Source organism: Hylobates moloch, unplaced genomic scaffold (assembly GCF_009828535.3).
Source record: "Hylobates moloch isolate HMO894 unplaced genomic scaffold, HMol_V3 SCAFFOLD_9, whole genome shotgun sequence".
Classification (NCBI taxonomy): Eukaryota; Metazoa; Chordata; class Mammalia; order Primates; family Hylobatidae; genus Hylobates; species Hylobates moloch.
The window spans coordinates 63,431,741-63,575,919 of record NW_026652284.1 but is presented as its reverse complement, the minus strand read 5'-3'; positions in this window follow the sequence as shown (position 1 = coordinate 63,575,919).

Below are 144,179 nucleotides of genomic sequence, written 5' to 3'. Positions count from 1 at the left end.
GGAGATTTCTCAGATAACTTAAAACAAAGCTACCATTCAATCCAGCAATCTTATTACTTTATATACACCCAAAGGGATATTGATTGTTTTATCATAAAGACACATGCATGTGTGTATTCATCACTGCTCTATTTACAATGGCAAACACATGGAATCAGCCTAGTTCCCCATTGATGATGGATTGGCTAAATAAAATATAGTACATTGGCTGGGCATGGTTGCTCATGCCTCTAATCCCAGTACTTTGGGAGGCAGAGATGGGAGGATCACCTGATGTCGGGAGTTCGAGACCAGCCTGACCAACATGGAGAAACCCTGTCTCTACTTAAAATACAAAATTCAATGGGCGTGGTGGCATGTGCCTGTAATCCCAGCTACTGGGGAGGCTGAGGCAGGAGAATCACTTGAACTCAGGAGGCAGAGGTTGTGGTGAGCCGAGATCGCGCCATTGCACTCCAGCTTGGGCAACAAGAGCAAAACTCTGTCTCAAAATAAATAAATAAATAAATAAATAAATAAATAAATAAATAAATAAATAAAAAATAAATAAATAAATAAATAAATAAATAAATAAATAAATAAATAAAATGTACTACATATACACCATGGAACATAAAAGAGAATGAGATCTTGTTCTTTGGAGCTGGCGGTCATTATCCTAAGCGAATTAACACAGGAACAGAAAACCAAATAGCATACCTTATCACCTTTAAGTGGAAGCTAAATACTGGGTACCAATGAATACAAGGAAGAGAACCATAGACAGTTACCTACTTGAGAGTGGAGGATGGGAAGTGATGAGGATCAAAAACTACCTATTAGGCACTATATTTATTACCTGGGTGATGAAATAATCTGCATGCCAAACTCCAATTACACGCAATTCACCCATGTAACAAACCTGTACACACACCTCCAAACCTAAAAAGTGGAAAGAAAAAAATGAGAAACATATCATCAGCAAAGAGAGATAATTTGACTTCTGTTTTTCTATTTAAGTAACTTTTATTTCTTTCTCTTTCCTGATTACTCTGACTTGGACTTCCAGTACTATACATAATAGAAGTGGTGAGAGTGAACATCCTTGTTTAGTTCCAGCTCTTATGCAGAATGCTTCCAGCTTCATCAGTATGATGTTGGGTGCAGGTTTTTCATAGGGCGCCAAGCATATCTGAGCAGGTTTCCTGACTTATGTTTTCAATTATGGTGCCTGCATCACCCCTCTATTGACTTTCAGTGTTTTCTCTTAAACGATCTGTTTTTTTTATTAATTTTTTTTATTATTATACTTTAGGTTTTAGGGTGCATGTGCACAATGTGCAGGTTTGTTACATACGTATCCATGTGCCATGTTGGTTTGCTGCACCCATTAACTTGTCATTTAGCATTAGGTATATCTCCTAATGCTGTCCCTCCCCCCTCCCCCCACCCCACAACAGTCCCCGGAGTGTGATGTTCCCCTTCCTGTGTCCATGAGTTCTCATTGTTCAATTCCCACCTATGAGTGAGAACATGCGGTGTTTGGTTTTTTGTCCTTGCGATAGTTAACTGAGAATGATGTTTTCCAATTTCATCCATGTCCCTACAAAGGACATGAACTCATCCTTTTTTATGGCTGCATAGTATTCCATGGTGTATATGTGCCACATTTTCTTAATCCAGTCTATCGTTGTTGGACATTTGGGTTGGTTCCAAGTCTTTGCTATTGTGAATAGTGCTGCTATAAAGATACATGTGCATGTGTCTTTATAGCAGCATGATTTATAGTCCTTTGGGTATATACCCAGTAATGGGATGGCTGGGTCAAATGGTATTTCTAGTTCTAGATCCCCATTCTTAAAAGATTCCCTACCTCAGACATTAATTATACACAATAAGGAAATTATTTTGTATGATTTAAGCTGATTTTTTTTTTATTCCCAGCAATTGGTGTCTAGAGAAATAATGTTGTCATACATTGATAAAAACACTTCATAAACCTAAATGTTAAAATTGACTGTTAGCTGAGTAAACTACAAAATTATTATTTCAGAAGGGAGCAGTGAATAAATGGATTTATTTTTAAAGCACTCAGCTTTCAGGTACATTCTATATTGTTGAGATTAAAGGTAGGATTGAAAGGAGATGAGAAGGGACCAAAAGAACAGACAGGGTTTTGATTACAGCAAGTAACAAGCAGATTTATATACACTGAAAGCATTCAAGACTGCTGAAGCACAGCTGGCATCATGTATAAAGCTGATGATCATGAAATAAATGAGTGACGGGTGACAGTAATCCAATATGTTCTCAATGCAATAGTTTTTAACTGTCTTTTACTTGAGGGTGTTTTAAAAAATATACTTTTATATTTATTTTAATGATTTTCTTTTGAATACACCTTTATTCACTAAAAGAATTATGATTTCCTCATAAATGCCAATATTTCCATCACTGTTTAATTGTGTATTAGAGGACTTTAAAAATATTCTTATTAGCAGTCAAATATTAAATGTCATGTTGCTTGTAATTAAGCTTTCTTCAGGTTACACTGAAATTGGCAAAGGACGGACATGGTGGCTCATGCCTTAATCCCAGCACTTTGGGAGGCTGAGGCAGGAAGATCACTTCAAGTCAGGAGTTCGAGACCAGCCTGACCAACATGGCAAAATCTAGTCTCTACTAAAAATACAAAAATTAGCCAGACATGGTGGCGCACGACTGTAATCCCAGCTACTGGGAAAGCTGAGGCATGACAATTGCTTGAACCCAGGAGGTGGAGGTTGCAGTGAGCCAAGATCCCACCACTGTACTCCAGCCTGGGTGAAACAGCAAGACTCTATCTCAAAAAAAAAAAAAAGGAAAGAAAGAGAAGAAAGAAAGAAGACAGAAAGAAAGAAAGGAAGGATAAAAAAGAAATTAGCAAAGAAAGTATACTGTACAGACAATTCATAGAGACAAAATAAAATTTAACCAAAAGAAAACTTGTAGTCTCTACAGAACTCCAAATATTCAAGATTATAGCCACATGCCTACATATCTAGGGACGTATGTGATGGAAAACTAAATGGCTGTTTCTTGAGATAAAATGGAATAAAAAAATTTGATGTCCTATTGTATAGAGGGTTCCATTACTATCCCCATGTTCAGAGATTTACTAAAACTCAAGGGATTCAGCATGTAAGTGTATGCATGGCTAAGATTTATTACAGTGATGTTCTCAGAATACACATCCAGATCATAGAAGGACAAAGACGCAGGTCAAGTCAGTCTGGAGAAATCTTTGTGAAGGCTTCCTTATGCTCCCTCACTCCAAGAGCACAGTATACTTTTCTTTCAGCAAAAGAAATGCAGCAAAATGTGTGCAATGTTTCTACATGGAAGCGAATTAGAGATTCATCTTCCAAGGATTTGCTGAGGCCTAGTGATACAACCACTTTCTGTCTAGAAAATAGCAAAATTCCAGATTCCCAGAAGAAAAGCAGGTGTTTTCTCTAAACCATATGGTCAGCGTTAACCACATTCTTTACACAAAAGGTCTAGGCACAGTGAGTAACCCTTATCAGTTAAACGTTGCCTGGAAACACTGAAAACCAAGTTCCCAAGTGACAGCCAAGGCAACCTTGGAAGCAGGCCTTTATAAGGATAGCACTCTCAGGCTTACTATATTAACACTTTTTAGACACCCATCATTTTTAGAATACGTGTAAGAGTGGAGAAACCTTTTGGTTTTCCATCATAGGCATTTTCAATCTTTTTCAGTTAACTGAGATATAGAAGTCCAGCTGTATTCGTTTCCTAGGGCTACATCATAAAGTGCCACAAACTGGGTGGCTCAAACCAACAGAATGATATTCTTTCACAGTACTGGAGCCGGAAGTCTGAAATCAAGGTTGCCTTAGGGCATGGTTGCTCTGAAGGTTCTAAGAGAGAATCTTTTCCATGCCCTTCTGTTAGCTCTGGTGTTGCAGACAATCATTGGCATTCCTTGACTTATGGACAGATCACATCACTCCAGTCTCTGCCTCTGTTTTCACATGGCATTCTGTACAATGTGTGTCCGTGTCCCTGTATCTCTTCTCTTAAGGGCACCAGACATATTAAATTAGAGCCCACTCTATTTCCAAATAAAGTCACATTCACAGGTATAGGGGGGTTAGAAGTTCAGCATATTTTTTGGAGAGATTAAATATTCTCAATATTCTAAATATTCTTAAGGGATATTCCACTATAGAACATCTAGATCTGTTTAAAACATACTATTTAATGCATTGGTATCCACTAAACAGAATGAAACCAAGCAAAACAAAAAAGACAAAGAGCAAGAGTGAAGCAAGCTTCAGAGAGAAATGACATCCCACTGCTCACTACACTAAAATAAATATAAAATACTAAAATAAATATAAAATATTAAATGCTAAAATAAATGTAAAAAATAAGATTTCCTCAAAGACAAGTGGTGCTTCAGTTTCATGACTATCTTTGGGAAAGTAGCAAGGTGAAGAAGCTGACTTTTAGATTGCCTTATGAAGCCAGAGTTGCCAAAAGGGAGAAGCATGCAAACACCACATGTATGTGTGTTTTATTGTATTACTTATATATTTATTGTACATATTTAATGTATATATAATTTTCATATTTTACTGTAATTTATCCCCATAAAGATGACTACAGCACATGATTTGTGATTTGACTCTATACTTTCTTATGTTTAAGATAGTTAAATATCCCCCTGTCTAGAATTGTGACTCCAGTAGTTTGGTGAGCCGGAGGAAGTGGCGCCCAGGAGCCTTTATGCTCCTTCACTCCTGTAATTCAGCCAGTAGGAGGGAGTGGCGTTCAGCAGCTTTTACACTTCTGTAGTTCAGCAAGTGGGAAGGAGGGTTACAGCTCTTTTATTCCCACTGCTCGCAACTCGGTGAGTTCTGGGTTCTTGTCCTGTGACCAAGAGGAATAAGGTACATAGACACTGATGAATGAGTAAGGCAGATAGAAAATTTATTGAGTGACAGAAGAAAAGCTCTGACTAACAGAGGGGCCCTGGAAATGGGTAGCTGTCTGTGAGGCTGAGTCCAGGGTCTTTAAGGGTTTAGAATGGGAGAGTCTGTGCTGATTGGTGGTCTTGGAAAAAGCACCATTTGATTGGTTAAAAGGCATCATTCAGAAGGAACCAATCAAGAGAGTGGTTAAGATAGAGCTTGAAGTTCTCACTCTGGTCGTGGACTCTATCTGGATCTGGCCACTCAGTTTTCAGGCTTTAAACTGTCCTTGGTTTGAAAGTCAGGTTTCGCCAGGGTTTTCTTCTCTGCCTAGGAATGTGTCTGTCTCCTGTCACTATCAGAATTAGAGACAAGGTCCCTTCCTTTTTATTTTTTACTATCTGGTAGGTATACAACTCATGGAGCTATTAAAATGACAACTGATTATTCTGCAGAAATCAATATCTGGCATACATATCTCGAAAGTTCTTCTAATAACATCAGAAAAGAGATGTGGTTCATGCTTTTATTGAGTTTCACTCCTAAAAAAAACGAAAAACAGAAGAAGAAGGAGGAGAAAGAAAATGAAGAGAAAATAAATATGATTCTACCACAAAGACTTAGAGGCACCATGAATATGTTTTGATGGAGTTAATACAGGATGAAGAAAAAGAACACACAATAATATGTGCAGACAATCGTTTTAAAAACTCATGATGGGTAAAGGAATAATATTTATTTAAACGTTTTGTAAATTTTTAAATTCAACAAAATGAATAACTTTATCACCAAGTGTTGCAAATGAGGTATTTTCAGCAAGGTTTCTTTTGTTTGGGAATATAAAATATTTAATCCTGTTATAATAACTTTTAAAGATAGTATAAGAACGTCTTTTTTTTCAACTTTTAGGTTCAGGGGTAGATGTGAAGTTTTGCTACATCAGTGAACTCATGTCACAAGGGTTTGTACAAATTATTTCATCACCCAGGTATTAATCCCAGTACCCAAGAGTTGTTTTTTCTGCTTCTCTCCTTCCTCCCACCTTCCACCTCCCAAGTAGACCTCAGTGTCTGTTGTTTCCTTCCTTGTGTTCATGGGTTCTCATAATTTAGCTCCCACTTTTAATTGAGAACATGCAGTATTTAGTTTTCTGTTTCTGAGTTAGTTTGCTAAGGATAATGGCCTCCAGCTCCATCCATGTTCCTGCAGAAGACAAGGTCTGGAAGAACATCTATTTTAAACCAAAAACTGTTTTAAATGTTGAGAAAAAAATTAGAAATAAAAGTTGTTAATAACCAGATTTTATTTGACCCATAAAATAAACTATTACAAATTTATATTGTATTTTTTACTTTGCTTGGCTCAAAGGTATTTTTGTGGCTTCAGATTCTGAGAAATGACTTTTCCTTTTAGTGACCAAGTATCTTTTAGCATCCCGTCTACCAAATGCTATTTTATCTCCCCTTTATTTACTCTTTATCACAATAACATCAGTTCTCAGTCATGGCTAAGTGTGTTTTTCAAGCTCATTGGCGGCTGAAGCCACTATTTTCTCTTCCCACCTAGATGTCAGGAGTTGAAGAATGGCGGTAGATTTTTTCCTTAATTTTCCAGTGCTTCTTTGCACACTGTCAAATCATATTATAAGGAAGCAGCAGATAGGATTCAGGCTACACTGAGAAGGTAAATCATTAACTAAAATTCTTCCTATACTACCACAGTCTCCTGCGCAATATAAGAAATAGTTCTTTGTCTTTCTTTCTTAACGATTTTGGTGGTCCTTTTCTATAATTGGGGGGAAATCTGTAATCATATCAAAAAATATAAATTTTAGTAACATTTAAAAATATTCCAAATTATTTTACTAAAGTAGTTGTGTGTTTAAGTGATATTTGAAAGTCTTAGGCATTTTATTTCTCAGTTTAGAGATTTAAAAATGGCCAGACTATTTAAAGATTGAATACCTACAGCAATAACAGAGAAGTCTGAGTAAGGGTGTGAAATATCTTTGCAAAATTCCTATCTGTATATTTTTTATTCTATACATCTGGAAGTATAATTCTTTGGATTTCTTTTCAACTTAATGTGATCCAATTTATATAAGCAGGAATCTACTAAAAATGAAGAAATACTGCTTTTTAAAATAAAAAAAAGTTCTTTTAATATCTGGCACATTATACTGTCATCACTTTTTAAACCTGGTTGGTATTACTTTTTCTGAGTAATACCTAAAGAAGTTCAGTTTTATTCATTGGAGGATATCTAAAAACACTATGAGAAGTTACATTTTTTGTAAAATATGCAGTTCTTGAAAAACGTATTTTCGGTTTTTTCCCTAATATAGATACAACTTGACAAAGTGTACTCTAAAATATTTTAACTGTATTTATATATTGGGGAAAATGAAATTTTTTAATGAATATCAATTTAGAATTCCACTCAAATTTAGCTTAAAATAGAAACATTAGAGAAAATGAGAGGATGATCCATGTAAATTGAAGTCAAAATATTTTGCACAAGGGCTATTTATATAAATTAAGGCATATGTTAAGTTTCAATAGTTTCAATCTATTTCTATTACTTAATCTGTAAAGGAAGAGTAAAAAGGAAACCAGCAAAGTGCTAATATTTTCTGTCCAGAGTAGAAGTGGAAATTTTGATTATGGCACCATCAAATCTTCCTTTTCCCTTGATAGCCAGAAGCAATTTATATTGTCCATCTCAGATTTTTTACAGATATTTCATAGCTAGGGTCTGAAAGTTTGGTGGAAAACTTTATTACTGATTCAAAGATTTTCAATACTGTCCCTATTTTTTCTCAAAAGAAGAGTTTAAAATCTAGACTCTCACCAATTTTAAATACACTGGTTTTGCCAAAGGAAAAACTTTCTATCTCCCACCTCCATTTTTAAATTTACTATCCCAAATTAGTGACAGTGAATTAAAACATTCAGATATTTACAATTTTAGTGGTTAAAAACAAATTATAATAAATTAGAAATTACATTAGATATTTTTATGTCAAGGCATGCTTTACTTGGAGTTAAATCAAGACATCTGTATCTTCTTTTTGCCATAATTCATGTATTTAAAAAACATTAAAAATTGAGCAAAAGCCATAAAAAGGAACAAGATCATCTCCTTTGCAGGAATGTGGTTGGAGCTGGAAGCCATTATCTTCAGTAAACTAACAAAGGGACAGAATACCAAACACCACATCTTCTCACTTTTAAGTGGGAGCTGAACAATGAGAACATATGGACACATGGAGTGGAACAACACACACTGTAGCCTGTCAGGGGTGCAGGGGGAGGGACAGAATCAGGAAGAACAGCTAATAGGTGCTGGGCTTAATACCTGGATGATGGGTTAATCTGTGCAGCAAACCACCATGGCACACGTTTACCTATGTAACAAACCTGCACATCCTGCACATGTACCCCGGAACTTAAAAGCTGATTTTTAAAAATTGAGCCAAAATTTGTAAACCAAATTGAATAACTGTTAATATATTTACTATAGTTCATCCTTTGTGCTTTTAATTAAAACTTGTTTGCCAACAATTTTTATTTTAAAATTTCCTTTCTTTTACATGTCTATACTAATGAAAGTAGATATCTGAAAACATTCAGATTAGGTAAGTTAAGTTTTCAAGAAATTATTATAGTGGCAATAATTGACTTTAAAATATAAACAACTACTCTACCTCTTACTACTAAAAGACTGTTTTGATAAAACTCTTACTTAAAAAAATTCTGTCAGTACAAGAGAAAATGTAAGATGGATATATAAACTGCATTTAAGACAAGCAATAAGGTAAGGAATTTAAGTGGATAATTTAAGAGAAAAAATAAGACGGTTATTGAGAGTACTACAGTTAAAAGGCAATTTTTTCATGTATTAATCACAATGCCCCATCTGTGCTGACATGAGCCTAACCTCATAATTGAGTTCCCTTTGACATGCATAAAAAACTGGTCCTAGCTGGAAGAAAGAAGGACCAGTTTAATTTCACATAAAGGAATTCCACAAAAACTTTTACCTCTGTAAGATTTGACTTAGGTTGGGGAAAGGTTTTATCACTTCAGCATTTCATTTGTAACAGCAACATACTTTCCATGTTGATGAATTAAAACCACAACAGAAACTGTTATACATTTCTGGTATTTTGTCAAATGGTCTTGGTTTGAGGTCCCCTGAAAGGTTGACCTTGAAGTGAAGACCAGGTGTTGGTAATTTATCAGGGAGCTGGTCCCAGGAATCACAAGTGAGGACATAGGAAAGAAAAGACAGGGAGGGAAGAAAGACCATGAGCAAATTTCTGCTGTGAGCAACTGGGACTCAGTTCAGCAAGGGGATATCTGAGGCAGAATGTGTGTTTCTGTCTTCCAGACTCTGAACTTGTGTCCTTTGTCGTCTAACTCTGGTGTCTGACCATGCCATACCTTTTGGTTGAGCAAGTTCCCCTGGCAACAGACAAATTTCATGGTGAATTTGTATTTTCAATACACTTTTACGATATGTTAATCATTTGTTTATTCATTTCATTTTATACATGTTAGACCTCATTCACAATATACATGTTAGTTGGTCAGCAAAACTACCCAATTTATTACTTGATGAATAAAATAAATGGTGGCAAACATTTACAAAACTAGAAAAGTTTCCTGGTGTTTTATTTTGAAAATTCTACAACTGAAAACAGTACTAGAAACGTACATCCACCCTTCACTTTGTTTTATAATTGGTTAATAGTTTGTCTCATTTGCTTTATCTCTTTAACCACAATATCATTATTGCAACCCAGAAATTTAGCATTAACAAGACAATAATTTATTTTAAAGTCCATAATTTTAAGTTTTCCAAATATCGCAAAAGGTATTTTTAGATGCATTTTTGACTGAAGAATCAGTCAAATATCACCAGTAACATATCGTTGTCTAGATATTTAATCTTCTTTAATATAGAAGAGTATTCTAACTTTTTTGTTTTTATCACATTTATATTTTTGAAGGCCCCAAGTCAGTTGTCACATAGAACATGTCAAATGTGAATTTCCCTGATTGTTAGCTACTAACATTGAAATTAAACATATTTGGAAAAATATAACGTGTGATTTATTTGTGTGCTTTTTATTATATATCATCAGAAATTTCATAATATTAGTTTCTTTCATTATTAGTGATCCTAAATTTGATCACTTGGATAAGACAGCATCTGCGACATCTTTCCACTTAATTTATCTTTTTTCATCGCAATTAAGGAATGAAAAATCTCCTTATGATTTCTCCTGTAACTAGAAGCAAGTGACTATCCATTTCCCTATCAAATTTTTACTCAACGATTTTCGCATGCATTCATTACCCTTCCTGGAAACACTGATCACTTTAGTGGTTGTGAAACAGCAACTTTCTGGTTTCAGCATTGCTTTTAAATGTACTGTGCAAAGTTTCTTAAGCAACAAAGAGCCTCTCCCTCCCTTTTTCAGTATCATTAAGTACTCTTGAATTCTTTCTTATCCTCTTAATAAATGTATAGGGTCCATATTTCATAGATGCTGGAAAAAGACAGGAAATCCCTGGATCAGAGGCAATAGAACTTTTTATAACATAACTGGTAGCAGAAGCCTCACAGCTGAGAAATTCCAAGCATAGAGAACCCCAAACATAAACAAGCATCACAAATTGGGTAGTTTAAACAAGAGATGTTTATTGCCTTACAGTTTTGGAGGCTAGAAATCCAAGATCAAGGTTTCAGTGGAGCTGGTTCTTCCTGATGTTTATGAGAGAGGATCTGTTACACACTTCTTCCCTGGCTTTTGGTGGTTTGCGGGCAATATTTGGCATTCCTTGACGTGCAGATCCCCCAGTCTCTGCCTTCATCTCATATGTTTTCTCTACATTCACTTTCCCCCTTATTATTAAAGACAACAGTAACATATGCCTATGGTCCACGCTAATGACCTCATCTTTTTTTCCTTAGTATTTTATTTTACTGTAGTCAGAATACTTAACAGGAGATCTATGCTTTTCACAAATTTTAAGTGTACAATGAAAGCCATTTCACAAAAGAAGATATATAAATTGTAAATAAACACAGAAAAAGGTGTTCAGCATCATTATTCATTAGAGAAATTCAAACCAAAACTATAATAAGATACCACTACATACTCGTTAGAATGGCTAAAATATAAAAGACTGATCATACCAAGTGTTGATGAGGTTGTAGAGCAACTAGAAGTCTCAAACCCTGATGACAGGAATGTAAACTCACTTTGCATAACACTTTGGCAGTTTCTTAAACAGCTAAATGTGCATGTACCATACAACCTAGCCATTCCACCCCTATTTGTTTACTCAAGATGAATGAAAGAATATATCCACACAAAGACTTGTTGATAAATGTTTATTACAGTTTCATTGTAATAGTTAAAACCTAGAAGAACCCAAATGTCCATCGACATCTGAATAGATAAACAAATTGTTATGCATCTATTCAATGGAATACTATTCAGCAATAAAGACAAACTATTAATATATGCAACCAGATAGATGAACCTCAGAATAATTATGCTGAATGAAAGATGTCAGGTGAAAATGAGCACATACTGTACGATTCCATTTGTATAAGATTCTAGAAAATGCAAACTAAACTACAGAGACAGAAAGCAGATAAGTAGTTACATACGGAGGACTGAAGAGGGCAGAGAGTAAGGGATTACAAAAGATTACAAAAGAGTGAGAGGAAATTTAGGGGATGATGGTCATGTTTATTATCTAAATTATGGTGATTTTTTTTTTTTTTTTTGAGAAGGAGTTTGGCTCCTGTTGCCCAGGCTGGAGTGCAATGGCATGATCTTGTCCCACCGCAACCTCTGCCTTCCGAGTTCATGCAATTCTCCTGCCTCAGCCTCCAGAGTAGCTGGGATTACAGGCATGTGCCACCACGCCTGGCTAATTTTGTATTTTTAGTGGAGACAGCCTTTCACCATGTTGGCCAGGCTGGTCTCAAATTCCCGACCTCAGGGGATCTGCCCACTTGGGCTTCCCAAAGTACTGGGATTACAGGCGTGAGCCACCATGCCTGGCCTGTGATGGTTTTATGATTTTCTGGTATATACATATATCAAAACTTATTAAATGTTGTACTTTAAATATGTTCAGTTTATCATTTATATTATACCCCAATAAAACTTTCTCATTTTAAAAAAGATAAAAGACCTCATAAAGGGACTGCTGGCAAACCTATCTAATCTTCCTTTAGAGAAAGATAATATCTTATTTATCCTGGTCAGGATGTAAGTCTCTTCTGCACCAGAGGGAGCATTTGTATCTCTCTTTGCTATACAAATATCCTTAAAATGATAGTCCGGAACAAAAGCATCAATGCCTTTATTCAGAACATGTGCAAAAATGTGAGTGACTCATGGAGTTTTGTCTCTCAACAATATAATGGTGGCATAATCCATCTCTACTATTCACTCTGATTTTCAAGTTTTCCCAAATTTGTTGACTGGGAACACATTAAAGTTGGCTCATGTGTCTTTCAAATATGTCCCTATTTCTTTATCTTCCCTCCCTCCCTCCCCGTCTCTATTTCTCAAAATCTTTTTACCATCTAGCACATTAAAGTATTCTATTTTATGCTTTCCTTTCCCCAGACGAGGCGTTGACTATTTATCAAAAGGTGCCTTGTTTCTTTTTAGTAACAATGGTATTCCAAAACCAAACCCTGAGTGCTTGACTGTCTCACACCCCTAGGACTATTCAGTGACAAGTTCATATATTCATACTGAATCTTACAATTCAAATTCAGCACCATGCAGTTCTTCCACACCTCCTAGACTCTATATTTTTGTATTTCTTCTCCCACAGTGAAGAACTTGGTTCTCAAGAACCCCAACACACTTGTTTGCTCCACCTTCTCTGTAATACAAATATAAAAGTTTCAGAATTTCTAAACCAATATCACAACAAACAACAAGTCTACTAAGATTTCAAGATTTTCTTGAAGCTTTTTTTTTGTTGTTGCTGTTCTTAGGGTATACTAAGAAAAAAACCATGAAAGAATTCTGTATATACATAACTACATTACAAAGGCATAAACAGACAAGTGCCAGAGCAACACTTAAACTTTATACCGTATTGTAATGTAATCTCATTAGGTAATTTTCTCTTCTGTTTCTGGATTAATCCTTTTTGTATTTCTTTTTACAAAAATAACCACATATCTACATATTAATACTGTTCTATATTTTTTCTTAACTGCAAATCATAAACCCATTTAACAGATAATGAAGACTGTCCTAAATTTGAACTCCTGAATACAACTATTTTAGTGAATATTTCATTTTTGGGAGATTGTTTTGTTTATCAGTTCTTATGCATAGACATTTAGATGGCTGTTAATATTTTGCTATTTCAAATAATTCTTTAATAAATAACCTGTCTGTAGGTTATCTTGTATGTCTGGAGCTGTACTTTCAACGTAAATTTCTCAAAATGGGATTACTGGGTCAAAGAGGCAATCCTATAGAGCTTTGTTAGATAGTATCACATTTTTATCTGTAACTAGAGATACATAATCATCAGTAAATCATATATTTTGTAGCTATTATAAGAAAATAATGCATACTGTCTTTTGGGAGTTAAGCTTTGAAATTTATGACTGTTGGATTAAATATGGTGAACAGCCTTAAGCTTTATCCAAGAGGGAACTTTACACATACCAAATAGTATGTGAATATACTAGTTTTTAGAGCAGTTATTTAAATTACCATTAAAACCTAAATTTAATTCATGATTATCTGCTTACCTGCTTATTAATAACTATGGCAGCTACATTTATCATACATTTATAAATTATAATCACACTCTACTGTACAGATACTTGTGCCTTACTTGGCTAATACAGTGGGATGTCTATGAGTGTAATTAGGTACCTAACCTTAATTATGAAGGCATAAATAGCTAATTTTACTTAGACTTCAGTTAATTGTGAAGAAAAGATATTTTGGCATACATTTGTTTGATGGGTCCACGTAGAGTCTGCATAGACAAAATAAAATTTGTTTATTAAAAATGTGATGTAGACTTTATTTTGTTCTTTAAATTTTTGTAAAAATACTTCATAGTATATATTTTCTAGAACTGTGTATATTTATGTATATGCAGTGTTTTACTACTGTATGCCAGAAATTCAAATTATATAGAAGATAGCTTTCAAATTCTAACAAATGTTAAAGTCTCACAAGAAAAATTGAATAGTAATAGTTGTATGTTTGTACTACAATTTTCAATTACACTAAACTTTCAAAACCATTCTAGTAATTCAGTTGTAGGTATTCATTCTCAGAGATTAGTCATAATGTTTTTTATTATTAAATAATTTTATGGTTTTCAAAGCAATTTCTCAAGCATTACTTTTTTATGCTTCACAAAAAGCCTGTAAGAAGATAAAACTGCATTTTGGTTCTGTGGGTTTCATTATTAATAGGTTTGATATCTCAATATGTGTAATGAAAATGTAATATTTGGAGATCTCTTTTTACATTGTTCTTCCAAATCTATAATCATCTGACAAAATTTAAGTTGCATCACTATCGTGGAAATGATTGCAAACAAAGGAGAGTTTGATGAAAGATCCTTGTTGTCACAATTCTCTTACTGTTTTAGGGATTTAGTAGTAAAAAGCTTTTAATATCCTGATTTGCTTCAGATGACATTTTGAGATAATCCAAAATATAATCCTTAAAAATTGAGAAGAAATAAATTATTTCCTACATTAACTAAAGCACAGCACATTTTAGTTATCAGGGCATTAAAAATAACTAAGTGGCTTGAAGCTGTTAAGCATCAAAAGAAGGTTGTTTTTTTAAGTTAAAATTGCTGTGTATTAAATTTTGAGGTATGAAACAAACAAAATCAGACTGCATTTATTTCACCTTTAGTATAATGGCAGTTGAAAAACAATGGTTATATTTAAAATGTTGATGATATTATATAATATTTTCACATAATATGGTTTTTATTAATATTATTATAGATATTATAAAATAATATGCATTGGAGCATTTTAATTTTCACACATATAAAACCTATTCATTAAGATGAATGATGTTCTCCTAATGAATGGTTATAACAGGAAGTTGCATTCTCAGAAATATAAAGCTATGTCATTCATCCCACATGCCTCACTTTTAGACTTAATATTCAATAATGTATTTCCAGCATTTTGGAGATGATACTCAATATTTTTCTTTTACCTCAAAATGGGGTGCAGGAAAATTTACTTAAGGCCAAATGGCCATCTCCTTGGAGCTAAAATCTCACTGCTTTCTGGCACACATAATGAGTAACCTCTGCTGCATTTATTTTTCTAATATAATGAGTTCTATACAGCTTATCATATCTTTCATTTTTTATTCATGATCATAAAATGATAAAGCCAAAATATAAGGTAATATGCAGATATTTTATGAACACTACTGGATATACCAAATTAACTAAAATAAATAAAAATATTGCCTGCAAAAGATTATCACTACGATGTGTCAATATGTTCATTAGTTGGTGTATGGATGTTTGAATTTGGCATGTGAAAGAGAGTTTAGGAGTGCTGACATATAATGTGTATTTACAACACAGTAGGCATTTCATTAATGTTTGTTAACTGAGTGAAACTTTAGGTCACATGAGATTTTAAAATATTGAGACTATATGTTCATAGTTCTCTTAGTAGAGATTTTCTTAATGTATCTATTTTAATAAATTAAAGAAAAATATTGTACTCTATATAGCAAGCATTTCCAGAAAAATTTGTTTTTTGTTTGAATATTTTGGTAAATATATTTTAAATATAATTTTAAAATATTAAAAATGATTTTAACAGATATATTAAAGTAGTCATGAAGCAATAATTTGGAAATTGAAAGGAAAAAATTATTTTTGAAAGTTTTGGGGGTGAAAAGTAAGATGAAAGTGAGAATGTAGGTTTTGCATTTACAAAGTTAATGAATCACTGGGTGGAATGGAAAGATGGATGTAAATTAATTTGAACTCATCAATATTTTTGAGAACTTTGACTATAGTTACAAGAGATTGATTGGGAACTTGAGAGAATGGTTTTGGAAAGGAAAGAAACATTGTGTGCTTATTTTTTTATTCCAAGACCTGAATATATTTGTACATAGAGATGAAAACATCGGTCGTAGTGATGAGGATGAAGGCACAAGAAAATAAGTATATAACTAGGGGAAAAACAAGATATTAAGACTGGATCAACATTAAAACTGGAGAGGTGAAGATCAGATGTCATGGCACATACTGGCAAAACACGGTAGAATGCAATGAGATGGTAAGATAGAATGGAATGATTATCTGAGACTAAACACACCAACAGTGAGAAGACAGGTAGTGAAGCAACAGGTTCGTCTGCAAGCTAAAATGTGCAAAGCAATATGTAAACAAGAAGCAAGTCCAGTATAATCATAGGCATCTGATAGGTCAAATGTGAATAATCAACATGTCCTTCTAGCTGATTAAAATCAGGTGATTGGAATTTAGGAACTAGTCAAACTTAGAGATTTCATAGGCAGCAGAGTCCCAGAGAAGGGTGTCAATAACAACATAGGGCTTGAGATTGGAGAAACACTGTGCACCACTTTTAACGTCTTATATTTATTTGCTGGAGGACAGAATAATAGAAGACAAGAAAAAATATAAACAAGGCAGGTTGTTGGAGGACAGAAAGAACTAGGTCTATGATAAAAAGAATATAACATATGAGTAATCCAGGAGGTATTGGTGCACCACAGAGGTTATAAATTCAAGAAGTAATATGCATTTTAAAAAGTGAGATTCCCATCTTAAAGGAGAAATTTCATTTCAAGAACCAAAAAATAAATTAACTAGATTAGAGGTAGGCAAAGTATGCCTTTTGGACCAAATCTAGTTTTCAGGCTGTTTTATGACCCAAGCTAAGAGTGACTTTTACAATTGTAAAGGATTACGCACACACAAACACGTGTGCACTCACACTCTTATGTACGATCATATACGTACACACAAAAAGCAACATGTAAACAAGGTTTTAATTGTCCATAATTCCTAATTTATTTAATATTTGGCCCTTTATAAAAAACATACACTAATCCTTGAACTAGATAAAGCTAGATACTTTCAGACCAGGAATAAGTTTATAACTAACACAAAGTAAAACAAAACAAACGAACAACAACAACAACAAAAGACTTGATGCCAAATGCTGTATTGTTTAGAAATCCTGAAAATTTATTTTATAACTTAGGTATGTGTTAATTTTAAGCAACTGATAACACAATAGAAAGTAGCTTACATGTTATCACAGAAAACAGTTATACTTTGCTTTGTGCCACTGCTCATAACAACTCTAACAGTTATACTTTGGAAGAAGTCAAAGGGGTTAAGTTTCACAGTATCACCTCTACAGGTAATATGTTCGATGACGTATTTCTTGCCTGTGATTCTCCTGACTCAGCCCTTATAATAGGGCTTCCAGACTTCACCCCAATGTTCTAAACACCAGTCCACAAGAAAAGGCCTGAACCTCACTAATATGCTCTTCTCCAATCTGTTTTATCAGATATGGGTCATTTTTATCATTGGCTTATGTATTCCTCAGAATAATTCAATCCACCAGTTATCTAGCAAATATGTTTTAAGCATTCATCATATACCAGGCACTGTTTTAGACGCTGAGGGTAAAATGGTGACTAGGATAGAGTCACCATTTTAGAGATAGAGTCCATTTTCTCAATTAGCTTATAGTTGATTGGATAAAAACAGCAAGGAAGGAAGGAAGGAAGGGAGGGAAGAAGGAAGGAAGGGAAGGAAGGAAGGGAGGGATAAATTCTATGAAGAGATAAATGAGAGCCAAGAGAATTTTGAGAGCTGTTTTAGCTAAAGATGGTCAGAGAATTTTTCTCTGAACTGATATTTCAGTTGAGACATAATCAGAAGAAAGCAGTCACGGGAAGAGTATTCTAAATAAAAGGGATAAGAAGTGCGAAGACCCAGAAAGAGAGAAACAAGCTTGAGTTATTCAAGGGACAGAAAGAAGTTGAGGGTAGTATAGCATTCTGAGCCAGGGGATGGTGGAGGGCAAAAGGACAGAGAGTAGGCAGAGCCACAGAGGCTTCCTTGTTATTAGCTCAAGTGCTTTAATTTGCAAGGGGGCAAAAACTATTGAAGCAGAAATACAGACATTCTTGTGATCAATTTTAACAACCACTAAAAAAATCAAGAGTATACAAAAGGCTGATATAAAATAGTCTCAACATAACTATATGTAGTAAACTTTTATTTCTCTTTTTTTTTTCCAGGCAAAGTAATTATAATAGTATTCTGAAGAAAATTTTCCAAATATATATTGCATTGCAGTTTATGATAAAGTATCTCAGAAATTTATCTGCCATATCATTTAAAAATTTATGAGACAAAAGATCACTTCAGAAAGAGGTTTTCAGAACTAGGTTACCTGAAGAAAAAAAAAGGTCATTGGGAAGACTTGAAGAAGGGATTAGAATTGTAATAATAGAGGAAGTGGGCAGTAACAGACAAAGCCTAGAGAGATTTTCCCCCTTAAAGAATGAAACAGGACAGTTTGCATGTGGCATAGTGCTTATGTGGGAAAAATAGATGATACATCTGGAAATAAATTTTTGGAGCAAATGACTAGGAGCCTGTTCAAAAATGCCTTCCAATTTAAAGAGGGAAATGTTTAGGAAAAGGGGGGATTTCAATGCTCAGCTATCCAATCATCATGTATTAAAAAACCAAGCACTTATTACCACGTACACATTTTTTTAGAACATAACTTTAAATATCTACAGACAAAAATGGGAAGTGACACTAACTACTCTCTATCTACCCACTCATGCCAACCCAGAAATCAGGGCATTCTTTTTCTCCAGATGCTTGTGATTAATGTCCAAAATTGTTTTCATGACTGCTGTGCATCATTGCAAATGCTCTCAACTTTCTTTCCCTCGGACAGCTTAAGGAGTAGTTTTGAGTCTGTTAGTACATCTTAAAACTAGGATGAATGTGATATGCCTACTGCAGCATGGTTTATGGTCTCTTACCATGTCAGGCTCTCATGCATCAGAGCAATGCCTCAATTTTACTGGCCCTTTTCCTCCAAGTTGTTACGACAGAAGCAGAAGGCATACCTGTTACTGATTTATTTATTTTTAAGACCAAACTACTATAAATATTTAACACAGACACTATATTTTAGTTATGAAAACAGAGTATACAGATAATTCAGTTTAAACTATGTTTAAGCCAGAAATTTCTGTAATATTTAACCCTGATTGATTAAACGTTTTAAAATCAAGATATGCTCAATATCTGTATATTAATATGTTCATTGTAACTTTCAGTTGACTCTCCATACAAATCTCTGCAAAATGCCATACATCAGCTGATATTGCCTATCTTTTTCTTATCCTCTTGAAAGCTAATACTAAAAATTGAAATTGTATCAAAGTTGAAAGGAAAATATATATATATATATTATACATGTCCTCGGGAAAGAGGATTTAAGGAAAAGTTTATTCATGGAGCCCACATTCACTGAATGAGGAATGAAAAAATAGCTTTAAATTCTCTAGTGTGTGTTTGATGATAATTTATTGAGGTGATATTTATATAACATTAACTTGTAATTTCATAAACTTGTATGAAGCTCTTTTTAGAATATAACAAAGGTATTACTGTTAAGCTTCTGTTTGTCCAAATTCCTGAGCATTTTAGTGTTCACCTTCCTAACTACAGGTGATTCAATAAGCTACAGGTTTAGGTTGCTGAGAATTTCTTCTTTTAAGCTGGGGCCCCTTGACAGGCCATGGACTGGAAAACATAAATGCCATCCTCAACAATGGCCCAAGGTAGAAAATATACCCACTGCAGGAGATTTTTGATCAAATTAAGTCTTAAACCTGATGCCAACAACAAATTATATTATTGAGCCCTTCTGAAATACCCAGTGTCTGGAATGTGTACTCTTTAAACCAAGTTTGCCAGATAAAATACAATACACCCATATAATTTGATTTTCAGATTAAAACATGCTTTAAAAATATAAATCTGTCCCAAATATTGCATGAGACATAATTACACTAAAAAATTTGTCATTTAAATTTTAAATTTAATCAGCTATCATATATATTTATATTCTAAATCCAGCAACCCAAATTAAAACTGAATATAATCAAAGCTAGACATTATTTTTTGTTTTGTTTGCTTGTTTTCCTCATTTTCTTCCTAGAAGAGATCCTACTGTCTGCCATCTCTAAGTTGCTGCTTTAAAAGGACTGATAGGGACTTCTGATAGTGGACATCAGTTTTTTAAAAATAGCTTTTCTACCAAATCACATAAGTCAACAGCGTCCACCCTTTCTAAGGACTGAAGAGAATAGTCTCTTCATACCTGATGTCAACAACCCATTAAGTTATTGACTCCTGTGAAACACCCAGTTTCTGGACTGTGTACTCTTTAAACCAACTTTGCCAGATAAAATACAGGACTCCCAGTTAAATTTGAATTTCAGATTAAAGCATACTTTAAAAATATAAATGTGTCCCCAATATTGTATGAGACATAATTACACTAACCCCTACAAGAGCTTTTTGATCAAATTAAGCCTTAAACCTGATGTCAACAACCCATTATATTCTTGATTCTGACTTCTGAGTTTGAAAGGAAGAGCTAAACCTATTCAGTTGAGCTCTTTCAATAATTTATTTTATTTGAGAGGAGTCTGTCTTTTCTTGTTTTTGTCTTTTTAAAGTGTTCAATAAATTTTACAAATTGTTTTATGAACTGTTCAACAAATTGTTTCCTGTTGAAAATATATAGACCCCTTCCTATTTAAATTTTTCATATTTGTGCATGAAAGAGAGACTTTAAATCTTTATTTCAAGCTTCTTTAGATTTTAATAATGAAGCTATAATAGCTATATGACAGAATTTTATTTTATGTTGCATCATTTGAAATAATTCTTTTTTGATAAATAAAAATCAATAATTTATTTAAAATATCCTTACATTATCCGTATATCAAATACTCTTTTTACAGTAAAACAGAATTGTTAAGTATGCCAGTAGTAATCACTTTTTAGATTGTATTTTAATTTTGATAATGCAAAAATACTCAAATTTCTTAGAGAATTTAATCATTAAACATCACCCTTTTTATCTTTCAATTTGCAAGCAGGCACTTACTGTCCCTATTATTATCAGAACACAAATAAAAACAGAAAACCCCAAATGAACAAAAAAGAATGCCTTGCCCCACTTTGTTAGTCATTGTTACTCATTTAGACTAATAATTTGACCTTGTGTTTTCTTCGAGACAACCACATTTACATGAGATGAAAGAAAAGCATTTCTCTTAGGGAATCATTTACAAATCAAGTTTGCTGATTTAAATATTTTTCTTGTTATTGATCAATGATGCAGTGTTCTCTGTAACACAATAAGAATTGCCTCCATGTTAAAGATACATGAGTTTGTAAAGGCTGCTTTTCAGTATTCTGTAACTCAACAGTTAATGTCTGTCATTACTTAATGGCTAGAATTTCTAATAAGTCACAAGGCTTGTTTTATCCTTAGCTTACTACCTCGTGGTACATTATTCTACACTTCCAAGTTCAAAAATCAAAACAGTAAGTTTGAATGTACAAGCTATTATTCAGTGCACAATGCCATGTAACATGTATCAGTGTGCTCGTTTAACAACCATTAGTCCATGAAAGAGAGAGACTAACCAAATATGGTATGTTGAAGTTACCACATATGGTTTGTTAGAGATGAAGTTCATGCCATGATGACAGAAGAGGAGAACTGAAGTTACAAAGCAGGAAAATAATCATAAGCATACTGCATAGGTTGTATGATATATGAAACCTCCTTTTAAAATATTAGTATATGTATCTCTTTGGCATCGTCCATTTTTCTAGTATTTAATCTTCACAGATGCATCTTCTTTTTTTTCAATTGAATATGAATGCTGTCCCTCTCATTCTTCTGCTCAGTTTGTGTTAGTTGGAGTGTAATAAAAGTAAAAGGCAAGCATACTTCATAAGTGACCTGGATATGCTCAATATTTGTATATTAATATATTCATTGTAACATTTCTATTTTCATTCTCTTCTACATCCAGCTTTTTTTACTTTCAACAAATTAGTTATTCCCTCTGTATAGTGTTTAATAATATTAATAAGGTGGAGTCAGCTAAATAATTTGTAAATTTTATTCAGTAACTAAAGCTTTTGGTTGCTTATTTAAACCCTGTTGAATTTCTGATCCTGTTGTAAATCTAGTCCTGTAAACTAAATACTCTTTTCTGGTTACAGAGTTGGATTTCATATTTATAGCTCAAAACTCTATTGCAAATTTTTACTTATAACAGCTCTATTGTACATAACCTATAATGCACTGAAATATCAAAATATTAAAGAAGTTTCACCCTGCCTTCTGGTACATGATCTAGTCCCTACTTATTTAAAATAATTCAATGATTCATAGAAGATTAGAAATGATATAGCAGAAATTTGAAAAAAAAAGAACAGTCAAGGCCCAGCATTTCAAATTCAAAACAAACTCAGAAAATTGAAGGCTGAAATATTAATATATTAGTTTTCTAGACCAACATTAAAAAATCACAGACTAGATGGTTTAAACAATGGAAATTTATTTTCTCACAGTTTTCTGGAGGCTGGATGTCAAAGATTAAGATATTGGCAGGTTTGCTTTCTCCTAAGGCCTCTCTCCTTGCTTGCCAATGGCTGCTTCCTGCATCATCATATGAGTCTTTCCCATGTGCCTGTGCTTCCTTGGTGTCTCTGTGTGTTCAAGTGTCTTCTTATAAGGACAGAAGTCAGACTGGATTAGGGCCCACCCACACAACCTCTTATAAATTTAATTACCTCTTTAAAGGTCTTATCTCTAAATACAGTCATGTTCTGGGGTATTGGTAGGTAGGACTTCAACGTATGTGTTTCATGGGAACACAATTCCATCCATAAGAATTAGTATTGAGGGAAAGCATTTTGTGAATACCTGTAAGTGAGGCCCTGGCTCAACAATAAAGTGGAAAAGGATAAAATCACCCATTCCTAACATTCTGTAGTTTAGGAAAGTATATGAGTTATTTAGGGATGGGAGACAGAGGCCAACATGAAACTCGCTAGAAGGGCTTATGGTTTATCATGCCTGAGAAGGAGCCCTTCAATTGTTCCCCTAGGTAGAAAGGGTATTGGGATTAAAACCTCCAGTTAGGCCAGGCTCAGTGGCCCACGCCTGTAATCCTAGCACTTTGGGAGCTAGAGACCATCCTGGCCAACATGGAGAAACCCCGTCTCTACTAAAAATACAAAAAAATTAGCTGGGTGTGGTGGCACATACCTTTAATTCCAGCTACTAAGGAGGATGAGGTGAGAGAATCACTTGAACCTGGGAGGTGGAGGTTGCAGTGAGCCGAGGTTGCACCATTGCACTCCAGCTTGGGTGACAAAACGAGACTCTGTTTCCCAACACCCCCCCCCCCAAAAAAAAAAAAAAACCTCCAGTCAATTTTGGAAAAGTTTAGACTAAAGAGGATTTGGGCCTGTTTCCCAACTGAAGATCCGGGAAACAACACACCCACTGATGAAACCATGGGACCATCCTTGTTATCAGAACATTCATAGAACGACTTCAGTTGGCATCTAGGCAGAGAGGTTTGAGGCAGCCTCACAGAAATTTAATCTCCCAAGCCATTGGTTAGCCATTTTCTTTATGGCCCAAATGAAGGCAAGGAAGTTAGCAAAGGAAGGTGTCCCACAGTTGTGACAGGAGGATCCAGTAGTGAATGAAACATAGACGTCATAGGAGTCAGCAGAAGATGGCTGTGGAGCAGGTGCTTTCCCAATAGATAGTGACAAGGAAATTGTTACCGCGGCACCAGGGGTTCAGCCTAGATCCTGCTGTTTGCCATACAGAAAGCCAATAACTGAGACAAGTATTGCCAAGGAAGATGGCTTTAATCGAGTGATGCAGCTAAGGAGATGGGCGATCAGTATCAAATCCATCACCCTGACTGACTAAAATTGGAGACTTATATAGTAGAGGAGAAATGTAACTATGTATGGGAAAACAGTAACTCGGAAGGGTTAAGGAGGCATCATGATGAATAAGTAGGTGGCTTCTCATTGTCTGGGTGAGATGATCTGGTGAGTTTCAGTTCTTTGATATCTTTTAGGAACTCATTGTCTGGATCTGGTGAGTTTCAAGCTTTAAAACAGAAGGGTCAATTTCTATGTTTTCCAAAAAAAAAAAATCTGTCTATGGGAATATTGGATAGGTTTCAAAATCTTCATGTGACTGAAATGACTGATAAATCATTGGCAATTTATTTTTAAGAGATTAATTGGGTAATAAACAACTGGGCAGAAAGGTAGCTTCAAAAAGAGGTTGAGATATAAAAAAAAATTAGAGGTATTATGTTTTTTACATGCACAAATCATTTGCCTATGAATTTTTATCTGGTACCCATATTTGAGGTTTTTTTTAAAGCTAATTAAAATATGTGCATTTCTGTGTTATCTAGGAAGGGGTGTGTATTAGTCCATTTTCACACTGTTATAAAGAAATTCCCAAGGCTGAGTAATTAGGAAAGAGGCTTAATTGACTCACAGGCTGGGGAGGCCTCAAGAAACTTAAAATCATGGCAGACGGGGAAGAAGGCCCCTTCTTCACAAGGCAACAGGAGAGAGAGTAGAGTGTGAAGGGGAAAAAGCCCCATATAAAACCATCAAATCTCTTGAGAACTCACTCACTATCACGAGAACAGCACAGGAAAAACCACCCCCTTGATCCAGTTACCTCCCTCCCTGTACACATGGGGATTACAGGTCCCTCCCTTGACACATGGAGATTAAAATTTGAGATCAGATTTGAGTGTGGACCCAGAGCCAACCCATATCAGGGTGCAAGTTTATATAGCTTTTGCTTTTATGTTCACAACAGGGCAAATAAATCACTACTGTGATTATAAAGTTAAGACTAGGCAAATTTCAAACTCTCTATTTTCCAAGAAATACCTAACTTTTTTTACAGTCTGAACACCTGGAGTTAAGCTAAGTAAACAATAATAAAAGATGTAAATCCGCTTTCTGAGAAGGAAGACAAATGTTTCCTGTATCATTTGTTTAGTGAACAAACAACAAAAGAGGGCTAAGGATAAATATGCTCCTTCTCATCAGTAGGAATCTAAGGCAGATTGATAGCATTCGATGTGTTGACTCAAGGTCAGGAGAGGAACAGATGTCCTTGATCTCAGAACAAAACCAACAGTGAAGTACCATGTGCATCCTGAACTCTTCCACTACCTTTCTGCTGTGCTTAGATACTTTCCTCCCAATTGCCTCAGATCATAAAAACTGGCAGCAGTATGTACCTGAATAATGCCTCAGGAGATTGGAAGTTACTAAAAGGAAAGAAAAAGACCCAAACTGCTGAAACAACAATACTACCTACCATTACTGAGAGTGTCAATTTATGATAGAGTTTATTGGTAATTTCTGTTACTTTATGGGTTAGTTCATAATTCATAAGAAAACATTCTTGCATACTTGTTCCACACAATAAAAAATAACCTTTTTGAGCATAGGGCCAGGAACCTATGGAGAAGTTGTTTGCATCAGCTTCATAAACTTAGACTTATTAAGTTTTTTATCTTTAGTTTTCTCATCGATAAGATATGGAAACTGTTATTTTCAGAGTAGTGCAGTTGAAATGACAAATTAAATTGTTTTTGATAATATTCTTGTTTTCTAGATATAATACACCATTTATGAATTTTTAGGTCAACATTATTTTACTTATTTATTTATTTTTGAGATGGAGTTTTGCTATTGTTGCCCAGGCTGAAGTGCAATGGCATGATCTTGGCTCACTGCAACCTCTGCCTCCCAGGTTCAAGTGATTATCCTGCCTCAGCCTCCTGAGTAGCTGGGATTACAGGCATGTAGCAGAGATGGGGTTTCTCCATGTTGGTCAGGCTGGTCTCGAACTCCCAACCTCAGATGATCCACCCACCTTGGCCTCCCAAAGTGCTGAGATTACAGGCTTGAGCCACAGCCCCTAGCCTAGGTCAACATTATTAGTGAGGTTTTAATTTTCTAAAAACATGTTCGAAGAAAGACATATTTTCTAAAACTATGTTCAAAGAAAGACATATTTTCTAAAAATATTTTAAAGAAAGACATGTTTAAAGGCATTTGTCTTTAAACAAAATATAAAATGTAATTTATACTTTGAACTTCTCAGGTAGTTTCTCAATTATAAAAAAGAGATGAAAAAAGTTGAAAATTGAAAATATGAAATATAATTAAGGGATAAGCTCTAAATATATAAATTATCCTTAGTGCATTGTTTAAAATAAACTGACTTTGTTAGGCAGAATACCCAATAACATTTGCTTATTACCTTCCAAGAATTTAACAAGATTGCATATTTAAAATTCTAATCTAAAACGGAAAAAGAACAAAAGCCAAACAAAGTCCTATACTCACTTGAAGAAAATAGAATATTATATTTTCCAAAATAAACAGGTAGGAATTAAATGACTGAGTTTTTTGTTTTTAATTCCTAATTGTTTGAGTATTTTTGTATAATATAGAATAGTGTGATTTTAATGTTTTTTTGTGGTTATTTTTCAGTGAACAAGTTTTATTTTAAGGAACAAAATTATTTCAAACATCACACTAAAAATAAATTTCCAAATTTATTCAGTAGTACTGTATTCTGAGCAGAATTTTAGTCCCTGGATACCAGGGACATATGCCTAATCAATAGACATAAGTAGAATCCATGACTTGACCACCAAATCTCTTGAATACTCATATTTAAGTAAACATTTTTGATTTGTGTTAACAATTAGAATGAAATCCAATTAAAGTTCAATTAGCAATTTAAAGATTCAGTTTGCAAAATGTATAGTGAATTTTAATCTTCTTTCAGTGACTGAAGTGCATGTTCAGAATATTAAGCTCTTACATGTTCCTAATAGCATTTTCATTTTCACATGCAGTGCACATGCTGAGTTAGTCAATGCTTTCTAATAAGTCTTATACTAATAAAGCAACCTGGAACTGATAATTGATATCTTTATCAACAAATGAAATAAATCTAAGTGAATTTTACAATTCTTTTCCTTCACTTAATATAATTATGATAAAATATTCCAACGTGCTCCACAAAGCATTTTTTACTATATGTGGGATGCTTTCTCTGTGACAAAAAAAAATGAGTATTAAGAGAAAATTTGGAATCTTGTAGACATATGATTTTTTTTTTACTTAGGAATATATTTTATATAAGAAAGAACGGACTCAAACACAAGAATAAGTAGAGACAACAACATAAAGTGAAAAGAAAACTGAAAATCTACTTTAAGTGTTAATGTTTATATGCCAAATAACATAAGATTTATAGAATGCAGGCATCAAAAAATGTTATCTGAGCAAAATTATTTTTACTGTGGACAACTGTTTATTGGATTATATTTTTATACTAATGTAATACAAATATATTTTCAAATTAATAAAATGAATGGACCTTACCTTATATAAATAATTGAAATCATGACAACATCAAAAGCATCAAAATGCAGACTATTTAATTACTTTAGTTTAATGTGAAGCATTTTGTGCATTTTGTAGACCACGCTATGGAGGCAAAAGATAGGACAGCATTGGTGGATTATATGCTATGAACCCCAAAATGCCCTTCTCGAGAGCAGTGCTGGGATCATGGTGTCCCTCTTAGCTGTAGGAGCTGAGATCAGTGTGTGACATGTGGGCTACCGATCCTGGGGAGTGTTTGATATCAGGGCTATAACCACTTGGTAAAACTAAAGTATAAGTGCCGCACAGGACTAGCAGCTTCAGTATCTGGAAATCAGTGAACTTGAACTTAATTAAGGGATAAGCTCTAAATATATAAATTACCATTAGTACATTGTTTTAAATAAGCTGACTTGATTAGGCAGAATATCCAATAACATTGGCAATCTCAGGGAGAAGCTCAGTAGCTAAGAAGGGAAAGTTACCTTGGCAAAGTAAGGCAGGAACAGAAACAGATTACAAGAGCAAGGTGATTACTGGCTTCAAAGACTTGAGAAAAGGCAAGAGAAGAGATATCTTTTCTTGATAGATTATACTATTTCTTGAACAAATCTGCAATTGTTCTGTAATATTAGCCATTAGTATTCCTTGAAACTCCATAGCTTTGCTTAGGCATGTAGCATGGTAGTTAAGAATATGAACTCTGGGATCACATTGGCCTTAAATTCCACCTCGGTCACCTTCTAGCTGTGTGACATAGGCAATTTAATTAGCCTCTCTGTGCCTTAATTTGGTCATCTGTAAAAAGGACATTATAATAGTGTATCTAAATCATAGATTATAATGATTATGTGTACTAACACAGATAGCATGTGCAGAAAAATACATGAGATTTATGAAGCACTATATACATATTTGACAGTACTGATTTATTCATTGAAGTGAAAAAAACGAATATTTTTTCACTGCAGTTTATGCTTTTAGAAAATTGAAATAACTATCACTTAATATCATGTTATTTAAAAATTTATGTAATTTTTTGGCACAAGACAGGGATGCCCTCTCTCACCGCTCCTATTCAACATAGTGCTGGAAGTTCCGGCCAGAGCAATCAGGCAGGAGAAGGAAATAAAGGGTATTCAATTAGGAAAAGAGGAAGTCAAATTGTCCCTGTTTGCAGATGACATGATTGTATATCTAGAAAACCCCATTGTCTCAGCCCAAAATCTCCTTAAGCTGATTAGCAACTTCAGCAAAGTCTCAGGATACAAAATTAATGTACAAAAATCACAAGCATTCTTGTACACCAATAACAGACAAACAGAGAGCCAAATCATGAGTGAACTCCCATTCACAATTGCTTCAAAGAGAATACAATACCTAGGAATCCAACTTACAAGGGATGTGAAGGACCTCTTCAAGGAGAACTACAAACCACTGCTCAATGAAATAAAAGAGGATACAAACAAATGGAAGAACATTCCATGCTCATGGGTTGGAAGAATCAATATCGTGAAAATGGCCATACTGCCCAAGGTCATTTATAGATTCAATGCCATCCCCATCAAGCTACCAATGACTTTCTTCACAGAATTGGAAAAAACTACTTTAAAGTTCATATGGAACCAAAAAAGAGCCCGCATCGCCAAGTCAATCCTAAGCCAAAAGAACAAAGCTGGAGGCATCACGCTACCTGACTTCAAACTATACTACAAGGCTACAGTAACCAAAACAGCATGGTACTGGTACCACAACAGAGATATAGATCAATGGAACAGAACAGAGCCCTCAGAAATGATGCCACATATCTACAACTATTTGATCTTTGACAAACCTGACAAAAACAAGAAATGGGGAAAGGATTCCCTATTTAATAAATGGTGCTGGGAAAACTGGCTAGCCATATGTAGAAAGCTGAAACTGGATCCCTTCCTTACACCTTATACAAAAATTAATTCAAGATGGATTAAAGACTTATATGTTAGACCTAAAACCATTAAAATCCTACAAGAAAACCTAGGCAATACCATTCAGGACATAGGCGTGGGCAAGGACTTCATGTCTAAAACACCAAAAGCAATGGCAACAAAAGCCAAAATCGACAAATGGGATCTCATTAAACTAAAGAGCTTCTGCACAGCAAAAGAAACTATCATCAGAGTGAACAGGCAACCTACAGAATGGGAGAAAATTTTTGCAACCTACTCATCTGACAAAGGGCTAATATCCAGAATCTACAATGAACTCAAACAAATTTACAAGAAAAAAACAAACAACCCCATCAAAAAGTGGGCAGAGGACATGAACAGACACTTCTCAAAAGAAGACATTTATGCAGCCAAAAAACACATGAAGAAATGCTCATCATCACTGGCCATCAGAGAAATGCAAATCAAAACCACAGTGAGATACCATCTCACACCAGTTAGAATGGCCATCATTAAAAAATCAGGAAACAACAGGTGCTGGAGAGGATGTGGAGAAATAGGAACACTTTTACACTGTTGGTGGGACTGTAAACTAGTTCAACCATTGTGGAAGTCAGTGTGGCGATTCCTCAGGGATCTCGAACTAGAAATACCATTTGACCCAGCCATCCCATTACTGGGTATATACCCAAAGGACTATAAATCATGCTGCTATAAAGACACATGCACACGTATGTTTATTGCAGCACTATTCATAATAGCAAAGAGTTGGAACCAACCCAAATGTCCAACAACGATAGACTGGATTAAGAAAATGTGGCACATATACGCCATGGAATACTATGCAGCCATAAAAAATGATGAGTTCATGTCCTTTGTAGGGACATGGATGAAACTGGAAAACATCATTCTCAGTAAACTATCGCAAGGACAAAAATCCAAACACCGCATGTTCTCACTCATAGGTGGGAATTGAACAATGAGGACTCATGGACACAGGAAGGGGAACATCACACTCCGGGGACTGTTGTGGGGTTGGGGGAGGGGGGAGGGACAGCATTAGGAGATACACCTAATGCTAAATGATGAGTTAATGGGTGCAGGAAATCAACATGGCACATGGATACATATGTAACAAACCTGCACATTGTGCACATGTACCCTAAAACCCTAAAGTATAATAAAAAAAAAATTATGAAAAAAAAAATTTATGTAATTTGTAAAGTAAACACAAAGTAATGCTGAAAAATGCATAAAATGAAAATAAAAATTATCTGTGAGCTTGGCCATACTAAAATCACAAGCCTTGGTTTGAAAATTGACAAGAATGATGTTTGGAATTAAGATTCTTTTTACTTTGTTCTTCTACTAAGTCATGTAACAAGCTCTCTAAAGAAGCGGTCCCCAGCCCTTTTGGCACCAGGGTCTGGTTTCATGGAAGACAATTTTTCCACGGACCAGAGCCCGGGGAAGGATGGTTTCAGGGTGAAACTGTTCCACCTCAGATCATCAGGCATTAAGAGTCTCAGAGGAAGTGCGCAATCTAGATCCTCGCATGCGCAGTTCACAATAAGGTTAGTGCTCCTATGAGAATTTAATGCAGTGCTGATCTGACCGGAGGCTGAGCTCAGACGGTAATGCTCACTTGCAGGCGGCTCACCTCCTGTTATGCAGTCCAGTTCCTAACAGGCTACAGACCACTACAAGTCGCGCCTGGGGTTTGGGGATCCCTGCTAAAGGACATACTCAAAAGTAAAAGTATGCTTGTGAGTGAAAGCATCACTGTAATGCATTCCGTATTCTTAATGAGCCACAAAAGCCAGAGGTCAGTACAACCAAGGTGAAGTGAGATATCATCAAGACCAGAGGAGCTAAGAATGATGCGTGCATTATTTTCCATAAAACTAGGCTGGAGAGCCACTTTAGTACTCAGGAACTCATTCTATTACCATGCAATAAGAGTTTATTTTCCATACATGTATAGTTTATTTCTTGCTAAATCTTTGCACCTATATACCACACTATAAAATGGTTGTAGATGTAACCAGCATCAGTATTTTAACTGTTACAACAATTGCTCTGTCTTCAGTAATGAACAAGTATGTTAAGTTGAAGTCCAGTAATATCTGTGAGTTGATTATATCCTTGATTTTTATGAAAAGCCATGAAACTTCCATCGGAAGTAAAACAGGAAAAGACTTATGGCTATTATTAGAAATTTGATGAGATTTGGGGATAAGAACGTGGAAATATGATCTTACAGAAGAGACCCAATATTTCTGATTTGTCTTTCATTTTAAAATAGTGTCTGAAAACAAAACAAAACACAAAACCTGAAGTAAGCAGCTAGACCTGCTATAGGATTCTAACTAGGCTGTCGTGAAATTTCATGTTGTTATTACTATTGATTTTCATGATCAGAATTAATTACTTAATTTGTGGTTTTAACCATAATTAATTTGTGGTTTTAAAGATAACCACAAATAAAATTATAATTGTATAAGTAAAATATAAAATTATAAATATAAGACAGACCCATAATCCTAGGGACATACTTAAAATTTATAAGGCAAATTTCCAGGTATTTGAGATTTTAAGAATATTTGTTAAATTTACTTTTACATTACAAAAGAGCTAAACTATGGATTTAAATATTTGGAAAATGACGAACTATCACTTTCTATAAAATATAGAATTTGGTTAAAGTGTATCATAGATACTTTAAAATGAAATAAGCATATTTCATTTTAATTACAAATAATTAAAACCAATATTTTAGTAGAAGTTTGGTTGTAATAATTATAACACATATTTATAGTGCCTTTAATAGATGTTAGGCATTCTTTTAAGTGATTTATATATGATAGTTACCTTATGATATAATATTATTACCTGTATTTCAGAGATTAGAATGCTGTGACAAGGAGACTAAGAGATTTGCCAGAGATTATAATAAAAACACTGTATATATTCATTTATGTATATTATAAATATCTATGTTTATATTTACATATTATGTATGAACAAATATCTACATTTATATTTACATATTATGTACGCACAAAGCTAAAAGAAGAGTTACCAAAGTTTATTAAGTGTTGTATTTAATGGGAAGTATATTTTGAAGGTGAAAGAATATCTTTCCTAAATTGTAATAATCACATTAGTATTCTAAGGATCTTAAGTAGATTATTCTGTGGTGGTCATTATCATCAAATATACCTAATATATTACTTACAGAAAAAAATTATGGAAGCATGTTTATATAAATATATGGAACTTGAATTTATTTATTTGTATTACAATTAATTTTTTAAAAGTCAGAAATATAAAATATCTAACAGTCCTATGAATCTTATTAGGAACCTTACCTATGTAGTTAATTGAATCCTCCCAATAATAGTATATCTGCAGTATATAAGTACAGAAACAGAGACTTAGGTAAAGTAAATTGGAAATATTTAACATGTATTAAATTAAAATCCAGGATGAGAATACATTCTTATTCCAAACCTCTGCTCTTTTTACTTCTTAGAGCCATCAATTTAATCTAAATTATTTTCTTTCAGTCTGGCAAAAATTGTTATGTATCTCAAGGTAATTGATAAGGTTAAAATATAAGGCATGAAACCATAAAAATTCTAGAAGATAACATTGGAAAAACCCTTCTAGACATTGGCTTAGGCAAAGACTTTATGACCAAGAACCCAAAAGCAAATGAAAAGAAAAGATAAATAGGTAGGACTTAAACTAAAAACCTTCTGCACAGCAAAAGAAAGAATCAGCAGAGTAAACACACAACCCACAGAGTGGGAGAAAATCTTCGCCATCTATACATCTAGCAAAGGACCAATATCCAGAATCTACAAGGAACTCAAACAAATTAGCAAGAACAAAACAAACAATCCCATCAAAAAGTGGGCTAAGGACATGAATAGACAATTCTCAAAAGAACATATACAAATGGCCAACAAAGATGAAAAAGTGCTCAACATCACTAATTGTCAGGGAAATCAAATCAAAACCACAACATGATACCATCTTACTCCTTCAAGAATGGCCATAATCAAAAAATCAAAAAATAATATGTGTTGACATGGATGTGGTGAAAAGGGAACACTTTTACACTGTTGGTGGTAATGTAAACTAGTATAACCACTATGGAAAACAGTATGGAGATTTCTTGAAGAACTAAAAGTAGATCTGCCATTTGATTTAGCAATCCCACTCTTGGGTATCTACCCAGAGGAAAATAAGTCATTATATGAAAAAGATACTTGTACACCCATATTTATAGCAGCACAACTCACACCTGCAAAAATATGAAACCAGCCCAAAAGTCCATCAAGCAATAGTGGATAAAGAAAATGTGTTATGTCTATACCATGGAATCCTGTTTCAGCCATTAAAAGAAATGAAATAATAGCATTCACTGCAACCTGGATGGAATTGGCTACTATTATTCTAAGTGAAGTAACTAAATAGTGGTAAACAAAACTGTATGTTCTCACTCATAAGTGGGAGCTAAGCAATAAGTATGCAAAGGCATAAGAGTGATACAATGGACTTTGGGGACTCGGGGGAAAGGGTAGGAGGAGGGTAAGGGATAAAAGACTACACATTGGGTACAGTGTACACTGCTCAGGTGATGGGTGCACCCAAATCTCAGCAATCGCCACTAAGGAACTTATTCATGTAACCAAACGCTACCTGTTCCTAAAAAAAACTATTGAAAAAATAAAATAAAATATGGTGCTAGAAAGTATAAAAAGTCCCTTGATCACTACAAAGCACAGGACATTTGTAGCTGTCTTTAGATTTACGTTTTTTTTTTGTTGTTGTTACTAACAATGCTAATTATTTCTTTCTCTCTCTCCCTTCCTCTTTTTTGGGGAATGTGGGAGATGGTAGGGATAGAGCCTAATTTTATCTACCTTCCAGATACAGACATTAGCATTTTTAGATGTGACAAACAAGTGTTTTCTGTTTATTTTTCCTAAATCTGTACTTTCCATCTGACTATATCCTTTCTCATCTATGAACCTCTCTAGCTCTCTAATTAGCTAATTACTGCTGCCTGTCACTTATTTATCATTGATATTAATGACAGTTCTTTTGCTAGATATATTCCAGATTTTATCTGAGAAATTCTCTACTCCTGGAAGACACTGGCAAGTTTATCTTGAAGGGAACATTTTACAAGCCCTGTAAATCTCTGGGGTCTCGGTAAATTTCTTCCTTTTGGACTCATGGGTTCCTCTGTCTGCTCCTATTTGGGTGCTGCTCTGTTCTTCACCTCTTTTCATCACTATGTCCAGATAGGCTTTATGCAATAAATTCAAATTGCAATGAGGACATCTATCTCCTAGTTTTGCTAGCACTTTCCCCTCTGAGCTGCAGAAACAGATCTCAAGGCTACCTAAAAGCTGTAAGCATGCGGTGCTACATATGACCCTTTCCTGTGTACCCAGATCCTGGGAACGTGTCTTTGCACCCAGTGCTTTTCAGTTGACTAGCAGTCCCTTAGCTCTTCCTGCTTGGTGAAGTCAAAATTTGTGTCCAGCTTTTAACATATAAATTGTATCTCCATTTGTTTATTAATAAAAACACTTAAGAGTTTCAAATATCAAATAATATACAGTTTCTTCATTATGCCAGGTGAGGATCCTTTTTGAAGAACTCACTCTAATTTCCATGGCAGATCCTTGCCCCTCTATGGCATGCTTATTGCTTGAATGATCTTACCCCAGTAGAACTTCTCGACTTATATGTAAAAATAATTTACTGTTTTAAGATCCTTTTTGGATATGTAGTTTGTTGTAAGTCAACACAACTAATATCTGGAATAAGTGATGGAACAAAGAGAAAAGACATGAATGTCAACTGTTTCCTACACACAGGGCATTATATTAGGCATGTTGTAAAAATTATCTTGTTGAACTTTCCTAACCAATATTTTAGTAGACATTATATTACCATTTTCACAAAGAAAGATTCTGAGGCATAATTTGATTTTCAAGGCATAAATGTAAATTCAGTAATCTAACATCTAAGATTTTAATCAGAACGTGTGCATTACTGGATCACCTAGAATTTTGTTATTTTTTAAACATTTTTTATATACACTTTGTGGCAAGAGTGAAAGAACATATTCTACCAGCTCTATTATCCATGTTATCATGACCTCATTTAAAGTAAGTGCTCTTGGCTGGGCGCATTGGCTCATGCCTGTAATCCCAGCTCTTTGGGTGGCCAAGGTGGGCAGATCACAGGGTTAAGAGATCAAGACCATCCTGACCAATATGATGTGAAACCCTATCTCTACTAAAAATACAAAAATTAGCCAGGTGTGGTGGCATGTGCCTGTAGTCCCAGCTTTTCGGGAGACTGAGGCAGGAGAATCGCTTGAACCAGGGAGTTGGAGGTTGCAGTGAGCTGAGATCCTGCCACTGCACTACAGCCTGGTGACAGAGCAAGACTCTGTCTAAAAAAAAAAAAAAAAGTGCTCTCACGCAAGTAGTGTCTCCTCAATTTCATACATGTTGTGGGAAATTGCATAATCCCAATTTGTTTACTAAGCCCCAATTGCAGATATTGATTTGTCTTTCTACTTACCTAAAGACTCCAAATTTTTAGATTAATGAAATAGGAACCTAAAAAATAAGATTGCAAGTGAATATGTTCAGGGTATGCTTGCTAACTTATAGACAATAAGGTTTCTTTCTATAGTAACTAAATCAAACCACTTAGAAAATGAGTAAAAGAAGATATTAATTACATTTGATAAACTCATGGCAATCCAACCAATGGCTATCATTTGGCATTACAACACAGAAATATGTCATGCAAGAGTAAAATGTTTACAATTTTAATAGACTTTTTTGTAATGACATCACTTCTTAGATAAAAATTAAGGTATCTCAGAGATGTCTGTACTTCCATGTTCATTGTAGCATTATTCACAATAGCCAATACATGAAAACAACCAAAATGTTCATCCACACGTGAATGGATAAAGAAAAGGTGATCTATACATGCAATGGAATATTATTCAGTCTTAAGAAAGAAGGAAATCCCACCAATGTAACAACATGGATGAACTTGGATTAAATGCTACATCAGATAAGCCAGTCCCAGAAGGACTAATAGAAATAGAGAGTAGGCTGGGCGCGGTGGCTCACGCCTGTAATCCCAGCACTTTGGGAGTCCGAGGTGGGCGGGTCACGAGGTCAGGAGATTGGGACCATCCTGGCTAACATGGTGAAACCCCGTCTCTACTAAAAATACACACACAAAAAAAATTAGCCGGGCATGGTGGCAGGTGCCTGTAGTCCCAGCTATTGCGGAGGCTGAGGCAGGAGAATCACTTGAACCCGGAAGGCAGAGGTTGCAGTGAGCTGAGATCGCTCCACTACACTCCAGCCTGGGCGACAGAGAGATTCTGTCTCAAAAAAAAAAAAAAGAATTGAAAAGAAATAGAGAGTAGAATAGTGATTTCCAGGGACTTCCAGAGAGAGGACAATGGGAAGTTGCTGTTCAATAGTATAAAGTTCCAGTTGTACAAAATGAATAAAAGTTCTAGAGATGTGCTGTACCACATTGTTCCATAGTTAAAAACACTGTATTGTGCACTTAAACTTTCTAGAGTATACGTTAAGTGTTTGTACAATGGTGATGATGATAATAATAATAATAATGATTATAATAATCGGAACAAAGCTATGAAAAACATTTTCCTTTAAATATTTATATTTGGATAGATTTAAACAGCTTACAAACTATCTCTACATATTATTTATCTGGTCCTATCTTTATTATAGTGATTACACAGTTAAAACTCAAAGAGAATATATCTTTTCCAAGAATGTGAAGCAAATGATAAAGTTGAACACAAATCTATTTTTAATCCTTAAATCCAGTTCTCTTTTCCGTCTGTAATTCATTTTTTCTTTTATGGCTGAAGAGAGCTCTGTCTTTACATTTGTTATCTAATCACAATTTACTTTCATGTGTGTAACAATAATGCTTTAGAAGGTATATAAAGCAAAATTACTTCACAGATATATAGATACACATATGTAGCATATGAAAAGGATCTTATATTTAAATATGTAATGCAGTGGTGGTTAAAGAATAAACTAAGGAATATTTTAATTTTAATCAAGTGGCTGATGTTTGACTTGTAATAATTTGACTTGAATTTGTGTTGTGGCAAGTTTACAGCATGACTGGTTACTATTAGGGAAAAAGAGTTGATATACACTTATGAATTTGTCATTTGTTTAATATTAATATTATGGTGAATTGTATGGGAAGAAAAGGATTATGAAAAATACTTCGCCTTGTTCTTTTACAGCTGGCTACATATAATAGTAATATGATTGCATAAAGTTGTAGCTTCTCTTTTGCTGTCTCTGGAAGAGTTTCAGACAGCTGTAATTATGAAGTTTTGGTTTAATAATACAAACCTGACAGTAACAATGAACTGTGTCACTATGTAATAAAGACTTTTTGCAGAGCTTGAAAGATAATGCACCCAGCCATTTTTAAATAATGCAGATTCTCTAAGAACTTGGAGAATAAGCAAAATATGCTCTGACCAATACAATGTGGGTGTCTCAGGGCTAGAATGCGGCTTGCTGTTCTATTCATCTACTTGTCAAAGATGATGCCATTTTTCTTACAAGTTAATTATTGATGTTCCTAAGGCTCTTTCACAAAGACAAAATTATGTGTCCTAGGGGGAAAAAGCATTTCCATGAAAATATATGTAATTAGAGCCAGATATCAGAATGTGTTCCACTTTCCTTAAGGAACTTTATAATCATTTCTAGATAACAGGTAAAGTTCTTGTCTGGCTTACTGTCTTTTTAAAGGATACAACTGACAAGTCTCCTAAGATAATGAAAATTAACAAAGGACTAGTGATTTCTATTTCAAATAACTTAGACCACTTATTCTTTGGTTGGCTCAAGTCAGATGAAGAAATCTAAAATAAATCTGATTTTCAAGTATTTTGAATGAGGAAGAAAATGCATCCTCTTCTAAGCAAGCCAATATACCCAGACTGGGAAATCCCTAATTTTTAACAAAATATTCAGAAGTTGAAGAAAGGATACCCAGCAGATAATAAAATATGAAGAGTGACCTCAGCCTATAAATAAAATGTGTGAGAAATAGCTGAGCTTGTGCAAAATGATAAGGATCACAAAAACCATGCTTTGGAATATTTTACTTTTTATAATTGGAAAAGTAACACACATGGGTTTTAATAATAGTTAACAGATCAAACACTCTAGAGTGAAGAAGAAATGCAATCCTTTCTGCTGTACTCTTCCATATTTCTGTATTGAGGCAAAACAAACAAAAACAAACAAACAAACAAAGGAACCCACTTCTTGCTTGAGAATCCATCCCTTTTCTTATCTGGGTTGCTGTATCTCTACTACGCTGGGAATCAACCATCTCTTTCTTTAGTGTTTTTCAGGAATTTTAAGGAAGTTTCTCAGCTACGTAAACCTCAGCTCCAATAATTTTCTTGTTTTCATTATTTCCCTTGACTTGGATTTGGAGAAGAAAGCCATCAGCATACGATGAATCATAATCTTGACTGGAAAATCTTGTCAGAATTATGTTGATTAGTACAAGGAGAAATTACTGATTTATAATATTTATCCTCTATATTGAAGTAGTACCTATGGCTTTCCATTTATTCAACTTTTATGTCATTTCTCTCAGTGGAGCTTTAAAGCTTCTCCTCTTCCACCAAATTGTTTCATTGTCCTCATTCAATTTTATTCCTAGGTCTTTATCCTTTGGAAACAATTTTAAGTTGAATTCTATTATATTCTCATGGTTATTGTAAGCCAATGTAATATTTTTGGTAGTAATTTAATAATTAGACACCTATGATAATTATTCTATTATTTAGGATCACTTTTTTCCCAGCTGATGATATTGTGTTTTCTGTATGTACAGTAACAGAATAGAGAAAAGAGGGAAGTTGATACCAACATTTAACATGGAAAAGGTTGATAATCCCATTCTAATTTTATTTGTATATACTTTACTAGGGATGAGTTTATTTTTTATGTATTCATTTGCTTTTATTCACCAAATATTTGTAGGGTGCCTATTATATACCAGACAATATTTTAAGTGTTGTTTACAGAAAAAGAAAAAATGACACAAAAATGTCTGACCTCCTAGATCTGATATTTTAATGAAAGACAAAGTTAATAAAAAGAAATAAATACATAGCAAAAGGGAGAGATGATACTACTTCGTTGGTTTTGGTTGCTTTGCAGCAGTGCGGGGCGAGTTGTTAATTGTGTGCAGTTTTATCTATCAGGCTCAGGAAAGGCCTCCATGAGAAGGTGATATTTGAGAAAAGGCTTAATGAAGATGAGGAAAGTTGCTATGCAGCTACCTGGAAAATGAGATTTCCAGCTGGAAAGAACCAGCAAATTCTTCTCCTGAGGCAGGAGCAAGTCTGGATGTTCAGCAAATAGCAAAGTTCAGCAGCTGATAATAGAGAGCCAGAAAATTGAGAATATATTTTTATAAATAATAAATATGGTCTGTGGACCTTCGATTCAGATAACAAACATAATACGAATTCACTAAAATATAAAAAGGATACATTCTTGGAGGGATGCTGCCACACCTCTTCTAACGAGAAGACTGAGGTTGCACCAACAAAAGCCGAGTGAATTGCACATGTCTGGACTCATCACTCCCCAGCTCATCACTCCCCAGCTCTCTTGGTTTCTCACTGGATGTCAGCATCATTCTCTCAGAGCAAGTTCCTTCATATTGCAGGGGATAAATAGGTCCACACTTTCACATCATGCAGCTCCACCACTAGAGAAGAACTATCTCTCTTAATTTAGTTTTAATTTTTGAAATCATAGAAAAAGTGCCCAGACCAGCTTTAACCAAATCCCAAAGTGATTAACTATGGCCAAGTGTTATAGGGTAGAATATTTTGAATCATAGGCCTTAATAGCACTAAATGTTTAAAGTGGAGACTAGGAGCTATTCACTGAAGGAAAGGGGATCACCAAATATAGTATAAATTAAGATTTCATAGGATCTTGAGATAGTAAACACTACTTATCTATTTGCAGTGGGTTCCAATCTTCATATTCTGATTAACATAACTCTGAGTAGTCAAAAGACTTCCAGATATGACTAAACTCTTTGTGAATGCATCTGTAATCATTGAACTTTTGTTCAAGGGTGATTTTCCACTGATATCTTATTTCCAGGAAATCTGAAGATAATGTTAGCTCTCTAAGAAATATTCTTGAATGAACAGTTATGTTTTGGTTATTCATTGATTAATCAGATTTTTTTTCTTTTCACAGGTTTCCTCTTATGTTCTATGGATTTCCCTTACCATGCCAGTCTAAATGCTTGTTATTGAAACCATAACAGCCAACATGATAATATTGGTCTTCATTCTCTTGGAAAAGAATTGACAGAAGATACTCAAACAATGCATGATTAGTATTACAAAAAGTGTTACAAAAATGTGATAAGTGTTACGAAGGAAGTACATCATGCCTGAGATTAAAATAGAAAGTCTTTTTTGCTATATTATCCTAAAATCAAATTTTATCTCATTATTTCAAAAGTAATAACAATCTTAACTCATGGAATTCTACTTATCTTAGTATTAAAATTGTAATTGCTCATGCATAACTAGTATAATCATTATTAGTCAGGACTTTATAGCACCCCACATTCATCATATTTAAATGAATTGCCATGTGACTATAAAAATGTAACAACTAGGAAAGTGTAGGATAGTAGTATAAGGTTAGGAAATAAAGATATTTTAGGACTTTGTGACACTAGCTCAATGGAAGGTATATTAAAGTTTGTAATATCTCTATTTAATACTAGCAAATTATTTTATATATATATGTGTATGTGTGCGTGTGTGTGTGTGTGTATTCCTCTATTGGTCTTATTACCTAATAAGATGGGACAGATTGAAAATATGCATGCATTTTTAAGTTAAGAAAAATGCAAAATGCATCAATAAAATTTTTTAAAGATATTTCATGATACTTCTATCTGTGTACAACCTTAATCTACTAAGATTATTTGGCAACATTTTTGGAGATTAAATACTGACTGGGATGTCAATATCTTCATCATTAAAGTTTTGTCATACAAAACACAATTTATTAACTACCCAATGGCAATTCTCTTTTCTTTCTTGCCTAATGAATCTCAGTTTTGTTCGGGTCTCAGGGGTCAATATACTAATAGGAGGTGGATTCCTCCCTAACCCTAAGAGGTTAATTTTCGCAAGTGTAAGCTAGTTGTTATATGCCAATCATGGCAATTCCAATCCTTTGCCAATGGGTGCTTAAGGCATAAGTTGTGATTTTACCCTATGCGCAATTTGTTAGGGAACGTCTTCTGAAGAACTTACCTTAGGTTTTCTTTCTTTTTCTTTTTTTTTTTTTTTTTTTATTATACTTTAGGTTTTAGGGTACATGTGCACAATGTGCAGGTTTGTTACATATGTATCCATGTGCCATGTTGATTTCCTGCACCCATTAGCTCGTCATTTAGCATTAGGTATATCTCCTAATGCTGTCCCCGCCCCCCCCACCCCCCACCCCACAACAGTACCCAGAATGTGATGTTCCCCTTCCTGTGTCCATGAGTTCTCATTGTTCAATTCCCACCTATGAGTGAGACCATGCGGTGTTTGGTTTTTTGTCCTTGCGATAGTTTACTGAGAATGATGTTTTCCAGTTTCATCCATGTCCCTACAAAGGACACCAACTCATCATTTTTTATGGCTGCATAGTATTCCATGGTGTATATGTGCCACATTTTCTTAATCCAGTCTATTGTTGTTGGACATTTGGGTTGGTTCCAAGTCTTTGCTATTGTGAATAGTGCCGCAATAAACATACATGTGCATGTGTCTTTATAGAAGCATGATTTATACTCCTTTGGGTATATACCCAGTAATGGGATGGCTGGGTCAAATGGTATTTCTAGTTCGAGATCCCTGAGGAATCGCCACACTGACTTCCACAATGGTTGAACTAGTTTACAGTCCCACCAACAGTGTAAAAGTGTTCCTATTTCTCCACATCCTCTCCAGCACCTGTTGTTTCCTGATTTTTTAATGCTGGCCATTCTAACTGGTGTGAGATGGTATCTCACTGACTTTCTTCACAGAATTGGAAAAAACTACTTTAAAGTTCATATGGAACCAAAAAAGAGCCCACATTGCCAAGTCAATGCTAAGCCAAAAGAACAAAGCTGGAGGCATCACGCTACCTGACTTCAAACTATACTACAAGGCTACAGTAACCAAAACAGCATGGTACTGGTACCACAACAGAGATATAGATCAATGGAACAGAACAGAGCCCTCAGAAATGATGCCGCATATCTACAACTATTTGATCTTTGACAAACCTGACAAAAACAAGAAATGGGGAAAGGATTCCCTATTTAATAAATGGTGCTGGGAAAACTGGCTAGCCATATGTAGAAAGCTGAAACTGGTTTTCTTTCTTTTTCTTATTGTCTTCTCTCTCTCTCTCTCTCTCTGAGGGTGAAAAAAAAAAACACACACACACAGGGACTTTACCTTTTCTGGTTCTGAATGTAGTCCTAAGAGGGTAAGCTAGCTAGAATGCTGCAGCTAATTTAGGGCTATCACTAAAGACAAGGAAAATGCCCTGCAGGAGGCAGGACAGAAAAATGGAAAGGGCTGGGCTACTTAATAATTTTGTCCTGCTCCAGAATTAACCAACTCTGACAAAGATTGATTCTGAATTTCTTATCATTTACAATGAAATCAAATCAAATAAAACTTTATTGCTCAAGCCACTTGTAATCAAGAATTAAGTAACCTATTCTATTACTGAAGATCATAATTGATGCAATCATTATATTTATTAAGAAATGTCCATGTCAGCTCCATTGCTTATAGCTTTACATTGATTATCTCATTTAATTTTCTGCAGTAAATGTATTATCCCCAAGTTATATATGCAAAAATTAAAATTTAGAGAGGTCAGATTAACTGCCCAAGGTCACACACCAAGTAAGGAGCAGAGATTTCAAATATAAATAAAGCTATTCTGATTCCAAAGGCAATTTTTTCTCTGAGCCTGACCCCAACAACTATTCTTAATGCTCAAGTGTCTGTAAATATGGCATATTACATTTACATTAAGAAGTGCATTGATTTATTTTCTTAGATGCCAAATATAAAAGATAAAATCTATGGGTGTATTTTCAGATACACCAATATCATTAAACCAAATTTAGACATATGGAATATCTAAATTCCCATATATGTGATCCTGGATCCTTTTATACATTGTTTAGAAAAAAAATGTCTAAGGTGTTTAACCACTTTGTGTTTTTAATGTATCTACTTCCTTATGCTCATAGCTATTTTTTTATTATTGATTTTTGTGCAAATAGCATCTGCTCAAAACTGAAAACAAATGCCTACATTTTTGTAGATTTATTTAATGTGTTCTTTCTCTTATTATTCCAATCCATTGTCCATATATTTTGTGCAGTTATGTCTCTGAAACACATTCTATTGATCTCATTTTATTCTTTAAAAATTGTTAATATTTAACCATTTACAGCAGAATAAATTCAAGATTCCTCAGTAAAGTTCAGCAGACTTTCCAATCTCTCTCTTTTGTGTTTAGGTGTATACATATACATATATCTATAATGTCTAATTGTTTCTTAACAGTATGCATCACCAGTGCCTAACTGTATGTCTGGTATATTAGTCAGGGTTCTCTAGTGGGACAGAACTAACAGGATGGGAGAAAGATGTAGGCTAGGAGGCTAAGCCAGCCTAGTCTTTTCATGTTTTCTGCCTGCTTTATATTCTGGGCGCACTGGCAGCTGATTCGATTGTGCCCACCCAGATTAAGAGTGGGTCTGCCTTTCCCAGCTCACTGACTCAAATGTTAATCTCCTTTGGCAACTCCCTCACTGACACACTCAGGATCAATACTTTGCATCCTTCAATCCAGTGAAGTTGACACTCAGTATTAACCATCACATCTGGCATATGGTAGGTAATTAGTAAATCTATATTGAATGAATTCGTATACATAAAATAAACATAAAAGGCATTCATTCAGTTTCAAACCATCTTAACCTTACACACAAAAAAATGCACTTGGTTTATAACTCCACCTAAGCTTCAATAGTGTTAATTGCTGCATTTGAGGAGCCAGGAAATATCCAATACATCCCTGGAATATGAACAGAATTGGGACTAAACAATAGAATTTCTATGAGAAGCACAAAAATTGTTTTCCCCCTCCCTGTGTGACTCAGAAAACTACTTTTTCAAGGATGTAATAAAAAGGGAGAGGGTAGAGATGAAATCTCCTTTTGCAAACATTGGCTTCTGTATAAGGACAAGGTTACTTCACTATTAGTCTGTGGGAGTTCTGATCTGGTCTCCAGGATGATTTTAGCCATGATATAAAACTTCGGACAGGTAGAAATGGAAATGTATTAGCTAGATATTCACAATGTTCTGTTTAAACTGAAACACCATAGAAGTCTCTTGTGCCAATTTATTGAAATCGTTTATTCAAAATGTGTAGATTGACTTGTTTTCAGTTAATATATCTGGACACAGCCTGGTCTGGGGTCTAAACATCCATTCAGTACTTTGAACTTTGGCTTTCCTGACACAGAGATCTCATGCATTTATCTGAGCAATCCATTATCTGGAAACAAACTACATTTTGTTTGACCAAGAGAAACCCCTGGAAGCTGTATCCAGATTATCCAGGATATACTAATGTTCTCTTATTTTTATTTGTTTTGCTTCTGTTATAGTGATCCCATATATAAATAGTTGACACAAGATTTTTGTGCCTTAGCACAAATAGGTCTGGGTTCCTGTCTCATGACCAGGGAGAATTAGGGGTATGAACACCAGAGAGTGAGTGGAGTAGAATTTGTTAAGCTAAAGGAAGGCTCTCAGCAAAGAGAGGTATCCTGATAAGCAGGTTGCCAGTTGCCCCTTTCACAGTTGAATACAAGGGCTTCTATATAAAAGCTGATGAGGCTGGGTTCCTTATTTGTATATGGCACAAATTCCTGGCAGCTCCACCCCATCCTTCCAGTGCACAGGTGGGCCCTTAGTCTGAGCTGCTCCATATTGATGTATTTTCCTTACTGCTCACGTGTTAAGGAATGGAATTGTCTATTGTGGGCATGTTTAAGCAAGCCTCCTGTGCAAGTTCCCTTATCTGCACAAAACATCTGGTGTAAGCACTTGTGGAGTGGATCAGAGGTTCTTCAGGACACTTCCCTTACTGTCTGCCTACAGCAAGCTGGCTAACTCCTTTCATAGTCATGACTATATTTCATGTATATATATGTGAAAGTATACATACATATATGTATATGTATACTTATATATGCACAAGTGAATATATTTCACTTGTACATATATAATTCGTATATGTATGTATAAATATGTAAAATTATATATTAGGTTGGTGCAAAAGTAACTGCAGTTTTTGACATTACTTTTGCACCAATCTAGTAGTTATACATAAGTATATACTTAATATATACTTATACATTACTTATATATCATACACTAATTATATATTATATATAAGCATGGTATTCAATTACAAGATGAGTGGTGTCACTTTTGCAAAAACATTGCATACTTAGGCTTACCCAGCACCTCTACTTTCTCCCTCTTATTTACTGAGACTTGAGAATCCATTGAATCTAGTACTTAGATAACCATGTATTCACCTATTCAGTGATATTGGTTATCATTTAGGCCATCAAAAATTATATTATTCTTGTCTTTAATGATTAATTCAGCTCACCCATTATCTGGAGTTACTAAGGAGATTAACCTGGTTTTACAAACCATTACTTTTATATAAAAACTAAAAACATGTGAATTACTACATTTTATCCACAGAATGTAGTTCTATTTGTGAAAGCATTCAAGCAGGCAAATTTTAGTTTCAGAGCATTTTTTTTATTCAATGTGAAATCAAACAAAAGAAAACATGATGGATTCAATCATCATAGAGTATGGTAACCTTAAAAATAAGTCATGTGTGATTTATATTCAATATTGAATATCAAAACTATCTGCATGTCTTTTAACTTGACAAAGTCTACGGTAGGAGAAAATAGTCAGTTAGAAGTTACTTAGTAACTCTCAGTGAAAGCAAGACCATGCTAAAAAAGGGAAGAGATTATTCTGTTAAGCTGGATAAGAGATAAGATTAAGATGAATATTGCCAACAGAAATAAAATTTAAACAGGTTTCATGAAACTTTAATTTCTAGAATTTAGCAATTATATTATCAAATGAATATTCATGTCCTCTCTGCTGCCAGTATCAGCTACAAAGAGTTCTGGTTCTGCAAACAAAACCTTTGGGTCTTCATTTTGCAAAACAGCTTTAATGTACAGAAACAAAACTGAGATGATCTGAAACTAATTAGACATAGCTACATTAAAAATATTCAGAAAATTGGCCGGCCGCGGTGGCTCATGCCTGTAATCCCAGCATTTGTGAGGCAGATGCGGGCAGATCACAAGGTCAAGAGATCGAGACCATCCTGGCTAACACGGTGAAATCCCGTCTCTACTAAAAATACAAAAAAGAAAAAATTACCCAGGCGTGGTGGCAGGTGCCTATAGTCCCAGCTACTCCAGAGGCTGAGGCAGGAGGATGGCCTGAACCCAGGAGGCGGAGCTTGCGGAGAGCCGAGATCACACCACTGCACTCCAGCCTGGGTGACAGAGCGAGACTCTGTCTCAAACACTCACACACACACGCACACACACACATCATTGCCTCTTACATGATTCACTCCAGAAGCCAGTCTATAGGACAGTATTATGCATGGTCAATTCCTTTTTGTATATTTAAGATTTAATGTTGGAGGGTGATAGATCATCACTCATATTCAACACAGCCTGAGTTTTTTCTCCAATATTAAAAGAGAACATGATTCTAGTGTATGATATGAAATAACTAGAATGCTAAGTTGTGTGAATAGTATTTATATTTCAACACAAGAATTACATTGAACATCGTAAAATGCTTTCATATGATAAGAGGCACAGTTCACTAAAGGAATATGTTCATAATCATTGAATCAATTATGAGGAGATTTGACTTCATTGTGTACCTTGTCTTTTTTTTTTTTTTTGCTTTTCCATAATCTTGATTTATTTTTCTCATATAGCTATTTCTAACAAGGGAAAGATATGAGAGAAAATATTCTAATAAAACTGTCTTTTCTATTATGAAATAACATCACACTTTGGCATTGTAAAAGTACCTCATAAGAATTTAAATTGTTCTAATTATTTTAGTTGTTGAAATGGTATTTCTTGGAATTAATACTATTAAGCAGATACAAATTAATTTTTCTTCAATAAGGTTACTTTCTATCATATGTATGTTTTACTGAATATATCACAGTATACTTAATATAGTCGAAATATTTATGAAAGAGGCTATTTTGGGAGAATGAAAAAGTGCACTTAAATCTATGTTTGGAGTACAAGGAAACTAAAAGACAAGGCAGAGAATACCAGAATTACCATGTAGAAACCCTTTCCTGTAGATATTTATCTCTAAGAAGAGTGAAGACAGAGATCATAATGTTGCCGACATGGGGTGAGTGTACTCTAAAACGTCACTGATAAATGAACAAAAGGAATCTAAATATAAAGAAATTCGGTTAGATAGGCATTAGGACTCTATAATAAGACGTGGTTTCTAGTCACTTAATTTGAGGCTAAAGAAGATGATAGTTCCTAAAGAGGACTGGGAACAGAGGTAGACCACAATTGTGCAAAACCTCTTCATAGCAAGAGAAACCCATACACAGTTAGCAATATAGGGACAAGTTCTATTATTAATACTGAGGTGAATGAATGTATTAGTATCTATTGCTGTATAATAAAACACTCCCAAAACCTAGCAGCCTAATACAACAATGTATTATTGCTTACATGTTTATGTGTTGATCAGACAATTCTACTGATCTAAGCCTACCGAAGCTAATTTCACTAGGCTCTTTTTCAAGGGGGTGGAGGGTGGCAGAGGGCTGATTTTCTCAGACACCTAAAGCAAATGATCCCAGGCTAATTTTCCCATTGGTCAGAGGTCCAAGAGTGAAAGCAGACCCTCACAGGTACTTGTTAAAGAGTCTACTTGGGTCAGTTTTGTTACTGTCCCATTAGCCAAAGCACATGGCCAATTTCAGGGTAAATGGAAGAAAATAACCAAAGAGTACAGTACATGTACAGTAATAAGTGAAAAGATGAGGCTTGCATGCAGTCATTCACCCACAGTGGATGTGAAAACAATATGAAAATTCATGTCTAAAAAATGGTGTTTGAAGTGAGGGTCAGATTAATAGAAAAGTGAATTTGTTATGGAATCCCAGAGGAGTCCATTCAAGATGTCAGACTCCTCCATCTACGTGCCAGAATAATCTTGTAGACCCTTCAGCACTCAACCTATACATGCTGCTAAAACAATTACATGGAGAGGAAACCTTTAGGATATTGGCCATAAAAAAATTTTGTGAGACAAATAGATAGCAAACATTTTATTTGGACGTTTGTTGTTACCATTACAAAATTTTACAGGGCATTTTTAGTCAAAACTTCTAGTGCTCGACAACATAAAGGCATCCTCTTTTTATGAGGACACAGACAGGAAACTCTTACTCTCCCCATTGAAAATACATGGGGCCAATGGATTGTGAATGGAGGTGTTTGTTTGTCTTTTACTAAATAACTTAATTGCTAGTGTAAGATTCTTATTATTCCCCTCACTTCTGCAAAAACCGGAAAGGGATCATAGTGGCAAACTAAAAGAACAGTGGAGCCTGGGTTCCTGCAGAGCGAACACTTGCTAAGGAGAGTATTTTTGTAATTATAGCTGACTTTCCTTAAGTATATATTAATATATTTTTATTAGGTCATTGTAATTTTTGGAGGTATTAGGGTAGCAAAAGGTGGCTTGTAGTGGTGAATATAGCAATGCAATTAGCCAGGAGAAATGCATTAAATGTTGATTAGTACCTGTTATCATATACAATGTAAAATGTTCTTCTTGTGACATTATATCAGAAAGTACATGTTATGTACATAACATCACTAATGATGTTAACCTTCATCACTTAGACAATACAGTGTTTGCCAAAGTTTGCCACGGTAAAGTTACTATTTTCCCCTTTGTCTAATCTATTCTTTGAAAGAGAGTCTTAAAGTCAAACCCATCCTCAAGAGACAGGAGGTTGGAATTCAAACCAGCTCCTAGATGAGGGGTATCTACATATATTATTGAAAATTCTTCAGTAAAAAATACTTATTTTGGGACGGGCATGGTCGCTCATGACTGTAATCCCAGCACTTTGGGAGGATGAGGCTGGTGGATCATGAGGTCAGGAGATTGAAACCATCCTGGCCAAGATGGTGAAACCTCGTCTCTACTAAAAACACAAAAATTAGTTGCGTGTGGTGGCATGCACCTGGAGTTCCAGCTACTCAGGAGGCTGAGGCAGGAGAATCGCTTGAACCCAGGAGGTGGATGTTGCAATCACTTGAACCTGGGAGGCGGAGGTTGCAGTGAGCCAAGATCGCACCACTGTACTCCAGCCTGGGTCACAATGTGAGACTCCGTCTCAAAAAAAAAAAAAAAAAAAAATACATACTATATATATACACATATTTTTAAGTTCCTATATTCAGTTTGCTAACATATGTTAAGGAATTTTAAGTCTATATTTATGAGTGATATTCATTTGTAGTTTTCTTAAGAAGCTTTCTTCAGCTTTGGTATCAGATTAATACTAGCCTCAAAAAATGAGATGGAAAGTATCTACTGTCCTTATTTTTTCTGAATTAATTTGTGTAAAAATCTCAATATTTCTTTGTTAAATTCACAGTGAAGCCACCTGGGCTCCATGTTTTATTTATTTGGAGCTTTTAAATGACTAATTCAATCCATTGCTTCTTATAAGTATATTCAGGTTTTTTATTTATTTTTTAGTTGGTTTTAATAATTTTTTTTTCTAGAAATTTTCTACTTTGGTTAAGTTGTCCAATTTTTTGGTATAAATTTTTTCATAATATTTTCTTATAATAATTTTAATTATTATAGATAGTTAATTACTATAGGTAGATATAGAGATGTTGTCTCTTTAGTTCCTCATTTTATTAATATGTGCCTTTTCTTTTTTCCTTGATGATTCTAGCTGAAATATTATTTTATTCTGATGATTCTTTCCAAAAACCAAACTTTAGTTTTATTGCTGTGATTGTCTTTTCTTGATCATTTTTCTGTTTTCTATTTCATAATTTTTTTATCCTTATATTTTTCTTTCAGTTGGCTTTGGTTTTACTTTGCTCTTGTCTTCATAACTCTTAAGGGTGATGCTTTGGTATTGATTCAAGACTTTTTTTTTCTTTTTGAATATAGTCATTAAAAGTTTTCATCTTCTTACTACTTTTAATGCATTTAATACATTTTCATATGTTTAATTTTCCTTCAATATTTTCTAATTTCTGTTATTATTTCCCTTTCAACCTGTGGATTATTTAGAAGTATGTTCAAGGTTATTGGTATTTAAAATATATGATCTGCTGATAATTCCATCTAGTGCATGCTTTATTACACACATTGCAGTTTCAGTTCTAATTTCATCTGGATCTTTTCCTAGCTTCCATGTCTTCACTGAAATTATTAAACATATACAATACAGTTATAGGCCAGGAGTGGTGGTTCATGCCTGTAATCCCAGTACTTTGGGAGGCCAAGGTGGGCAGATCACTTGAGGTCAGGAGTTCGAGACCAGCCTGACTAACAAGGTGAAACCCCTTCTCTACTAAAAATACAAAAATTAGCCAGGCATGGTGATGGGCACCTGTAATTCCAGCTGCTCGGGAGGCTGAGGTGGGAGGCTTGCTTGAACTCGGGAGGTGGAGGTTGCAGTGAGCCCAGGTTGTGCCATTAACCTCAAACCTGGGAAACAGAGTAAGACTCCATCTCAAAAAAAAAAAAAAAAAAAAAAAAAGAATACTGTTAAAATAATTATTTTTATGGTCTTGTCTGTTCTAAATTCTAAATTCTCTGTCAATTTTGAATTAGTTTTATTCTCCATTAGGGGTCTTATTTTCCTGTGTCATTGTATGCCTGGTTATTTTTTGCTGAATTCCAGACTTTGTGATTTTACCTTTCCTAGTATTAGTTTTATTTTATCACTATAAAAAGACTTGAGCTTTTTGGGGTGATGCTTTTAAGTTACTTGGAGGTCTTTTTATCCTTTTGTGTCTGGCTTTGAAGATTTGTTGGGCCTGGGTTGCGGGAGGCCAAGGGATGGAGGCATGACTAGAGCAATGCTCAGCCTGTGGCTCATTATTTCCTTCCTGCATGCTCCAGGAATGCCCTTTGAATCATGAAATTTTCCAGTCTGGCTATTAGTAATAGACACTTTTTCTAACCCTATGTGAGCACTGAGCATACTTCCGGATAGGTTTACACAGTCTCCCATAGTTTCCTCACAGGATCAGTAATCAGCTAAGTAATGGGGGGCTTTGCAGAGTTTAGATTTCTCTCTGTTTAATTCTCTCCTAACCCATGATACATTCTGTGAACTCTAGGCAATTTGGTCTCCCCATGTTTCTGCTCTATTTCCTCAACTCAGGGAGTCTTCCAAGCCCAACCTAGTTTTGCCTCCCGGTTTCATGGTCTAGAAACTCTCAAGACAGTTAGCTGTGACAATCGTAAGGATTTCCTCATTTGTTTTCCTTGTTTCAGAAATCGCTGACTTTCATTGACTTAAATCAATGTCTTGAAAACCACTGTTTCATATACAGGCAGTCCCCAACTTATGACGGTTCAATTTCCAATTTTTTTACTTTACAATAGTGCTAAAGTTACACGCATTCAGTAGAGACCATATTTCAAATTTTAGATATTAATCTTTCCTCAGATTAATGATATGAGGTAAGATACTCTCTCACTATGTTGGGCAAGGTCACTGGCCCACAATTCCCAGTCAGCCAGACAATCATGGCCATAAACAACCAATACTCTATGGTGTACTGTGTTGCAAGATGATTTTGCCCAAATGTAGGCTAAGTGTTCTGAGCATGTTTAAGGTAGGCTAGGCTAAACTATGATGTTTGGCAGGACAAGTATATTAAATGCATTTTTGACAAGACATTTTCAACCTATTATGGTTTTATCAGAACATAATCCCATTATAAATAGAGGAACATCTATATTTTGTGTTTCCATGTTTCAAGTAGGAGGTTATATTCAGTTCCTATTGATTTATCTTAGCCAGAAGCAGGAATCTATTATTTCTTTTTAATAGTATGAATAATTTTGAGGAGCAATCAGTGGTGAGAATTGTTGCATTCCTGACATCCTTCCTTCTAACTTTCTGGAGATTAGATTGATGGGAGGTTCTTAATTTAATTAGCTTAATATACATATGAATGTATGATGTTGACACATACATGTTTTGTCCAATTTCCAAATAGCTTTTTTGTTTTTCTTTTTCTCTGATGAGTGATCTCTTATAAATTTGTATTTTTAAAGGAATGGCTACAAGGTACTTGAGTAGAAAGGGTGAAAAACTTACATTTCGAAGGCACTAGGATTAGACTTCAGGCCTAAATACTATCATTTGCCAAAAGAAAAGAAACAAGGATATAGGTAAATTCTCAATTAAGGCAAGATGGCCACAAAAGCACCTTAACTAGTGTTCCATTATTTGGAATGCTAAGCCTGTGGGAGTGATTTATATCCTACTGCTTGAGGTCATCACCAAGATCTAATTGCAAAAATAAAAAAATTGCAACCTCAGGCATAAATGGGTTAAACACAGGTAAAGTTTGCGATGTAGATTTAAGTCAACACTTTCTCCATTCTCTAGTGATTTAATCTGCCTTTTCTATCTGGTGCAGAGAGGGACACATACTTACAAATTGAGAATTTCTTTATAGATGTAAATTTCACTTAAAAAAGGGTTTTGAAATAACCAGAAGAAAATAGTCCTTATGCCAGAAAGGCATATTTTGAAGATGAATTCAGCTAGATTGTGAGTTCTCAAGTCAGCCTGTGCTTTACAACTAGAATTCTAAACATAGAGTGGAGCCTCCTGAAGTACAGGGCCAGCGTTTTACACGCCTGGACTAAATGTGGATACTTCTAATCTTGCCTTATGCTCAAAGACTGGTTAATCCTTTCTCTGTTTAAAAGATTGAATAATATACCAGTTATTGTGAGGAAACATTTTAGGGATGGATTCTAAAAGGTTATTTGCTATATTTTTTTAGCACTTTTTGCTCTATTCTTAGAAGATCGAGTGTTTAGTTCTTTGATATCTTTCTCAGATATCCCTTATTTGGCTTTAGATATCCATTTATGGGCTTCACCAGGCCCCAGTGAGGTAGGAAGTAGGACTCGACTCTGGGGGTGGGGCTTGGACACTGGACAAAATTGAAGACTAGCTGAAACAGGGCCAGGGCAGAAGCAGCTTTACTTAAGACATGCCCACATGTGTGTCATGTCAATTTACCATTGTCATGGCAATACCTGGAAGTTATTGTCCTCTTCCATGGCAACAACCTGACAACTTGTAAGTTGCCACTCTTTCCTAGAAAAAGCTGCATAAATTGTCCCTTAATTTCCATCTAATTAAAAGTGAGTATAGATATGAGTGTGGAACTGTGTCGAAGTTGTTATTCTGAGCATACTGCCTATGGAGTAGCCCTGTCTCACAAGGAGCAGTAACTCTGCTCTACACTGCTTCAATAAAAGTTGCTGTTTAACACAACTGGCTTACTCTTGAATTCTTTCTTGGGCAAAGCCAAGAACCCACCCGGGCTAAGTCCTGATTTGTGGGCTTGCCTGTCCTGCATCCCAGTGTCACGGGAATAAATGGGTAAAGATCATATGATCCAGAGATAATTCTAAATTCCTTAGCAAATTTCTAGGAGCTGTCCTTTGGCACAAGGAAAACTTTCACTATTTATTTGAGCTCACATGTTGACCAAGGCATAAAAACAGTTAAAGAAGACAGGACTGGTTGATCTAAGGGCGTGACTTAATAAGATATCGGTATTGCTTTCTTTTTCATTTTGGAGTGGAAAGGTAGCTGAGGGAAAAGGTTAGCACATTTTCAGCAACTAGGCAGAGAAGGATAAAGAGAAAGAGAGACGGTACAGTGAGTTAAGTCAGTCAATGTGCAATTTTTTTTCATCCATTGGTTGCATAAACTTTTCATTTGTCTTTGTGAGGAGTCTTTTAAAGTATATTTTTTATTGATTTAGTCTTTTAGAAACCTCTGCATGCCAATCAAAAGAAGTTACCATTGCTTCTGAGGTGTCATGGATCCCTTATTTTCCAGTGTGCCCATATGTGAATTATGGTTTAAGTTAAAATTCCCTGATTGTGGATGAACATGATAGCTCACACTTATAATCCTAGCACTTTGGGAGGCCAAGGCAAGAGGGTCATGTGAGCCCAGGAGATTGATACCAGGCTAGGCAACATAGTGAGACTCCCATCTCTAAAAAAACAAAATAACATAAAAATTTTAAAACTCCCTTACTGTGGCAACTGTAATTCTAAATTGTCTTTGATAAGATTCACTCATTTCTCCAGAAAAGTTTGAGGGGTGGAGTTGGCCGGACTTCCTGGGCCAGTTTGGGGACTTTCGCAAGAGACCCCTGTGACTCAGGGTTTTAAGTTCTTAACCAATCGAGTGAAGGATTCAAAATTAACCACTCAAAGGGAGGATTGAAAAAATAATCACTCTCAATGGACAAAAAGAGAAAAGGGGAGGCGTGCCACAGGGATATAAGCCCTAGCCACCCGAGCCAGGAACGGCAACCCTTCTGGGTCCCCTTCCACCAAGTGGAACCTTTCCTTTTGCTTTGTTCAATAAGCTGTGCCGCTGCTCACTCTCCTTCTCTGTGGACTCTTTTTGAGCTGTAACACTCACCACGAAGGTCCACAGCTTCATTGTTTGAAGTTAGCAAGACCATGAACTCATTGGCAGGAAAAACTCCTGACTCATCATGGGGCTCGTCTGGGATTTCCAAAGCATTGAATAACATCAGACCTCTTTCGCTTGCTACTCTGCTCTATTTTTCTTTAGAATCGGGGGCAAACACTGGGCACCTCTCAGCCATTTAAAAGCAACAAGTGTGGCAGCCAGACTAAAGACATGAGTGTAAGGCTTTCTGGGAAAGGGCTCTCTAACAACCCCTGCCCCTTCTGAGTTGGGAGCATTGGGTTGCCTGGAACCAGTTCCCACTTTCTCTGCATTTTCTGGGTGAAACCAAGGGCTGGTCAACAGTGGAAAACAGTAGCCCTGAGCTCCTGGTACTGCCTGGTCAAGATCATGGTACTAGTGAAACCTTCGTTCAACAGCCACCCAAACGTGCTTCACCCACCCTTCTAGACCCATGCCTCCTGGGTCCAAATGTTTGTAGGGGAGACTTTATTGAGACCCTGTCTTCCAGAATTTTCTCTACCCCCAGGATGAAAACCCACTGGATTAGGAATCTAAAACAAATGGGATACCAACCCTCAGATCCATGTTCCCGGTGTCCCATGGCTTATTCTTGTGTAGATGGGCAACAATACAAATATACAGGACCTGTTCCCCATATTTGGCACCTGAGGCAACACCCAGGACAATATAGTGTGTACCAGTGGTTACTGGAAGGTTTAGGCCATTTCTCTTTCTGTCATCCTCACCCACTGGGAACCATTTCACCTATCATTTCTCTTGTTTGGGATCAGCAATCCGAACTACAGAGCTCTTCCACTTGGGGTACCACTCACACTTGTGGGAGTTAAGTAATCGACTGGGCGATCATCAACTGGGTGATCAAAAGTCATATTCTTATGACAGGAAGCAGGGACAAAAGGCCTTAGTACATGAGACACTATTTCAGCCTTGGCCCAATGCCCTGTTGCCCCCCACCTTAAAATTACTATGTCTATGTACAATCTTTAAGGAGTTTATCCTACTGGGTCAGTTTCAAGCTCAGAAATATGCTAATTGGAGCCTTGTTAACCACCTAAGAATACACCCTGAACTTAGAGCCCACTCACAGGAACAAAAGCTGTTTTGGGCGCGCTGGTAAGAGACCACTAAACCCAGAAGCCCGGCTCCTTCTTTGGGGCTAAGAAGGGAGGGAAAAGAGTGCAACTGAAATTGCTACATTGATAAGCACAATTAAATCTGATAAGCAGGGTTCCATGGGTAATTGTGCACCCTGGAAAAAGGACACTAAAACAGTAGGGAATGCCCTTGAACCAGTGTCCACTGGGAATGACTAAGGTTTCAGGTATCCCTATGCTTTCCTTTCAGATGGGAGACATTCCCTCCAAAGCAAAGTTGCCCCTGAGTTGTATTCTGAACAATTGGGACCAATTTGATCCCCAGCCATTGAAGAAGAAGCAGCTCATATTTTTCTGCAGCACTGTCTGGCCACAATATCCTCTTCCAGGGGGAGAACAATGACCACCTGAGGGAAGTATAAACTATAATACCATCCTGCAACTATATCTTTTTTGTAAATGAGAAGGCAAGTGGAGTGAGGTACCATAAGTTCAGACCTTCTTCTCATTAAGGGATAACCCATGATTGTGTAAGACATGTAACCTGCACCCCATGGGGATTCCTCAAAGTCTACCCCCATACCCAGGCCTCCCCATGGCTCCTTCTCCTACTAATGTTGAACCATCTCTGGCCTCTATGGCCCAAAAGAGAACAAATAAAAGAGCCTTCAAAGAGCCAAGATATCCCATTGGCCCCCGGCTATGTCTTCTTCAGGCTGTAGGAGGGGAATTTGTCCTAACCTGAGTACATGTTCCCTTTTCCCTCTCTGATGTAAAGCAAATTAAAGCAGACTTAGGAAAGTTCTCAGATGACCCAGACAGATATATAGATGTCCTACAGGGTCTGGGACAATCTTTTGACCTTTCCTGGAGAGATGTGATGTTATTGCTTGATCAGACCCTAACCTCTAATGAGAAGAATCCTGCTTTAACAGCGGCCCAAGAGTTTGGGCTTACCTGGTACCTCAGTCAAGTAAGTGAGAGAATGACATCAGAAAAGAGAGAGCGGTTTCCTACTGGCCAGCAAGCAGTCCCCAATATGGATCCCCACTGGGAACCGGATGTGCATCATGGGGACTGGAGTTGCAAATATTTACTGTCTGGTATCCTAGAAGGGTTAAGAAGAACTAGGAAAAAAGCCTATGAACTATTCAATGATGTCTACTATAACCCAAGGAAAGGAAGAAAACCCTACTGCCTTCCTTGAAAGTCTGAGGGAGGCTTTGAGAAAGTATACTCCCCTTTCACCAGATTCCCTCTAAGGCCATTTAATTTTAAAGGGTATGTTTATTACTCAGTCAGCTGCAGACATTAGGAAAAAGCTCAAAAAGTTAGTCTTGGGCCCCAAGCAAAATGTGGAGGCATTATTAAACCTGGCAACCTCAGTGTTCTATAATAGGGAACAAGAGGAACAGGCCAAAAAGGAAAAGTGGGATAAGAGAAAGGCCGCAGCCTTAGTCATGCCCCTCAGACAAACAAACCTTGGTGGTTCAGAGAGGAGAAGAAATGGAGCCGGCCAATCACCCAGCAGGGCTTGTTATCAGTGCGGTTTACAAGAACACATTAAAAAATATTGTCCAATGAGAAATAAGCCACCCCCTTACCGATGTCCCCTATGTCAAGGTGATCACTGGAAGGCACACTGTCCCAGAGGATGAAGTTTCTCTGGGCCAGAAGCCCCCAACCAGATGATCCAGTAACAAGACTGAGGGTGCTCAGGGCCAGTGCCAGCTCATGTCATCACCCTCACAGAGCCCTGGATAAGTTTGACCATTGAAGGCCAGGAAATCGACTTTCTCCTGGACACTGGTGTGGCCTTTTTGGTTCTACTCTCCTGCCCTGGACAGTTGTCCTCAAGGTCTGTTACCATCCGAGGGATCCTGGGACAACCTGTAACCAGGTATTTATTTCTCCCACCCCCTTAGCTGTAACTGGGAAACCTTACTTTTCTCGCATGCCTTTCTCATCATGCCCAAGAATCCCACACCCTTACTGGGGAGGAACATATTAGCCAAAGCAGGAGCTATCATCTATATGAATACAGGGAACAAAACACTTATTTGTTGTCCCCTACTTGAGGAAGGAATCAACCCTGAGGTTTGGGCATTAGGAGGACAATTCAGACGGGCAAAGAACGCCTGTCCAGTCCAAATCAAACTAAAAGACCCCACCTCTTTCCCTTACCAAAGACAATACCCCCTAAGACCCAAAGCTCAAAAGGGATTACAAGGTATTGTTAAACATCTAAAAGCCCAAGGCCTAGTAAGATGTTGTAACAGCCCCTTTAACACCCCAATTTTAGGGGTACAAAAACCAAATGGCCAATGGTGGTTAGTGCAGGACCTCAAGCTCATTAATGAGGTCGTAATTCCTTTTATACCCAGCTGTACCCAACCCTTATACATTACTATCTCAAATACCAAAAGAAGCAGAGTGGTTTACAGTCCTGGATCTTAAAGATGTCCTTTTCTGAATCCCTCTACACCCTGACTCTCAATTCCTATTTGCCTTTGAGGATTCCTCAGATCAAACATCTCAGCTCACCTGGACAGTCTTGCCTCCAGGATTGAGATAGCCCTCACTTGTTTGGCCAAGCATTTGGGCACAAAATTTAAGTCACTTCTCACACCCAGGTACACTAATTATTCAATATGTAGATGACTTACTTCTAGCTACCAGTTCGGAAAGCCTGTGCCATCAGGCTACCCAAGACCTTTTAAACTTTCTAGCTGATCAAGGTTACAAAGTATCTAAATCAAAGGCCCAACTTTGTTTACAGCAGGTCAAATACCTAAAGCTGGTTTTTGGCTAAAGGGACTAGGGCTCTCGGCAAAGAAAGTATCCAGCCTACACTGGCTTGTCTTCGCCCTAAGACATTAAAACAGTTGCAAGGGTTTCTTGGAATAACCAGCTTTTGCCAACTATGGATCCCAAGATACAGCAAAATGGCCAGGCCACTTTACACTCTAATTAAGGAGACCCTAAAAGCTAACACCCATTTGATAGAATGGGGACCAGAAGCAGAAGCAGCCTTCAGAACCCTAAAATAGGCCCTAACACAAGCCCCAGTTTTGAGCCAACCTACGGAACAAAATTTCTCTTTATATATCACAGAAAGAATGGGAATAGCCCTTGAAGTCCTTACGCAGATTCGAGGGACTATCATACAGCCAGTAGCATATGTGAGTAAAGAAATTGATGTGGTAGCAAAGGGTTGGCCTCATTGTCTACAGGTGGTAGCTGCGGTGGTCATTTTAGCATCAGAGGCCATCAAAATAATACAAGGGAAAGACTTCACTGTGTGGAATACTCACGATGTAAACAGCATACTAACTGCTAAAGCAGGTTTGTGGCTGTCAGACAATCACCTACTTAGGTACCAGGCCTTATTATTTGAGGGAACAGTACTTCAGATGAGCACTTGTGCAGCTCTTAACCCAGCTACCTTTCTCCCAGAAAACAAAGGAGCAATAGAACATGACTGTCAACAGCTCATAGCCCAAACTTATGCTGCCTGGGAGGATCTTTTAGAGGTCCCCTTAACCAACCCTGCCCTCAACCTATATACTGATGGAAGTTCATTTGTAGAAAAGGGATTACAAAGGGCAGGATATGCCACAGTTAGTGATAAAGCAGTACTTGAAAGTGAGCACCTTCCCCCAGGGACCAACACCTAGTTAGCAGAACTAGTGTTTCTTACCCGAGCTTTAGAGCTGGGAAAGGGAAAAAGAATAAATGTGTATACGGACAGCAAATATGCATATCTAGCTCTACGTGTCCATCCTGCCATATGGAAAGAAAGGGAGTTCCTAACCTCTGGAGGAACACCCATTAAATACCATGAAGAAATTATGAAATTATTACAGGCAGTGCAAAAACCCAAGGAAGTGGCAGTCTGGCACTGCTGAGACCATTAGAAAGGCAAAGGAAAGGAGGCAGAAGGAAATCGCCAGGCAGACACAAAGCCCAAAGTTGACGCAAGATGGGACTTCCCCTTAGAAACACCTATGGAAAGACCCTTGGTATGGGATAAACCCCTTCAGGAGACCAGGCCCCAGTGTTCCCCTGCAGAGACAGAATGGGGATTTTCATGGGGACATAGTTTTCTCCCCTCAGGGTGGCTAACTACTGAGGAGGGAAAGGTGCTCATACCCACAGTTTATCAATGGAAAATACTTACAACCATTCACCAAACATTCCATATGAGTATTGAGAATACCCATCAAATGGCCAAATCTCTGTTCATTGGACGATATTTCCTTAAGTCTGTAAAGTATGCCAAAGGAATAACCCTTTGATCCATCGCCAAGCCCCTCAGGGAGAACAAAGGACAGGATACTACCCTGGAGAGGACTGACAGTTAGATTTCACTCATATGCCTAAGTCACGGGGACTTCAATACTTATTAGTCTATGTTGTTCAACCCATAAATTGGGTTGAAGCCATCCCCTGTAAGACAGAAAAGGCCCAGGAGGTAATCAAAGCCCCGGACCATGAAATAATTCCTAGGTTTGGACTTCCCTATAGTTAAATATAGGGAATATTGGATCCATACCCTGTCTTACAAATTCATAAGACAGGGTATGGGAGGGAAAGGAGCAGAGGCTTAGCTAGCAAAGGTGGCCTTGATTAGGTTTATTTTATGTAGATTAAGCCTGGCAGATAGCAGCCTTCAGAGAGAATAGATGATAAATGTCTCCTTTCAGACCTTTAAAGGTGTCAGGCTTTCAGTTAATTTCTCCTAGATTTGAGCAAGGAAGGTCCTGTCTGCATTAATGTGCATTCTCTTCAGATGCCAATTTCCCCCAAAAAAGACAGCTTTGTGGGGCTACTTCTATTTGCTGGCCCTCTGACAGCCATCCCAAAATATAGCAAAAAAATATATTTTGGGGTAAAATATTTGGTTTCCTTTAGTATGCATACAGTGATTCAATTATAATGTTAACATGTTTAAATGTGTTATTTGGAATCTTGATATGTATATTTGTAACATATCCATTTTATATTATTTGCATAATGGTTATAATGTCGTGTTCTTAATGGACTTAATTTAAAGGGTCACTCTCTGCCATTTGAACTTATAAGCATCCCACTTAAACCGAAACAGATACCAATTACAGGTGTGATTTTTAACAGCAAGAAAATATTTTGATTTTTCTTAAATACTAGGCACTGTGCTAAAGTCTAGATCTTAATGACAAAAAGTGCCTGTAGTTTTTTTCTTTATTTCTTCTACTGTATCAGATCCTGCCTGATGTATGCTCAAAACTGTTATTTTCAAGAGTTTTATTTTAGAAAGTCATTTTATTAATGACTATTTATGCAGGTTCAGGGTAAGTGGAGGGAAACTATAAGACATAATGCAGTAACCACAGGAAGTTCTTAACCCTCTGAACTTCAGGCTAGGCTAAAGAGCGAAAGCAGTTAACTGTGAGATAACTGTGTAAAGAGGGCTGCCTGGCCAAAGACATGCCTTGCTGTTAGGGAAATCAGTCAGCATGCTGTGATCTTGCATTCAGGATTTGGATGAATAAGTATTCGGACCTTACTGTCTTTCCCTCTCTTATTTCCTCACTGTTCCCCAGAAGTTGAATTAATAAAGAGCCAGAGGGCAAGGAAATCCATTAATATAACCCATGTAAATTAAACTTTCAAGGCACAAAGCAGGGTGGGAAACGGTGGAGAGTGAGGGCATCTGGTTGAATAAACAAAAGACATCCAGCAGTCACTGTGACACACTAATGACCCTAATGTGCTTCTGTTAGTACAGAGAGCTCTGTGTGAGCTTCTTAAGAGGTAGGAATAGCTTTATATAGGTACTTGGGACTCTCCCTATATTCTCTTCACTTCTAGTTAACCAAAATTTAACACCTCATCATGTCCAAAACCAGATGTAAAATTACTGGTCTGAATATCATTCCAATTCATTTTCCTTATTTTTTTAAATTAAGATAAAAATTGTATCAGGTTTGTTAGTTTAAAAAAATCAAATGAAGTTAAATATGTAATCTGGCCATTTTATCACTTGCTTCACCCAATTCTGCCATCATAGTGCTAAAGGAATACAGTCTAATTTTAATAAATAACAGCATCATTTGAAATTAAGTAAATTAACCTATAATGAAGTGTATAAAAGATAGATGACCTTTGAATTAAATGCTTATCTTTCCACACAAGGATAATATGCAGTTCACTAAAGTTCATTTTGTTCAGTTGTTATATTGCTGTTTCTCACTGTCAAGTCCATTTACAAATGCAAATGCTCCTCTACTTATGATGGGGTGATGTCCCAATAAACCCATCATAAGTTAAAAATACCATGAGTCAAAAATGCATTTAATACTCCTAGTTTATGGAACATTGTTGCTTAGCCTAGCCAACCTTTAGCATTTATATTTGCCGACACATGGGAAAAATCATCTAACATAAAGCCTATTTTAAAATAAAGTATTGAAAATCTGATGTAATTTATTGAATACTGTACTGAAAGTGAAAAACAAGATGGTTGTGTAGTATGAAAGGCATGATTTCCACTGAATGCGTATTGGTTTTGCACTGTCAGAAAATCAAAACATTGAAAGTCAAAGGATGCTAAGTGGGGAACTATATTTTGTCTTATCCAGAAATTACTAAACCGTCCCTAATTATCATCACTGAACCAAGGCATGCATGACATTTAGGTGTGGAGGAAAGAACAATAAATGGGTAATCTCAAACCTTGAGGCAAGTCCTGGTTCTGTATGAAATAACTTTATGACCTTAGGTCAACCACTCATAATTACAAACAACTTGTCAAACAAATTTAGAAATCTAAAAATAGACTATTGTGTCATAAAACAGTATTAATGAGATATTTTTTTCCTGAATTCAGTGAAGTCAATCCTCCAGAATTTTGTTCTTAATGTAATTATAATAATTTAAGAAATAAAAACGTTTATGATATACAGATGTAAAAAAGTCCACCCCCATAGGCCAGGCATGGAGGCTCACACCTGTAATCCTAGCTCTTTGGGAGGCTGAGGCAGGAAAATTGCTTGAGTCCAAGAGTTTGAGACCAGTCTGGGCAACATAGTGAGGCCGTCTCTACAAAAATTTTAAAAATTAGCCAGACACGGTGGTGCGCTCCTGTAGCCCCACCTACTCTAGAAGCTGGAGTGGGAGAATCCCTTGAGCCTGAGAGGTAGAGGCTGCGGTGAGCTGTGATCATGCCACTGCACTCCAGCCTGGGGGGACAGAGAGAGACTCCAACTTAAAAAAAAAAAAAAAGTCCACACCTATTCAAACAGTATAACAATATTAGAGTTGAGAGATTTTTTTTTTCACATTAATGACAAAATTAGTACAGAACCAGAAAAGCATAAACGTGTTTATGAGCTGAAAATATCAATACATTTTCATTTTCATTTGGCTTGTAAAATGAGAATTACTATATATCATTCAAACATTTCCAGAAGTTTTATATTTATCTGCAATACATTTAGATAGCTTAATATTTTAATTATTTCTGATATATTACATGCCAACTGATATCTTACAAAGATTATCTGGAATATTACTTTTTCTTTGGCTTTTTCATTTTGTTTTATTATTCACTTTCATTGTCCCAAATATTTGACATCTATAGTGCTGTAACTGTAATTTAAATGGAATCCATTTGTGACAATAATAATAAATTCTTGTATTTGAACAGGATTTTATAACTTTAAAAGCATTTCTATTTCAAATAAGTGTTTTAGCCTCATATCATTGTAATGAAATATTTTTATGTATTGTAATTTTTCTTCTTCCACAAGTAATTCTAATAAAACTAGGAGTCTGCAACGTTCATTGCTTTCAATTCAGTTTTTTTGCTATTCTCATTTTTAAAATGTATTTTTTTCTTTAGACTAGTTTTCTGGACTTTAAAAAATACGTACAGGTTTTTTCAACATTTCTACCTTCCCAGGAAAACACTACCTTTAAGATTGAGTTTCTTCTTCCCTCTTTTCTTTTTATTAGATGTTAGAAACTATTTTTTAAACTATAGATCACCTACTGTCTTTCTTTCTATAGTTTTTTTGTTTACTCAAAAAATTCTGTTATTTCATATCAAAGCCATTGTGTTAGTTCCCTCATCCCCATACATGTCTCTTGTACAGTCAATAAATCTCTGATCTGAGATTTTAGTCATTTATTTTATTTAAACATTTTATAGCTTAGTTCTAGTTCTTGTATTTTTTCCAGTAACTTTAAAATGATTTCAGTATTCTTCTCAAGCCATTTCGTTCCAATTCTTTAGGTACATATTTCAATGATACTTATTTGGAAAATACTTTCATATTGTTCCTATTATATCTTTAGCTTCTACAATGTCATTTTTATCATTATGCTTTTTTTGAAGTTTATGTATTCAGTTTTTTTAAAAACCTCTCATGACAGCAGAAGTTTTTTTTTGTTTGTTTGTTTGTTTGTTTGTTTTTTTGACAGGGTCTTCCTCTGTCACCCAGGCTGTAGTTCAGTGGCAGAGGGCTTGCTTGCTGCAACTTCTGCCTCCCTGGCTCAAGGGATCCTCTCACCTCAGCCTCCAGAGTAGTTAGGACTACAGGTGCACAGCACTATTCCCAGCTAATTTTTTTGTAATTTTTGTAGAGACAAAGTTTCACCATGTTGCGCAGCCTGGCTTCGAACTCCTGCACTCAGGAGATCTGCTCGCCTCGGCCTCCCCAGAGTGCTAGGATTACAGGTGTGAGCCACCATGCCAGGCCAAGGTCTCATTTCTTACTTGAATTTCAATATAAGCAATTTCCTATTTTCAGAAATAATTACACTTTTTTCCCCCTCATTTTCTGTTGCGACTCAACTGTTTCTAAAATCTTCATCACCATACCTGGTGAAGTTTGGCAGAAAACAAACCAAATAATGTGCAATACAGTTGGAATTGCTTGATCTTGGGTTCAAGCTGTAATACCAATGTTAGTTGTGTATTGTTATGTTTCCTTCCCCTCCTTCAAAGAATCTTCCAAGAGATGTCTCTGATTTTATACCAATGTTCTTTTTATCTGCATTTTAAATCATGACTTTATAATTAAGTTGGCTTTTACTCTACTTTATCTGGCTTATATGCCATATATAGTAAATATTCTTGCAATTTTTTTTATTTTTAGGGTGATACTTTTATTAAACTGAAATTGATAAAAGGTTCTTGTCACTTTATAATTGGCAGATTCAAAATCTGCTTTTCTGAAATGATTTGCATGTTTATTGAGCATCTGTTGGTGATAAGTTGTGTAAGATTATTTAGAGGGAGAATTTCCTCAGTCTTTTCTATTTCACATTTATACATGAAATGTGAGAATACAATTCACATACTTGAGCAGTCAAGTTGGGATACCTCATTGAGAGGTGACAGCGTGTGGCAGTCCTCACAGCCCTCGCTTGCTCTCGGAGTCTCCTCTGCCTGGGCTCCCACTTTGGCGGCACTTGAGGAGCCCTTCAGCCCCCTGCTGCATTGTGGGAGCCCCTTTCTGGGCCGGCCAATGCCAGAGCCGGCTCCCTCAGCTTGCAGGGAGGTGTGGAGGGAGAGGCGGGAGCCGGAAACGGGGCTGCGCGCGGCGCTTGCGAGCCAGCTGGAGTTCCGGGTGGGCGTGGGCTTGGTGGGCCCCGCCCCACCTCGGAGCAGCCGGCCGGTCCTGCCGGCCCCAGGCAATAAGGGGCTTAGCACCCAGGCCAGCGGTTGCAGAGGGTGTACTGGGTCCACAGGCAGTGCCAGCCCACCGGCGCTGAGCTGGATTTCTCACCGGGCCTTAGCTGCCTTCCCATGGGGCAGGGCTCGGGACCTGCAGCCCACCATGCCTGAGCCTCCCACCTCCTCCATGGGCTCCTGTGCAGCCCGAGCCTCCCCAACGAGCACCACCCCCTGCTCCACAGCACCCAGTCCCATCAACCACCCAAGGGCTGAGGAGTGCCAGTGCACGGCACGGGACTGGCAGGCAGCTCCACCTGCAGCCCTGGTGCAGGATCCACTGGGTGAAGCCAGCTGGGCTCCTGAGTCTGGTGGAGATGTGGAGAACCTTTATGTCTAGCTCAGGGATTGTAAACACACCAATCAGCACCCTGTGTCTAGCTCGAAGTTTGTGGATGCGCCAATTGACACTCTGTGTCTGGCTGCTCTGGTGGGGCCTTGGAGAAACTTTGTGTCCATACTCTGTATCTAACTGATCTGATGGGGACATGGAGAACTTTTATGTCTAGCTCAGGGATGGTAAACGCACCAATCAGCGCCCTGTCAAAACAGACCACTAGGCTCTACCAATCAGCAGGACGTGGGTGGGGCCAGATAAGAGAATAAAAGCAGGCTGCCCCAGCCAGCAGTGGCAACCCACTCGGGTCCCCTTCCACACCGTGGAAGCTTTGTTCTTTTGCTCTTTGCAATGAATCTTGCTACTGCTCACTCTTTGGGTCCACACTGCTTTTATGAGCTGTAACACTCACCGCGAAGGTCTGCAGCTTCACTCCTGAAGCCAGCGAGACCACGAGCCCACCGGGAGGAACGAACAACTCCAGACATGCCGCCTTAAGAGCTGTAACACTCACCGCGAATGTCTGCAGCTTCACTCCTGAGCCAGCGAGATCATGAACCCACCAGAAGGAAGAAACTCCGAACACATCCGAGCATCAGAAGGAACAAACTCCAGACGCGCCACCTTAAGAGCTGTAACACTCACCGCGAGGATCCACGGCTTCATTCTTGAAGTCAGTGAGACCAAGAACCCACCAATTCTGGACACATTATGACTGCATGCATGACTTGTAACCATTTCCATGATTATATATAACTTACATAATCAAAATTTGTTGTTTACTAAAGTATTTTTTGGAGTAGTCTGTAATAATCATGAATTTGCCAATCAGGACTAGATTTTCATGGCTGTATGAATCTTTGTATATGGTATTTCATAGACGTCAAAGGTGTGTAGAATTTGTTAGCACTAAAGGTTCCTGTTTCTACTGTTCTTTACTGTTTATTGATTAGTGTTAATTTTCGTCCATAATCTACACTGTCTAAAAGTAAAGTTTAGGGTAGGGCGTGGTGGCTCAGGCCTGTAATTCCAGCACTCTGGGAGGCCAAGGTGGGCGGATCACTTGATGCCAGGAGTTTGAGATAGCATGGCCAAAATGGTGAAACCCCATTTCTACTAAAAATACAAAAATTGCCTTGCGTCATGGTATGGGCCTGTGTTCCCAGCTACCTGGGGGGCTGAAGCAGGAGAATCACTTGAGCCCAGGAGGCAAAGGCTGCAGCAAGCCGAGGTCATGCCACTGCACTCCAGCCTGGGCATCAGAGTGAGACTCAGTGTCAAAAATAAATAAATAAACATAAAGTTTAAAAAAATATTATGGACTACTGTTTGCCTATCTGGCATGTTAGAAGCTTGGAAGTTGCCACTGCATTCTAGTAACAAATAAAAAGATGAACAAACTGAAAAATCAGCAACTCTTCTTAGGTCCCTAAGAGAAGTAAAGTCATAAGACAAACCACTGCCTTACGATTACAGAGACAGACAAGTGGATACAGAAAATCACAACCAGAGCAGAAACCTCCAGGAGAATCAGTGCCTAGACTGGAAAACTCCAGAGTCCCAGTCATGATTGGGGAGATCGCCACATTATTTGTGAGCTTTAGCTCCAGGAGCTCACCACATTATTAGAGTATCAGAGCAAGTCCACTTGTATTTGTAGCAGGAGGGACTGGAAAAGAAACCACTGTTTTTTAATTATTTTAATTAATTTAATTATTTTTTTGTTTCATAGAGATGGGATCTCACTTTGTTGCCCAGGCTGATCTCAAACTCCTAGACTCAAGCTATCCTCCCACCTTGGCCTCCCAAGGTGCTGGGATTACAAGCATGAGCCACTGTGCCCAGCCACTTTTTTTCTTTAAAGTGAATAAATTATTGGCAGTCCAAATACAGGTGTATAGAGTGGTAATAAAATATATGCAGGAGTGACAGTCTTAACAGGATACACAAGTAATTATGTAAAGAATTAATGTTGGAATCATACTGATAATTATGTTATCATTGTTAAAAAATTAATTATTTAGATTACTCAGGTTTTAATCTGTCCTATGTCTTGTTCACCGGCAGGGTGACTAACCTTTAAACAGGCTTCTTTCTGATTCTAGGCCCCGACCTTTCTTTTTTAGAGCATTTAACTTAGAAATCTTGTAAATGCTTTTTCTGTACCTTTGAAATACAATATAGATTTTTTTTGTGATGGGGTCTTGCTCTGTTGCCCAGACTGGAGTGCAATGGCACAATCTTGGCTCACTGCAACCTCCGCCTACCAGGTTCAAGTGATTATCCTTCCTCAGCCTCCTGAGTAGCTGGGACTACAGTCACGCACCACCACATCCAGCTAATTTTTTGTTATTTTTAGTAGATGATGGGGTATCACCATGTTGGCCAGGATGGTCTCGATTTCTTGACCTCATGATCTGCCTGCCTCGGCCTCCCTAAGTGCTGGGATTACAGGTATGAGTCACCATGCCCGGCCGAAATAGAATATGAATCTTTTTAAAAACCTTTTACCAGTTTTACAACCCAGAGCCCAGGAAGCCTGTCTCAAGGACCTGGGTGCTATTCATTTGAAATGTAATCATCAAGGAAGTCAGTGTTCCCATTTCCATAGTCTCTGTGGGAGGGGAGGAAACAACTTGCTCCGAGTTGTAAAACAATTTTTTGTCAGAACAACAGAAACAGTTTACTTTTCCTTTGGGTAAAGTCAGTTCACAAAAACAGATGCCCCCTGATCTACCTCTCAGCACAGAGTTCTCTCCCTCAACTGTCCTTTGTTTCACCAGAGTTGAGGTCAGACTGTGTTACCGTCCCTCTCCTCTACTGCAATTTCCTTGAATAAAATCTTCTTTGCCTGTTTATCTTTATCTGATTCAATTTTTGCTTTTATATCTATGATCCAACTATCCAGCTGTTTTTACTCCCTTCCACTGAAAATCGTGTCCACTTTGTACCTTGCGTGGAAGGATATGTATTCACTCAAGCCTGTCACTTATGCTTCCAGACAATACATGCATGTTTGGACTAGAAATCATTTTGCAAAGACTAAGCAGTTTTCCAGGTATTTTTGAAGGTATTTTCATTACTCCTTAGTTACGGGTTTTTATGCTTTTCCTACAACAGCATAAGAAACCTAATTATTATAATAATATTTCCTGGAAGTGAGAGGTGAAGCTGGTTGTGCTTCTGGGTCTGGTGGGGACTTGGAGAACTTTTCTGTCTAGCTAATGGATTGTTAACACACCAATCAGCGCTCTATGTCTAGCTAAAGGTTTATAAACACACCAATCAGCACTCCGTAAAAAAGGACCAATCAGTGCTCTGTAAAATGGACCAATCAGCAGGGTGCGGGTGGGGCCAAATAAGGGAATAAAAGCTGTCCACCCAAGCCAGCGTGGCAACCCACTGGGGTCCCTTTCCACACTGTGGAAGCTTTGTTCTTTCGTGCTTTGTAATAAATCCTGCTGCTGCTCACTCTTTGGGTCTGCACTACCTTTATGAGCTTAACACTCACCACGAAAGTCTGCAGCTTCACTCCTGAAGCCAGTGAGACCACCAACCCACCAGGAGGAACAAACAACTCTGGATGCGCCACCTTTAAGAGCTGTAACACTCACTGCAAAGGTCTGTGGCTTCACTCCTGAAGTCAGCAAGACCACAAACCCACTAGAAGGAACGAACAACCCCAGAGGTGCCACCTTTAAGAACTGTAACACTCCTTGTGAAGGTCTGCAGCTTCACTCCTCAAGTCAGCAAGACCATGAACCCACCAGAAGAAAGAAACTTTGGACACATCTGAACATCTGAAGGAACAAACTCCAGACACACCATCTTTAAGAACTGTAACACTCACCGTGAGGGTCTGCGGCTTCATTCTTGAAGTCAGTGAGACCAAGAATCCACTGGAAGGAACCAATTCTGGACACGGAGTACATTAAAAAATATTTTAGAACAGTATCTAAATTCAACGTAGATTTAACTCAATACATTTTTGTGTATTGTCTAAAAATAAAACTAGTATTATTCTCAATGTTGTTATGTAGTAAGAAAATTCTTTCTTTCGATATCTTTTATTTTCTTTTACACTATTTTGTATTTCAATAAGATAAAACTGTCACTGTCTGCCATCATAATTATTAGTGTGAAATAGCTTAAATATATATTGGAAGTTTGGGTATTTTGTAAAAAAAAATTCTTCAAAACTAATTGTCATGAATTTAGCATTATTGATTCATTTCCTTTGCTTAAAACCTTTTCAGGACCTTTTTGCTCCTGTTAGTCATTGTTGTTGCCTATCTAGTTCAGGTTTAGTATACCAACCAGCCTATTTAGATGCTTAATAAATAAATAAATGTAAGAACAAATAAATAAATGTCTATATATTTTTTCTTTAACTATATGGCTTCAGAGGATTTTCAGATATTAAATGTCTGAAGATAAATGCCATAAAAAATAAAGCTCTTCTGTCATATCTAAAGAATAAAATGTTAACTGTTAGCCAAAGTCAGATTGATTGATTGATTTTTTACTATTGACCATAGAAAGCCTATTATTGAAAGCTCATAAATTACTGTCAAACACTGATTCTCAGAACACTACACAACCATGTAGTGATTTATGTTACAAATAATATAATACAGAGAGTATGGCTATTTCTTTATAAAAACAGTTTTCTCTTTTAATATTAATCAGTGAGGGTCTTTGTTGATAAACCATGTGATTCATAATGAAAAAACATTCTTACTAATGTCATCATTACAAATTTTTAAGCTCTGGGAAATGAGGAAGTAGTTTAATCTTTAAGGTGTTTCTTAACATCATGTTACAAGCATGGAGTTTAGAATCCTTTCTAATAAGGGTACTTTACGGACCACTAAATAAGACAATTTTAGCAAACTTGATTGCAGATACTTTATATTTCAACATGTAATGACTTTACTTTCCAGTTCAATTTAGTTCTTTAAATCCAGTCTTATTATTTAGGATTTTACAAAATAAGCTCTCACTAAATATTAGGGGAAGATTTAAAAAATATTTTGCAATGACTAATTTTAACATGGCGTGGCACCTTCAATATGATGGGAAACATCAATTAGCATAAACTTTCCAAAATCATTTTTTTACAATTTATCATGCCACATTGACTTTGTCACTCCCTTATTATAAGCATTTCTATTTAAATATTGTAGGTTAATTAAAGTTTGATATGTAAACTTTTTAATTTAAAGTTTAAAATGTTTCTTTTTATTACACTGATATGCACACTCATGGAGAATGGAGTATTATAAGTATTTTGAAATAAGTCTTACTGAACTTGCAGATAAATAGTTTCCTACTCCAACCTAAGGCTATCAATATATTCTGGTGTCAAATAAATAACTGAATGACCCTTCGGTTAATAGCAGAAGAGTATCAACTTCACTAAATATTCACCTGACATATTTAGCTAGTTTAAATCCCTTAGCCTCTATAAAAAAAATATGTCCTCCTCAAAATATTTAGTCTTTATGCCAGACACAAAGATTACATGGAGGACTTCTAATTCTAGATTGGCTATGTGTCAAGATTGGTGAGTTATTTCAGTGTTTCTAGTTGGATAAACAAATCTCAACTTATATATATAATAAGACCAATTTCTCAGTTAATAGCATTTGAGATCCCCACAAGAAAAAAAACAGGATTTTCCTCACAAAAGCATCTTTAGGGTGTTTGGTTCTAAGATTATCTTCTTAGAAAATATGACAATTAGAAATCTTTTGTTTATAATATGGAAGCTGTGTGGCAATAGGAAACTAGAAAAATTTTGAATATAAAAGAAAAATTTAGAGTAAGAGAAATCTTAATAATTCTATAAAGTGAGATGAAGTATAATTATAATTATATAATATGTTGTGAAACTTTTTTGTTACCTATTTTACTATTCACTTAAAACTCAATTCAGCTTGCTTATATTGTGATGATCTCATTTAAACTTATGAAATCCTCAAATTTAGGGTCATATAACCTCAAATCTAAAAGGGATTTGGACCCATAAATTTCTTCTATTACATGTCTCATTGATAGTCGTAAACTATTTTCTTTCATGAGAATTTATATTAGCAAGATACGTTTTTCTACTTCAATGTCATCTAAATTTATGATAAAGTTCATACATAGTTGGCCATCCATATCCATGGCTTCCACATCTGTGGATTCAACAAACAGTGGATTGAAAATACTTTTTTAATTGCATCTGTATTTAAAACGGACAGACATTTTTCCCTTGTCATTATTTCCCAAGCAATACAGTAGAACTATTTGTATAGAATTTACATTATATTGGTATAAGTCATCTCAACATAATTTAAACAGGAAAATGTGGGTAGGCTACTATGCCATTTTATATCAGGGACTTGAGCGCATCTGTGGACTTTAGTAGAGGCCTGGAATCAATCCTCTATGGATACCAACAGACAACTGCATATATATCGGTTTGATCTGGTCACGTGATTACTCTGGCTAATAAGCTGTGGGAAGAAGTAAGACGTGGCCTTTTGGGCCAATGCATAGAAGAGCTCGTGCATGCCCTTCCACTTCCTTTTTCCTTATTCTAATGACCAAGATGTCACTTTCTGTAGATGATACAGCTACAGAATGATGAAGGAACATTCATCAGTAGTAGTTTCTGAATGACCACATGGAGCAGCCCCTTCATAGACATGCACAGACAAATATCATGAGCAATATATAATTTTTGGTTGGGTTAAGCTACTGAGATTTTAAGCCTCTTTGTTACTGGTGCATATATTAACTTATCCTATTACCCCTTACCTAGGACATTTGCTAAAACCTTTAGCAGCCCCTTCATAGACATGCACAGACAAATATCATGAGCAATATATAATTTTTGGTTGGGTTAAGCTACTGAGATTTTAAGCCTCTTTGTTACTGGTGCATATATTAACCTATCCTATTACCCCTTACCTAGGACATTTGCTAAAACCTTAAAATGAAGTCTAATAATTTCTCCATTTGACACTCATTCAAATAATTGGTGAAAACAATCCCCCTAAATATTCTGTTTTCTAGTAAAGCAACCTTAAAACCTTAGTGAAATTTTACTAGGTATGTTGCCATAATAAACAGCTCTCAAATCTCAGTGTTTTGAAACTATGAAGATTTATTCCTGTCACGTGATATCTGTTAGCTTGGCTGCAGGGTGGCAATGGCTCTGATGTACAGGTGTTCTTCATTGAAAGAGCAGGTTATTTAGGGACAACATGGCTGAAGAAAAGGAAAAAAAATGGTGGAATCACATAATGGATTTTAAAGCTTCTACTCAGAGGTGGCACTTGGCATTTGCATAGGTCACTTCCAGAGCCAAGTGACCAATCATGAAGAAAATGGAAAAGAAAATATAATCTTTTTACAAGGAGAGGCAAAAATATAATTGAGACCAATAACAAAATATACAACACTTACTTCCTTTAATTCTTTCCTTCTATGGTACATTGCCTAGCATTATACTTGGAACATGGTGGTGAATATTTTGAGTCAATGACTTTTATCTCTAAACATTCTGCTTACTCAAATATTATTTTTCCTTAAAAATTTCCCTCATAAGAATAAAGGTAATTCTCCAGCCATTGTACTTAAGAAATGCCCTTGACAGAGAACAGTAGAATAAACCTAAAGATTCACTCCCTCTGGACTATACACTGCCTTTTAATTCAATTTAAGATTGTATTAACTTTTTAATCAGTTGGATCCTATCATTGACTCACATACAACTATAAGTTCAACTAAAAAGCTTTATATTTTATAATCTTCTAATATGGCTTTTCTGCATATAGATTATTAATCCTTAAGAGCAGAATGTAACATGTGTCCATGATAAATTATATCTAGTTAGATTGAACCCATTTATCCAGATTGTGCATAATTTTTGGCATACTTCTGTGATCCACCATACCACTTACTTTTGAATTACAGCCTGTTTATTGCATGAACCCCAAGTCTGATAGGAATACAAAATCAAAGTCTTGTACAAGTTTTTCCATCATAGGAAATTATCTAAATGATGGCATTAACCAAATGTGTTCCCCAAATATTTTAGACATCACTCACCCATTTCAGCTGCTTTTCTCTATCTGGATAATGAGTAAATATAAGTGAGGAAGTAGCTAAGGGTCTCAAAAATTTGGTTTACTATCAAATTTTGTCTTCTCTATGATTAATTTTGGATAGGTCTCTAGCCTCTTAGAAATCTGCGAGGTAGGGAGAAACGTAAATAAAGGAGTTATAAGTTAGAAATACATGAAGAACTTTAGAAATTACTTATATGTATTTTTGTTGATGGAGTAAAGTAAAACTTTGATATAATTGTGCATATGTATAGCCAATTATATGAATGCCACCCACAGACTAATTCATAATTTTTCCACTGATTTGGGATAATATCTTTATGCCATTTTTCTTATGATACACTCTGAGTATAAAGTAGCATGTATTCAAATGTTCCAGGGATCAAGATGTGAACATCTTGGTTGAGGGGGCATTATTCTGTCAATATTTTGTAAGACTATTCGACTTTACACACATTACTTTATGTGATTGCTTTTCAAATTAGTCAAAAAAGCAGAGGTGAATAAATATGCAATCATACTTTCTTTTGTAATTATTTACAGATTTGAATCATATCCCGTCTGGTTCCGATTGGAAAGTCTGAAGAACTTTCCGTAATATTTTTGTAAGGCAAATTAGCTTGTAACAGATTTTCAGTTTTTGTTTATCTGGGAAATATATTTGGCTTTCATTTTTATGAATCTCTTTGAGCTTATTCTCTTTGGAGTTTGTTGAGCTTCCTGGATATGTACAATATTTTGTAATAAATTTGGGCATGATTTTAGCTGTGATTTTATTCAAACATTTTTCTCTTCTTTCTCTTGTTACCAAAATGCACTGGAATCTGCTTGCCTCATGCAGTAAGGCCAGACATCCACACTGAGGTTTTATAGTGGGAGAAAGAAAAGTGTTTATTTACAGGGCACCAAGCAAGAAGAAGCAGGCAGCATAGGCTAAATACTCAGCCTCCCAGATGGCTTACAAGCAAGGATTTTTAAAGGCAGGGTACATTTCAGGAAAGCAGAAGTTACAGGCAAAATTGTAAATCAATACAGGACGGTTATATATTGGTTTGGCCTAAAAATGTGTCATATCTTAAATCAAGGGGCTTATGAGTCATAGATGGATTTAAAGATTCTCTGGTTTACAACTGGTTAAGGAAGCAAAGCTTTGTATACAAACTTGGGGTCAGAAGAATGGAATGTCTAGTCCATAGTCAAGACTTCTTCCAGGCCCGTCAGAAAGGAATACAGAACAAAGAATGGCAGCGAGATTTCAGCCCTTAGTTCCCCTTTTACTGAGATCTACATGCCAGTGGATCCATTCAGTGGCAGGGTCCAGAGTTCTGAAAAACAATTCAGGGAACTAAATCAACATGTTATCTTTAGTTTCTGTAGGTAACCAAACATCTTGTGGTTTTAGCTTATTTGGGTGACTGTTGATTTAACCTTCTTGCTTATCAAGTTGCTCTCTTACTTTTCCAGGATAGCTAGGTATCTGGAATTTTCCTTAAAGAAATTCAAGATTTTCATTTATTTCCATGCTTAGGGGGTCTCACAGGCCCCTGAGAGGGGATATTGCTCTGTCTCACTCTCTTCTCTTTTTTTCATAATTAAAAGTATGTCAGTATGCTTCATGGTGTCCCAAATTTTCATGAGGCCCTCTTCATTTATCTTCACTCTTTTATCTCTCTGTTCTTTGGCTTGCGTGCTATCAATCTATCTTCTAGTTTGTTTACTCTTTCTTCTGTCAGGTCAAATCTACTTGTGAGCCACCATGCGGTTATTTTTTGTTTGTTTTTAGTTATTATATATATTATTTTTTTTTCAAATCCACAATTTTCTTGTATTACAATTTTATCACCTTATGATATTCTCTCTCTGATAGTCACTGTATTTTATTTCTTTTTTATAATTTCTATCACTTTACTGATATTCTCTATTTGATACTATATTGTCATCATATTTTTATTTATGTCTTTAGTCTTGTTTTAGTTCTGTGAATCTGTTTATAATGGTCATTTTGGAATCTTTTTCTTTTTTTTTTTATTTTTTTAAGATAGAGTTTCGCTCTTGTTGCTCAGGCTGGAGTGCAATGGCATGATCTTGGCTCACCCCAACCTCTGCCTCCTCAGTTCAAGCAATTCTCCTTCTTCAGCCTCCCAAGTAGCTGGGATTACAGGCATGCACCACCATGCCCGGCTAATTTTTATATTTTTTAGTAGAGACGGGGTTGGTCAGGCTGGTCTCAAAATCCTAACCTCAGGGAAACTTTTTCTTATAAATCTGACATCTAGTGACTCCCACAGCTAGTTTTTGTTGCCTGTTATATTTTCCTGTTTCTTTGCATGCCACATAATTTTTTCTTGGAAAGCGAACATTTAGATTGTATAGTTTAGCAACTCTGGTTAGTGGTCTCCCACTTCTCTATATCTCATCAGTGTTATTTTATTATTTATTATCTTAGTGATTCACTGCAGTATTTTAATGGTTTTTTCCCTTTCCAGGGTGTTAATCCTCTGATGTTGCTCCTCAAGGGGTCACAGTTTTGGGTATGCTCAGTCATCCTGAGAGGATAGCTATTTCAGTAGGGCTCTCCTCCTCTCTTTTCCTGGCCTATCTAAACCTGGTGCTTAACCCCATGTGTTAGTTTGTTCTCACAGTGCTATAAAAAACTACCTGATATTGGATAATTTATAAAGAAAAGATGTTTAATTGACTTGCAGTTCCACAGGCTGTACAGAAGGCATGGCTGTAGAGGCCTCAAAAAACTTACAATCATGGCAGAAGGAAGAATGGGAAGTGAGCACATCTTCACATGGTAGCAGGAGAGAGAGGCAGAGTGAAGGCAGAAGTGCCATACACTTTCAATCAACCAGATCTTGTGAGAACTGACACACTATCATGAGAACAAATCTTGTGAGAAATGACACACTATCAAGAGAACACCCCCATGACCCAATCACCTCCCACCTAGTCCTGCTCTCAACGTTGAAGATTACAATTCAACATGAGATTTGGTTACGGACACAGAGCCAAACCTTATCACCCCACAAATTGCCAGGAGATTGGTAAAATGTCTGAAAAATGCTCTGGGGCATAAATGGTTCTACAAAGGAACCCAGACAAATTGTGGTATTCTTAATGGAATGTTTTCTGTGGTCAGTATTTGACATTTGTTCTGACCTCAGGAAGGCTTCCCCTAACTGTCTTATTACCAGGGACTCTCATTCATACTAGCTAGCCTAGAGTTTAGCCTATATCTTAAGAAATAGGCTCTCCCAAATACATTTCATCACCACAACCTCTACTTAGGCTTCAAATTCACCAAGCTCTATTGCAAAAGGTATTCATTTGGAAAGAGATTAGGAGCTATCTGCTGCATGGCCTACTTCCCCACATCTCCCTAAGGCTATGGAGCTTGAGGTTAGAACAATAACAAATTTCTGGTTGGGTGACACTGCCACTGAGGGAGCTAATCGCTCAGTGGTAGGTGGGAAGACTTTCAGCTTGCCTCCCACAGCAGGGAAGCACTGCCTCATGAACCCTCATGGTGCAAGGGTAATTAGGGCCCCAGCATTCTTTGTGGTGCCATGCCCAAGATAAACCCTTCATTGCTTCAGTGAGGGGTAGGCAGGAAAATAGAGCTCCATTTCTCAGTTGTATTCGCCCAGGACTTAACCTTGGCAATAGGCAGCTGAGAGTATAGTGAAAAATGCTGATGTCCTATTCTTCTTGGGAAGATAGCCCTCCAAATGATAGGTGGAAAGATGGGGATTCAGTGTTCTTGGCTATAGCAGTCTGGAGTGGAGTCTCTGGGAGGTAATGAAAAAAGAATTAATCTTTCTTCAAATCCCACAAACTGCCTTCTTTCTTTCTTAACACATTTTCACAGAATTACTTGAATAGATGTTTCCTTGTTTGCTGTTTACCTTTAGAATGTTTTCCAGGGGCTTTCAGTAATTGTTTTTCTGGAATTTATATCAGTTTCACTGGGAAGTTGGTCAACAGAGCTTCTCACGCTGTCAAATGGAAGTTGGCTCCCATGAACACTACTTTCATACTGTTTTCTCTCTCTTTCACACACACACATTTCTCATTCTTGCCCCACACCTTTTTTTTGTGCCTCTTTACCTATTTCAGTTTCTGTTAAATTTACAAATGAAAGAACTCTTCTGGATTCTATCTATCCTTCTGTAAAACACAGTACTCAAATAGGTATTATAATGGTAGTTTAGAGTTTCTGTACCTTGTTAATATATCAAATTTAGGAAAAGAATAGAGAAAGAAAAAGAGAGAGAGAAATGAAGAATGACCAAATGCCAGTGGGAATGTTACCAGGAAGTGCAAAGTCCTTGTTTCTTGCTTTTTTGGAGGAAAGAATTCAGCCAAGAGACACACAACAAGAGTTAGGCCATAGCAAAGTTTATCTAAAGTGAAAGACACCCCAAAAGCAAAGTCAGAGCACCCACTCGAGATTGAGACAGACCTGACAGTGAAAGTGAAAGTATGCTCTGAAAGCTGGGTGAGAGAAAGCTGCTACAGAATGAAACAGAATTGACTGGCACTGGGGAGCCCCATTTATGGAAGTCTTACATGAATATTCATAAAGGGGTGTGAAGAGGTATTACTATTAATAGTATGCATTTTGGGGTGGTCTCCTGGGCATGCATGCATTGTGGCTGTATATGGTAGTACAAATGTTGCATGTCTCATTGATACCTGCCTGAGACTGAATATCTCATTAATCTCCATCCAGGGGTCTGTGCTTTTTGTTATTTTAATAAGCAAAAGGTTACCTATCTGGCAAGCAAAGTCAAAGCATTCATGCTCACTACTAGGGAAGGTTCCTACTGAAGTTATTTCCTTCAGGGGCCAGATAAGTCTCAGAGCGAGATAGGCCTAACTGCAAGTCCACATGTGGCTATTTTTGTTTGTTTGTTTTTGTTTTTGTTTTTGCTAGTGAAGCAGTAATTACTAGTGGGGCAAGGTTTCCAGGGCTTCCTTCCTCTGGATTTCCCTTTCTTGTTCATGTCTAGCTATCTGCTTACTTTAGCAGGAAGCCTAGCTCAGGTTTCAGTTAGAGGAGTGTGTCTACTGTCTCTTGTCTTCTTAATTCACAGCTTCTAGACACAGGTCAATGTCAGCCTTTTATTATCCCTCGGTTTAATAAAAGTGAGATATTTACGCTATGCCCCAGTTTTATGAAGCTTTTCTGGTTCTATTTGTCCACTTTATGTAGGACATTTAATTCCTTTTATTCAACAGAATGAAATTGTTTGAGTTTCACTGTTAAGATTCCAGGCCCAGAGCCGAGGAGTCCTGTAAATTCTACCCCATGTAACATTCTTCTTCTGTTCCATTAGAGTAATTTGTCCAGCTGTTAGTAAAATGACATGTCTTTTCTTTCACTCATTTATATATTTTTGATATTCTATGTATAGAGGAGATAAAAAAATATGAACACATAAATACTTCTATGCAGAGAAATTTTAATTTCACCCTTTCTTGAATCATATATGATGACATCATTTAAAAAAAAACTATAGCAATTTTGACAAACTTTATGTACAGAAGAATAATGTGCCCTTGTTCTCTGTAGGATTTTATAAAACCTTTTTATTCTTGTTGCTTATACAATTTTTCTTTCTTTCCCATAAATTTCCTCCAATATAGAAAATTCATTGACAACTTTTCTAGCATATTATCTACAGTGTTTTCTAGTCCACATCAAATTCAATGTTCTTCATCTCTTCAGTTCTTTCACCCACCTTCCTTACCTTACTCATCCACCAGTACCATTAAAATGGCCATTCATTTCTGCCATCAAAACATATTTATTGTCCTAATTCAATCAAACTTCCATGATTAAATCATCTACTCCTTTTCATGCATGTATTTTTTTTCTCTACTCCAAGGTTTTACCCATCAGCTTTTTTAAGGGATTATTTTCCTGAATAACTTCTTTTTTTTAAAGACAGGATCTCGCTTTGTCACTCAGGTAGGCTGGACCACAGTGGCATACTCACAGCTCACCACAGCCTCTAACTTCTAGGCTCAAGCAATCTCCAAAACTCAGCCACTCAAGTACCCAAGACTAAAAGTACACCCCACCATGTCCAGCTAATTTGTATATTTTTTGTACAGATGAAGTCTCACTATGTTGATCAGGCTGGGCTTGAACTCCTGGACTCAAGTGTTCTCCCACCTTGACTTCCCAAAGCACTAGGATTACCGGCATGAGCCACCACATCTAGCCTTGCAACTTCTACATTTCCACTTCTCCACAAACCAAGCATAGAGATATACAAAATAATTAAGAATTTTATTCCAATTCTGAAATGCCTATGTCCATTATTTTCACTGTTTCCAATGACACTGTCTTTTTTTTTTTTTTTTTCTTTTAGACAGAGTCTTGCTCTACTCTTCAGGCTGGAGTGCAGTGGCTTAAATACAGCTCACTGTAGCGTCACCCTGCGGGGCTCAAGCAATCTTCCCACTTCAGCCTCCCAAGTAGCTGGGACCCACAGGCATGTATCATCATGCCTAAATTATTTTTTAAATTTTTTTGGAGAGAGGAGGGTCTCCCGACGTTGTCCAGGCTGGGACACTTAAAACAGGGATTATTTCCTCTCACTCTCTCAAATTGACTATACAAGACCTTGCCTTTCTTCTGTCTAAATATCGTATGCAGTTTTAATAAAGTGGTCTAATTTATAACCATACAAAGCATGACAATATTAACTTAAAATTTAAATGCTTAACACAGATTATCTTTTTAAAAAATGTGTTTTCATTTTTAAACAATTTTATTTTTTAGAGTGGTTTTAGGTTCACAGCCAAATTAAGCAGCAGATATAGAGATTCCACATATACCCTCTTTCTTGATGCATATATAGCTTCCTCAGTATTATCAACATCCTCCATCATAGTGAGACATTTGTTACAACTGATGAACCCTCACTGAGATACTGTTATACAAAATCCATAGTTTACATTAGAGTTCACTCTGGTTGTCCTACATTCTATGGGTTTGGAAAAATTTGTAATGACATGTGTCTGCCATCTGTAGTATCATACAGAATTTTCACTGCCTTAAAAATCATCTGATTGTCTTTTTAAAATCTCCCTGAAATGCCATGAGATGAATGGCATTATTAAATCCATTTTTAAAATGAGGAAATTAAGACTTACAAAGAATAAGTAACTTGCCTAAAGTCATAGAGATTAATTGTCAAGGTCTTTGAGTATTCTTATGATAGCCTTCACATTAGTTATGTCCCTCAGCCACAATTAACTGTTTACATTTGTGTGGTTTTGTAAATTTGCTTTGTGTTTATTTTAATCCTTGATTACATTTTCTGTTGTTGTGAAATACATGTGACATACATTCTATTCTTTAAGAGTATGCATTTGATGAAGGCAGAAATCATGTATTCTTAATAGTTACTTTTTGCTCAGAGTTTCTCAGTAAGAATTCACTTAGCTAAAGAGTATTCATCATTAAAGACATTTTAAGACTACTAATTAGCTGCTTAACTATTTTCTAGTCTCCTGGTAGTTGAATAACTTTTTCTTCAATTGGGATAGACATTAACTTCATCATTTTGACCTCTTGCTAATTTGTATAATTATTAACTTCCTGCCCAAATCTAGCCTGAAGTTTTAGTTGGTTAAATACGTTTCCTAGTTTTCCCAAATTAAAGGCTGTTAAATAAGAATACCTGAAATAACCACGATTCAGTAATGGGTAAAGTGATATGCAAGGGCTGATGTCTTTACTCCTATAATCCTTATGTGGATTTTAAAAATATTTATTATTAGAAAAATTATCTAACTTCATTTTCTCTATCTGCTTATCAATTTCTGTATCTGAGTACAGGTATATTTTATATAATAAAATTTCTTTTCTGGAGCTAAATAATATGTACACATGGATATAGAGAGTGGAATAATAGACATTGGAGACTCAGAGGGTGGGAAGGTAGGCATTGAGGAATGAAAAGTTAATTAACGGGGGTATAAGGTATACTAATTGGGTGATGGCTTCACTAAAAGCCAAGATGTCACCAGTATGCAGGCTATCCATGTAATAAAATTGTACTTGTACCACCTATATCTGTAAAAAATTATCCACACACCTACCTAACTTCCCTATCTAGTTAACCTTTTATCTCCTTATTGATATATATATTACATATAATATATATATCCATGCATCTGCTAAGTGATTTATCTATCTACCTGTTTTTCTAGATATAGGTATAACATGGCATAAATTTTACTTGACCATGAAAATGAAGGAGAAGGAAAGGAAAAATCATTTGGGAAAAATTCAGACTGCAGAAGCGGCTTGCCTGAAAAGTCACATCAACAGGCAAAAATAAAACAACCTGGAAAAAAAAAAAAACAAAACAACTCAGGCTGCACCGGCACACATATAAGCAAACAGGGTCCAGCACAGAAGCTCTTTATTCCTTGTATAATTAGTGAGCTCCCAGGAAAAATTTCCTCCTCTTTTCAGGCATATACATAGTGGGAACTTACACAGGGAGGTGGGGGCTTACCTAAAACAAACCCACAGTTATACAAACAAGAGAAGCAGCACTTTGTGCTTGCCTAGAGACATACCCACAGCTGGATAAGAGAAGGGGAGTTGCATAGACAGATTTACTAACAAAAAAGTTACTTGAACAGTTACAGGGAGGAGAGCAGTTTCTTATAAAAAGCGTTTGAATTCAGCTGTAACCTGGCAATCCACTTGGACTCCCCTTTCTGCTGTGGAGAGCTTTCTTTTTTCACTTACTAAACCCTTGCTCCAACCCCACCTTTGTGTTTTCATTCCTTAATTTTCTTGGACCTAAGACAAAGAACCCAGGGTACTAGTTCAAACAACAAGAGCTACATTAAGGTGCATTAGCGAAACTGCAACAAAAATATAAACAAAATACATTATAAAACTTATTTTTTCTCAATTAAGTTACAGTGGCAAAGAGCCCCTATTCAATTCATTATGAAGTCAGCCTCAAATGTCAAGAGACCTTCCATAAAGTATACTGCAGTCTAGAATATTTGGTTAGTGCTCTCTTTATCTTGTTTCAAGCAGTAATCATTTGATAGACTGTCTGAGCCTACATGATTCTTAAAGGTTAGAAGACCCATAACTTGTTTTATAGGGAGTGGAATTTTTGCTGAGACCTAAAGCCCCGAGTCTAGGTTCATACTTCCCTGGAAGGCATATAACTCTATGGCCTTTTTTTCTCTATAAAAATCTGCATGGCAGTTGTACTTACGTTACTCATGCCTCAGAATATCCACAAAATTTGGGGATAATTCCAAATTCTTGCTATATTCTTAGAAAACTTTTATATTTGAGGCAGTTTCTACATTTAGTCTTCTTATCACTTTTCTCTATCATTTTCCAATCTGGAAGAATTCTATGTAGTTTTTCTTCAAAGGACTTGGAAACATAATGTTGACCTTTTTCCTGAGGGTAGTGGTAGGAGTAGTCGAATGTGTTAGAGGAACCCCTGCTTACCAAGCCTCTGGTTTAATAGAACATGATTACAGTGACTCCGTCTTGAAGTGAGTAGCTGAGCACTCACAAAGCACCTATAAGGTTGATACTTGTGGTCTGAAAATAGCCACATGATAAGCTGACCACCAATTATAACTGTAGAGTACTTATGGCCTTAGAGTACATCCCCGACCAAGCCTGTAGAATGTCCAGTTGTCCTAAAAGCGCAGCCTACTTTACTCAGACATAACATTAATGAGCAAGCCTAAGTTGAAGGACTAGTGGTTACTGACAGCTCCAATAGCCCCTACCTTTATTAAGCACATCTGCACATTCCATGTTTGGTTATAGCTCCTTATAGTTTTTTATAAGTAGAGACACTAACAGAGGGTGGTGCATTCCTCCTCAAGCTTTCTGAGGACGCCCTACTCTGTAACAGAATAGTTTCTAATGAACTTACTTCTTTCTCTATGCTCTTTGATTTGCCTTGAAAGCTTTCCCAAGCAAGATCCAAGAATCCTCTCTTGAGGTTTGGATTGGGACCTCTTTTTCTGGCAATAAATGGGAAGTTCAGATAAGTTAGCTTTTTTCTTATGGAGTCTCTCCCTTGTATGTATATATATATATATAGATATATTAATCACTATATTGTTTTGGAGTCATAAAATGCATCCATAAAATGTCTACTGTGTTGTATGTATGTGCTATGGTTTTAATATGTTCCTTCAAGGCTTATTTGTTGAAAACTTGATCTCCAGTGCAATAATGTTGAGAGGCAGAATCCCTAAGAGGTGATTAACTCATGAGTGCTATGACCTCATGAATGGATTGTTGCTATTATTGTGGGAATGAGTTCATTATTGTGAGAATGGGTTCTTTATAAAAGAATAAATTTGGCCCACTTACCTCTGTCTCTCTCATCTATGTGTTATCTTCCGTCTTTTTATGATGCATCAACAAGGCCATCAACAGATATAACGCCTTGATCTAGGATTTTCCAACATCCAAACTCTGAGCTAAATACATTTATGTTCTTTATAAATGTCCCAGCCTGTGGTATTCTGTTAGCAGTACAGAATATTAAGTTGCTGCAAAAGTAATTGTAGTTTTTGTCATTAAAATTAATGAGCACATATGAATGTGTTACATATAGCGCTCTGATGGAAATCTGCATAGCCTAGACACAGAAGGCACTATGTAGGTACAGAAGACACACAGTGGACACAGAAGTGTTCAGAAGGTCACTTGGTAATTGAGGTAAAGAGAGTAAATATATATCTAGAGTACTGGGTCAATGTGGGCAAGGGGTGAAGAATGTGGTGGAGGTGGTTAGTAAAAAGTAGAGCAAGATGTTAAATGGTACAATAGAAAAGATGGTGGCTGAAGTTTTGGTGCTATAGATAGCAGTTTAAAAATAGTGGCAATAAGAACATTATGGACTGGATTGTGCCTCCCCAACCTTGTTATGTTGAAGCCCAAACCTGCTGTTTGACTGGGTTTGGAGATAGAGCCTCTCAAGAGATTATTGAGGATAAATGAGATTACAAAAGTGGGGCCCTAATCTGTCCTATAAAAAGAGGAACTCACAAGACTCCTCTCTGTCTTTGCACAGAGGAAAGGTTGTGTGGAACAACAGCCAGATGGTGGCTGTTGCAATCTGAGAAGAGAGGCTTCATCAGAAACCAGCCCTCCCAGCAACTTGGCCTTGGACTTCTGGCATCCTGAACTGTGAGAAAATAAACGTTTCTTGTTTAAGCCAGTCACCTGTGGTATCTTGTTACGGCAGCTTAAGCAGACTAATACACAAAGCAAAACAGCAACACTAGTATTATAACGAAGAGACAGAACTGCTCTCACCATGGAGAAATGATGGAGTGCTTAATAGGTAATCTTGGGAAACCTCTAGGATTGGGCAAGTATGTGCACATGTGTTCAGTAAAAGAAACATTACAAGTGAAATGGATATTAAGATTTAGTGAATGGGATGATTCAATCAGTCTCAGCTAGTGAAATGAGAAACAAATGGCAAAGCCTGCAATTTTTTTAAAACAAAAATCTAAGCTTTTAATGTATATTTCTTAATATCTCCATGTGTATTAGCATTCTATTGCTACATTACAAGTTATCATAAAGGTAGAAACTAAAATAATGCCAATTTATTTTGTCACAGTTTCTATAGGTCAGAAATCCAGGCACAGCATAACTGGATTCTCTGCTGAAGCTCTCACAAGGGTTAAATCAGTGTGTTAGCCAAGACTGCAGTCTCATAGGAACTCATTCAGGTAGGTAGCAGAATTCAGTTCCTTATGCTATAAGAACCATGGCAGCTTCCATTTCCTTCAAAGTAAGCAAGAGAAAAATCTCAATAATTATTTATCATGATTTTTAAGAGATCCCACCTGATTAAATCAGATGTACCCAGATAATGTCTCTTGATTTACTCCAAATTAACCAATTTGTCATAAAAATGACACATGTGAAATCCCTTTTTCCCTATAATGTCACACAACCACGGAGTGAGATTTATCATACTTAGAAATTTCTAATGGGGATTATACAAGGCATCTATACCAAAGGGTAGGAATTTTGGTGGCCATTTTAGACTTCTTTCTACCACACCGTTACTGCCATTCGTTGTACACCCTGAGTGCCTCTCCAGAATAACAGTGGCATTCACTGTTATTCTTGTGCCTGTAGATAGTGTCCTATAGCAAGCACCTTCCCTGCAGGGCTCCACTTCTAGGTTCGCAGGCTGGGTAGATCACAAGGCCTAGGAGCAAGCACCCTCAGTTGCTGCTCTCAACAAATAAGTGAGTAGAAGTACAAATACTCTTATTTCCGTGGCCCTCAAATATAACTAATCAATGTTCCACACTGTCTCTCACAGGTGCCTAAAGGTCATGAACTCTAGTTGTCACAGAGAGAACTTTCTTAGCATTACAACTTGTAAAGATTTTCTTTTCTTTCCTGTCTTATTTTTTTACTCCTCTCAAATATTTCTCAGGATCATCTCCGTCACCAAAAAAAAAACACACTTGCGCTCAGATTCTTATTCAGGACCTCTTCTGGATGTAACACAGCTTATTTCAGTGAACAAATGTTATGTTACTGTAAAACTTTTTGAGTGCTCTGAGAAATAACTTTATGTGTGTGAGCACATGTGTATATAATGCACACTGTATTAAATGACATCTAGACATATATATCCTGTACATTATATTTAATATGGCATATATATTAAAGATAATTGACATGTTAAAACATATAATTATACAATTATATAATTAAAACAAATATATTGCAAAATATATTCTAAAATGTATTTTAATATATTAATGTCAGTAGAAAATATTTCTACTTAAAAATTTGTTTGATTGCTTTCCTACTTAACATAATGATGTACAAAATGTAGGACACATCAAATATTGTTTTCTTTTCTTTTTTTTAAGAGATAATTTTTTTAATTTTCTGATTTTAATACTCACTCAGCTTATAAACTGGGCGGGGTTTCGCCGTGTTGGCCAGGCTGGTCTCGATCTCCTGACCTCAGGTGATCCACCCATCTCGGCCTCCTAAGGTGCTGGGATTACAGGCATGAGCCACCATGCCTGGTCTATCATTTTATACCAGAACCTCATCCCTATGCCGGTCACTATGGAAATTGTCAAATATTGTTTTCTAAATGCCATCTAATTTCCCAATTATTTGTATTATTTTATTTCATAAATAGAAGTAAATCTAAAGTTATGTAGGAACAATTAAAAGCATAAGCACTTTTTAAGATTTATATTTTTGAGGCAGCATTCGTTTTTATGTACCCTAAATTTCTGAAATACTTTATAAATTCTTAATAAATGAAATACTAAATAAATTCTTAATAAAAATTTTAATTTTATATAAGGTTTGATATATGTAATTATCAACATAAATATTCGAGCTATTTACTGAAAGTTGAAACAAAAACAACGTGTTCATCATGCCAAATTAGTATTGCACAGTTCAACATGTCAATAAGCAGAGTATCATGGTATTATGCAGAATGCTGCTTCACACGTGAGTAGTTTGCTTTACACGTTTTTTTCTACTAACTTCATCTTCTAATCCTCATAGCCCAGAATTTTATTGTAGCTATGCACTACACAAAGTAAGTGCTTCGTGTATGCCTATTGATTAAATGGTTATTATTGTTGTGTTAAACACATCATTTCATGTATTTCCTTATAATATCTGATTTCCCTTATAAACGTGATATTTTCTTTCATGTTCCTTACCATCATTTGTGACCCAGGATGATAAATTTGTTCCTACTGCTTCCTAAATAATTACTGGACATCAATTATAAATCATCTTCCTGGTGATTAAAGAATTGCCCAGACAAATATGTTATGTGAAATGATCATAATATATATTATATGATAAATTTGTCATGAATTAATACAGAATTATATACATATATACCTATTCAAGCAATAACAGCTTGAACATATACAAATAAATAATTCAAATATTATCATATATTTTCTAGAAAACATTTCAGCATCCTGAAAGTGTTAGACATAAAGAACTATTTATTTATTTATTTTGCTTACAGGAACAATAAGGAAATCTATAATAAAAGATTTTATTAGCTAGAATTACTTTTGTATTTAATTCTGGTACCATATGTAATTCTGGTATACAACACTTTCTAATATTATATTCTAACAATGCGAAAAAGAGCTAAGATATGTTTCAGATGAAAATATTTAATGTAAGAATATATTGTCATGTTATTGGACTATTTCCAGTTTCACTTGTGAAGAAAAAAACTGAACAAGGGAATTTCGCCATTCAATTCTTCAGAATTCAGCAAAAATTAGACTAAAACTAATGTCTATATTTAGAGAACCATTCTGTAATAGCAATTTAATCATGATGGTAGTTTTAGGGCAAACAAGAAAATATTCTGCCATCCACATTTATGATATAGATGTATGTAAACAGAAGTCTATTAACTATGAATCTGTATGTACTATGACAACATTTGATAATTAGCTTGATATTTATAAAGAAACAAAGACCAATTTCCAATGGCCCTGTTTCTGTGATTCAGGGTTATATTGGTTGCTTCTGATTCTATTGTGTACCTTACGTACATGTAATTTTTAAGTGGGGATTTGTCATAAAACCAATAAAATGAGCAGATCATTATATATTTCCTTTTAGACCTGTTTTATGGAAAGAAGAAGAAGCGTTCAATCTATATGTGTTGTACCACTATTTACTTCCTTTTAGAGGACAGTTCCTCAAAGAGTTACCTATTCCCATTGTATCCAATTTATCTTGCCCAATTACGTTTTTCTCCTTCAAACTTATTTGGAATTTTATGAATATTTTATATATATGAATGAGATATGGTTTAGGCTTTGTGTCCCAACACAAATCTCATCTCGAATTGTAATCCCCACACGGTGAGGGAGGGGCCGGTTGGGAGATGATTGGATTGGACCATGGGAGTGGTTTCCCCCCTGCTGGTCTCATGATAGTGAGTGAGTTCTCATGAAACCTGATGGTTTAGAAGTGTTTGGCAGTTTCCCCCCACTCTCTTCATCTCTACTGCCACCATGTAAGATATGCCTTGCTTCTCCTTCCACCATGATTGTAAGTTTTCTGAGGACCCCCCAGCAATGCAGAACTGTGAGTCAATAAACCTCTTTCCTTTATAAATTACCCAGTCTCAGGTCATTCTTTGGAACAGTATGAAACTGGACTAATACTATATACACATATATAGATAAGCAGCAAAATACAGAAATATTAAGAGTAGAGTTTACAGAATTTTCAGAGAATGAATATACCTACATGATAAGCACAAAGATTAAGAAGCAAAACATTACCACACAGCCAGAGCCCCATGTACTAGTCACTTCCTTTACAGTAAAAATAATAATTATTCAGCCTGCTATGACCATAGATTAGTGCTATTTTTTACTATAACCACTCAGTTACCACCAACCATGGAAATATGGTGTATCTACCTGGCTTCTTTTGCTAAATATCATATTATTGCTTATAAATATAGGTCATTTTCTTTGCTGTTTCCTAGTCAATTGCAAGAATATTCCACACTTTCTTTATTCACTCTACTGATGATGGGTATATGGCTTGTTTCCTTTTTGGTTCTTTTGGGAGCCTCTATGAATAATGTTACTATAAACATTTTTACACAGGAATGTGTGTAGTGTAGGATAAATGTATGTTTAGGTTTAGTATACACTGGCTGTTTTCCAAAGTGATTGTATGAATTTAAACCTCTCCCAGTAGTGTGTGAGAACTTCATTTGCACCAAGTCTTTGCAAAAATATTACTGGCTTTCATTTTAGCAATTCTAATGGGTTTGTAGTGGTTTCAAATAATACAAGTTTCAAAAATGCAAGTTTTGATTTGCATTTCCTTGATATTAAAAAGAGAGTGTTTTTCTTATAGTTATTAATCATTTGGATATTATTTTTGGTGCAGTGCTATTGAGGACTTTTTATGAAACGGACAAGTTGACCCTAAAATTAATATGAATATTCAAATGGCAAGAGCAGTCAAGGCAATCTTCAAAATAAAAAAATAGGAAAAGGAGAAAGTGAAAGAGGAGAAAAAGACAAGAGAAAAAGAACAAATTTAAAGATACAAACTTGTTATAATCAGCACTAATTAGATTAAGGTTTCACTGTCAGAAGGGTAGATGTATAGAAAGACCAGTATTACAGAAAAGAGAGTCCAGAAATACAACACATGCATGATTACCTGATGTATTACCAAATCTTAGTATAATATTGAAAAGAGATTATCCTTTTAAAATTAAATTGTGCTGGTTGAGTTTTTATATTAAAAGATGATTTTTAATCTCTATGCCACTATATATATGTGAAAATCAATTACATATTGATGTACATTTAAAAATAAATATTAAAATAATAAAACAGAAAATGGTGAATGTTTTCAAAACTACAGTAAACAATGATTTCTTAAATAGCACACAAAAATATTTTTCATAGAAATTGAAAGAGTACAATAAAATTAAAAACTTTTGTTCAGTAAAATTACCCATTAAGGTAGTAAAAATAAATTTAAGATCTATAGTGGGGGAAAGTACTTATATTATGTAACAAAGGGTTCATATCCAGAATCTCTAATAAAATACTATTAATTAATAAGAAAAAAGGAAGCTCAAAGGAAATATGTCTAAATCTATACATTTTATAGCTTTAAAAGTATTTTTGTTGTCTTATGAAATGATTTCTCAAACCTCAAAGTTATTTGCAATATATTGACAAACATATATTAAGGACCTACCAAAGCTATACTTGCCTATACGAGACACATTTTACATGAAATTTGGGTTGGCCTAACCCCTGTTAATTTTCTCCATTACTAAAATTACTTTATTTCCTTTGGGTCACAATGTGATTCTAAATTTACCACGTGAAAATCATGAGGTTTATAGCAGAACAGGCTGAAACTGATGACATCCAGGTTTATGAATCTCAGGTTATCAGTAACGAACTTGAAGCTTCTGCTGTATTTCTGAGAGCTGAGAGACAATATTTCAAAGTGTCTTTTTTTTTTTTTTTTTTTTTTTTAGACAGAGTTTCACTCTTGTTGCCCAGGCTGTAGTGCAGTGGCATAATCTTGGCTCAATGAAACCTTTGTCTCCCAGGTTCAAGCGATTCTCCTGCCTCAGCCTCCTGTAGCAGCTGGGATTACAGGCACACCCACGCCTTGGCTAACTTTTGTGTTTTTAATAGAGACGGGGTTTCACCATGTTGGCCAGTCTAGTCTTGAACTCCTGACCTCAGGTGATCCACTCGATTCGGCCCCCCAAAGTGCTGGGATTACAGGCGTGAGCCACCGCACCCAGCCTCAAAGTGTCTTTTAACTAGGCTATTAGAACTGGTATTACCACTGTTTTTTCTCTTGAATTCTACATAGTACAGATACTATCAGAGCTTTATTCCCTGCAATGCATTCATAGGAGCCTACCCAACAATAATGCCAGTGATCCTGCTTCTCTTTATTGTTCCCAAAACTCAATGGTACAGAGATAATTCCATTTTGCCAATATTTTTTTGTTTTAAAAACATGTTTTCTTATTCCTCCTCTTATTATTTTATGAAGAAGAAATCATAAAGCAGTCAAATAACCAAGTCAGTCTATTCTGTAAGAATGTGCAAATACATTTGAATCAGTTAATATGACTCAGGCTTGGTGAGATGCATAATAAGTGACGCTGTGGAAAAATTCTACACTGAGATAGATTTGACTCAATGTTTCCTATTATTTAACTACCTTAAATAGGCATTATGATTGTTCAGGACATAGATTTTTTTTTTTTTTCCCAAACAACTCATCTAAGTATAGTTGAAAAAGATAATTGATTCAGAAATGTGTTCAATATTCACAGTATACCCACGGGTTATTACAATAATAATTTCTGGACATTTAATCATTTGGGGATAATAGTGAAGCTTGGAAAAAAAGGGATAGGTAGATTAAAACGAGTATCAAGTCCTGATACGTTGTCAGAACAATGGATTTTTCTACCAAGCAATGTGCTATAACAAACATACAAACTAAAAGTTATCTTGTGTATGATGAATACAAAGAGTTTACTTACAAGACTTTTCCAATATAATCTATAACAATATTTTATTAGCAATATTGTCTGTTTCCATTTAAGGTCAGGTAATATTTAGGGTCATAATGTATGCTATGGAGCTTCTGGTTTGGAAGCTATTTTTTGATTCAACTGTAAATGAACGGATAAAAGCAATGGATTGTGTGTTTATTGACTACGTACTTTGCCAAAACACTGTGCTAAATGGTGTGCATTAATGATTTTCTGCCATTCTTAAAACAACTAGATGATTTGGAATATCATTCCTATATTGTAGAGAAAGTAAATAAGAGAGATGAAGAAACTTACTATATATTATGCAATAAGTAAGCAAGAACATTAATATTTCTGCTCAGCTAAGACAAATTTCAAAATCTGTGGTTTTGACTCTACCAAACAATAGACTCAGGTTTTTAAAAGGTGGTTATTTGGCTGTTTACCAGGCGTGATTTGGGGGTCAGTTATAACCAGTAATGTACAAGCACTTAAATGTGTTATAAAATGTTTCAAACCAGGTTTCTTTGCGGTTGGCATATATACATGAATTAACACACTATTGCCCTTTTCCTACTGCTTTTGACTTGACTTACAGGAAAAAAATTTAGAAGTTTAACATGTTTATTAGTAAGTAAGGAAAAGGAAATAATTCTTTCCTTAAGTAATTATACTCTTTAAGTAAAATAATAATGAAAAAAGTATAAGTACATAAGACTATAAAGGTTTAATAATAAGTACTTCAGGTTCCAACTACAACACATGAATATAAAGCTAACTTTTAAGTTCTTTTTACGTATATATGAGCTCCAAGAAGCAACACACTGCTTAGAAGGATCATTGATATAAAATCCATACATATTAACAACCTCTCTGTATTTAAAGCATAACAACCTCTGTTTTGCATTTTATGCTTATGTGGTGAGCTATGTGGGTCATTAAATTGAACTTAAAAAAAGTTGTAATATTCAAATTATTTTTTAAAATTTTCTTGTTTTGAAAATTTTCTTGTTTGTGTTTTATTCTGTTTTTGTGTTTCTATTTCAAATATACAGTTATTTTGTCTCTCCTAAAATAATAAAACAATTCTATATCTGGATGAAACTCTATCAAGAGTTTGGTTTAACTATCCAAGTAATGAGAGACTATTTTATTACTCTGTTAGAATTAGTAGCCTTAGACGTGACATTTCATTTTTCAAAAATGATATTTTCCTCCTTTAGAACTGAAAAATACATATATGCTTTTGCTATCATAATGACATGAAATAATATACAGCCTGTATAGGTCTACCAGATGGCTGATTGATTTTCAAAGAGATGTGATTAGTACTTATTTAACGGCAATATTTTGTTAAGTTCTGAGCTTTAGCTAAATTATTTTCTTTAATACTCTGATAGCCCTATAAGACTTGTATTATTTTATTGTTGTTCTTTGTAGCCATTTATTCAACTAATAGTTACTGCCTTAATTATATAAATAGAAAATAAGGAATCAAAACGCTCTTACAAAAATTAGAAAAGTGATGAATTGTGGTCTTATTTATTCTTTGTTTCTTAGGATTAGTAATTTCATCAATCATCAAACAAGGAGCCGAAAAAAACACTGTTAATAAATCAAGTCAGTGAACTAAGAGAAGTGATAACTAAATCCTAATATTCATATTGAATATATTAGGCTTACATGTACTTAAGTGTATAGTCTATCTATATTACACATGTACACACACATACACAAACAGACAAAACACACACATGCTTTTCTCTTACATTTCAACCAACATCAGTCTTACAGAATTTTAGATAAGATGGAAACTATCTTTAACTGCCATGAACATCCTGGGAAAAATTATTTTTTACTACCTAGCCAGAAAGATGTATATTTAAAGCCATTTAAAAATAAAGCAGTGTGTAGAGGGAAATTTATAGCACTAAATACCTACAAGAGAAAGCAGGAAAGATCTAAAATCGACACCCTAACATCACAGTTAAAAGAACTAGAGAAGCAAGAGCAAACACATTCAAAAGCTAGCAGAAGGCAAGAAATAACTAAGAACAGAGCAGAACTGAAGGAGATAGAGCACACACACACACACACATACACACACACACAAAAAAAAACCTTCAAAAAAATCAATGAGTCCAGGAGCTGGTTTTTTGAAAAGATCAACGAAATTGATAGACCGCTAGCAAGACTAATAAAAGAGAGAAGAATCAAATAGATGCAATAAAAAATTATAAAGGGGATATCAACACCGATCCCACAGAAATACAAACTACCATCAGAGAATACTATAAACACCTTTACGCAAATAAACTAGAAAATCTAGAAGAAATGTATAAATTCCTGGACACATACCCCCTTTCCAAGACTAAACCAGGAAGAAGTTGAATCCCTGAATAGACCAATAACAGACTCTGAAATTGAGGCAATAATTAATAGCCTACCAACCAAAAAAAGTTCAGGACCAGATGGATTCTCAGCCGAATTCTACCAGAGGTACAAAGAGGAGCTGGTACCATTCCTTCTGAAACTATTCCAATCAATACAAAAAGAGGGAATCCTCCCTAGCTCATTTTATGAGGCCAGCATCATCCTGATACCAAAGCCTGGCAGAGACACAAAGAAAGAGAATTTTAGACCAATATCCCTGATGAACATCAATGCAAATATCCTCCATAAAATACTGGCAAACAAAATCCAGCAGCACATCAAAAAACTTATCCACCATGATCAAGTTGGCTTCATCCCTGGGATGCAAGGCTGTTTCAACATACCCAAATCAATAATTGTAATCCATCATATAAACAGAACCAAAGACAAAAACCACATGATTATCTCAATAGATGCAGAAAAGGCCCTTGACAAAATTCAACCACCCTTCATGCTAAAAACTCTAAATAAAGTAGGTATTGATGGGATGCATCTCAAAATAATAAGAGCTATTTATGACAAACCCACAGCCAATGTCATACTGAATGGGCAAAAACTGGAAGCATTCCCTTTGAAAACTGGTACAAGACAGGAATGCCCTCTCTCACCACTCCTATTCAACGTAGTGTTGGAAGCTCTGTCCAGGGCAATCAGGCAGGAGAAAGAAATAAACGGTATTCAATTAGGAAAAGAGGAAGTCAAATTGTCCCTGTTTGCAGATGACATGATTGTATATTTAGAAAACCCCATCGTCTCAGCCCAAAATCTCCTTAAGCTGATAAGGAACTTCAGCAAAGTCTCAGGATACAAAGTCAATGTGCAAAAATCACAAGCATTCCTGTACACCAATAACAGACTAACAGATAGCCAAATCATGAGTGAACTCCCATGCACAATTGCTTCAAAGAGAATAAAATACCTAGGAATCCAACTTACAAGGGATGTGAAGGACCTCTTCAAGGAGAACTACAAACCACTGCTCAGTGAAATGAACAAATGGAAGAACATTCCATACTCACGGATAGGAAGAATCAATATCGTGAAAATGGCCCAAGGTAATTTATAGATACTGCCCAAGGTAATCTATAGATTCAATGCCATCCCCATCAGGCTAACAATGACTTTCTTCACAGAATTGGAAAAAACTACTTTAAAGTTCATATGGAAACAAAAAAGAGCCCTCATTGCCAAGACAATCCTAAGCCAAAAGAACACAGCTGGAGGGATCATGCTACCTGACTTCAAACTGTACTACAAGGCTACAGTAAGCAAAACAGCATGGTACTGGTACCAAAACGGAGATATAGACCAGTGGAACACAACAGAGCCCTCAGAAATAATACCACACATCTACAGCCATCTGATCTTTGACAAATCTGACAAAAACAAGAAATGGGGAAAGGATTCCCTATTTAATAAATGGTGCTGGGAAAACTGGCTAGTCATATGTAGAAAGCTGAAACTGGATCCCTTCCTTACACCATATACAAAAATTAATTCAAGATGGATTAAAGACTTAAATGTGAGACCTAAAACCATACAAACCCTAGAAGCAAACCTATGCAATACTATTCAGGATATAGGCATGCATGGGCAAGGACTTCATGACTAAAACACCAAAAGCAACAGCAACAAAAGCCCAAATTGACAAATGGGATCTAATTAAACCAAAGAGCTTCTGCAGAGCAAAAGAGACTACTATCAGAGTGAATAAGCAACCTACAGAATGGGAGAAAATTTTTGCAATCTAGCCATTTGACAAAGGGATAATATCCAGAATCTACAAAGAACTTAAACAAATTTATAAGAAAAAAATCAAACAACCCCATCGAAAAGTGCCTGAGGGATATGAACAGACAATTCTCAAAAGAAGACATTTATGCAGCCAACAGACATATGAAAAAATGCTCATCAACACTGGCCATCAGAGAAATGCAAATCAAAACCACAATTAGATACCATCTCACACCAGTTAGAATGGCAATCATTAAAAAGTCAGGAAACAACAGGTGCTGGAGAGGATGTGGAGAAACAGGAAAGCTTTTACACTATTGGTGGGAGTGTAAACTAGTTCAACCATCGTGGAAGGCAGTGTGGCAATTCTTCAAGGATCTAGAACTGGAAATGCCATCTGACCCAGCGATCCCATTAATGGGTATATACCCAAAGGATTTTAAGTCATGCTACTATAAAGACACATGCACATGTATGTTTATTGCAACACTATTCACAATAACAAAGACTTGGAACCAACCCAAATGTCCATCAATGATAGACTGGATTAAGAAAATGTGGCATATATACACCATGGAATACTATGCAGCCATAAAAAATGATGAGTTCATGTCATTTGTAGGGACATGGATGAAGCTGGAAACCATCATTCTCAGCAAACTATCGCAAGGACAAAGAACCAAACACCACATGTTCTCACTCATAGGTGGGAATTAAACAATGAGAACACTTGGTCACAGGGTGGGGAACATCACACACTGGGGCCTGTCGTGGGGTGGGAGGCGGGAGGGATAGTATTAGGAAATATACCTAATGTAAATGACGAGTTAATGGGGGCAGCATACCACAGGGCACATGCATACATACGTAACAAACCTGCGCATTGTGCATATGTACCCTAGAACTTAAAGTATAATTAATAAAAGAAAGAAAAAGAAAAAAATTCAACTGATATAACTTATCAGGATATATCAATAGAAAGAGATATAATTACTGGTTTAATAAATTGAACTCTTCTAATATTAAAAATATAACATCTTTAAAGACAAAATTTTGTAAATTTATGTTTTGGTGAAAAGGGGCAAGAATGGCCACATAAATCTCAAAGAGGGACAAAAGTTAAGAATTACACCAGGTCTCAGAGACAGAGTTATTAAGATCTATAAGGAGACAACACATCAGTGTTACAAAGATAGAAAAATGGATCATTAAAACAAAATAGTGAGTCCAGAAATGACCATATATGCATGCTTATCTGATATAAAACAAAGTAAGGCTGCAGAACGATGGGGAAATAATGACCTTTTCAAGATATTCTAAGTCAATTGGATATTTTTATCAGAATTTTTTTAACCTTATGTCATAAACACATAATTTCTTGACACTTTGCATGTCTAAATGTGATCAACAAACAATAAAGCTTTTTAAAAAGTGGGAACATATTATCATTTTCCTAGCAGAGGCAACAAAAATACTAAACATGAAGCTTTAGCCATAAATAACAAATTAATAAATTTGACACTAAAATTAAGGTTTTTTGCTCAGCAAAATGCAGTATTAGAGTGAAAAATAAACAAAGAATCAAATAAAATATTCAGAAAATATGTGCCTGGCATAATAATCATTTCCCCTGTGTTTGTGTGTGTCTGTGTGTGTGAGAGTAAAATCTACAAATCAATAATAAAATGGAAGTCAAAGCAAGTCAAAGCAATAGACAATGAACAAATACTGGAAGAAGCACAGCCTAGAAGATTATTCTAAATTGTCTAGAAAAATATGAAAAGTTGCTTAAAATTATTAGTCATTAGGAAAATATCTATTAAAACCACAATATGTTTCCATGAATACAAATGACAGACAACACCAAGATGAGGTAAGGATATGGAAAACCAAGGACTCTTGAGCACTGGAAGGAGTGTAGATTTCATAGTACAAAGACTTTGCCTTCTCTATTAAAGTTTAACATAATTATAGGATACAATAAACTCTGTTGGATGCCGATGTACATTTTCTAAAAGACATGCGCCATGATGGCCATTGCAGAATCTTTTATTAAAGTCAAAAAGTAGAAACTAAACAAATTTCTATAAGCATTAGAATGATTGAATACAGTGTATTTTCTTTCTATGATGCAATACTAAAGCATGGAGAATTAACAAACTATTACTGCACAAAAGTACATGAACGGATCTCACAACCATTCACATTAAAACAACAACAAAAAAAGAGTGGTGGGAGGGACACACAGAAGCGCATATTCTATATAATTCAAATGATAAACAGTTCAAAACAAGCAAAATAATTTAATTTTTTAGATCTCAGGATAGTTTGTCCTTGAGGGTAGTAAATAGGAAGGGACAGAGCGACATTTCTGAGATTCTGATAAAATTCCATTTCTCTATTTATGTGCTGTTTACAAAGATGTGTCCACTTCATCGTAATTAATTGATACTACATTTATTAGGATCTGTCTACTTTTATTCTCTGCATGCTGTACTTCCATAAAAAGTTTCTAAACATGCTATTATCAAGGTATCATATACCTGAAGCCTGAATCATGGGCTTGCTAAGGAGATGGTATGCCTGGTAAATTTGTCTATTTTATAGTAAGGACTCAGAAATGCTCTAAGGTTACTAGAGCCCTGATAAGTTATTTGCCTTGATAAGAAAGCAGAAAATTGACTGGTGTATCCGTCGATATTGAGTAAGGCCCAAGAGAATGACAAATAGAGATGTTTCAAAAGAACTGATAAGATCCTCACTCTGATCTGGAGATTTCTTTTGCCACTGGGCACCTCGTTAAAAACCTCAAGTTCAGGGAATCACATACCATGGATTGCAGTTGTCACCATATCCTTAGGTCTGCTGGAATATTTGGGTTACATCTTCATCACCATATACAACTTCTCACAAGGATGATTTGAATGTATTGCAATGGAATAGTAATACTAGACATAGAATGGTCAGTTAGATATAAAGTATAAAATGAATCTTAAAATGTAAAATTAAAGTGTGAAATATCTTCAAGAGATAAGTTGTATTTGCAAAAAGATGTAACTGACTGCTCTGAGTGGCAGCAGGCCTAATTCTGTTTCAAAACATGTATATAATTAATGTATGTCTCTTCTAATGTAAACACTTAATTCCTGTAATTCTAATTTTTTACTAAACAAAGTAACTTCTGAAGGCTATTTGCATGGAGACAAAGAGGAGAAAAATTGTCCATGTACTCCATGCTACAGTGAAAGCCAAAGGCTAATATATAATTTTCTATACAATAGGTGAGAAACAGATGATTATATTGGTTATCAGTTAAAGACAGGCAATCTATGGCATTATACTGTAATCTGGCCATAGACAATTCATAGGTGGATTCTAGTCAGTGGTTATGGGTAACAGGAAAATATCTACTCCTTTAAATTAAAAGTTTTCAAAAGTACAGTCAATTGTTTGGGCTCCAGGTCAAGGAGGCTGTGACTTAACAATAGGACTTTTTGGAGAACAGGAGGGCTGGATATAACCAGGAAGGAACCACACCAGTCAGAAGGTTTGAAGAAGAGAAGGACGGAAAGTGACATTTATGTTATATAAGAACTTTTGGGGCACTTTTGTGTACATTCAGTATCAGAAGAAAGGCAGAAAATTAACTTCTAATATCACTCGTGTATTGAGAATTGGCTCCCTGAACAAGGTTGTTACTGACCCTGGGTGTGGGGGCCACAGCAGGAGGTTCTCATGACCGGATGGGAAGAACTAAAACAGTAGTGGACCAGGCACAAGCAGGCATACACACACACACACACACACACACACACACACACACACCCCAGTGATTTCTATAAAATTTTAAAGTTATACCTATAAGGATGCAGTTAACAAAATTGCATTTACAGACATACCTAGTTTTATTAACCCCCACTGTATTGTGCTTTACGCAGTTGAAGGTTTGTGGCAAGCTTTCATTGAGCAAGTTTATGGGCACCATTTTTCCAACGACATGCGCTTATTTCATGTCTTTGTGTTACGTTTTGGAAATTGCTGCAATATTTCAAACTTTTTATTATCCTTTTATTTGTTATGGTGATCTGTGATCAGTGACTTTAACATTACTATTATGATGTTTTCAGGCGCCGTGATCTGCACTCACACAAGATGGTGAACATAATTTATAAATGTGTGTGTTCTGACTGCTCTAACAACTTGCTGGTCCTCCATCTCTCTCCTTCTCTTCAGGCCTCCCTGTTTCCTGAGACAAAATCATATTGAAATTAGGCCAATTAGTAACTCTACAACAATCTTTAATGTTCAAGCAAAAGGAAGAGTTGCACATCTTTCACTTTAAATAAAAAACTAGACATGATTAAGTTTAGCGATTAAGATATGTTGCAACAAGTTAGCCAAATTGTGAATGCAATGGAAAAGTTTTTGAAGGAAATTAAAAATGCTGCTCCAGTAAACACACAAATGATAGGAAAGTGAAACAGTCTTATTGCTGATTTGAAAAAGGTTTGAGTGGTCTGGACAGAAGAACAAACCAGCCACAAATAACTCTCCTCAACTATGTGAAAGCTATGAGAGGTAGTAAGCTGCAGAAGGAAAGTTGGAACTGAGGAGAGGTTGGCTCATGACATTTAAGGAAAGAAGTGATCTTCATAACATGAAAGTATAAGGTGAAGTAGCCAAGGCTGATGTAGAAGCTTCAGCAAGATATTCAGAAGATTTAGCTGAGATAATGGATGAAAGTCATTACACTAAAGAACAAATTTTCAATGAAAATGAAATAGCCTCATGTTGGAAGATGGCATGTAGTACTTCCATAGCTAGAGAGAAGTGAATGCCTGGCATCAAAGCTTCAAAGAACAGACTGGTTCTTGTTAGGAACTAATGCAGCTTGTGGCTTAATTGGCTTTAAGTTGAAGCCAATATTTATTTACCATTCCAAAAATCCTGGGACTCTTAAAAATTATGCTAAATCTACTCTGCCTGTGCTCTATAGATGGAACACCAAAGCCTGGATGACAAAACATCTAAGTGCAGCCTGGCTTACTGAGGATTTTAAGCCCACTGATTTTAAGCTCAGAAAAAAAAAAAAAAAAAAAAAAAGATTCCTTTCAAAGTATTACTGCTCATTGACAATGCACATGGTCACCCAAGAGCTCTGATGGAGGTATACAATGAGACTAGTGTTGTTTTCATGCTGGCTAACACAACATATCTTCTGCGGCCCATGGATCAAGAAGTAATTTTGACTTTTAAGTCTTATTATTTAGGACTTTTAAGACTTATTATTTCAGTCTTATTATTTATTTCATAAAGCTATAGCTGCCATGGGTAGTGATTCTTCTCATGGATCTGGGCAAAGTAAATTGAAAACCTTCTGGAAAAGATTCACCACTCTAGATGCTATTAAAAAAATCTATGATATATGGGAAGAGGTGAAATATCCACATTAGCAGGAGTTTGGAAGAACAGATTCAAGATTTCAGTGGCGGAAGTTACTGCGGATTTGGTGGAAATAGTAAGATAAACTAAAATTACAAGTGGAGCCTGAATTTGTGAATTGCTGCATTCTCATAAAATATAAATACATAAAAATATTATCATAAAATATAAAAATAAGTTTTAATTGGCCAAGAGTTGATTCTTATGAATGGGCAAAGAAAGTGTTTTTTTGATATAGAAACTACTCCTGGTGAAGTTGCTGTGAACATTGTTGAAATAACAAAAAAGGATTTTGTATCTTATAAAACTTAATTGATAAAGCAGAGGTAAGATTTGAGGGGATTGCCTTCAATTTTTTTTATTATACTTTAAGTTCTAGGGTACATGTGCACAATGTGCGGATTTGTTACATATGTATACATGTACCATGTTGGTGTGCTGCACCCGTTAAATCGTCATTTACATTAGGTATATCTCCTAATTCTATCCCTCCCCACTCCCCCCACCGCATGACAGGCCCCGATGTGTGATGTTCCCCTTCCTGTGTCCTAGTGTTCTCAGTGTTCAATTCCCACCTATGAGTGAGAACATACAGTGTTTGATTTTTTGTCCTTGTGATAGTTTGCTGAGAATGACAATTTGAAAGGCATTCTACTGTGGATAAAGTGCTATCAAACAGTGTTTCATGCTACAGAGAAATCATTTGTGAAAGGAAGAGTTAATCAATGTGGCAAACTTCATTGTTGTCTTATTTTTAAAAATTGCCACAGCCACCCCAACGTTCAGTAACTACAACCCTGATCAGTCAGCACTCATCCATCTTGAGGCTAGACTCTCCACCAGATAAAAAGATGAGGACTCAATGAATACTCAAATAATTGTTACCATTTCTTTAGCAATAAAATATTTTTAATTATGGTATATATATATATATATATATTGCTTTTTCTAGACATAATGCTATTGTACACTTAATGACTACAGTATAGTACAAACGTAACTTTTATATGCATCGAGGAGACAAAAAATTTGTGTGACTTGCTCTGTTCCAATACTTGCTTTACCGTGATGGTCCGGAACCTGAAACTGTGCCACAAGATGTCAGAGTTATGCATGTATGCCAGCATGAATTAACTTACTCATATTTTATTTAGAGCATTGCCATTCTCTTATGTCAATCTTCCTTCTATCCCATGTTTTTGAATGTCTCTGACAATTTCAAAATACTATGCTTCATCCAAAGCAAGCTAAATTTTCTTTGAGTGCACTTTGTGCTCTTTTATTCTAAAGAGCTAACAGATAAAACAACATTCTGTGTATTAGTCGAAAAATAATGACACTAATAAATAAACATCTTATTTTTTAAGTCCCTAGACAATGTTAATAGCAGCTTGAAAGAGGAGCAGCCTGAAGAACCACAACACAAAATTAAACTCATTGGTAAGACCAGATGTGGTTACAAGGTTACAATAAGTCTCTGAGAAATCTTGACCGGAAAGCTCATGTGCTTCCTAAAGGAGTCCAGCTGTTGCAATGTCAATACTTCAATATATCTGGTCACAGGATGGGTACAAACAGGAAGAAAGGAGAATTTCACATGTAGACTCAGAAAATGTTTAATTGTGTTCCCTTTCCTGTTTCCTGGGGACTTAAAGTAACTTTGGTGCTGTGGATAGTTACATTCAAATGAATGTTCATGACTAATGTTTTTCTTTTAGCCTATTCAAAGCAAATGCATTTCCTGGAGAGTAGCTTTTGCCATTTAATATCACTGGCTTCTGCTTTGAAATCTAATGATTCAAGGATCACTGTTGTCATATTAATAGATTTAAGTCCAACACTAATTCTTCTGCTAATTAACTATTTGAATTCACAGATTCTCTTAACCTCTCTGAATTTTCTCCTCTCTAAATTCATGATCTCTGGGCTTTTGAAAATAATGGCCCACTAAATTTTTAAAAATATGCAGTAGCAGCATATATTTTTAACTTTTATTGTTAAGGACACTTAAATCAACCAATATCTGGGATTATCAGTTTAGGTTCCTGTTAACCTCCTAATTTGTTACATTATACCCATGTCAGGCTACACATCAAAAAGCAAGCTGCCACAATCAAGTCAGCTTTATAGATAGTTTTCACATTTGACTTGCAGAAATGCCTCTAGTTATTTACTTGTAACCTAAGTAGTAGCACAGAATTACTGTATTAGCCATCGGCTTCCCTTTATTTTGCTGTTCGTGTGCTGAGGTAAACAGAGATCAGTTAGGTGAAGGAGCTGGCAAGAGTGAGAGAGAGAGAGAGAGACCTTCAAAGCTAAATGAAAGCATAATTTCACCTTTTTAAATTTTATCTTTTGAAATTTACAAATAAATAGTTATACATATTCATGGGGTACATAGTGATGTTTTCATACATATAATGTACAGTGTGATCAGAGGTTACTTAGCATATCCATCATCTCAGGCATTTATAATTATTTGTGTTGGGAACATCCAATATCCTGCTCTGGCTATTTGAAACTACATAATATACTTTTGTTAATTATAGTCATCCTACAGTGCTGTAGAATATCAGAATTTATTCCTCCTTACTAGCTGCAATTTTGTATCCTTTAGCAATTTTTTCCCGATGTCCCCACTTCTTCCTACCCTTCCTAACCCTGTAATCCTCCCATAGATGGACTTTTTATATCTATGAAATCAACATTTTTTAGCTTTCAAGTATTAGTGAGAACATGTGCTGTTTAGCTGTCTTAAAACTTGGCCTTCAAATAGACTTAGTGTGAAATGATCTGTAAAAGCAAAACTATTAGGTAACAATTAGATTTTTGACATAATAAAAGTAAATGATACTGATGCAGGATTTTTCTTGGCCCCTTCGCCAGACTCACGGCAGAGGCACCCCATCTACTCCACCCACCATGCTCAACCCCTTGTGGGAGGAAGCATGTGAGTGTTCCTGTGTGGCCCATGGCCAGACCAGGCATGTCGCCTTGAGGGGAACACAGCAGCACCCATGTCAGGGTGCCCATGATCCCAAAGCCTGAGAGGAGGTATTACAGTGCTCCTTTAGTTCCACTGTCCACACACAGTGGTGTGTTAGCAGCTTGGTTGGCCCCTTGCCTCATCATGTGGGGTAGCTGCCCTCTGCCAGCGAGGGCAAAGGGCTGGTGTGACAGCCTTTCTGGGTACCCACACTCAGAGGGTCCTGAGCGCTTGTCTGGCGTCCAAGAAGAATGAGCTCACATGGACGGTTGAAGGATGGTAAAGGTGGAGAATTTTAATGAGCAACAAAAACAGCTCTCAGCAGAGAGGGGAGCTGGGGAGGAGATGGGAAGGGCAGGTTGTCTTCCCTGAAGTTAGGCCATCTCTATCTCCCCCTCTGTCAACTGAGTGTGGAGACTTTATAGGCACAAGATGGAGAGTGTGTGCTGATAGGTTTGTGAGTATACAAAAAAGGTTAAAGCAAAGACACCACTCAAAGGTGGGCATGACAGTGTAGAAAACCAATTAGAAAAGGGTAGGTATATGTAAAAGAGGGGAATGGTAGGGATCAATCAGAGGAAAGTGTACCAAATAGGAAGACAAGTTCTCAATCCAGTCCAAGGATTTAACTTGTAGCTTGGCTTTCAGGCTTTAAATTGTCTTTGGATTGGAGGTGGGGCTTCACCGGGTACCCACCCCATCTGCATAGGCATTTGGCTGGCTCCTGTTGCTATCAATACTATTATAATTTTATTTGCCATCACTTTTATTTTTGCCATCACTTTTATTTTCTGGAATATGAAAATTACAAATTCATTCAACAAGTAGTACACACAGTATCTACTGTGTGTCAGGCACAGTTGCTGATGGGAAAGTATACCACAATAAAAAGTTGTCAAGCTGAGATTTAAAAAAATAAAGATATATTTAAAATTGTCCTTTTCAGTAGATGGCTAAAGTTTCATGGATGTAATAATTCTAATACATTTCCATTATATCTATGTATTTAAGAAACATATTAAATAAAATCAAAGTTGTTTTTAAAAATGGCTCCACAGTAAGTAAATCTTCTGAACTTATAATATTGAAAACTAATTCTTACTTCCTCAGCAACAATGCATAATAAAATGTGTAATTCTGTTAAAGACAGCTGTTTACATTGACCTTCCTAACTAGACTGCACGCGTTAGGAGGTCAGGATAAACCGATGCTTGCATATGTTTTCACCCAGCTTCTAGGCTATTTATAGTCTCATAGTAGGTGTTTATAATTTGTTATTGTTGTTGTTGGACACATGGCCTTTTAATGTTAATCTTGGAAACTTTAGAAACTTTTGATCTTTCAGTGACTCTATCATGTAATATTTCTTTTCTCTCCCCGCTGTATTATGAATTCTATCACGTGCCATACCTCATGTTTCCTAACACAGTTTACTTTGGTCTATTCATCCTGTCTCTTTTAAGGGCAATTTTAAGGCACATGGTAATTTAATAGAAAAGTTCAAAATATTTTGAATTGTAATCCCCCCCAGGTGTTCTATTCAGACTTTTAAACAACTGTCTATAAAATGGTTATAAACACATATCCTTGATAAACCAGCAGGGAGCACATGTATATATTTTTGAATTGTAATGCAATAAGAAGTAAAATGGAAGGATTTAATAATATTCTTCAAATTGTTTCATGGGCACATTGCCAAAATGCTTAAGCAAATGGCTTTTTGTATCCTTTTCTAGTGAGTCAATATTAGTAATTTTCATAAAAGCATCTTACACAGTGAAGAGAGTCATGAAAGCATTTTTCCCATGAACAGAATGAGCTTATGTGGAATATTGATTCTTCATGTCAAACACAGCTGGAGTGTGTTTCACCAGTAATTCTGGATCTGGCACACAAAATAGCTTCACTATTCCCTATATCTGTTGAATTAGAGTAAGATTGGTTAATACATACCTTTAAAAGATGCACCCAAACGCAGGGTCCATACATCACCAAAGGAAATGGGCAGGATAGTATTAGTCATGTTCTGAAATATGCCGCTGAGGACAAATCAAAGTTGCCTTCCTATTTCAATGATTTGCCTGAACAATAATCCACTTCTAACAAGCCAGGTCACTGTTTCGTTCCCTTGGTCCCATTGCAGATGACTGTAGAACGCACCATTCTCTGTGATGGGATTAGGCATCTGTTACAAACAGATGGGCTACCCCAAGTAACGCATAACAGGTAACAGCAAGACAGAATGGAAATTCCCCAATTCTCAGAGTTGATTTAGTTGGATGTTCCTCCTAAGAATATGTTGCTTAATTTTGTGGTGGTTTATGCCATTTCAGAGAGTTGTCATGCTTCTGGGAACAGTTTGGTGATTCTTAATGCTTGGAGGTACATCAGAATTTCTTGATTTCTGTTTTATATTTTGTCTTCAGATTTTCCTCAATGTTTGCCTAGATCATAATCATTAACTCATATCTTACAGTCTTTTTTTTTTTTTCAGGAATGAGCTATTTACCTTTTCTTCAGATTTCTGAAGCTTATTTTTCGTTGAGACTTACAAACAATAAAGAAGTGAGACATTCCTTTATGATATTTTTCTGGCATTTTCAGGCTTTAGCTTAGATATTGCACAATTTCATACCTTAATAATTACAATCCTAACACTACACTTTCTGTTGAAAACTATTAGATCAATTGCCACATTGTATGTAAATATCACCACTACCAAAGCATTAGGGGTTTTAGAGTTAACAATTTAAAATGACTTTGCAAATGCATAAAATATGGAGTTCACTTTGTACTTCTGTGTTAATAAGATGCAGAACTGAATTTTGTATAAAAGCAGAAGGCTATGAATGGCATTCTTTATGCTATTTAGAAAAGCACTTCCTAAAGATTTTAAAGTGTATGAGCTTGACGAAGAAAAACAGATATGCACTTTTCTCTCACCTTCAAAGTTTAGGGTCATCTATTACCACTGATAAAATACAGCATTGTGACTTTCAGTGGATTATTGCAATTCCTTTCACACTATCCTGTTTCATTTTTACTGAATATTTACCATTACTTAGAGTCATGTAAAGATAAAATTTCAGCGTGGGAAGGTAAAGGGCATGAATATTAAACAACACGTTCTGTTGCTGCCAAGTTCCAAATTCCCAGTAGCAACCCACTCTGAGGGAGGGTAGAATAGTGACAATTGTGTTACCATATAACAATCTGTCACTTTATGGGAAATAGAAGGTGTTACTTTGAATCTACGATTTCATAAACATTTCATGTATTGACCTTAGAAAAACACATAAAGTTTATCTTTTCCTTGACACTGTAACAACAAATCTACATTTAATTGGATATATTTAGACTTACAAATTTTGCTTCATTAAAAAGATAGGAAAAGAAAACAGTTGTGACATATTTGGTTGCAGAGAAGTATGTATATTTTATTAACTGTTAATACTTTACACTTCGGACTTTGCTAAGATACAAGTTCCATATGAATGTATCGAATTCATTTAGCAAAAAGTTTAGGATGGCAAATGAAAATCTATATTTTTGATTTAATATATTAATATATATGTTCTATAAACAGCTTATATGATTTTAACTGCCATTGTTTACAAGTATACAAAAGTAACTTTTCAGAGAGCAGAAATCAAAGGTAAAGAGTTTCTCTAAATTTAAGCCCTTAAATAATAAACAACACTATAACATTTATTATATGCCACACACTGCTCTGTGCAATTTTACATAAATTTGCTATTTTATTTTATCCACAATAGTCCTACAGGACTGTTATTTATCAGTTATTTGATAATGGATAATGTTATCTTCACCTTTAAAGGTGAGGCAATGAGGCAAATGGGAGACTTACCCAAGGTAATACAGCAGTTAAGCAACAAGGCTAACTTGTGAATGAAGGCAGCTTGATTCCACAGCCTGCTCTATGCCACGTCATCTATTCTTGTAGTTCTCTATGATAACATCCTGTGTTTTATTTCTGCCCAATTTTTTAAAGATATTGTTATGGGTTTAACTGAGTCTGCCAAAAAAATATGAAAGACATGTTAAAAGCCTAGGGTTGCATTGGAGTAGGATTGGCTCTTAATCTTATATGAGTGGTGTCCTTATGAGAAGAAGAGAGACAGACCCAGAAACACACAAGGAGAGAAATGACCACATTACAACAGAGGCAGAAATTGGAGTAATGCATCTACAAGCCAAGAATTACTGTAAAATACCAGGAGCTAGAAGAGACAAAGAATAATTCTTTCCTAGTTCTGGAGTCTAGAAGTCAAAATTCAGATTGTCTGTCAACAAAGTTCAACACAGTTTGTGGTACTTTCATATGGCAACCACAGAAAACTATTTATAGTGACTATATTGATACCAAAGAAACAAGGGAAGAAAACTATGATAAAGAGATAGGCACGTGTAATTTTCAAAATGTTGGGCCTTAAATTTGGGCAGAGACCTAGATAAAGGCTTTCTGGCTTTCAAGGAACATATGCTCCTTTCTCTGATATTGTCTAAAGGATTAAGACACAATTCAGTTTTGGAAATAAACTTAAGTTTCTGGATATTCTTTGCTGAACCATTTAGGTATGTGATGCACCCCCACATATATATATATATATATACTGGAAATACTAAGAATGGAGATTGCATGTGCTCTTTTTGATTGGTATCTGCACTCAGTGTCTTGTAGACGGTTCTACCCAGGAAGGATTTCATTGTAAATATGACACTATTACTGGTGCTGCTAATGTTACAATTCAGGCTTACCTATAAAATATTTCTAAGTTTCTCTCAGAAAAAAAAATGATGCACTGTTTTTTGTTGTTTCTTTGGTTGTTTTGTTTGTTTGTTTGTTTGCAGTAGGCTGCAAACAAACTTGGGTAATTTTGACATGGCGGGGGACATGGAGAAAGATTGTTATGGATGATGATAGACTTGTTCTACATTTCCTCCTTTTGGGCCAAAATGGACTCTATGTCATTGCTTATATATCTTTCTACTCTATAGTACAGCATTAAACATTTTTCTTCTAAGAACTGGAAAAAAGGCAAGCAAGTTCCCACTCACAATATTATGCTAGTATTGCATCAGCAAGTGCAACAGGGCAAAAAAATGCTAAAAGAAATTAATAAAGAACTTAAATAAACACAATGATTATGGATTGGGACATTCAATAGTGTTGTCTATTTACTCTCAAAATGATTGAACATAACTTCATTCAAAACCCAGCAAGTAGCTGGGCTCAGTGGCTATTCCTATAATCCTAGCAGTTTGGGAGTTTGAGGTAGGGGGATTGCTCGAGTCCAGGAGTTTGAAACCAGCCTTGGCAGCACAGCAAGACCCCCGTCTCTATAAAAAATAAAAAATTAGCCAGGCAAGGTGGTGCATACCTATATTTCTAACTACTCAGGAGGCTGAAGCAGGAAGATGGCTTGAGTCCAAAAGTTTGGGGCAGCAGTGAATGATGATCATGCCATTGCAGTCCATCCTGAGCAACATAGTGAGAGCTTGTCTCCAAAAATAAATAAATTAGAAATTAAGAAACCCAGCAAGCTTCTTTGTGGAAACTGACATGTTGATTTTTTAAAATTGTTGAAATGCAAATGACGTAGAACAGCCAAAATTGTTTTAAAATAAGTTAAAGGACTCAGACTACATGATTTCAAGATTTCCTATAAAGCTAGAGTAATAAAGATAATTTTTATTAGGACAAGGAAGGAAAACAGAACAATAGAGCAGAATGTAGTATACAGAAATAGACTCAAACATATATAAGATTTTTATAAAATTTACTGAGGCAATTCAACAGTAAAAGGGGCATCATTTCAAGAAATAGTTTCGGAACACCTGGATATCTGTATATAACATTTCGAGAACCTTATCCTCTAATTTACTTCAAAGGCAAAAATTTAGAAGTCATGCAAAGACTTGTATGAATTGAAAACTATAGAGTTTCTATAAGAAAACAGCCAAATATGTTTGTGCACTTTGGGTAGACATAGTTTTCTTAGTCTCACAAAAGGACTAACAAAGAAGAAAACTTGATCAGCTGGAAAGCATCAAAACTGAAATATCTGCTGATGTCATCTTAGCAAGTGAATAGGCTAGGCAATGAATGAGATGAAATATTTACATCGCATATTTGACAAAATACTCAGATCCTAAATAGACAAAGACATTCTTCACGTCAACAACGAAAAAGCAACAAAAATTGGTATAAGATTAATCAGATCCAGCCTGATCTGCCCCTCTGTTGGAGGCCTAGGAGTTCAGGCTAGTGTCACGTTCTCCCTGTCTTGGTCCAATATGGAAAGGAGTGGCCAACAGTGGGCAATGGCTACAAGAGAGCAGGACATCTGGGTGAGTGGTGTCCAGTGATTACTCTGTGCCAGGATGACTGAGGCACTTAGCCTCGACCTCCCCATGACCCTGGATTTTTTCTGAGGGCAAACAAGGCAGTGAGCTATGGGGCTCTGGGTGTGGCTGGCCATAGGCCCCGAGACTTGTGGAAGAATGTTATGTCCTGCCTGCACTGTTTTCTCTGTAGCACCTAGCAAGTTTGTTTGCCATACGTGGATGACCTGGGGCACATTTCCCAATGACATGCCATCATGCCTAGTTGTCTTCCCAGCATGGTAGCCTCCATTGTTACCCACCACATAGTCCCCATCAAAATCAGGTTGATTGGGCAGAACTTGATAGAACCATCCTGCAGGGGGATCTTCCATGTGTTTTGAACTATTTATTAACAAGAAGCATTCCTGAAACTTTAGCAGGGGCCATCATTCTCTGTTTTAGATGCTCTCCCAGTCTTCACTGGTTCTCTTCTAGCTTATCTATTACTTCTCTAAACTTTAGAAAATTCTTAATGACTATCTGACTGGTGGGAAGGCCCAGACTTCCTCTTTTCTCTTTGACACAGCGTGAAGAGAATGATGCTGACTCCGAGCCCCCCCACCCCCATCTTCTCCTCTAAGGTGGAGTTAGAGGCTCATGTATCAGGAGCAGTAGACTGCTTTCCACAGATTGTGAAGGATCAAGGAGTGTTGGGGCTCTGGACTGGGTTGACAGTCCACTTGCTGGAGGTAGTTCCATACTTCAGAGTTGTTTGACTCCTTTGAATTCTGAAAAAAAAAAAAAAAAAATCTGTTTTCAACCAAATAGCTACATTGTGTCTGCTCCTCTTCAAAACTGGAAAACTAGTCTAAAACTTTTACTCTATAAAATGAGTGGAGCTAGACATCCACAGATTAAAGGTGTGTTACGATCTTAGATAAATGTAAACTTGCAATTGTGTATATCTACAGGAGACCAGAGGATGGGTATTCCTATATGCTGCTCTTGAAAATGAGAAGGTTCAGACTTATTAGATCTCCAGACTACTGTCCTGCAAACACTTATGCCATGGGAAGGTTTTCTAACACTTCGCTCTAGTGGTGATATTCCAACAAATTTTATAACTAATGCTTAGCAGTAGTAGAACCTATAGTGTTCCTTATGGATAGAGACCAGATGCTGATGAAAGAACTTCGCCATGACATCTAAAAGCAGCATGTGGTTGAAGCAGAAGTAACAGAAGACCTTCCACTATGGTAAAGAAGACTTTACCATAAGTCTTTGCACATGGTCACTGTCAATGCAAAACTTGCACTATCCAATGTAGGTTTTCTTTCATGTGACTTGAACCAGAACTTCTTAATACAATTGTTCTTAAATTTGTGATCTTTATTGACTTCTGAATGTAAATATCAGGATATTAATTACACTCTATTAAAAACTATGTGAAAACTTTTAGTACTTAAAATTTTAGAACCATCCTTTATCTAGATTTGAAGCATTCAGGCTTAGACTCTTGCATTTTCCAAAAGCAGCTTTATTATGCCAGCTTTATTATTTATTAGTTGTGTCCCCAAGACCATCTTCTGATTGATTTGCATTCATCAGTTATGTACAATTGAAGTGATCTAATTTCTCTGTATTTTTAAGTTGCTTTGTATTCTATCCCCAGAATGCATCATTTGGATAATATAAGTTATTCTCACATATACTAGTAGGCTAGAAAGATTCAAATAGAACTTTTGACTCATGTACCAAAAAAGCAAAAAATAAAAAAATTTAAAAAAGGAACTAAAAAAAAATTTTTCAGGTTAATAATTGGTACTGGCTTTTTGATAGAACAAATTTCAGGATTCTTTCACTTGTGATTCTAAATATGTTATAAAATGCTATCATTTAAGTGGGGCTAATCTATGTAGTTAAAAATCTTAATCAGCATCAAATTTTGTGTTCATTTATTCTTTTAAAATATGTGTGGGTGTATGCATATTTGATTGAAGGTTTTGCTATCTCGAAAGTATTTTTTCTTATTAACTGTATTTGCCAAAGGGTTAAAAATTTAACACATCCATGAATGTAGATACAGAAGTGGTTAAAAAACACATGAAAGTGTGTTCAATACCCATAGTCATCAACTAAATGAAAAAAAGTAGATTGGGACACTATTTTGCATACTCTAGAATGATAAAAATTAAGCAGCCTTATATTACCTAATATTGGCAAGAATTTGGAGAAACTGGAAAACTTACATATTGCTTATCGGAACATGAAATAGTAACACCATCCTGGGGAAAATTCGGGGGATTTATTAAAAAGTTAAACATATCTGGCCAATGATTCAGCAATTTCATTAGAAATATTTTGACAAGAGAATTTAAACATATGCCAACAATAATGTTTGTAGAAGCTTTATTTATATAGTCCAAAAAGTAAAAGAAAAAAATTCATCAAGAAGAAATTGGTTAAATTCATAGTTTGATATATTCATTTAATAATAATATGAGAGAATGAATTGCTGATATAGAGCAGTAACGTGGATTAATTTCAAAATTATTATGCTGAAGGAAAAAAGTCAGACAGAGAATAATGCATCCCATCCAATTCCATTCTCGAATTCTAAAAACAACAGAAATTAATCCACGTGGTACAAATCACACCGTGGTTGCCTCCTTGGTTACAGGTAGGTGATATTGACTAGAGAGGAGTACGAGAGACCTTTTAGATGATGAAAATGTTATATATCTTTTATTGGGTGGGTGATAGTTACATGGGTTTATACAACTTCAAAGCTCATCACTTTGAAAACTTAAGACCTGGGCATTTTATTATATAAAAAGTATGACTCAGTTAAAAATCAAATAGCAGAGTAAACTTCTTTCATGTTTTTATTTTAATGCTACACTAGAGCCCAGAGCATGATTTAACAACTCTAGAAGACAGGTAAAAGTAATTATTTCCCTGGATCCTTAGCTGCAAGGGGTGACTTTATTAAAACATATAAAGTACAAAAGATTTGGTGCTATGGACTTGCCCAGATGAACATCATCCACTTCATGAGTTTGGAATGTTACATGATTACTTTGGAGATTCTGCTTGTGATTTTTTCATTCAGAAGACAAACCTAGAGCTCAAGTACCACCTTACTCAGTTAATGCGTACCTTATAACTTGCTTGATTTTGCTATTCAGTATTCTATTAAGTTTTAAAGTATACCCAAAATAAAGAGCTACAAAGGCTTGTTCACTATGTATATATATGGCTCCCTTCACTCAGCATTTTAATTAGAAAAGGAAGAAAAAAAGGGCTTAGCTTAATTCTGGAAGGGTCCACAGAGACATTAAATAATTTATGCAATTTTTCTGGTGCTGGCACATTATTTTCCAGGCAGGCAAGAGCATCAGTACAGCCAGAAACAGCTCCCAAATGTGACCGGCGAGGCACGTTAGATCTTAAATAACAATCGTGCCCTGCTGTTGGAAAGCCTCCCAAATGTGACCAGCGGGGAACATTAGATCTTAAATAACAACCATGCCTCTCCATTTACAGAATAAATCAGTGTTTAAAAGAAATCTGTCCATGCAAGTATACTGTGATTAAAATTAAGTGAAATTAAGTGGAGTGTGATTGGATGAATTTTTTTTTGGCAGTTTATACAAAATAGCAATTGTTGGTGCAACCAGGCTAAATGTACTTTCTTGAGACATCATGCATGCAAGAAATGTTCTGGCCACTAGCTATGCTAAGGGTTTTTAATTCTATGGTACTTACTGATTTACACTGCAAATGTTATGCAGGTTGGGTATATTGAATAAAAGACTAATTTTCATATAATTATTGATTGTTGCTCAATCTAAGCTAAATGCAGAGATTTTCCAGGGCTTCACTGCTTCAATCTATGTATTTTTATCATACATCTAATGTTTACAACAATACCTTCAATTCATATAGGTCATTTATTCTGAGGAGCTCAAATTTATTAATATGTGATTATCATTATTTTCCCTTTCCAAAAGGATAGTGATCTATAATGTGTATATGAAAAACCTATTTAAATAATCTCAAATCAATGGGAGTATAATTATAGCCCCTTCCAAAACAGCAGATCTGAGAATATTGCATTGCTTATTGGGTATAAAGTCTACTCAGCTCAAATAAATCTTTAGTTCTAAGCATGAGCAACGTCAAGAGTCTCCAGGAGTAGCTGTGACTAAGTTCCCACCTATAGATGAATATCCATAAACTCTAAAGAATCATGGACTCCACTCACCTGAAACGCTACAAAAGTAAACATTGTTGTAGAAAAGAATTTTCATAAAGAGTTGAGGACTTTGGAGGCTTGATAAAGTTGCATGTCTTCAGACGGTACAGTTGATGCTTATCTGAGGATAGAGCCACCATATCCACCATAGATTTCACCCAATTAAAACTCAGCTAACTAAAGGATAACATTGCCCCATGATAAGTCTGAAGAATAGGATTGAAGACCAGTATAGATAATTTTGATTTGTATCCAGGCACAGTGGCTCACACTTGTAATCTCAGCCCTTTGGGGGGCCAAAGCATGGGGATCACTTGAGGCCAGGGGTTCAAGACCAGCCTGGCCAACATGGCAAAACCCTCTCTACTAAAAATAGTTTGGTGCAAATGTAATTGTGGTTTTGGCCTTGTTGGAATTTGTCATTTGATATCGGAAATCATTCTTAAATAAATGTGGTTATGTTATACATCCTTTGAGGATTTCTCACTTTATGTTTTTTCACTAATGACTTATTACTCACTGTTTATTTTATGGTGATTTTAGACTATGGAAATGATGTTAGACAAAAAGCAAATTCGAGAGATTTTCTTTTTTTAAATTATACTTTAAGTTCTGGGATACATGTGCAGAACATGCAGGTTTGTTACATAGGTATACATGTGCCATGGTGGTTTGCTGCACCCATCAACCCGTCATCTACATTAGGTATTTCTCCTAATGCTATACTACTTCTATCGCCCTGACAGGCCCTGGTGTGTGATGTTTCCCTCCCTGTGTCCATGTGTTCTCATTGTTAAACTCCCACTTATGAATGAGAATATGTGGTGTTTGGTTTTCTGTTCTTGTGTTAGTTTGCTGAGAATGATGGTTTCCAGCTTCATCCATGACCCTGCAAAGGACATGAACTCATCCTTTGGTTGAGATAGAAGTTGGCATGAAAACTTCTTGGGTAAGATAAGATGGCTCCTTAGGAAGGACCATTTTCTGGAGAAGGGAGCAGCTTCAGTGCATCTCATCTATTTGCTGAGCATATTTCTCAGATGTAATGGTTTTGCCAGAATTCAGAAAGCTGTAGTGGATCAGACCAGTCGAAGACCAGCAAATATTGACCATGACCATTTTTTGGTGAGAATTTGGCTTTGGGAAGTGCTTTGGAGCTTCTGCATCCAACCAACAGGATGCAGAAAATGCTTTCCAAGATTTTGTCAAATCCCGAAGCACAGATTTTTACACTACAGGAATAAACAAACATTTCTTGTTGGCAAAAATGTGTTGATTGTAAGGTCTCCTATTTTGATTAATAAAAATGTGTTTGAGCCTAGTTAGAATGATTTAAAATTCGTGGTCAGAAGCTGCAATTACTTTGGCGCCAACCTAAGTCAGGTATGATGTCACACACCTGTTATCCCTAGAATGTTACTACAGCTAAGATGTCACTAGGTGATAGGATTTTTTCAGCTCCATTACACTCTAATGGGACTGGTGATTTGTTGGTGACCAAAACGTTGTTATGCAGTGCACATGTATTATTACGTGAGAGTCAGAAGGCAAGTTTCTATATGTTTGAAAGTTATCTTAGGTAGTGTCCTAGAATGCCTTTTGGCTATTGTGCTCATATTAAGCAATTTTCAGCAAGAAGTTGGAGCTACCTGAAAATGGGGCACAGTTCAGAAGTTCAACATTTAAACTGACTTACAGGGGATAAAAGAGGGGTGGATTATGTGATCTTCAAAAAAACAAGACAAACTACCAAAAAGCATTCTGCATTCTGGAGAAATCAAACTAGTAACATGGCAAGAGTAGACAAGTAGTTCATCGTAGGTGAAGAAAAATAGTTTTCGAAATTACTTTGATGTCCATGAATTAACTATAAACTCATATTACTATTATTTGGTTTTATTTAATATAAAATACATTTTAAGTATGAAATACTTTCAGAAATCCATGGTGAATTTCAAAAGGAAATCTTTGTAAAGACAGTATGCCAGAATAAATAATTGTTCTAACAAAACAATGTTCAAATCATATGACAAACAAACAAAATAATAGCAAAAACAAAAGAACAATTGAAAATGATTCTTTGTGGCAGAAAATTTCCAATGTTTCTTATGCCCTTTATGTTTGTGGAGTTTTCTTTGACCAGTATAATTTGTCTAACTTTTCATCCTCTTTTGGATTGTGATCAATATGTATTAAGGGGAGAAGTTATGGTACTAGTATGACATAAGCTTTATATTTTATGTCTATGTTGAATGTTGTTCTTACCCCAACCAGAATTTTGTTTTTAACTAGGTACATTTGATGACAATTCACAGCTTCTCCCTTCTCCAGAAAATGGTCCTTCCTAAGGAGCCATCTTATCTTCCCCAGGAAGTTTTCATGCCAACTTCTATCTCAACCAAATCATAATTACTGCTTGCAGCAATACCTAAAGAAGATTTTTGTTCAACACTGATTTTCAGGGTATTGAGAAGTATTTCAATGTTATATGTTCTATATTTAAAGGGTTAATATTAGGGTTGGGTCAGGGGATGTAATAGGGTAAGAGGCTATTTCTTGCTATTGTTAATATAGAGTAATGGCTTATCTGTGAACTAGTCTCCAGTCCTTTTCCTCTCCATCATTAACTCAAAAGAAACCTTACCTTGAACCACAAGGTTAAACTGAAGAATTATCAATACAACATATAGACATGATGTAGGAATCTGTGCTTCTCTAAATGTGTTTATTCATTCCCTCTGGATCTACTTGAGGCTGATCTTGAATATACTTTTTCCAATACATGATGAATTTTTGCTATGGTCACCTCATCATAAAACACAGTGAGAATCTCTACTGGTCCCTATCATTTGTAATTGTTATTTATCGGGTGTCAGTAATTGAATAAGAGTATTTTTGCAACAGAAAACAGGACTGTTCCAGAACGTTGGAGGTATACACTGTGACTCACTTGTTGCTGTTTCCCAGAGACTTCATGCAACATTTTTGTCTACTCAAAAGACTTCCAGCACCTTCAAATATGCTGAAAAACAGTTTGTAGGCGGGACCTGCTATAGAACTCTCTCCTTCCCTGCATCCCATTTGAACAGGCTGCTTCATCTGTTAATTAAGTCAGAGCAGCATTCCCAAATATTATATGCTCTGCCTACAAACTCAAAACAACTTCACTACGCCTTATTATTTTTCTTAGTTGGTGGAGGTGTGAAGCATAGCAACTTGCCCTTCGTTTCAAAGGGAAGGTCCTGCCAGCTACAGCCACTAAACTCTTAAAACATTCACCAATGTACTTGGTCCCTAAATCTTTAATTACCACTTACCATCTGACACATATATATATGCTGATATAACATCTAGTGTATTTTACACTTTCTGCTTATGGGATTTAATTACCTTATATCATTAGTATAATGAACCGATGTAATATTAGTGAAATTTATGATGATGGAGATCTCTATGACTCTACTATGACACATAAATGCATGTTAAGAGAGCCCTGAAGAAAGAAGCTAAAGAAGTGCTGCTCTTCTTTCAAATTAAAATTTAACTGCTTTTGATTCTCCCTTCCTCTTAGAATCAAGGAAAAATATTTGCCAAATCAAGAAAGGTATATTAAGTACCAAGAGTTTTATCAGTTGCAACATCTGATTGCATTATCTGTGGCAGAGCTATAATCAGGTTAGGCTTACAAAACTCAGCAGCTATCTGCCGTAATCCATCTGTTTTTTACAAACGAAAGAAGTAAGTTGATATGATCGAGTCTACCACAATTAGATCCTTCAAGTTTTTGTTGATGAAGTCAATATGTGCAACTTCTTGTGCAATATTAATTTTGGATTTACTATCTTGGCTTGAGTGAGGGAAACATGTAGGGGTGTCTATTTGATCCCTTCTGCTACAATGATTATCACTTCTCAGATCAGGGAACTAATCCTCACCCCACAGGTGAGGATTATACAAACCTGTGAAAATATATATATATATATATACACACACACACACACATATACACACACACATATACATACATATATATACACACATACACACACATACAGACACACACACACCAACCTGTGAATATGTATTTATGTATGTATGTATATGTATGTATGTGTGTGTATATATATATACACTTAAATAAATATATATATATTTTTCTTTTTTTTTTTTTTTTTTAAAGATAGAGCCTCACTCTGTCGCCAGGCTGGAGTGGTGTGGTGCAATCTCGGCTCACTGCAACCTCCGCCTCCCAGGTTCAAGCGATTCTCCTGCCACAGCCTCCAGAGTAGCTGGGACTACAGGTGTGCACCACCATGGCCAGATAATTTTTGTATTTTTAGTAGAGACGGGGTTTCACCATGTTGGCCAGGATGGTCTCAATCTCTTGACCTCGTGATTCACCCTCCTTGGCCTCCCAAAGTGCTGGGATTACAGGCATGAGCCACTGCGCCTGGACCGTATATATATATATTTCTAAATTATATATTTATAACTAGGAAAATATTCACACACTGGGTTCAGAGACACGATGTGATAGCTTTGAAGTTGTTTTCTATCTATCACTTTGTCTCCATAAGCTTCTACTGTTACTCAAAGACTGCCCTAGCCCTTTGGATTGCTATTAGTGTCAATTCAGAAGTCTTATCTAAAAGAAATAAAAAATGTGGCTATTCTCCCTTCCTTACTGCATAGTTATTCTAAGAAATGATTACAGATTCTTTTATGAAAAAAATCAAAGAATATTTACCATTTCTACTTGTAGTAGAATTGCAGGCTCCTTTCCTTCGTCAGGAGAAAGACAATCTCAATATCAGGGTCTAAGTCTCTGAACTTACTTGCATCTGGACAATGTGTGAGGTACAGCAGCATCTCATATCAGCCTCTGCTAGCCATGATCAATTTTGTTATTATTATGTAAATTAAGCAACTTTCCAATTGACTAACACTTTATCTTGCCCTTACTGACAGTATGATCTATTGGCCTTTACCCTAAATTGCTATAATTTTCACTCTTCATTGATGTCTACTGTCAACAAGTGGTAATGTTGCCTAAGTGGCAACATTACTTAGACTCTCTCACTGCAGAATGCTATGCACAATTCTACAGAAGCACCTCCCACTTTCTCCAACCTGCAGAGGACAACTAGCTTCACAAAGGTGTCAGTGTCCCTTCATCAGTGCACTTTTTAGTAATCCAGGGAAATGATTGTGCTCTGAGTCCTTCTAGAGAAAAGTCAAATATCGTGTTCTCAGTTCCTACAAAATAAATCCACAGCAACACCCCCAACTCCTGAACCTTCTGAACTCATCTTCAAAGAGATGCCAAAAATGTTCTTGGGCCCTCCATCTAATTTATGGTAGGCTATTGCTCCATCCAGTCCTCAAGGAGCAAGGTGATTTGAGGCCAGGTGTCACTGTCAGAATATTAAATTGCCAGTCATTAACTTTTTGTCAATTTATTCTTACCTATCTAGCATTACAATCTTAAATTTCCAGTCGAAAACACTCAAAGTGCACTCCTGTGCCTGTTTCCTTCATTATTGTTCATTATTGTCAGCAGTTATTAGCCAGTCCCTGTGGTTTCCTTGGCATAATGACTATCTCTTTATAGATTAGAGTCTGTACTTCTCCAATCAAGCCATGTTTAGACTTGATTCTGATTATTTGGCATGGAGGCAATTAGAAGTATAGGGGCTGGATCTTGAGGTGGAAAAGACTCATCACGTGAGGCACCTGCTTCAGCTGAGGTGATTACAGGATCCCTAAGCAAGAGGGAGATTGTTCTAAATGACTGCTATTATAGGCAAGTAAGTTTCAAGAAAATAAGGGAATATAGAATTTTTAGGTTTCCCAAGTCCAGGTTCTAAGCTTCCTTTAAGGACCTATCTTAGTGACATCAGATTTTTAAGACAGAATATCTGTTGTCCTTTGAATCCCTTCCAGTTTTTGTTTGTTTGTTTTGAGACAGGGTCTTGCTTTGTTGCCCAGGCTGGAATGCAGTGGTATGATCATAGCTCACTGCAGCCTTGACTTTCCTGGCTTAGGTGATCCTCCCACCTCAGCCTCCTGAGTAGCTGGGACTACAGGTGCGTGCCACCACACCCCCCAAATTTTTGTATTTTTTTTAGAGATGGGGTCTTGCTATGTTGCCCAGGCTAGTCTTGAATTTTTGGGCTCAAGTGATCCTCCCACCTTGGCCTCTCAAAGTGCTGGGATTACAGGCATGAACCACCATGCCTGGATCCCTTCCAGTTTTATAATCAGCTCCTGGGTCTGAGTTTTGTTAGTATATTCCAGGCTACAGTGAAAGAAATTCTCCTTTTGAAACCCCTTAGAGAATCTGTGGCTTTCACAGCTTAACTTGGAAATCGATTGTCCTAGGCTAAAACATTTATTTTTCAATGTTCCCCAATGCCAGGATTTTTAAATGTTTATGTAAGAAGTAGCAAAAAGGATGAGATTGAGCATAAAAGAGATAACAGAGTTTTTTTAATGTGGTATCTACATAGAATGTGGGAGTTTGAATACAGGTGAAGTTAATTAGATTCTATAGGAAGCCAAAAATCTCTATGTTTTGGAAGAAGGAAGGGTGAAAAGATTAGCAAACATGCAAGGATGGTTTTAGTTAAAGTATTTGGAAAGAATGGGAAAAGTCAACTGCTTGGTGAGTAGGGGCTGTGAACAGCAGAAAATCATTCTGGATAATTAAAAGTAGTGATGATGGAGAAACATTTAAAACATTATCAGACTCTTAACATCAATTCCTTTTCAGAATCTCTAGCAATGGAATCACACCTATTTGTGTTAGTCTGAAAAATGTGAATATTAACAGGGGTACCTGTTTTTGTCCCAGATCTTGGAAGGTGTCTGATGAAAAGGAGCATTAAGGAAGACTTTACACATAAGAAAACTGCAGTTTTTCATGTTTTATATTTTTTCACAATTTGAGAAATAATCAGCAAACAGGAAGAGGAAGAAGAAGCCCATAGAGTGGATCATAAGAACACTAGATAAAGGCCTACTTGTTGCTGGTTATGGAATTGTAGATTGATGGCAAAACTGAAAAATTAATTCAACCATCACATACAATTTGAGATTGTATTCATAACAGAATTTTAAATTTGATATGTTTACTGTCTCAGAAAGGCAGCTGGGGCTTCACAGCTGTGGACAATAGGCAAATGGACTCTCAAACTATACAAAGTAAACTAAGAGAAATCTTTTCCTACTCCCTAACCAGTCTACATATAAACACTAAAATAAAGGCCTCAAGGGAATTGAATGAATTAGGGACTTTTCCGTGTTATGTGCTATTAGCTTAGAGGGCTTCCTCTGATATCTCTACCACACCAGAAACAAAGTGAGAAGGCCAAGGCAAAAAACACATATATAGAAATTAATGAGACTAAAAGAAGGACGAATTGAGCTTCAAAAATTCACAGATCTCTTCTGATACAATAAAACAGAGTAGTAATGAGAGGGTAAAACAAAAGCGTGATCTTAGCATCTGTCACAAGGAGTTTCAACATACGTGAAGAGGCCGGGCGCAGTGGCTCACACCTGTAATCCCAGCACTTTGGGAGACTGAGGCGGGTGGATCACTTGAGGTCAGGAGTTCAATACCAGCCTGGTCAACATGGTGAAACCCTGTCTCTACCAAAAATACAAAAATTAGCTGGGAGTGGTGGTGGGTTTCTGTAATCCCAGCTACTTGGGAGGTTGAGGCAGGAGAATTGCTTGAGCCCAGGAGGCAGAGGTTGCAGTGAGCTGAGGTCATGCCACTGCACTCCAGCCTGGGTGAACGAGCTAGACTCTGTCTCAAAAAACAAAAACAAAAACAAACAAACAAAAAACGTGAAGAAAGAGATTGATACCTACTTCCTGTTGGGAGAATTGTGAAGGCAAAATCCCACTGAAGCAGTCTACAGGGGCTTGCAGAAGGGCAAAGAGAGTGGTGACAGAAGCCTGTACTCATAGTTCTTGGCATGACTAGGAAGTGTGAATGTCCAGTGAATGAAAAGAATCCTGGCTTGTGCTTTCTTAATGGGGGCTTTTCAAGGGGTTGTTAGCTTCTAGCAACCGAGCTCACCTCACTGAATTTCCAAGAAGGTCAGCCTGTGTATCACCTGGTTCAGAAAACAATGTGGTACAAAAGGCCACATGGGGTTTCAAAAGAATCCACCAATATTCTGCAAGAAAAACCTAGTGTTCCAATGCCTGCTGTAACAGCAACATAATAAAGCCAGTTACTACTAATCAGGTCCTGGCCTGTTTGGCCCTCTAAATTTGTTTATGATTGACTAATGAAAGCAGTAGTATGTGAAGTCTCTTCTTGCCAACTTTCTTTTTTTGTTTGTTTTTTGTTTTTTTTTTGAGACAGAGTCTTGCTCTGTTGCCCAGGCTGGAGTGCAGTGGCATGATCTTGACTCACTGCAAGCTCTGCCTCCCGGGTTCACACCATTCTCCTGCCTCAGCCTCCTGAGTAGCTGGGACTGCAGGTGCCCGCCACTACGCCCAGCTAATTTATTGTATTTTTAGTACAGACGGGGTTTCACCATGTTAGCCAGGACGGTCTGGATCTGCTGAGCTCATGATTCGCCCGCCTCTGCCTCCCAAAGTGCTGGGATTACAGGCGTGAGCCACCGCGCCCAGCGTTCTTGCCAGCTTTCTAAATTTGTTTATGACTGACTAATGAAATCTGTTAAATTTGTTTATGATCGACTAATGAAAGCAGTAGTATGTGAGATTTCTTCTTACCAACTTTCTTCCCAAGAAAAATGGTACATAATATTTTAGTTTTCTTCATGGAGAGAGAGAGAGAGAAGACTCTGTGGAAAGCCAAAACAAAAAGCGCTGGATGATTGATCATGCCTTGTCGTGCCCCATACATGCACATGGGCATTATTCTCTCAGGCATTTCTATGATTTCTCATTTCGGTGTGTGATTTTACTTTTGATTTAGGAAACCTAAGGGAAATTTTAGCCTAAATGTCCCAGGGAGAGATGTAGTAATTTGGATATTAGAAATAGCACTCGATCCCATTTTTAACCCAGGGTAGTCGCCGAGACCGAATGGTTCAGATAAAAACCAAGCACTGGTACTGGGTTTAATCACCAGGTGCATACCAAGGTGAAAGCTCTTTTAATTCCATCTAAAAGGCAATGGCTGAGGTGTTCTCTGAAAGGAATCTGCTTATGGATTTGAGTAATTTTGTAAATGTGTGCACCACATAGAGCCTTTTGAAGTTCGAGAGGACTACATATTTGTAGACCCTTCCCAACTAGAAGCCTATTAGGGATTAAGGTACAAGAGATGACCACTTCTGGGCTAATGGTGTTCTTTGGTAGCCAAAATTGCAATACAAAAGAGAAGAAGAAGGATGGTCATTCAGGATATCTAAACATCTTAGGTACCATTATTGTACATTTAAAACCTCAGAAACGTAGTGCTCTTCATATACTTTTGTTTCTTTTAAATTTTAAAGGAAATGTATGCCCAGTTTAATGCCCTTCTTCCTCTCCTCCACATTTTAAAGCATTGTTGGTTAAATTGACACACCTCTTGAAACAATGTTTTTATCCACAATCTCTTAGGTGTAATATTGTTTCCCCAGTTGTGTTCACTTAGACTGTGTCATATCCTATTTAGCTATTCTACTTATTTTCCTTAATAAGCCCTGGCTATATTAATTGTTTTTTAGCCAACTGTGTCTACCAGAAAAGATAAACATTTATTCTTGAACTTGTTACTGTGGAATCAAGTAAACTTGAGCAGTTAATTGATAGAATGATTAGGAAAACTAAAGTAATATCCAAATTAATATAATTTTAAAACATGGTTAGAAAAAATGGCCATAGTAAATTAAAATCAAGAGCAAAATATGCTGTTTTTTATTAAAAGTATATCTCAAACATATTCTATATATTTTTTTGAAGTGACACATAACATGATAGAAAAAATATTTATACTGAGCTATGTAAATAAATTTTGATGTGATTCCATACAGCTGCTTATAAGCAGAAATAAATTTTATCATCCTATATCTAGTTACCTGAGGCATTTTAACAGTACAAGTTATACATTCATCTCTATTGACACCTAAAATGTACTGTTAGATAGTTGCACAGTAATAAGTGATTTTTTTTAAGAAAAATGGAATACCGAGGTCTGTAACAATCATTATTATATTAATTCTTCAAGTTTCATGATTTATGAAGAATATATGATATATACAAACATTCTACTGTCTTTCTGTGTTATTGTCATTGCTTAATATTTACATCACGGTAAATTAACAGGTGAAAACACAAAATAGATATCAAAACTCCATTTATAATATGAACATACTAAGAGATCAGAGGTTATTGGCTGTAAAATTACTTTCTACTTCCTTTCTCTAGATTCTTCGACCTCAGCTTAAACATTTCCAAATGTCTCAGTCCCTCTACACATTTATATAAACTCTTCTGCACACAGATTTTAAGTTCATTAAGAAATGAGACTGTGGCTTGGAACTTTCAGACTACCTGCGATATCTGCCACATGGGGATCTCTAAAAATAATAATGTTTGTGGAATAAATAAATGTATATGTCAGATGCTTATTTACTCCATTTATTTGTTCCACAAACATAGCGTTTCAATAAGGGTCTGATGGCCTACTTTGAGTTAGATAGTGCTATGAACATTTCCATAGATCTTTATTGTAGTTTAAAATAAATGAGACTTTTAAAACATCTGCTTTCATTTGTCTATGACTATAATGATACAAAAAGTGAAAGAACTAAAGTAAATATAATTAGAAAAAAGTGAAAAAGAATTCCTCTAAAGTATCTTTTTCTTACGGTTCTATTTTATTTCATTTAACAATAAAGTTATTTGTAAAAATATGTTAATGACCCTCCTACTAAGGAAGCACAGACACATTATTCATGGATTGCCATAGTAACTCTCTTCAGTATTAATTGTATATGTGTATTTTGTTGAACAGCTTACAGTACCACAAAATAGAAAACTTTTAGGTTTGTGTATATCCAGAAGAGAAGTAATTTAGTTTGGTTTATCTTTAGTTTTCATTGACCAATAGCATTTGAAAATTAATATGTCAGGAGTTTCAGGGAAAATAAATGTCTTCAGAGCTAAGCTTCTACTCAGCGGAGGCACCAGAGTATAGCTTAAAGGAAATTTTCACCCCACACTCTTCATCAGGCACGATGAAATTTTTTTTACAAAGTGTGTCTGCCACACTGTGATGTCTACATGGTAAATCATTAGACTTTATAATTCTGACCCAGCAACAGATGTCATCAGCTTAAGTAGCACATTACCTTCACTGGAGCATCACTTTATCAACTGTCTCTTTGATCACAATATCGTCAAGTTCCCCCCTCTGTATTTGGATATTCCCATCCACAAAACAAAATTAAAACTCCTCTTTTGAATGCCCCATTACAGAAAAACTATAGAAAAATTCCTCAGTAGAGTTGCCAGTGCCATTTGTCTCTGTTCTCTGTCCTTGCATTTCCTACTTAAACCACTCCAATCATGATTCCACTCCTAGCTTTCTGCTCGCTCTTATTGTGTCCGGAATTGGTGGGTTCTTGGTCTCACTGACTTCAAGAATGAAGCCACGGACCCTCGCGGTGAGTGTTACAGCTCTTAAAAGCAGTGTGGACCCAAAGAGTGAGCAGCAGCAAGATTTATTGCAAAGAGCGAAAGAACAAAGCTTCCACAGTGTGGAAGGGGACCTGAGCGGGTTGCCGCTGCTGGCTCTGGCAGCCTGTTTTTATTCCCTTATCTGGCCCCACCCACGTCCTGCTGATTGGTAGAGCCGAGTGGTCTGTTTTGACAGGGCGCTGATTGGTGTGTTCACACACCTGGAGCTAGATACAGAGTGCCGATTGGTGTGTTTACAATCCGTGAGCTAGACATAAAGGTTCCCCACATCTCCACCAGAGCAGCTAGATACAGAGTGTCGATTGGTGCACTTGAGCTAGACACAGGGTGCTGATTGGCGTGTTTACAATCCGTGAGCTAGACATAAATGTTCCCCACATCTCCACCAGACTCAAGAGCCCAGCTGGCTTCACCCAGTGGATCCTGCACCAGGGCTGCAGCTGGAGCTGCCTGCCAGTCCCTTGCCGTGCGCTCACACTCCTCAGCCCTTGGGTGGTCGATGGGACTGGGCGCCATGGAGCAAGGGGCAGCGCTCGTTGGGGAGGCTCCGGCGTCACAGGAGCCCATAGAGGGGTGGGAGGCTCAGGCATGGTGGGCTGCAGGTCCCGAGCCATGCACCTCAGGAAGGCAGCCAAGGCCCGGCGAGAAATCCAGCGCAGCGCCAGTGGGCTCGCACTGCTGGGGGACCCAGTACACCCTCCGCAGCCACGGGCTCGGGTGCTAAGTCCCTTATTGCCTGGGGCCGGCAGGGCCGGCCGGGTGCTCCGAGTGGAGGGCCCGCCGAGCCCACGCCCACCCGGAACTCCAGCCGGCCAGCAAGCGCCGCACGCAGCCACGGCTCCCGCTTGCGCCTCTCCCTCCACACCTCCCCGCAAGCTGAGGGAGCCGGCTCCCGCCTTGGCCAGCCCAGAAAGGGGCCCCACAGTGTAGCGGTGGGCTGAAGGGCTCCCCAAGTGCCGCCAAAGTGGGAGCCCAGGCAGAGGAGGCACCGAGAGCGAATGAGGGCTGTGAGGACTGCCAGCAGGCTGTCACCTCTCATTATCAGGTTAGTAATGGCCGCAATGGGGTAAATAACAGAGTAATCTTCAGTCCTGTTCTTCACTGAGCAATCCTAGGCTGCAGCAGCTATCTACTAAGCTGGCTGTCTGCTAAGCTGGTGAAGAAAAAACCTCAGACACAGTGGCTAATGCCTTCACGCCCTGCTAGTACTTTCACTTAATCCCCCTGTTAAAACACTTCTGTCTTAAGCCTGTCCCATATGCCCCGTGCATGCTTCCCAAACAACGGGAAATGGAGACAGTGGATATATGGCCCAGCTTCTATTCTTTGTATGATGTTTTGGCAGTATCTGTATAGGCAAGCTTCTTTTGCCTATATGAGTAACCTCAATAACCGATGCTTTATTGGCTTTTCCTATTTCAGACTTTACTCTTATTACTCCTCATTACTAACATCACCTTCCCCCAATTCTACTTTACCAAATTCTGGTGTCAGGTTGTGTTTTCAAGGGAACTGCAAAGTGTTATGTATACCCATCTCTCTTTACTCACTAAATGTTTAATTAATGTGTTTTGTCTAATTTCATCTCCTTTCCTCCTGCAAGAAGGCAAGCTCCATAAGGAAAGGTTTATCTGTACTGCTTTGTGTAATAATAGAATCTGGCACATAGTAGTTCCTAATTTGTTAATGAATGAATAAAATTAAGTTACACATATTTAAAAATATTGTTACTGGGGTAAAATAATTTAAATTTAAATTTTAAATTTAATCATTATATTATTTATAATGATTAAATTTAATCATTATAAAAGTGTCCTTTGTAAATAACATACCCCTTTATGATACTACAAACCTTGGTATCAACAGTACTGGCTAAAACAATTTTTATTATTTGTTTGTCAACGTCATGGAAAAAAAACACTTTTCTGGTATTTTAACTTAAATTTCATCAATTGCTAATAATTAAGCTATGGTTTTAAATATTTAGCTTTAATTTGTTTTCATGGGGTAAATGCTACTTGCTAAGAGCTATAAATGTTAAAAAATTATTTCAATTGTCTCACAACTCTGTAAGATAGATGCTATTATAATCTCAATTTTAGTTACTGGGAAACTGGAGTAAGTAAATTGTTTAAGGTTATACAGTTGAACCCACGACCCTAGCTCTGGCATCTAAACTCTTAGCCACTACATTGCATTTCTATTTTTCTATTTGACTCTTATTTTTCTTACTGATAGATGTAATTTTCAAAACCATACAAAGTAGACAAAAGGAAAAACATTTAGTCGTTTTTGAGGGAGAAAAGAATACTCAATGATGCTTTGCTTGCATCAGTAACTATTATATTTGATCTTTTTTGTTTTTGTTTTTCCAAAGAGAAACCAAACAATATCTTAAATTAGCTAGAATCAAGTTTCCTGTTTCTTTTATATATTTTTTTAAAATTATTATTATTGCCACTGTTTATAGCACAGTGGTCATTTCTGAATAATCTCTCTGTACTCTTCAATTCCTAGGATTCTGGAGACTATTCAGAACTTTGCATAATAAATTAGGTCTTTCCAGAGAGAATAACCCATTTTAAAATCCTGATGTTCTAAGTAAATGAAGCCATTTTTGTTATCTTTAAAATTGTGATTATTGTTGGCACCATCCATTCATCTTAAAGGTATAAATAAGGACTACAACAATTCACACTCTAGAGAAAAGTTGAATGTGATGGTCTCTAGTGGTCTCAAAAATTGGGAAGACCAAAACAAGATTGACTGAAATAGCCTCACTGATTCTTCATTGCTGTATTACTTTGTGTTCAACTTATTAAGTGCTTACTTAAAGCAAGCACAGATATATAGCCTGTGGAGCCTGAAGCTTATATAATTTCAGAAGTCCTCTTTAATTAAAAAAAGACATAAATAAATACAAAGTTAAGTGATGAAGTGAATATATATTAGTAGGGAAAAAGAAATAACATCAAATTACACCAGCTGTGAAATTACAGCCATTTTCCCTTTCGTATCACCTAAGGACATTTTTGATAACACAAGAAAGGCTGGCATTGAAATGTCTCTGGACTGCAACCTGGATTTCCTTCCTAGCTTCAAATGCCATTCCCAGCAACAGAACACTTTCACAGTGTCCCTGGAAGTGAGAAGCCCTGAGCCAGAACTTTTATCAGCTTTGCAGTAAAATTATCTCTGCTTAAAATTAATTCTTTGAGTTACTAAAAAATAGCCTGCAATCTAGACTCTCGGTTGCCACACACATTGCTCTTCTATGTCACCCCCCACATCATCCTACAATCTTATTTTTTGTCTTGTCAGATAATTCCACTCACAGGTGAAATACTTAATCAAAGGTCTTCTCTGCTCTTTCCTATTTGTACTACGAAAGTGTTCTTTCCATATGTTTTCGCAACTCTCAGCCCTCACATTTTTAACACACTCATGTTTACTATTTTGATATAGATATTTCCCACCACACGTAAATTCGTCATAGTACCTCTCCATCTCCTGCACATGATCTTATATATAGTGGGAGTCTGAATCAGTACTTTGAAATTAATTAGTTGTTAGTACTAATTAGGCTAAAGAAGTGGCCTTTAGTAGGTCCCCAATATGATATTTAATTCTTATGCCTTTATCCTGATTTTCTGAGGGTCTTTATCATAACCTGCACAGCAAATTAATGAAAAGCCTTTACAACAAAGTATTACTCTCTCCTACTCAAGGAGAAAGCATAAGCCATTTAGATAGGAAACTCAAAGGAGGCTATGTGCTTCTTTAACTTCATTAGCATCTTTATTTCAATCTGTAAGATGATAATATTCAGCATCAGGATACAATAGAGAATATGGGGAGAAGTTTAGCAGAATCATGGATTATGCAGTAGCAAACAGTAGCTTACTGGTGAGGATCTAACTTGACTTCATTGTTTGACTTGAATTTTACTTGTTCTTGGAGCATATGACATAGGTGTCCTCTAAATCAAATATGTGTTTATTTTTACCCATTTTGCATTATACACACTGCTGCTCCTCTTCATTAACATAGATAATTGAGAAGTGACATAGATATTTAAAGACTTTTCTTAGGGCATTTTGAAGTCTAATGATGAGCTTAAACCATCTAGAAAATGTATTTATCTAATAACTCATTAAAAGTAGTACTACTATGACCTTTCCTTTCGGCCTTTGTGTCATCAAACAAAACTAGTGAATTTCTAGGTTGTCTAGTTACCAAAGGAGTGCTAATTCACAAGAGAACAAACTCTAGATTTACAGAGAATTAGAGTTCTTTTGTTGTGCTAAATGGAGTGCATCATTAATCGCAATGAGCCTTAAAAGGAAATGAAGCTGAATCAAGATTGAGTAATGAAAAAACCAGGAGAGTATGGCTACCATTCTGAATAATTAATCAGCAAAGAACTGTGCTAGATTTGAAAAGTACATACGATGAAATTAATGTTTTGTGATTGATTTTTGTTTAGTTATACACATAGAGGTATGTGTACACACGTGTGTACATATATTAACTTTACTCATTTATAGTTAAAACCTTTTCAGAAATTAATGATGAAATCTCTCTTTTGTGCTTCTTTTTTTTTTGCAGTATTATTCCATAGTGAGTTCATGGATAGAAAAAACACTGATAATGTGCAAATATTTCTAACAACAGAAAGAAAACTACTGCCATCAATTACCAGAAAATCTTGCAGGGGTCTAAGTAATGTTTAACTTCTATAAACATTTTTAAAAAAGGAAATAAAGGTAAACTATCTCTACCAAGAGCCAAGAATAATCCCTGGCATATAGTAAGTTCTCTATATGTAAATGTTAAGTGGATAAATTCAGAAACTGAGAGTGCTGTATGTAAAATATTATCCAATATAAATTCAGATTCTGGTTTCTTAATTAGTTTATTCTGCATAGACAATCAGGTAAATAGCTTTTTTAAGGGCAAGGAGATCTCCTTTTAACCTCACTTCCAGCTCTTCTGTTTGTGAACCATTCTGAATCACAAGCGCAATGTCTCTCATTAATAAGTATAACACCTTCTTCATAACCAATTTTCTCTCGTAAAAAAGATCATAGTTTTAGCTCCAAGCAGATATAGGTCTAAATTGTAGCTATTTTTCTTACTAATTCGGATCTTATGTATTTTTAATAGCAGCTTTATTGAGATATAATTGGTGTATTATAAAATTCATCCTTTCACAGTGTACAATTCAGTGGGTTTTAATATATTTGTAGAGTTGTGCAATGATCAACAATATCTAATTTCAGAATATTTTCATCACTCTCAAAAGAAACTCTGTAGCCCTTAGCAGATATTCCCCATTCCATCCTCCTCTGAGCCCCTGGAAAATACTAATCTACTTTCTGTCTCTAGAAATTTGTCTGTTTTATACATTTTTGTGAATTTCTTAAGACTTTCTAAATACAAGTTTATGTTATCTGCAAATTGAAATAGTTTTTATTTCTTCCTTTCCAATCTAGATGTCTTTTATTTCTTTATCTTAGATAATATTCCAGGATAGAATCTACAGCGAAATGTACAACAGAGGTGGTGAGAACCTACATCTTTGTCTTGTTCCTTACCTTAGGGAAAAAGCATTTGGTCTTTCACCATTAAGCATGATATTAATTGTGGGTTTGTCATAGATGTCATTTATGACAATGTTAAGGAAGTTCTCCATCCCTACCGGTTGAGTGTTAGTATCATGAAATGTTTTCTAATTTTGTCAGGTGCTTTGTCTGCACTTAAGCTAATCTTTTCAAAGTACCAACATTTGGTTTAGTAGATTTCTCTATTGTTTTGTCATTTCTCTTTCATATATTTCCACTCTGTATAATTTATTTCCTTTTGCTGCCTCCTTGGCTTTAGTTTGATCTTTTTCTTTTTTTTTCTTTTTTTTTTTTTTTTTTTGTGAGATGGAGTCTCACTCTGTTGCCAGGCTGGAGTTTCAAGCTATTTTGCCTCAGCTTCCCGAGTAGCTGGGATTACAGGCATGTGCCACAATGCCCAGCTAATTTTTGTATTTTTAGTAGAGACAGGGTTTCACCATGTTGGCCAGGATGGTCTTGATCTCCTGACCTTGCGATCTGCCTACCTCAGCCTCGCAAAGTGCTGGGATTACAGGTGTGAGCCACCACGCTCAGCCAGTTTGATCTTTTTCTAATCATGAGGTAGAAAATATGTTTTTAGACTTTAGATCTTTTTGGTTTTGTTTTATTAGTAGTTGTCAACAGTATGCTTCCCCCTATGTACTGCTTTGATTGCATTCTCTAAGTTTTGATATATTGTGTTTCATTTTCATTAATCTCAAGGTGTGTTTTAATTTTCCTTGTAATATCTTCTTTACAAGAAGAAGATTGGTTGCTTAGGCATGTGCTATTTAATTTCCACATATTTCAAATTTCTCAAATTTCTGTAATTGATTTCTAATTTATTTTTATAGTGGTGGAGAAAATGTACCTTTTATAATATTTATCCTTTTAAATTTTTCAAGGCCTTCTTTCTATGGCCTAATATACGATGTATCTTGGCAAATGTTCTAGGGGTAGTTGAGAATAATGTATATTCAGCTGTTGTTAGGTGTTCAACAGGTAATTCTTGGCTATAGTTGGTTTATAATTTTGTTAAAACCTTCTATTTTGTTACTGATATTATATCTTTATGTTATTTTTATCATTGAAAGCTAGGTTTGGAATCTTCAATTATTATTGAATTCTCAATTTCTCTCTTCATTTATATTTATTTTGGCATCAAATATTTCAGAACTGTCTTGTTAGGTTCATATTTGTTTATAATTTTTATATCTCCCAGATAGATTGACATTTTAATCATGAAACCTTCATCTTTGCTTATAGTAACTTTTTTCTTAATGTCTATTTTGTCTTCTGCAGTATATTCACTCAAGTGCTCCTTTGTTTATTATTTGTGTGATATATCTTTACTATCATTTTACTTTCAACCAATTTGAGTTAGTGAGCCATCATTTTAGAAATTATTACTGGCCAGGTGTGGTGGCTCACACCTGCAATCCCAGCACTTTGGGAGGCCAAAGTGGGAGGATCACCTGAGGTCAGGAGTTTGAGACTGGCCTAGCCAACATGATGAAACTCCGTCTCTACTAAAAATACAAAAATTAGCCAAGCATGGTGGTGGGCACCTGCAATCTCAGCTGCTCTGGAGGCTGAGGCAGGAGAATCGCTTGAACCCGGGAGGCAGAGGTTGCAGTGAGCCGAGATCACACCACTGCACTCCACCCTGGGTGACAGAGTGAGACTCTGTCTCAAAACTAAAAACTAAAAAAAAATAAGTTAATAATAAAAAAATTATTACTGTCATGTTTTACCGTTGATTGGTGTATTTCATCCATTAGTATTTCCTATAATTACTGAAAAAATGATATTTTATCTGCCGTTTTACTACTTGTTTCTGTATGTGTCATATTTTTGTTCCCCTTTTCCTCCATTACTGCTTTTCTCTCTGAAAATAGGTTTTTTTAGTGTATCCTTCAATTTCTCTGTTGTTTTATTTATTATTGAGTTATTTTCTTACTAATCGATCTAGGCATTACAATTAACCTTAATTTCAAACAATCCACTTTGAATTAGCACCAGTGTAATTTAAATAGTATAAAGTCTTTGTTCCAATATAGCTTTGTTTCCTCTCATCTTTTCCTTCATGCTTTTATTATTCAAATTACATGCTGATAAATTATAAGGTCATCAACCCAGTTTTATAATTATTGCTTTATGCATTTGTCATTTTAGTCAGATGGGAGAAGCAATGAGTTGCAAACTAGTATGCAAACTAGGATTTTGTATCTACCTATATAATTATCTTTACTAGTGTTACTTATTTTTTTTTGAGAATTCTAATTGATGTCCATTTTTCTTTCATTTCAATTTAAATTACTCCCTTTAGTATTTCTTCTCTGGCCAGTCCAGAAGCAGTTCTCTCAGTTTTTTTCTTTTTCTTAAAACATCTTAATTTCTTTTTTATTTTTGGAGAATAGTTTCACTGGATAAAGAATTTTTGATGACAGATCTTTTTCTTTTAGTATTTAAATATGTGATCCGTCTGCCTTCAGGCTTTTATGGTTTTTCTGATAAGAAGTCAACTGTTAATTTTATCAAGGATTACTTGTATGTGATTATTTTCCTCTTGCTAGTTTCAATACTCTCTCTGCCATTAACTTTCAATAGTTGGACTGTGGTATTGTTACCAGAAGGAAGGTCTTGAGTATGAGTTTTACAGGTTCTTGGCATATTGAATAAAGAATTGAACAAAACGCACAAACAAAGCAACAAAGTAATGAAACAGCAAAAGCAGTGATTTATTGAAGTGAGTACACTCCACAGGGTGGGAGCAGGCTGAGCAAGTGGCTCAGGAGCCTTGGTTACAAAGTTTTCTAGGGTTTAATTACCCTTTAGAGGTTTTCTATTGGTTACCAGCTATGTGAATAAAGGATTTGGCCTATGGCCAATTAGAGGCCGAAGTAGATTAACCCATGGTCAACCAGAGGCTGAGCTGGCATCCTATGCAAATAAAGGAGTGGCCCATGGCCAACCAGAGGTGCTTTCCATTGGTGACACAGTGGAGGGGGGTGGTTTGTAGGGGAAGTGTCTTTTGGTCCCTTGTTAGTTGGGCATGGAGAGGCAGGATTTCCCCTCTGGTCAAGTTTCAGGGAGTCGGCACAAACTGGCTTTAGGTTTCCCGTCTCCAGACCCTATTCTCCTACCAAATTTCCCACTGAGAGATGTGATCCCCATAAATCTTTATGGGAGGCAGAGGAACCAATGATCTTTCTTCTGTAACTGCTTCATGCTGATTAGGGCATAGTTCTTACCTACTGGGGACCACAGAACTCTTGCCCTGCTCTGTCTAGTGGAGACAGGGTAGCTTCTTGATGGCAGAGGAAGGCATTATCACCCAGAACTGGTTGGAAACCCTACACAAGCATCATACAAACATGGAATTGCTTTAAGGGAGAAAGTAAAAAAAATGTTTAACGTTTTAAACAAGAATTGGACCAAAAGTTAAGGCTAACAGTATTGGTAATAATTGGTACTACCCAAGGAAGTAATGCAGATAGTAACCAGTATTGCCAAGTTCCTGTGAGAGTTCCCAAAGGCTCCGATTTATTTGCCTGGGTAGTGATATTCCTAATATATTCTTGTACTAAACCAGACTGACATTAAAGCAACAATCTTCTTTTAAATATAGGCAAGTTCCTCCTTGTCTGGCTGTGAAGAGGTCTAAGGCTCTTTGATTTTGTAGGACTGCCATGGTCAGGGAGTCCAGCTGTTGTTGAAGTCCAGTGAGGCCCTCTGCTGTTGTTTGGAGGTATATCACAGTTTCTTTAGGCAGCTCATGCTGGATTCCCAAGGCTCCTCCTCCTGTAGCCAACCCTGCTATGCCCAACATGGAAGATAATATTAAGCCTAGAGGGATAAGGAGGCCTGCTTAGCGATGAATTTTGTGATGTTGGTACATGGGGAAAGGGAGAGATGTGTTGGCCCATGCAAAAGTTAAATAAGGGGAAATGTTGGCGATCGAATATTTTCTCTTCCATTGTGATGGAAGTTGTAAATATGCTGAAGAACCACAAACCCACAAATTTCCTTGTGAAGGTGAAATTTGGGCTGCAAAAGTGTTTTGTAGTAAAGTTGTAAAAGTAGGGGGTTTTTGGCTGGGCGCGGTGGCTCACGCTTGTAATCCCAGCACTTTGGGAGGCCGAGGTGGGAGGATCACGAGGTCAGGAGATCGAGACCACGGTGAAACCCCGTCTCTACTAAAAACACAAAAAATTAGCCGGGTGTGGTGGCGGGCACCTGTAGTCCCAGCTACTAGGAGAGGCTGAGGCAAGAGAATGGCGTGAACCCGGGATGCGGAGCTTGCAGTGAGCCGAGATTGCGCCACTGCACTCCAGCCTGGGCGACAGAGCGAGACTCTGTCTCAAAAAAAAAAAAAAAAAAAAAAAGTAGGGGGTTTTTGTTTCAGGTTATCTTGGCTATAACTGATAAGTTTTGTGCAGCCAGGTTTGCAGTGGTTACGGGGTCTAGTAGGGGATGGTAAATTTGGCTGGTATTTTTGAGTTCTTTGAATTGGAGTCCTCTTTTAAGATCCCCTCACAAGAGGACAAGACAGGACATACCGGCAATTTCCAGATAACATACTGAGATAAGGTGAATATAGGTAACCTGCATGAGGGCAGCCAGAACAGAAACTAGAAGTTTTTGTTTTGTTGACAGGAAACAGGGGCTGTGTTGGTCCAGGGACCTGATAAGGCAGAAAATTGCCTTCCTGTTCAAGATTTTTGTTTAGTAATTGAATTCCTGCAGAGGTATTAACTAGGAAATGTAATCCAGCAACAAAGATCCAGTTACATTGACTCTCTTGGAGTTCTCCAATGAAAGTAATGGAACTGGCATGGTTACTACACAGGCAGAAAGGGAATTGCTCTGGATACAAGCTGAGGTAGTAGAGCATCTTTCCTTTAGTAGTTTTTGGACTATGGTTGGTGGTTAAAATAAACAACTTAAAGAATCTGAGACTTGATCCAACAAAATTATTTTTTACTGACTGTTGGGCTACATATCTCCATCCCATGGGTCAATGAGTTTGTCCCTGGAAGTAGGCTGGGACCCTAGGCCAGTCCCCTAACATTACAGGCTTGGTATATCCCCAGCTTTTGGTAGTCATGCAAAGCAAACAGGTTAAGTTTAACAAACTAAAAGAATGGTTAATTATTTCCGTTTCTGACAGGCCAATGTCCTTGACAACCATTAAGTTAGGGCAGTACCAAATGCCAAGGGAGTAAACCTATTACCTATTTTCCAGGTTGGCTTTATCTGGAGTCTTCTGTGGCTGTTTTTAAACAGAAGAAAACAATTTGCTTAATTATTACAAAGGAAGTGATTCCATCCATTTGAAAGAAAGCAATTAAATTGTGCAAATATAAAAATGACTACTATTATCCAGCCTACAGTAACTATGAAATAAAAACACCAAGAAAAGTTGGTAGGCATTTACTTATCTTTTAGCTGTCTTTTAAACAGGTACTTCAGGTTTTCCACAGATTCTCAGGTATAGTGGCGGGTGTGAGCTTCAGATTCCAGGTCCAGGGCTTCAGGTATTGCAGGCTTGACCCTGAAAAGATATATCCAACTATCTAATCCTAGTACTTTGACCATGGAAGGCATGGCTAGCACCACTGAAAATGGTCCCTTCCATTTGGGTTACAATTGTTGAGCAGGTGATCCCTCCTTTCATGTTTTAACAAGTACCTTATCTCTTGGGCTGATTTTGGGTTTCTGGTTAGTTTCTGATGCAGGAAGCCTTTGAATTCCAAACTTTTGTAAAGGCTGCTGAAATTGTCCAAGGTTAACTAGGTATTTTACTAAGCTTGCTGTTTCTGGATCAGTAATTAGATCATTAGTTAAAAAATGCCCTCTCCTATAACATTTAATATGGGCCTGTATTAATTTTTGCTCTTGGGGGATTATGGATTCTTATGAGGGCTACAGAGGGCATTAAGCTGCCCCAAATTTCTGACATTTCCTGAACAGCTTAGCTAATGCTCATTCTGGAGTTTGATTAGCCCTTTCTGCTTTCTTGGAGGATTGACGTCTCCATGCTGAATGTAAATAGTATTTGATTCTGAGGGTCTTAGCAAACCCATGAGTAATTTGGGAGATAAATAATAGATCATCACTTTGGAGACTCTGGAGTAACTTAAACCTGGGGGATTATTTCTTTTAAGAGAAGCTTCACAACTTATTGGCCTTCTCTGTTCTGGTAGGGTAAGCTTTGACCCAGCCAGCAGAAGTATCTATTAGTACTAACAAAAACTTGTATCCTCTACAAGTTGGCATATGGGTAAAGCTCAATTGCCAGTCTTCCCCTGGGTATGTTCCCCTTCTCTGGACTGTTCTATAGAGGCAGTGATTTGTTCCCTGGGTTGTTAAATGCCCCAGTGAGCAGACTTGACAGACCTGCTTAACCAGTGAAGCTAAGTTAGGTCCCAGTGAAGAGCCTGTTTGTTATGGCCAGGGTGGCATCTTTCCCCATATGGAAAGAGTCATGAAAGGTTTTTATAATTCTCCATTGGGTTGTTTGTTTGAGGAAGATATACTTTTGATCCCATGTACTACCAGGATCCTTTTTTTTTTTCCTTCTTGCTCATTTATTAACTATTCTTCCTATATTTTGTTTTCAGGTTCCACTGGGGAGTCACAGAAAGTAGTGCTAGGATATTTTGGGATTGCACCATGAGGGCTGTAGCTTTGGTTTCTTTATCAGCCTTTCTATTCCCTTGTGCTAAAGGGGTTAATTCCCTTTGATGACTCCTACAGTGAATTACTGCTACGGCCTTTGGCAAGTGTATTGCTTCCAATAGTTGAAGAATTTCAGACAATGCTTTCTGGGGAAATGTTTACTAGTTAGTAGTCCTCTTTCTTTCCAAACTGTAGCATGAGCATAAATGCATATTTGGAATCTGTATAGATGTTAAGCTTTTTCCCTTATCCCAACATTAATGGTTGGGCAAGAGTAATGATCTCAGCCTTTTGTGCTGATGTGCCTAAGGGCAGTGGCTGGGCTTTAATAATGGTATTGTGATTTACTATTACATATCCAGCTCGGTGCTCCCTATTTGACACAAAACTGCTGCCATCTGTGAATTTGTCATCTCCAGAATCTGGGAGAGGCTGATCTTTTAAAATTCAGGCTCCCTGACATATGTGTGTGCAATGACATGCTCACAGGAATGATCAGTTATTGGGCCTGTGGGCAGCAATGAACCTGGATTCACGTTGTCACAGGTTTTAAGGGTTACACCTGGATTGTCTGTGAGCATGGCGTGGTATTTGGTTAATCTTTCCCCCATCATCTAGATGTGCCCTTTTACTTCTAGGACTGACTATCTGATAAGGGGTTAGCCCTTCCAGTGGTTGACTCAGGGCGGCTTCTTCTACTAAAATAGCAGTGGCTGCTATTGCCCACAAGCAGCTTGGACACTCTGAGGCCACACCTTGTCATGGCCACTCTGAGGCTACTCCTTGTAATTTCTTTGAAAAGTAGGCAGTTGTTCTGTGTTCTGATCCCAGTCTCTGGGATGGCACTCCCACAACTATGCCCTTTTTTCTGCTACAGAGAAGGAGTAGGGCTTAGTGAGGTCTGGAATGCCAAGAGCAGGAGTCTGGCTGAGAGCCTGTTTTAAGTTGAGGAAGGCTTTTCTCATGTCCAGGGTCCATTCCCTTGGCTCATTTTCTGACCCCCTTGTTGCTTCATAAAGGGGTTTTTCTATGAGCCCAAAACTTGGTACCTATATTCTGCAAAACTTGGCCATTCCCAGAAATGAATGAAATTGTTGGTTGGTTGCAAGGGGGAAGCCCAAACTTCATTCTGGGGATATTTGCTGGGCTCTGGCTGCTAAGACATACTCTAAATATTGTACCAATTGGAGGGTAACTTGAGCCCATTTTGGACACTTTGTATCTCCCATCTGCCAGGAAATTCAAGGTTTTTATAGTACTATGTTCAGATACCTTCTGGATTGGGCTACCTAGGAGGAGGTCATCCACATACTGGAGTATACTCTTGTTATCCAATTATAGATTCCCTCAGACCCCTCTCTAAGGCTTGTGCAAAATAAAAATAAAAATAAAAAGGAAAAAAATAGGCTATCCTGAAACCCCTGAAGGAGCACTGTCCAAGTGTATTATTGTTTTTCTCTATATTAGGATTTTCCCATTCAAAGGGAAAAAATGTATTGAGACTCTGGGGCCAGAGCAATGGAGAAGAAAGCATCTTTTAGGTCTAGGACTGAGAACCATTCTTTAACCCCTGGCACCTGAGTCGGGAGAGTATATGGATCCACCACCAATGGGTGGACAGAAATAATAGCCTCATTAATTATTCTGAGATCCTGTACTTTCTGGTATCCCCCTGAAGCCTTTAAAATGGGTAAAATGGGGGTATTGCAGGGAGACATGCAGGGTTTCAGAAGTCCACGGACAAGTAATTTCTTAACTATGGGTGCTAAACCCTTTCTTGCTTCCAGCTTAATTGGATATTCTTTTCAGTTGGGAAAATAGCTGAAGTCTTAAGCTGTATATTTTAACTGGGACTACCATTTTAGCCCTTCTAGGCCTCACAGTATACAATGTTAGTGGGTTGGCCTGCTTGTTGACATGGTCTGGAACATTGTCTGCATTATTGACCATTAGCAATTTTGCTGGACAGTGCTTGAGTTGCCCCTGTAATATCTCTTCCCAATAAAGGGACTGGACAACTTGGTATTATTAGAAATTCCTGCTGGCAAATTCGTTTTTTGAATTGGCAGGTTAGAGGATGAGCAGGAATCTTATTTGTGGCTTTCCTTTTATTCCCATAACATTTGTGGACTAGGAGGAAATCTTTCCTGTATAAGCAGTAAGGACAGAGTAAATTGCCCCTGTATCAAAAGGGAACTGGATTTGGGTGCCCATGACATCCACAGCTACCTGGGACTCATTAGTAGTAATGATGAGGTTCCTGGACAGGGGTGGTGATGAAGGCCCCAGGCCCCTTCAGTCTCCTAATTCCTCCTTTTGCAGTGCTAGAATTTTGACTGAGCCCCTCAGCGGGAGCAGGGGCAGTCAATTCTCCAGTGCTAGGGGTTGTAATGGGTGCCTTTGCACTGAGAGCAGGGGACTGGCAGGGACTTAGTATAGTCCTTTGCCCAGTGTCCATTTTTCTCGTGCTTGAAGCAAAAGCGTTTGCTGGCCCTTCAAGTTTGTGTTGGATACTCATTGAATATTCAGAGCATTGTCATGACAGCTGCCATAATTTTGGCTTGCCATTTTTCCTTGCTCTGTTCCCTTTTTCCTTCCTCTGGGTCATATTTGTTATACACCATAAAAGCTGTATCAAGAAACTGATTTTGATTAGTTTGTGGCCCCATCTGTATCTTCTCGAGTTTATACCTAATTTCTGGGGTGGATTGGCTAATGAAATGCTGTGCCATTCATACTTTGCCCTTGGGAGAGGAAGGGTCCAGATTGGTGTACTTTTTTTTTTTTTTGAGACGGAGTCTCGCTCTGTCGCCCAGGCTGGAGTGCAGTGGCGCAATCTCGGCTCACGGCAAGCTCCGCCTCCCGGGTTCACGCCATTCTCCTGCCTCAGCCTCTCTGAGCAGCTGGGACTACAGGCGCCCGCCACCACGCCCGGCTAATTTTTTTGTATTTTTAGTAGAGATGGGGTTTCACCATGGTCTCGATCTCCTGACCTCATGATCCGCCCGCCTCGGCCTCCCAAAGTGCTGGGATTACAAGCGTGAGCCACCGCGCCCGGCCCAGATTGGTGTACTTTTTAAAGGCTTCCCCTAATTTATCCCCCTAACCTCCCTTAATTTATCATAATTTACTGCCTTAATTATTCTTTTTCATTCCTCCAAGGAGAACCTCAAGGAATTTGGCCTGGTTGTTCATCTCTGTAGGGGAGTTATAGTTCCAGTTAGGGTTAGTAGTGGGGACTGTGTCTGGGCCTGGGTGATTGCCCTGAGGGTTTCAGGTGAATAAATTGTTTGCTTCCTCAGGGGCAGCCTTAAAGATTTTTTGTTTTTCCAAGGAAGTGCAACAGGTTGCTAGAATGAATTGAACATCTCTCTGTGAAAGATCAAAGGCTAAGGTCAAAGTTTGGAACCAGTCTGCACATTTTCTGGGATTTTCAGAATAGCTTCCTGGCTTTTCTTTACATTATTGTATGTCAGTTATGGAAAACGGGGCTTCCACACGGATGGGGCTCTTGGCTCCTGCTCCTTCCCTAAGGGGAAGCAGGGCTGGAGGGGAAGTCGAATAGGGTGTTCCCCTCTGAGTGTGAGGGGACTTTGCTCACACTCAGACTGGTTCTTGATGTTGGGCTGTAGCCTCAGGAGCACTTGGCAGGGGGTTACCTGGGGGTGGTTGCAGTTTCACCTGAGAGACAGATGCCCTTGTAAAAGGGGGTCATCAACAATATCTGGTTCTGCCTCAGGACTTTTTTTGGGGGACAGCTTTTTGGAGTTTTGCAGATTTTTGGGTTTTGATATAGGGCCATGAAGGCCTGTTTGTATGAGATTTCTGACCATTTACCCTGCCTTTTGCAAAATAAGTCTAGTTGCAATATAGTGTTGTAATGAAGACTACTATTGATGGCCCATTGTTCCTGGCTGTCCAGATGATATTGGGGCCATAGAGTATTACAGTAAAAAATTCAGATGTGGC